General features: G+C 42.0%; 2 protein-coding genes and 2 long non-coding RNA genes across 6 annotated transcripts; 2 read left to right on the plus strand and 2 right to left on the minus strand.

Moving 5' to 3' along the window:
- Nucleotides 1-7,387: 7,387 nt before the first annotated feature.
- Nucleotides 7,388-77,343, minus strand: LOC124879240 (transcription factor HIVEP3-like). 3 transcript variants are annotated; one of them, XM_047383668.1, is made up of 8 exons: nucleotides 38,592-39,874; nucleotides 38,383-38,419; nucleotides 24,603-28,803; nucleotides 24,087-24,265; nucleotides 12,977-13,113; nucleotides 12,821-12,892; nucleotides 10,542-11,137; nucleotides 7,388-8,717 (listed from the first exon to the last, which is right to left on the minus strand). In XM_047383668.1, the coding sequence occupies exons 3-8, from the start codon at nucleotides 28,467-28,469 to the stop codon at nucleotides 8,265-8,267; spliced, it is 5,304 nt and encodes a 1,767-aa protein (XP_047239624.1). In that variant the 5' UTR covers nucleotides 28,470-28,803; nucleotides 38,383-38,419; nucleotides 38,592-39,874; the 3' UTR covers nucleotides 7,388-8,264. The 3 variants fall into 3 exon arrangements, with proteins under 3 accessions (XP_047239624.1, XP_047239625.1, XP_047239623.1); XM_047383669.1 differs by lacking the exons at nucleotides 38,383-38,419; nucleotides 38,592-39,874 and adding an exon at nucleotides 77,280-77,343; XM_047383667.1 differs by lacking the exon at nucleotides 38,592-39,874 and having other exon boundaries at nucleotides 38,383-38,552.
- On the plus strand, nucleotides 51,341-63,443 carry LOC124879243. Its single transcript, XR_007040982.1, has 3 exons — nucleotides 51,341-51,716; nucleotides 60,919-61,056; nucleotides 61,306-63,443. It is a non-coding gene; the product is annotated as an uncharacterized LOC124879243 (long non-coding RNA).
- On the plus strand, nucleotides 77,303-84,277 carry LOC124879242. The gene is made up of 3 exons (XR_007040981.1): nucleotides 77,303-77,399; nucleotides 78,073-78,327; nucleotides 83,336-84,277. It is a non-coding gene; the product is annotated as an uncharacterized LOC124879242 (long non-coding RNA).
- A 26,099-nt stretch (nucleotides 84,278-110,376) lies between these two features.
- LOC124879826 (serine incorporator 1-like) lies at nucleotides 110,377-121,521 on the minus strand. Its single transcript, XM_047384579.1, has 10 exons — nucleotides 121,373-121,521; nucleotides 118,090-118,251; nucleotides 117,717-117,904; nucleotides 114,631-114,710; nucleotides 114,400-114,537; nucleotides 114,107-114,276; nucleotides 113,697-113,787; nucleotides 113,378-113,531; nucleotides 111,713-111,928; nucleotides 110,377-111,629 (listed from the first exon to the last, which is right to left on the minus strand). Exons 1-10 carry the CDS (start codon nucleotides 121,409-121,411, stop codon nucleotides 111,491-111,493), a joined length of 1,377 nt encoding a protein of 458 aa, XP_047240535.1. The 5' UTR covers nucleotides 121,412-121,521; the 3' UTR covers nucleotides 110,377-111,490.
- Nucleotides 121,522-129,626: the final 8,105 nt, after the last annotated feature.

The raw sequence follows: 129,626 nt of genomic DNA on the forward strand, positions 1-129,626 counted from the left end.
CGAAATAATTTAAGTAGGTTAATCATAAATTTTCATCTTGCTCATGTAAAACTCCAAAAAATCACTCGATCAAATTCAGCCTATCAGAGAAGATTCTGCATTCAGCTGTACTTTGGTTACATTTTATGTTTAAGTAAAAAAGAAATATTACAAATTTCTTTTTTTTTTTTTAAAAACCTCAGAAACTCGGCTAATTACAGCAACATCTTGGGTTTTGTCTGGTTTGCTACTCCTGCATCAGAGATAGCAAATGAATCACCCATCACATTCCTCTACCCATTCACTGATGTTTTATATAAAATTCAGAGCAAGAAACAACTAAGTTTACTATGACTTTTATGCTGTTACTTTACAGCTTCAAATGTTTCTTTTAATAAAGAGGGATTATCCCTGATTGGAAATTACTAAAAGCTTCAGGTAACTTTGGGTCTTGTTATTCCCGTCACTACAGTAATTGAAACTGTTTTACGGCAAACCTTATCAGTAGATTGCCTATTATAAAAGGAACAACACAGAGAGGACACCTCAGTTATTGTCCAACATGTACTTTTCTGTTGAATGAAGTATATGTCTCACAACTTTAAAAATATATGGGTCAGATTAAAAGAAACAACAATAAACCCTTAAATCCTATTGAAGTTTTCAGTCTGATTTAACTCTGTGGATGACGTCATGTCTGAAAGACAGCAGGAGTCAGCCAGGCAGCTCTCTGCTCCCACCCAGTGTTTTCATGAGGCTCCTGCGCCTCACTGAACACAATGGCAGTCTACATAAGAGGATGACTGTCCTAAAAACACCTCAAAAGAAGAGAATAGAATTAAGGCAGTTCTTACTTTCTATTTTAAGCAAATTAAGTATTATAATTTTATAGGATAAACGCATGAAAACAGGCACCAGTCTGTGATTGCCACAGGGGTGAGTCACATTAGCATGAAGTGCATGTGTTGGTCTCTGGAAAACATTACACATGTCTAAGCTCTGAAAGATTAAACTCAAATGCTTACATCCATGTGCTTACTACCAATTGTAGGCCTTATGCCCAGTGGCGGTTTGTGATAGGAGCAATATGGCTCACTACCCAGGGCATTGTTCTGAAAGTGTGCGGCTAAAGGAGCACTTAAAAAAAAACAGTTTTGCACCAGTTTTGCTCGTTTTCATGTCCAGTCAATGGTGAGCGAGTGCCCCCTAATGTTATGCAGAGTGAAAGCACAGTAAGAAAACATTGCTGTTTAAAGTTGATGCTGAAGAAGGTGTCTAATTCAAAGCTTTCAACCTGCCACTTTTTTTTCAGTTTTTCCATAGACTCTGGGGCACATTTGATAATTTTAGCTCAAAATCTAAAACACTTTGATTAATTGAACCTGGGCTGGATAGAATCCTTGTAGCTTTAATTTTCATACACACAAATGCATTTAGCACTTGCAAAAAAGAAACAGCTGTATAAATTTTTTCTTAAATTCCAACATTTTACTTTCTAAACTGAAAAATATGTTTGCTGTGAATAAATTAAACTAATATTTAATTGTATACCGAGTATTTCTTAGAATTGCCTATCGTGTGTTGCATGGTGTCGACCAAATTCTGGCACATGTTAGCAGGTATTCCAGCCCAGGATGATTGGACCATGTTCCACAGTTTCTCTTCATTTCGTTTGGCTCTGAAACAGCAATTGGACATCATTCCCAAAGGTTTTAAGGAGCAGAATATGAAGTTTGATATATTCAAAATGAACCATGATTGGGGTTGTTTGGGTTTTGGTTGCAGGTTTTTCTTCTTATGTTTCTCGCGTTTGAAGTTTCAAATCATGCTTCTGTTTATTATTTTCCTGGTCATGCTTTAGTTTTTGTCTTCTAGTTAATGTTTTGTCAAGTTAGGTTTTTGGATCTGTTCATGCTTTAGTTTCATGTTTTTCTAGTTATGTATTCAAGAGTCTCTTTTCTGCTCTAGCCACGTGTTTTTCTCTCCTGTCTGTTTTCATCATCTTCATTCGGTTCACCTGCACTAAGCAAGCTCGTTTCACCTTGTTCTTGCTCCATATTTACACTTCTGTTCTGTTCATTCCTCGCAGAAACATTTCGGATCATGTCACTCTGTGTTCAGTCAGTTCATGATGTTCATGCCAAGCCTTTCTATGCCTGTATTTGCCACCACCACCGAAGTAAGTTTTAATTATTAAACTATTTACTCACCACCTATGCTTCCTGTCTGTCTGGATTCCAGGGTCCTCTGTTAGACCGCACCTTACAGTTTTCTCTGCATGCGTCCATTTTAAAGCATTTGAGATGACTTAAGCTGAGCAGCAGATCATTTTGTGCACTTTATGTTTTTTTGGCCTCTCCAATCAACGTTTTATTCAAAGTACAAAGTACTTCTGTACACTGTCTTGAATGAGCCATTTACTCCGAATTACAGAAAACAATGCACTGTAGCTAGTACCTAAAACATCCGCTGCCTCTGTCCTTAAAGCTGCAGTAGGTAACTTTTGGAAAAATGTATTTTTTATATATTTGGTAAAACTGTCACTATGTCCACACAGTAGAATATGAGACAGATGATCTGTGGAAATATCAAGCTCCTCTGGCACCTCCCAGTGGTCCTACTGCCATTTGCAGAAATACGCCGCTCCCGGTCAGAAACAACCAGTCAGAGCCAGGAAGAATTGTCTTAGCAGTGTCAATCTTGCTCTTGTACACGCTGCTCGCACCCCTCCCTCACACAACATGTACCGTCATTCTAGCTCAAGACTGCCGGTGTGCTGCAGCTGTGCTAATGGCGTTGTGCTAATGATTTGAGGACCAAGTTTGTAGTCAAAGTATGGGCAGGCCATAGTCAATGTAAATAAATATCGTCGATGTTTCTTTCCTACCAGTGAATGTGCCATAGCTGTCTATCCACCGTCATTTATGAATCTGATTACTAGCCTGCGCGTTTACGGCAGACTCCACACTGGGGGAGGGGCTGTAGCACAGCAGAGAGCAAGGCGGAAAGACCTGTAAGGTGTGCTCATTCAAATTTTCAGGCTAAGTCCATGGTTTTCTCAGAACTCCCTACTGCAACTTTAAGTGTGGGCCACTTGTCTGACACTTGTTTTTAGACAAAATGAACAACATCAATGATCACACTGTTAATATTTAGCATACTCCCCTTTTAAATAATCAGAATCAGAATCAGAAAAGCTTTATTGCCAAGTACGTTTTTGGACATACAAGGAATTTGTTTTGGCGTAGTCGGTGCAATACAATACAAATTAAACAATATAAACATATCTACAATATAATATAAATATATGTGCACAGTTTTAAGTGAGTGAGAGTAAATATAGAGCAGTATTGGGTGCGAGAGCAGTACAACAGTGCAGGTGATCAGTGTGCAAGTAAAGCAGGAGTCCATGCTGAACGTTAATGTAACGCATAGAGTTACAGGTTACAGGTGTCCTGTCAGCAAAAAAAGGGGGGGTGTTGGGGAAAGGGAGAGTGTCAGGGTGGTTTCTGGGCTTTGTTAACCAGGCTGGTGGCAGATGGGAAAAAACTGTTCTTGTGGCGTGAGGTTTTGGTCCGGATGGACCGCAGCCTCCTGCCAGAGGGGAGAGTCTCAAAGAGTCTGTGACCGGGGTGGGAGGGATCAGCCAGAATCTTCCCTGCCCGCTTCAGGGTCCTGGAGGTGTACAGTTCCTGGAGCGACAGTAGACTGCAGCCAATCACCTTCTCAGCAGACCGAATGACACGCTGCAGCCTGCCCTTATCCTTGGCTGTAGCAGCGGCGTACCAGATGGTGATGGAGGAGGTGAGGATGGACTCAATGATGGCTGTGTAGAAGTGCACCATCATAGTCTTTGGCAGGTTGAATTTCTTCAGCTGCCGCAGGAAGAACATCCTCTGCTGGGCTTTCTTGATGAGGGAGCCGATGTTTGGCTCCCACTTGAGATCCTGGGAGATGATGGTTCCCAGGAAGCGGAAAGATTCCACAGTGTCAATTGTGGAGTCACAGAGGGTGATGGGGGCAGATGGGGCTGGGTTCTGCCCGAAGTCCACAACCATCTCTACTGTCTTTAGAGCGTTGAGCTCAAGGTTGTTCTGGCTGCACCAGTCCAACAGATGGTCCACCTCCCATCTGTACGCAGACTCGTCACCATCAGAGATGAGTCCGATCAGGGTGGTGTCGTCCGCAAACTTCAGAAGCTTGACAGACTGGTGACTGGAGGTGCAGCTGTTGGTTGTACAGGGCGAAGAGCAGAGGAGAGAGAACACAGCCTTTGGGGGAACCGGTGCTGATGGTCAGGGAGTCAGAGATGTGCTTCCCCAGCCTCACGCGCTGCTTCCTGTCAGACAGGAAGTCAGTGATCCACCTGCAGGTGGAGTCGGGCACACTCAGCTGGGAGAGCTACTCCTGGAGCAGAGCTGGGACGATGGTGTTGAAGGCAGAGCTGAAATCCACAAACAGGATCCTGGCGTAGGTTCCTGTGGAGTCCAGGTGCCGGAAGATGAAGTGAAGGGCTAGGTTGACTGCATCATCTACAGACCTGTTGGCTCTGTAGGCAAACTGCAGGGGGTCCAGGAGGGGGTCGGTGATGTCTTTTAGGTGTGAGAGCACAAGGCGCTCAAAGGACTTCATCACCACAGAGATCAGGGCGACGGGTCTGAAGTCATTAAGCCCTGTGGTCCTTGGCTTCTTGGGAACAGGGACGATGGTGGAGGACTTGAAGCAGGCTGGCACATGACATGTCTCCAGCGAGGTGTTAAAAATGTCTGTGAAGACTGGAGACAGCTGATCAGCGCAGTGCTTCAGGCTGGCTGGTGAGACAGAATCCGGAACAGCAGCTTTCCGGGGGTTCTGTCTCCTGAAGAGTTTGTTGACGTCCCTCTCCTGGATGGAAAGAGCCATCCTCAGCGTGGGTAGGAGGCTGGTGGGGGGGAACTTCAGGGTGGGGGTTGGAGGTGCCAAGGCCCCTCTTGAGGTTGGGGAGGTGGGGGTGGTGGATTGTGGCTGCAGCTGTTGGGGGGCGTCGTGGGGGATGGTTGCAGGACTGTCCCTTTCTCTTTCAAAGCGGCAGTAGAACTCGTTCAGGTCGTTGGCGAGGCGTCGGTCGTTGATGGAGTGGGGGGCTTTCGGCTTGTAGTTGGTGATTTGCTTGAGCCCTTTCCAGACAGATGCAGAGTCATTGGCTGAGAACTGGATTTGGAGCTTCTCAGAGTACAGTCGTTTGGCCTCTTTCACTGCCTTGCCAAACTTGTACTTAGCCTCTCTGTATATGTCTTTGTCCCCACTCCTGAAGGCCTCTTCCTTATCCAGTCTTAACCTTCTGAGTTTGGCTGTGAACCAGGGTTTGTCGTTGTTGTAACTCACCCTGGTGCATGATGGTACACAGCTGTCCTCACAGAAGCTGATGTAGGAAGTCACAGCCTCTGTGTACTCGTCCAGACTGTTGGTAGTAGTCCTGAACACATCCCAGTCTGTACAGCCTAAACACGCCTGGAGATTCTCCACAGCCTCACTGCTCCACTTCCTTGTCGTCCTCACAACAGGTTTGCAGAGCTTTAGTTTCTGCCTGTATGCAGGAATCAGGTGGACCATGATGTGGTCGGATTGGCCCAGTGCAGCACGTGGGACGGCGTGATAAGCGTCTCTGATGGTGGTGTAACAGTGATCCAGAATGTTGTCCTCTCTGGTCAGACATTTAATAAACTGTCTATATTTGGGGAGTTCCTGGATGAGATTACCTTTGTTAAAGTCGCCAACAACGATTACTAAGGAGTCCGGGTTGGTCCGCTCCACACTCAGTATCTGGTCGGCGAGCATGTGCTGTGCGACCTGCACGTTAGCTTGCATGATTTAATTATGTAGAATCAGCAGCATGCATGGGATGACAGATGAGTCTATTGGTTTTCTCTTACTCTACTACATCTAGTATGTATACAGAAATAAAAATTTAAAAATTACTTATCTGCTTAGTGATGCTGCACTTCCATTATTTAACAATTAAGAGAAATATTTTACACTCACCAGCCACTTTATTAGGTACACCTTGCTAGTACTGGGTTGGACCCCCTTTCGCCTTCAGAACTGCCTTAATCCTTGGTGGCATAGATTCAACAAGGTACTGGAAACATTCCTCAGAGAGTTTGGTCCATATTGACATGATAGCATCACACAGATGCTGCAGATTTGTCGGCTGCACATCCATGATGCGAATCTCCCGTTCCACCACATCCCAAAGGTGCTCTATTGGATTGACATCTGGTGACTGTGGAGGTCATTTGAGTCCAGTGAACTCATTGTCATGTTCAAGAAACCAGTCTGAGATGATTCGTGCTTTATGACATGGTGTGTTATCCTGCTGGAAGTAACCATCAGAAGATGGGTACACTGTGGTCATAAAGGGATGGACATGGTCAGCAACAATACTCAGGTAGGCTGTGGCGTTGACACGATGCTCAGTTGGTACTAAGGGGTCCAAAGTGTGCCAAGAAAATACCCCCCACACCATTACACCACCACCACTGGCCTGAACTTTTGATACAAGGCAGGATGGATCCATGCCTTCACGTTGTTGATGCCAAATTCTGACCCTACCATCCGATTGTCGCAGCTGAAATCAAGACTCATCAGACCAGGCAACGTTTTTCCAATCTTCTGTTGTCCAATTTTGGTGAGTCTGTGTGAATTGTAGCCTCAGTTTCCTGTTCTTAGCTGACAGGAGTGGCTCCCGGTGTGGTCTTCTGCTGCTGTAGCCCATCCGCCTCAAGGTTCGACGTGTTGTACATTCAGAGATGCTCTTCTGCATGCCTTGGTTGTAACAAGTGGTTATTTGAGTTACTGTTGCCTTTCTGTCAGCTCGAACCAGTCTGGCCATTCTCCTCTGACCTCTGGCATCAACAAGGCATTTGCACCCACAGAACTGCCACTTACTGTATATTTTCTCTTTTTCGGACCATTCTCTGTAAACCCTAGAGATGGTAGAGCGTAAAAATCCCACTAGATCAGCAGTTTCTGAAATACTCAGACCAGCCCGTCTGGCACCAACAACCATGCCACGTTCAAAGTCACTTAAATCACCTTTCTTCCCCATTCTGATGCTCGGTTTGAACTGCAGCAGATCGTCTTGACCATGTCTACATGCCTGAATGCATTGAGTTGCTGCCATGTGATTGGCTGATTAGAAATTTGCGTTAACGAGCAGTTGGGCAGGTGTACCTAATAAAGTGGCCGGTGAGTGTATATTCATATTCCTATTATTGTAGGTAGTAGTAGTAGAATAATTTATGTTTATATTTAAAAAGGGTCAAAATTGAGAAAGCACAAGACCCTTTAAGTTCAAATCCACTGTTTTAAAAATATTAAGCTTTGGTTTACCAAAAATAAAATGTAAATAATAGACTCAGAAAACAGGCATGTGTCACAGTTTTAATATAAATCTGTAAAAATGAGAAGTGCAATGGCAAACATGAAATAGAGTGATTGTATCATTTTAAAAAAAGGCAAAAAAAACAATAAAAAGATACACGACAAGTGAAATCCAACAGAACCATAGTCACTGTGTACATGAAACACATCAGATCATTTGTCACTGCACTCCAAAGATATCCACCTGGAGCTTGTCTCCTAAAGAAAAAGCTGATTAGAACCCTGCTTCTGAAAACCCAAAAACACGAACAATAAAAATCTGACGAATAAGAATCACAGCTTTCAATTTGTGACGCTTCAAACCACAATCCTGACATCAAATTGCACTTTAAATACTGATCTGAGTGAATAAATATCAGTTCTGATAATACAGTACAATAACATAGCAATAGTGTATTAGAGCTGTCTTAATGGGGTTAACAGGAAAACTCAATTCATTCCAGCTGCTGTTGCATAACGTACAGAATTTGCATAATAGCACATAAATAAATTAACAAAGATGACGTCAAACAAAAGGGTAAAAAAGATTTACAAAACATACTGCATATCTAACATAGTGCTTATTTATTTATATATCTATATATCTATAGATATATAGATATCTATATATATATCTAGATATCTATGTATCTATATATAGATACATACATATATATCTATAAATCTATATATAGATATATATCTATATATATCTACATAGATATATATTATTTAGATAATTACATAACAGCGTCATTCAGAAGTGGTGCTCAAGTGCTTTTGTGTTCTTGTTGACTCTAACTAGAGAGCTTTGGAATATTTCATCGTCACCTGGACTCTGTTTTTTTTTTTTTTTGCACTATCCCTTTAAACTCTCCCTCCTATCAGAGCTGTTTCTGGGAGGAGGCAGATGAGTTTTGATCTTTAGTGTAAACATTCCTGTCTGTACGTTCTGTGCCTGTCCTAGAAGTCGATGGCTGCGGGACGGTGAGGCTTTTGTCTCCTGCAGGTGTTTGCTCTGCAGCTTGGGGGTTCTGTGGACCACCACGGATGCTGGCCAGCATCTCCTTGCGGGTGTCCTGCTGCTGCGGAACAGCAAGCTTTACCTTTGGAGCTTCACTCAGGATACTGGAGGCTGTTCGACTGCCCACCAGGCTGTACAGAGGGAGGGTGGACCTGGGCTGAACCATGTGAATCCCCCCGATGGGGATCAAGAAGCTCAGAGTTCTGCTGGGCTGTTGGGAGTGCAGGGGGAGGTGGCTTAGGAGTTTGTTGGTTCCTTGAGGCCATGTGGCATGAGGACTGATGATCGGGATCAAACTGTTCTTTTCCCCCAACTACAAAGACAAAAATGTGAAAGCACAACAGCAATGGGAGATTTAGGAAGAAGAGTTCAGAAAAGGATTAAAAGGAATAAAGCTGGCTTTCAAACTGATTTTACTCCCACATTTTCACACAAAACAACTACAAATCCCTGTGTATTGATGGAATTTCTTGTGATAAATCAACACAAAATCAAGTATAGTTGTGAAGTGTAAGAAAAAATGTTAAATGGCTGGCATGTATTTTTATTTAGTCACAACTTTTACAAAACATCTCCCCTCAATGTTCTCTAACAAACCTCACAGGCTCTCGCAGAACAGCTCGATCTATACCAAGATTAAATGACACACTAGGTGACTACTGAAAGCAGATGATTGCACCAGGTTTTATTTAGGGGTATCTTTAGGTTTGTCTCCACTTCCAATTCACAACTAAACACTATCTTGTGTTGATCTATCGCTTAAAGTGGACCTAAAGCCGATGTAAAAGAATAACACCGCCCCCAGAGAAATTTTGAAAAAAGAGACACTGAGGGGCGTGGCCAAGTGCGGGGATAAGCAGAGGGGTTTAGCGGGGGTGTGGTCAGGAGGACAAGGGAACGTGGCAGCTAGCTTAATCTGACATATTTAAACATGGAGAGTGAGCAGAGCGACGCTGGTAATTTCACCACGAATAGATCTTTTGAGGTGGACGATTTTTCACCCCTCTCATCACTGGAGGTTGAGGGAGGCTTTATAGAGCACAGTGGGCCTAAGCCTTATCAGTTTGAGTCAATGGCCCAAGGCACTGACTCAGCGATGCCTGAAGCCGGCACTGCCAGCCAGTGGAGGACAGAATGGGTCCGGTTTCTGAGTGTTTACCAGTGAGAAGTTAGCAGCATCATTGCTAACATGGACCACATTCAAAGAAGTAACACTTTCAGAAAGTTTACATTTACATTTACATGTAGATTTATATTATCTCAAGTAAAGCATATGATCAAAGGAATAAAGCATAAAATGTTATGATCCATGCTCGTAGTTCAAACTTCTCACTCACTACGGGGGCATGTGTCTATATTTATACCCAAACATGGGGCTGTGACATAGACATGTACCTAACCTTTAGGACAAATATTACAGAATTAAAAAAGTTTACATGAAAATTAAAATAATAGCTCAGTAACATTAAGATAGAATGCTTAAGGCCCAATTTATACAGTTTATCTGCGAAAAAACGTTGTTTTGGGGTTTAGTTTCACTTTAAAATCCCCAACAATTTGGGATTGTAGTGTGACAACATTAAAGGGCTAAGAAGTATTTTGTAACCCACTGTATATGAGTTTGATGAGAAAGTAATGAGGTGCCATCATGACAAATTCATGATATTCCTGTTTTTTGTTTTCATCTCCTCCCTGCGGTTCTATTCGTTCACTTGCTTCCCATTTTACAGTTGGCTGCCCAGAGAAAACATGTTGGGTCTATTTCTAAGCTCGTCCATTTTATTTTGAGATCAGAAGCTGCAGGTTTGGTTTGACTGATATAAAACATGAGAGTTGCCTTTCCTTCCTTTTCCAATAAATGTGACTTTAAATAACCTCAGATGTACCAGCCTATCTATATTTGCTCTACTTGTTGACTTACTGGGATTTAACTGAGCCACACAACATTGGCAGTGTTAGCCAAAAGAGCATTTATTTTAAGCTCAGCTAAACTCACAGAAGTTGATGCAGTCACAGGTGAAAGATGGCTGTGGTTTGGAAGAAAACCACAGGTAATTATAGACTATTCTAAAGATGTGAATGCAAAAAGCAAAACAATGGCAGGGTTTTCTTGTTATTTTTTGTTAAACTGACTCACCGGTATTGCAGCAGGCCATAGGTCCTTTGGCTGAGAACAGGTTGGACACTGAGCAAATCGACCAGCTGGGCAGCCTGGAAGCCCAGAAGAGTCCGATCCCTCGGTCTGGGCCCTGACTGGAGATGCTGCTGTGTTCAGCACCAAGGAGACAGGACACGTGGATGGAGAGACGGATGAAGGAGGTCCAGGGGACTGGTGTGGCTTGGGTGATGGGCTGCAAGGTGGAGATGGTACCCTTCCTGAATTTGGAGATGGAGTGCATGGAGTGTGGGAGGCTCCAGAGGATGTTGATGCAGAAGTGTTGAGGCGTCTGCGGGCAAACAGGGCCCTCCTGGCACTGGCTGAGCTCTTCTTCGTAACTTCCTTTGTGGTGAGTAATAGGGATGAGCTGCATGTGTACTCCATCAGTCGGTCTTCTGCTTGAGCTTTTTCACTGTTATTGTGGGAACTTTTAGCTACTGTGCACCTTCTGCCGTCATCATGTCTGCCAGGCTTATGTGTGCCATCATCATCTTCATGAGAAGCATCTTTGACCAGATCACAGCACTGGAAATCCTTCTGTTGATCTGGATTAGCTAGTTGGTCTTTGAAAGCTCCTACAACACAAACAAAGAAATATTATGCCATTTAGTTTTCTGTTTAATTTTTATACACCAATCAAAAGTGTTATGAATGTCCAGTGTGCTGAGTCTTCATAACCACGCTGGATAAAACTCTGGAAATCTTTGTGCCAAAGTTATTTAGGCTGTAAGTAGTTATTTGCATTTATAAAGTGCCTTGCAAGAGTATTCACACCACTGTACTGTTTCTTATTTTGTCACAATAAAACCATAAAATTCTATGTATTTTATTTTAATCTGTACAAAGCAGCTGATTCCACTGAAATGAAATGTCAATTTTTTAATTATAAGAACTTCTCATGCATCTCTTTCAGTCCCCAAACAATAGCTTGCAGAACCACCTTTCACTGCAGTTATAGCTGCACGTTTTTTGGGTTGTGTTTCTACCAGCTTTGCACAACTAGAGACTGCAATCTTTGTTTACTCATCTTTGCAAAACAGCTCAAAGTTAGCCAGACTGTATGGAGAACATCCTTGAACATCGGTTCTTAAATATTGCCACAGATTCTCAATTGGATTTATGTCTGGATTTTGCCTGGGGCATTTAAACAAATGAATAAGCTGTGATCTGAAGAAAAGGTTTCCCATAGCATGATCCTGCCACCGACATGCTTTGCAGTGAGGATGGCATGTCCAGGGATATGTGCAGTGTTAGGGTTTTGCCTTTGGACCATACATTTAATTTTTTGTCTTATCTGAGCAGACCACCTTTTTCCACGTTTACTGCGTCTCCTGGCTTTATGCTCAGTATGAGGGATTTCCATGTTAACAACATGGTCCACTGTCGCTACATGCTTGTTCAGGAGGACTGACTGCAAAGTTGGTGACTCAATGCAATCAGCTGGGTTTCCTTAGATAGGAAACATTTTACCGATTAGCATAACAAACTGAACTTTGACTGCATTGCTTTATAAATAGAATCACACTGAAATGTATGTAATTGACTTTAAATGTATCTGTATGATTGGATTAAATAAACTATTTCTGTATATAAATTGGATTTATTTTGTGTAAAGTCCCTCCAGATGACATTAGTTGTAGATCAGCGCTAAATAGATAAACTGATATGAATTGAACTGGCCTGTGACAAACTGGAAGCATGGCCTTTTTTTTTTTTAGTGTTCCTTCAATATTGGCTTTCTTCTCAACTGTATATCTCTAACAGACTTCTGAGGCTTTCACAGAATAGCTGGATTCACACTTAGATGAAATAGGACACAGGTGGACTGATGATGAGGTGACTTCTAAAGACAGTTGGTTTCACTGGATTTTATTTAGGGCCTTTAAAGATAAGGGAGTTGAATACAAGCCCACTACACTTTTCAGAGTTTAATTTCTCAGACATTTTGAAAACCATGTAGGATTTCCCTTCCACATCACTATTAGGTTTTACTTTATGTTGGTCTGTCACATAAAATTGTGATAAAACACTGAGGTTTGTGGTTGTAATGTTGACAACATGTGGAAAAGTCCTAGGGGTATGAATACTTTTGCTGAGCATTATGTAGCTACTTCACAGAACCCATTTCCAAATACATGCAAGTGTTTAAATGAATTATTATGAAAATAATAATAAAAAGGTAAATGTATTCTCTATGACTAATAAACGTAGAAACAGCAAAATGGACTACGTCATTAACATAATAGAACAAAACAAACCTCTATGTGTGTCCTTATGGTGACTTCCGTCTTCTTCACATACCTCAGGTTTCAGGTGCTCATCAAGCCTCACTGAAAACACCACAGAGCAGCTCTTTATACAGCTACTGTGGACAAACACAGGATCAGCAGAAGTTTCCCTGTTTCCTATCTTACCTGGAGCTTTCAGAGTGCTTCCACACAGATTACAGACAGATGTCTGGGATTCTTCTGAGACCACAACAGGATTCCTGGATTCACTCTGGCACTTCCTGTCACATTCACCACACACACCTCCGGGCTGGGACTGTGATCTGTAGGTGTGGAAGATCAAGAAGGTTTAGTTGGCCCTTCAGTGTTTCTTTTGTGATGTTTCACCTTTAGGAGTGATGGAAGCAGAGGGGCTGCAAAACGTCTGCACCTGTAAGCAAGGATTTAATATCTTTATCAGTCAACTGTGAGCATGTTACCTGTTTGGCCTTCACTAGACATGGATCTTACACTGTGGCAGTGGGTCCACCCATCTGTGTACACTAAGGGTCTCTCAGCAAGGCACCCACTTTAGCTTCAACAGACCAGCTTTCATAAACCAAAGAAATCAGTGCCCCACCCACCACTGACTTAAACCCCGTTCACACCTCACGCCACCTCCGAGTCCAAACAAGAAGGAGTCTACGATATGGCTCAAGGTCCAGGGGTTAGCTGGAGGCAGCCAATAAAAACAGGCCAGCCAGGGAGGGAAACCCTGCTCCAGACCAGACCAAACCTGCTGCTCCAAAAAAAACGATGGAAAAACAGAAAGTAAAAAAAAAATACCCATGACAAACAATGGTTCTGGTCATGATCGGCTGTTTTTTCTGCTATTTTCACTTCAGGTTGTGTGGCTGGAAAACTCAGCAGGTATCATAAAACGGGGCTTTTGCATCTCATTAAACTTTTGGGTGAAGGAAATACACTTTTTTCCTTCATTCCTGAACACCATACTCCTCTGCTGTAAGGAACCTGTACACATAGGCCGCTCACGCTGAACACATCAGACTAGATGGTAGAAAAAGAAAACAGTAACATTTGGCGGCCTTGCTGCCTCCGTTTTGTCTTTTTGCACCTCAGACAGACTGAACAGACGGAGATAAGATAAAGCGAGCGGGTATGAAGGATGAGGAAGGCTGCACTGAGTGGCAACATGAGTCACTACATGGCTTTATGCACAAGCACTCACATCAGAACCCAACATTTGCAGATGGCATCTCTGTGCACTCCCTGGTGTCATATCGCTGCAGTGTTTATTTCTGATAGGTATTCTAACACATAAAACAAGATATATACTCCTCCAACAAAAAGGATAACTAGGTGGGTATGTGTAGAAGTAAGAATACTGCGGTTCATCTGATTCCTGCTGTGGTTCTTCCCTGGGACTGGAAAGTTAATGAATTCTGTTATTGCTAAGGCCATTCACAAAAATTTTCCTTTTTGCACAACAGACCAATTAATGTCTTGCCGATAAGGTAAAAGATACTAGAAAATCTCGTTGCTTAATGGGTAAGCTGGGTTTATCAGGGTGGTGTTCCCTGACTTATGGAAAGAAGTTGACATAGTTAACCGTAACATTCACTTGGAAAAGTTATTAGGCATCAGTGTTTCAACAGAGTTTGGTGTCTTTTGTCATATTCCCAAAGCAGTTAAAATTGTAAATCCAATTCTCTTCAGCATGTAACCTAATGAATCTTCTTCTTTGTGTGCAATGAGATATTTAAATGTAAGTAGATGTAACCAATGTGGAAGAAGTTTTAGGTAGGTTAATAGATGTTGTGGGATGGGTTAGTAGGTTGTCCCACAGTATAAATATCTAGGTTTGTGTTTTATGAAAACCTACCACTTAGAAGCCAAATACAGAGGCTCTTAAAAATATACACACCCCTGTGAAAAGGTCGTTCTTTTGGGATGTAAAATAATGAGGTCCTTATAACTAAATTCAAAACATTTTCTAAAATTTTCCACATATATACTTTTTCATGAAAAATTCATCTGAGAAACACATTAATTTTAAGGGTGCAATAACTTTGTTACATAAATTTGTCAGTCATTTTCTACCGCTTATTCCATAGTGGGTCGCGGGGGAGCTGGTGCCTATCTCCAGCAGTCTATGGGCGAGAGGCAGGGTTCACCCTGGACAGATCGCTAGTCCATCACAGGGCAACACACAAACAACCAAGCACACACTCATTCATACACCTAAGGGCAATTTAGAGTGACCAATTAACCTAACAGGCATGTCTTTGGACTGTGGGAGGAAGCCAGAGTACCCGGTGAGAACCCACGCATGCACGGGGAGAACATGCAAACTCCTTGCAGAAAGACCCCAGACCGGGAATCAAACCTAGGACCTTCTTGCTGCAAGGCAACAGTGCTACCACCGTGCAGCCTACATAAATTATAAATTATGTACAATTGTTGGAAGAAAATGTATTCAATTTAAGCATTCAGTCATCTTGAGTTCACATCTATTATCAGTTATATTAAATCTGGTTCAAAGTTCAAATCAAGTTCTATGATTTAGAAAAAATATTAAATGATACAAAAATGTCTGTCAGGAGAAGGGTACACATTATTCACATGTGATGGGACTATGAAGACAGTCATCAATAACTGAAAATATGAAACATGACCAAAAAAAATTGACCATTTCCCAGAAATAGTTGTAAAGACAAGACAGAGACTGAAGGAGCTCCAAACGTTCCCAACAAGTACCACTTCAGAATCAGAATCAGAATCAGAATCAGAATCAGAAAAGCTTTATTGCCAAGTACGTTTTTGGACATACAAGGAATTTGTTTTGGCGTAGTCGGTGCAATACAGTACAAATTAAACAGTATAAACATATCTACAATATAATATAAATATATGTGCACAGTTTTAAGTGAGTGAGAGTAAATATAGAGCAGTATAAGATGCAAGAGCAATACAACAGTGCAGGTGATCATTGTGCAAGTAAAGCAGTGCAAGTAAAGCAGGAGTCCAAGCTGAGCGTTAATGTAACGCATAGAGTTACAGGTTACAAGTGTCCTGTCAGCAAAAAAAGGGGGGGTGTGGGGGAAAGGGACAGTGTCAGGGTGGTTTCCGGGCTTTGTTAACCAGGCTGGTGGCAGATGGGAAAAAACTGTTCTTGTGGCGTGAGGTTTTGGTCCGGATGGACCGCAGCCTCCTGCCAGAGGGGAGAGTCTCAAAGAGTCTGTGACCGGGGTGGGAGGGATCAGCCAGAATCTTCCCTGCCCGCTTCAGGGTCCTGGAGGTGTACAGTTCCTGGAGCGACAGTAGACTGCAGCCAATCACCTTCTCAGCAGACCGAATGACACGCTGCAGCCTGCCCTTATCCTTGGCTGTAGCAGCGGCGTACCAGATGGTGATGGAGGAGGTGAGGATGGACTCAATGATGGCTGTGTAGAAGTGCACCATCATAGTCTTTGGCAGGTTGAATTTCTTCAGCTGCCGCAGGAAGAACATCCTCTGCTGGGCTTTCTTGATGAGGGAGCTGATGTTTGGCTCCCACTTGAGATCCTGGGAGATGATGGTTCCCAGGAAGCGGAAAGATTCCACAGTGTCAATTGTGGAGTCACAGAGGGTGATGGGGGCAGGTGGGGCTGGGTTCTGCCAGAAGTCCACAACCATCTCCACTGTCTTTAGAGCGTTGAGCTCAAGGTTGTTCTGGCTGCACCAGTCCAACAGATGGTCCACCTCCCATCTGTACGCAGACTCATCACCATCAGAGATGAGTCCGATCAGGGTGGTGTCGTCCGCAAACTTCAGAAGCTTGACAGACTGGTGACTGGAGGTGCAGCTGTTGGTGTACAGGGAGAAGAGCAGAGGAGAGAGAACACAGCCTTGGGGGGAACCGGCACTTGTGTTCAGTTGGAACATAACTAGCACATTTCCTCCAAAGAAAACATCCAGACTTAGCTAAACTCTCCCAAAACCATTTAGGAGATAGCATTACAGGTCTGATGGCACAAAACTGAACCGTTTGGGCCACAAGGAGCACTATGGACACAGTGAAACATGTCAGCAGTACCATCACGTTCTGGGGTTGTGTTTTTTCAGATGGAAGTGGGCTTTTCATCAAGGTGGATGATGTTATGAATTATTCCATATGCCAGCCATCTTGGGTTTCAAACTATATGTCTCTACTAGAAAGCTGAAGGGAAGAAGGGATGTCCATTCAGAGAACTTTCATATAGTCTTATTTTTTCCCATCTCAAAAACCTCAGTAAAAAAAAAAAAGGTCCATACCAACCTAAGTTCAGTTTAGGAAATTTTAGATTTATTACAGATTCATGTTCGAGGAGGGACGCAAAGACCTAATTTTACACATTGAATCTCTCTTGTATTAACAGTTGTAATTGCTGACTGAGAAGCTGGTTCAGTCCAAATCCTACAACTTAAAATCTTTGCATACAATATAAGAACAAGGTCTGCTAAATTTACGGGATTCTGCAGGTATTGCATATCCTTCTATGTCAGACTTTGGAGCTCCATTTTAAATCAGCAGAGAGAAGACATGCAAGAGCAGACTGTATGAAACCCCAAAGAAACACAACATGCACACAGCAATGTCTACATTATGTAGTTTCTCATATGAAATGATCAGTCTTCTTGATCAACTGCATGTTTGTTGTATATGTTTAGTTAAATGCAACACTGTCAGCGTTTTCTTTTTTTTTAATAGTGTGTTTATGACTGTTGCTTTAACCATCATGTTGGATGCTTACCAGTGTGAGGCACATGCATGCTCAGGAATAGGGATTGCTGCAAAGTTAACGACTCAATGCAGTCAGCCAGAGTTCCCTAGATAAAATACTTTTTTACCAATATAAACAATAAACTAAGTGTGACTGCATTGTTTTGAAACTAGAATCATATTGGAACATATGTATTTCACTTTGCATTTGTCTGTATGGAATTGTCTATTTCTGTATATAAATTGCATTTGTCTTCTGTAAAGTTCTTTCAGATGACATTCATTGTGTATATAAATAAATAAATTGAATTGAACTGAAGAGCTACAAATAAAAAACTGCTTTTTGGTAAATTAAACATAATTTAAAAAATAGGTTTGCTCCTGTTCTGATAAAGTACTATAATGTCAAACTGCATTGACTTATAATTTATTTCAGACACAAGTCAAGTTTGTGGTTTACATTTTTTTAGGAGCATTGAGTCTGTCTCAAGTTACGCCGACGTCCACGGAGTCAAGTACTGTGGGACACTGGGAGAGCCTTTACTGTATCCAGACTGGGATCCCGATTATGATTCATCATCTGAAAGCTCTGTAATAAGTTCTGCCAATCCCTTGTTATGATTCTGTCTAAAATAACAGACATATCAACCTTATTATTATTCATTTTGTAAATATAGTTTATGCTGAAACTTACTGAAGCTGTTTTGAATGTTGAGTTCCACAGTACACATCTGTTAACCCAGGCATGTTGTCCATTTTCCTGTTCATATCACTCTTTTTTTCCTAAATTGACTGAATGAATACATTTTACCGTATATATTATTTTTAATTTTCTCTTTTCTTGAAGTGATTTTACAGTGATGATGACTATTATGATGAACCACACTGATGAGGACAGTGTGGTTTTGTTATAACAGATTTATCAGGCCTGAGCAGGAAGTCCTGCAAGGGCCTATTGTAATCGTAGGATTTCTTATTCTTTTTTCCATTGCATCTTTGCGGGGCAATTTGGGGACTTTGCCATGCACCAAAACTCACACGATTTTACCCAAAGTTGTCCCCCGATGAAAATTTTTGTTGCTTAATGTCGTCGTCGGTGGGCGTGGCCAAACCACTTAGCCACGCCCCCAAACGTGAGATAGGCCGGACCATAAGTCATAGAGATCTGAAATTTGGCACACTGCTAGAGCTCCTCAAACCAAGAAAAAAAGTCTCTTGACCCCCAAGAGACTTTTTTTCTTGGTTTGAGGAGCTAAAACGCACAGGAAGTTGTCCATTTTGGGTCAAAGGCCAATTTTTGTCCGTTCTTCAATTTTTCTCACCTCGAACTTTAACGAACTCCTCCTAGGGATTTCGAGCTATCGGCTTCATATTTGGTAAATATGCAGTTAAGGCATGGGGGATTAAACGTTATCAAAATCGTGAGTTTTTGGCCATGTTTAGGGGGCGTCGCCGGGGCACGAAAATGGCATTCGGGCCCAAAGTGAAAATTGCAATAACTTTCCCAAAGAAACGCCAAAAGTTGGCATGAAGGAGGACCTTCAGTCCATCATCAAAGCCACGCCCCCTGAGAACTGGAAGTCACTTTTTTTACTGGGAAAGGTCGCTATCTGGCTGTCTACATTCAATCAACTTGAAACTTCGTCAGGTGACTGATAACTAGTGGGTCTAACTTCGTTTGAAGCACAGTGACTTTTCATAAAAGGGCGTGGCCGTGGTGGCGCGGCGAAGTTGGAGGTCACGCCATGGCCATACATTTGGCTTTAATTTCCACATACATCATCTGATCTGCAACAAATTCAATGTGATTGATCCTAGTCCAGTCCCCCACAGAAATCTGATGACATATTTGGTGGGCGTGGCCTAATTCGTCCAAAGCGCCCCCTAGAAAACATTTAAAAATCAGCCCCAAGCCATGCTTTGACCGAGGAAGCTGAAATTTGGTACACATATGTAACTTCTCGGGACCTACAAAAAAGTCTCTTGGAGCATTGGTCCAAACACAACAGGAAGTCGGCCATCTTGGATTGAGGTTTTGCCATTTTGACCCCGGTTTTGCCTTTTCTTGCCCGCATATCTGAGCGAACTCCTACAGCTTTTGACTTAAGAGACTTGAAAATCACTCAGTATACTCTTAAGGGATTGAGGATCAAAAGTTATCAAAAGCTTTTTGATACATGAAAGCAGGTGGGCGTGGCCACGCCTCAAAATATGACTTCTCGCCATGAAAGACGAAATTGATATAGCTCCTACAAGGAAAGTCACAGAGACCTGAAACGTACTGAGATTGATCTGCCTCTGGTCCTGAACAATATTCACTGATCAGATGCTGACATCATCGAAGCCCCGCCCCCTGAGAACAGGAAGTGTCATGTTTTCCTTTAGAGAGTCAATTTTTGATGTTCTTCACCTAATCAATGTGAAACTGTCCCAAGTAACAGATAATATGATGGTCTTAGACAGTCGCCAGTACTGACTGCTTTAGCTGGAGGGTGTGGCTATGATGGCGTGGCGAATTCTGATGTCGCGCCACGGCCATACGTTTGGCTCTAAATTACACATGCATGGTCTGATTCATTCCAAAATAAATATGGTTGAGCCCCCGGGGACTTTTGGCAGGGCAATATGGGGACTTTGCCATATCCCAAAACTCACCAAATGTTACCCAAAATTGTCCCCCACGTGAAATTTTTGTTCTTTAATGTCGTCGTCAGTGGGCGTGGCCACACCACTTAGCCACGCCCCCAAACGTGAGATAGGCCAGTAAGTCGTACAGATCTGAAATTTGGCACAATGCTAGAACTCCTCAAACCAAGAAATAAAGTCTGTTGGGGGTATGCCCTAAAATGCACAGGAAGTCGGCCATTTTGGGTCAAAGGCCGATTTTTGACTGTTTTTCACTTTTACTCACCTCGAACTTTAACGAACTCCTCCTAGGGATTTTGAGCTATCGGCTTCATATTTTGTCTACATACAGTTAAGGGATGGGGGATTAAAAGTTATCAAAATCGTGAGTTTTTGCCCATGTTTAGGGGGCGTGGCCGGGCCACAAACTTGGCGTTCGCGCCAAATGTGAAAACTTGCAATAACTTTCCCAAAAAAATTCAAAATCACACCAAAGTAGGCATGAAGGAGGGCCTTCGGGTTCCCGACGATCCTATGTGGTCATATGCTGACATCATCAAAGCCACGCCCCCTGAGAACAGGAAGTCACTTTTTTCACTTGGAAACAAACCCCTCTGACCCTCTTGACCCAATCAACTTGAAAGTGTGTCAGAAGACAGATAACTAGTGGGTCTAACTTAATTTGAGGCACAGTGTCTTTTCATAAAAGGGCGTGGCTTTGGCAGCGTGCCGAAATCAGACGTAACGCCATGGCCATACGTTTGCCTCTAATTTCCACATAGATCATCTGATCTGCACCAAATTCAATGTGATTGAACCTTGTCCAGTCCCCAACAGAAATCCGATGACATATTCGGTGGGCGTGGCCTAATCCGTACATAGCGCCCCCTAGAAAATTTCAAAAAATCAGCCCCAAGCCATGCTTTGACCGAGGATTGTGAAATTTGGTACACATATGTAACTTCTCAAGACCTACAAAAACGTCTATTGGAGCATTGGTCCAAACACCACAGGAAGTCGGCCATTTTGGATTGAAGTTGCCATTTGTTAAATTTTTTGGGCGATTCTAGCCCGCATATCTGAGCAAACTCCTCCTACAGCTTTTGACTTAGATACTTGAAAATCACTCAGTATACTCTTAAGGGATTGGGGATCAAAAGTTATCAAAAGCTTTTTGATACATGAAAGCGTGTGGGCGTGGCCAAGCCTCAAAATATGACTTCTCGCCATAAAACACTACATTGATATAGCTCCTACAAGGAAAGTCACAGACAAATGAAACCTTCTGGGATTGATCTGCCTCTAGGCCTCAACAATATTCACTGATCAGATGCTGACATCATCGAAGCCCCACCCCCTGAGAACAGGAAGTATCACGTTTTCCTTTACAAACTCAATGTTTGATGTTCTTCACCTAATCAATGTCAAACTGTCCCAAGTAACAGATAACATCATGGTCTTAGACAGTCGCCAGTACTTACTGCTGTAGCTGGAGGGTGTGGCTATGATGGCGTGGCGAATTCTGATGTCATGCCACAGCCATACGTTTGGCTCTAAATTACACATGCATGGTCCAAATCACTCCAGACTGAATATGCTTGATCTTTGTCAGCCCCCAAACAGCTCTATTGGATTACATTTAAATTTGGATCAACAGCGCCCCCTAGGACACTTCAAGTGCTGTATCTCCCTCATACTTCATCGAATCCACTTGAAATGTAGTATACATGATCATGACTTAATGATGGACATGTTGACACAGTCAATTGATGATGTCGTTTTAGCCCCGCCCACAAACAAACAAGTGAGTGCAGCTTCCATCTGGAAGGTCCGATTTACTCCAAATTTTGAATGCTTTTTGCCAGACTAAAACTCTGCATGACCGAAGATCATATGACATGTTGCTCAAAGTGCCACCTACTGGTGACGTGTTGAAGTGACGCGGTGTCATCGTATGTGGAGTGTATGAGGTGATGCCAGGTTCCTGCGGTTGCTCAACAGCCCGAGTTGCGCTGAGGGGTGCGAGGGCCTTCAAAGCTGCTTGCAGGTTTCTAGTTTGTATTGTTTCCATTTCTACCTGTGTTCAGAAATTTTTCAGACAGACTGGGGTAAATGTTACTTTACATTTTCACTTTTCTATAATTCTATTTTATATTTTAATGTTGATAAATGTGCTTCCTTTAAAGAAAAGTATTTTTCTGACTAAGTAAATACATGTTTTGGTGGATTTTTGAGGTGTGGTACTGTACAGGACATTGTTTGATATTTTGGTTTGAGCCTACATACTTTCAAAAGAACATTCAGATTATAAAGTGCAATATTTTTAGGTGGAATCCTTTTCTTCTGTATGCCATATTCATTTACTTTCACTCAGTAACTTTAGTAATGAGCTTTAGACCTCTAAAAATATTCTCTGGAGTTTTACCTTTAGTTTGATACCAGAACCATTCAAGTAAACCTTGTACTTACTGAGATATATTCAATTAATTCTGGGCATTTCATTTTCGAGCAGGACTAGGGTTTAGGAGGTTATAGATTTTATAATTCTATAATTTGTACAATGGAAATATTGTCAAATTGTAGTAGATTATATTTTCTAATCTAGAAAGACCCTTTAAAAAGCTACTGTTGCATGGATCACAGTATCATGTATTCTTCTTAGTATCGGTATAAAATTTAATATTTTAGTATCTTGATAGCAATATGAGCCGAGAACAACATATTACTCCTCATTTTATATATTGAAACACAAAAGCAACATTTTCACAAGTAGACAGTTTATGGCATTATGTCTGTCATTGGTTGGACGAGATATAACTGTTATTATAAATAGTTAATACCAGCAAATTTCCCCTCAGTCTGTAATTTAACTACAGTCAGCCATACTGAATACAAAACTCAGGATTTCTCGACGAGTTCCGATTTTTCAATGTTGGGAGTTTGACTCCAAGTGGCGTTCTCATTGCTTTTCTGACTGGGAACTTGAAATATCTAACTTCCAAGCACAAATAGAAAACCCCATTAATCTAAAGTTTATAAGTAGAGTCTGGAATATATACAGGAAGTACAGCAAAAAGAAAAAAAAAAACAATTATTTGCTTTACCTCAATGGTTCTGGCATAGTTTTTGCCCTGCTTTTCATGTTTAATTGCTACTCGGTACAGATGTTTACATGTTTCCATCTACAGGGTCAGAGGTGACCAGAGGTAAGCATCACCTTCTTTGATTGTTTCTGATCTTGTTCTTCATTGTACATGAGCAGAAACAACTGACAGCGTGGCACAGCAGAAGAAGTGAAATTTTAGGTGCAGGAATGCAACCGAGAATAAAACATTGCCAGGCCAAAGAGATTTCTGGTTGTATGTGTGATGCTCTTGTTGTACTCAAGAGTTGAAATACACTCTGGAGTTCCTCCTATATATTTTCTACCCATTCATTTGGTGTCAGTTTGGTACCAACACACAGACCAAACCTAACCTAAACTCAATTCATATCTTAGTTCTAAAACATTACCCCAAACCCAAAAGTAGCATGAAAAAAGTGAAGACCAGAAATATGTCCTCACTTTACAAAAATGACCTCTTTCTTGGTTAAAAATGTATGGTGGTCCTCTCAACAGCAAATACAAGTACACACACACACATACACACACTGCCTTGCCACTTGATGGGAATGGCAGTGATTGCTGGTGTAAATGAATCTCTGCAGGAGCAGAGGAAGCTTAGGTAGTTTCCTGGCTTCAGCCCTTCAACAGATGGGCTCTGTTGGTGCACACAGACAACCCTTAGCCTCTCCAACATGGAGGAAAGAAACATGAAAAATTGGGTGATGAAAGCTTTGAACACAGTAAATAAGGAGATCCAGCCATATTGAGAAATACAATAGGTCTCTAATGCAACTAGTGTTCTTTCTGAAGAGGTTTATGCCTACCTTCTTTCAGATATCCACACTTCTTGTTGTTGTTTATTTCTGGAACATAAATATACTTCCTGCTGTTGTCTCTTCTTTTCTTTCTGCTTGCTGGTTTTGTTTGACACTAAGTCTTCTGTTGACAGCTGTTCCTTTGCCATCCGCTCATGGTCTATGCAATAGGGCGGGCTGCTGTAGACCTAAACTCCGGGGGGGAAAAAAGGCCAAATTCACCAATTGTTCCCTTTGCATGTCATGGGAAACAAAACCTAGGATCAAATAAAGTGTTTTATACCATCTGTTAGAAAATACTTGAAGATACATAAAGGTTAGTCTTTGAGGGTCTTTACTACAAATCTTTTTATATGCTATTTCTTGAGAACCATGATGATCTACACACAATTGATAACTTATCTGATTCCAAAATTTGACATCTATTTTACATAATCTTCTCAATTTCTTGTATGTTGAAATAAGGTATTACCAATCTACCAGATTTGGAGGAAGATTAAAATCAAAGGTGAGTGCAGTAATTACCTCAGTAGAGCAGAGACGTTTGCTGTCCTGATCCTCCATAGATTCAGTTATCCTGACCGTCATGGATGATGTAGTATAAATGGAGGAAGTGAGCCTCTGCTTACAGTGCAGTAGTGAGAGTACTGTCTTGCTGCAGAGCCCAGGTGGGTTGGGGTCATAGCCAGTAGTAGACCATGATGAATACACTGAGGGCTTCTGTTTATCCAGAGTAGATGGATTTGGCTTTATGTAGTTCAAATAGCACCAGCTGTTACATGTGCTGGAGAGCAGGCTGGGGAAAGAAGGTTCAGCACGTGAGATGGTAGAAGAATCTGGTAGGCACGATAGAGTTCCCTGTGTGAGCTCTTGAGTCATTGTGTGAAGTTCTGCTGTGTTGCCACATCCAACCTCCTTCTCCTCTTCTTCTTTTACTCTTTTCTGCTGCTGTTGTGACTCAGGGTGGAGCTCTATACTGTTTGAGGGGGAAAGCATACGCTTGTTGCCACTGGATCCTGGAAACTTTGAGGATTCATCAGACCATGGTTGCAGATGTAAACTTGTACTCTGACGGTTTCTGAATTTGCCTGCTGAAAGGTTTACATTGGGTGAGATGCTGTCGAATGCCTCATGTGGCCTCTGGGAGATGGACTGAGATAGAGTAGTGTATATGGCACATGCTGGGGTGAGAGTGTCTGTTTGGAGACGAACGGCTACTGCTGGAGATGTAAATGGCCTCAATTCTTCTAAACTAGAAGTGATGTGAGGGACACGTTGCTGAATGTGGGAGTGACTGGTGGGAACCTCTGCATAGGTTTGATGTTGTGGGGGAATCTCTAGTTTCAGCCCAGTAGACACAGGGAGATAGTGGGCTCGGGCTGCCCCCGAGGGTCCATATGTAGGATTAGTCTGTAGTGCTTGAGGAGAAACCGGATCTGGATGGATGTACGAGGCCTCCTTTATCACATCTACTGAAGGTTCATAGCTTTTGGACAGTTCTGTGATTCCTTTAACGTGAATGTTTCGACTGAGTTTCCACTTAGTTAAAATTTCTTTGCACTGTGATCCCTCTGGAATGCCCAAGACTCTCACACTCGATAAAGGGGGAGAGGAGGACCTGCTGCCATAAACAGAAGTTTGGCTTTCTTGAGAAAATCTATCAGAGCACACATGTTCTGAACTACGGCTCAGGACGGTATTATGCCCTTCCTCATCATCTTGATCTCGTATTACTGCATGTCTCATAAGGAGACATTTTCGTCTTTCTTTCCAGCCAACTGCAGAGCGCTCAGGAGAAAGACAACCATAGTCAAATGACTTACTACGGGTCTCAGCCGTTGCAACACTAGGTTGTGGGTCATGAGGGGCTTGCTCAGATGCTGAGCGCCTCATCTCTCTTTGATGATGCACCCCAGGCACAGTCAACATGTGAGGGGCTCTTGATCTCCTCAGCGCTGTTGATGCTGTTATTTCCATGTCTGGTCTGCTGGGTTCCTCAAAAGATGTAGAGCGGCTGGATGCATATGATGCACTACTGTCCTGACTGGGGCTACGGGGTAGAGACATTGAATCAAAGCTGGAGTCCCCTGAGGACTGGGCAGCCTCAGCTAAACGTAAGCGCTTCTTCTTTGGGGGAAGCTTTTCAATGGGAAGCTGTGCTAATGAGGGGCTCCTTTGTGGCCAATGAAAATCATCAAGCTTCTCCAGTTTTTTTTCTGATGAGTTTGGCTCTTTTGAATTCTCTGGGCTAATGTTTAAGTCTTCTGTTACAAGTATTTCTGGAACCTGTACATTATTTTGACGAACCAGCTTCCTGCCTGTAAGCTTCACTGACTGATGTTGGGGTTGGGTTTTAGACATGGGGCGATTTTCTTTATGAGGTGGAGAGTTGTTTGATTTTTTTAGGGTTTGATATTGATGACATGATGATTCTTGTTTTTCAAATAAACTAGTGTGCTGTATCACTGAGCAGGTTTGCAGTGCTGGTCTTCTAGAGCCCTCAACAGCTACAATAATTTCATCTTTACACTGTCTTGATGAAAGGCCTGAAGAGGACAATGGAGGATAAGAGAGGTCATCAGAATCAAAACTCTCATCTTTCCTTCTCTTACGCATTGTTGAAACTCCAGCTTTTACCTCATGGTTACTTAACTGCGAGCTCTCCATTGGACTCATTACCATTTCATTTTGAGGATAATGTGCATGGCATAGGTTTTGTTTGTGTTTTTTATAACCTTCCCAATCCTTGCAACCAGTGCCACAGGACTCACATTCATAGGGTTGTGGTTGACGTTGCTTCTGTTCAGATACTGTGGTTGCACTGTTGCAGGAAAATGTATGAGATGCCTCTTGCTCTTCTTCCGTTGGCTCAGCACCAACAGGGATTTCAATGGCTGGTTGCCTTCTTAGTGTTCCGAAACGACGCAACACTTGAGTTTCAGAAAGTTGTTCATCAAAGGACTGAGTTTGGCGAAATTTGTGCGGAACAGTACTTAAAGCGTCTAATGAACTTGATGCAGATGGCATTGAGAGACTTCGCACCATGGAGGCAGTGGATATTTGACAAGAAGGTTGCTCCACCTTTTGGGATGGGTGATGAAACTTTTCACAGGGAACTCCCATACTAATGGAGCCTGTAGTTTTATACCCCAGATTTCCACATTTACGGTTGTGAAGAAGGGGCTCTTTGATACTTGAACTCTTTTGAGTCTCAGAACTATTCTTTCTACTCAGTGAGAATCTCCTTGGTTTTACACTGTCAATTTTACTGGTGTCCACCACTGCCTCATTGATGGTGATGAGTTTTGTGATATGATCAATAACCTGCTTCTTGGGTACAGTAAATGAGATGTTTTTTTCCTCATGACCAGGGAGATCCTGGTTATGATGACGGGACATCCTCTGTAGCTGTCCAAGACGTCCATATTTACCAAGGATAATCTCCGCATAGCTTTTGGCACTCATGTTTGGGGGACTGTCTTGTGATTGCTCTGTACTTTCAGAGCGGGAGAAGTAGCCAGATTCTGTACTGCCTCTACTACCTAATGTGAGAGACGAGATCTTCTCATCAGAAGACTCCTGAGAACCATGTTTCCCTCTACTTAGACGAAGGGCCAGTCTCTTTTTCACTGCATAAGAGTCATTGCTGGCTCCAGTGGTATCTTTTGCCATGTCAGCTTCAGGACTCTTAACTGAGGACACACTGTTTTGTCTATTTGTAAGGGCTGAAGCAGAGGAAAGATGTCGTGTTTCATCCTCTGACTCAGTTACTTGCTCTTCTAAAGATTTTGGCTCTCCAAGTGCTAAGCCTGCCTTTACCCTGTGGGTATGCGATTTGCGGTGTTTGTACAGGTTGCTCTTTGTCTTAAAAGAGAAGCCACATGGGGCACAAGGATAGGGTCTTTCGCCTGTATGGGAGCGAATGTGTTTCTGTAGAACACTGGGCTTTGCACATGCACGGCCACAATAAGTGCAAACATATTTCCCTGGTTTCTGAGGCTTGCGTTCACGTTTCTGTTTGGGGTCCTCTTGGGTTTCTGATGCAGACTGGATAGTAGGGTCTTCAGTGCATGGTTGGACTCCTGATGTCGAGCTGGAAACTGTGGCTGCTTCTGTTGCTGCTTCTCGTTTGTGTTCCAGCACTGTATCGGAGACAACGCTCTGCCGCTGGTGCCTAAGACGTTTACGTTCAGGGTTATGTCTTCTTGACAGTTTGGGCAACTGCGCTATACTATGAGACCTTGGACCAACAGTTAGCTGTTGTTTTAGCTGTTGTTGGGAAGGCTGGGTAGGATACTTGCGCTGCAGACCTTGCTGAAGAGAGTCTGATTGATGCTGTTCTTGATCTCCAGTCTGCTCCCCATTTGTTTTCTGACAATGCAAGGCCTCCATAAAACATAAGGAAGTCCCCAGGTAGATACTTGATTTGCGTCTGCCTCGACCAGGCCACAGAATCAAAGATGAATCATTAAATGGATTTGAAATTATGCCAAATTATGTACTTTATTTAAGTGGCATGCTTTATGGTCGTTGTTTTAACTTAATCTTTATTGCTTAGTAACAAACAAATACCAACTTCAGGGAAGTGACATCAAATAATCCAGCCTTAATGAGTTTTGCTTGGGGAAGGAATTCCTATGCAGTGCTGATCTAAAGTTGCATTGAGCATTTATCCAGTCTTCAGACTCATTTGAATGTATGATTGCTGTCTTCTCAGCATTGTGATCTGTGAATACAGAAATCCATTATAAGCATAGTGCACACATTTGAAGCATAAGAGAAAGAGAAATAGGATGAAAAATTGTCTACTTCAATTTAACTCTGAGATATAACATTCATCTCCCTGGGTTCTGCTCATTTTAAATATAAATGTTTTATGTGATTTATTATGTATAAGTAACAACAGCATAAACTGAAATTGTCAGGGATTTAAGGTATGTCTTGCTAGCCATAAATTACTTTTTAGAAAACATTGTGTCATAATGCATTTGAGATAGTATATCCAGCTCTTGGCCTCTCTGTCCCACCAGAGACAAAAACACACTGGACCATTGTTACACAACTTCAAAGGACTCATATCATGCTGTTACCAGGGCTGCTCTGGAATTTTCGGATCATTCTCTTACCCACCTCATCCCAACCTACAGGCAGAAATTAAGAGCTTCCAAACCCACGGTTCACACTGCTGAGAATTGGACTGAGGAATCAAAGCAGACGCTACAGGCCTGCTTTGAATGCACAGACTGGACTGTTTTTGAAACTTCAGCCACTGACTTAAACCAACTAACTGATGTGGTGACATCATACATCAGTTTCTGTGAGGACATGTGTGTGCAGACCAAGACATGCACCTTTGGGAATAACAAGCCATGGTTTACTCCACATCTCAGGAACCTGCGCAGGGAAAAGGAAGAAGCTCACAGCAGTGAAGATTGGGCGCGGTACAGGCAGGTCAGGAACAAACTAACAAAGGAGATCGAAGCAGCCGAGAGAAGCTACAGTGAGAAGCTTTGTAGACTTCAGCTCGGCCTTCAACACCATCATACCAGACATCCTCCACCAGAAGCTCACCCAGCTCAACGTCCCAGCCTCCACCTTTCAGTGGATAAACAGCTTCCTGACGGACCGACAGCAGCATGTGAGACTGGGGAGCATCTTCTCCCGAACCAGATCAATAAGCACTGGTGCCCCCCAGGGGTGTGTTCTATCCCCACTCCTCTTCTCCCTGTACACAAATGACTGCACCTCAGCGGACTCGTTCGTGAAACTCCTGAAGTTTGCTGATGACACCACTGTCATGGGACTGATCCAAGACATTGATGAGTCTGCATACAGACAAGAGATGGATCGGCTGGTACAATGGTGTTGTCAGAACTACCTTGAACTCAACCCACTCAAGACTGTGGAAATGGTGGTGGACCTTCGGAGAACACCACCCCCATACACCCCCATCACCATCCTCAACAACACCGTGTCGGCTGTGGACCACTTCAGGTTCTTAGGAACCACCATCTCTGAGGACCTGAGATGGTCTTCGCACATAGACACTGTTCGAAAGAAGGTCCAGCAGAGACTGTACTTCCTGAGGCAACTCAAGAAGTTCAACCTTCCACAGGAGCTGCTGGTGATCTTCTACACTGCCATCATTCAGTCTGTCCTGTCTTCATCCATCTCAGTGTGGTTTGGATCATCCACAAAACAGGACAGGTCCAGACTGCAACAAATAATCAGGGCTCCAGAGAGAATAATCAGGGCTGACCTTCCCTCCATGCAGGACCTATACAGGTCTAGGGTCAAGAAAAGAGCTGCTAAAATCTCTGCAGACCCCACACACCCTGCACATAAACTGTTAAGAGTTTTACCTTCAGGCCGCCTCTACAGAGCACTGTTCACTAAAACCAGCCGCCACAGAGACAGTTTCTTCCTCCAGGCTGTTTCTCTGATGAACATTTAATAGAGTACAAAACAACAGCATACAGATGTTGCAAATGCACCTTTTTATTTATATATGTGTGTATTTCTATATTGTATATATGTATACTTGAAGTTGCAAATGCACCTTTGTATATATGTATATTTAAGGACATATAGATATATGCATAAATATATATATATATATATATATATATATATATATATATATATATATATATATATATATATATATATATATATATATATAATATATATATATATAAGAGCGATCAAGTTCTCTGCTGAAATCAACTTTGCGAGGAGACAACAGAGATTCCTATCTTAGTGAGGAGGTGTGGTTTACCCCGTTACTAGGCGTGACACTGTCTTCTAAGAAATGTGATTGGTTGTTGCAAAAAGACAAAAAAAAAACCCAAAAAAAAGCACATAAACATATGTGCTCCAATCAATAGAGAGAAATGAACCGATGATAGAATTTAGATTGGATTCAGAAACGTGTAAATTAATTTTCTAACAGCATCAACATGTTTGAATGTAGCTTATTTAAATGGTCATCATTATTTTGATTTGCTTATTATTATGTTTAACTGCCATGCTGATCTTTTTTATACTGCATCTATTTCATATTAATTAATTTAATATTAATATTAAAATTCAGAATTTTACTGTGACCTCCTTCTTCAATAATGAGGTTTAGTTTGGTAAAATGACCATAACAAATCGGAGAAAAAAGGTGGAGAAAACTGAACTGAACAGAGGAGCAGAGCCTGCTGGTGGAAGAGAATAAAAGTGTTGAAAGGAAGATTTGATCCTGGGATCACGATGGGATCATTTTGTTAATTCACTGTTGTTCATTGTATGGAGAATACCTCTCCTTTCTCTCTGTATGTCTGTCATTTTCCCTGCTTAAGACACTCTTAGGCTCACTAAAAGTCTTCCTCAATACTCCTAACATTTCCTCACATTAGGAGCTCTCTTAAGGCTCCCTTAAGATGCTTCGTGAATAATTTTTATCTTAATGAGCGAAAATTCTAAGAATAATCTCAGAATTCAAGAAATTCTAAGATTTTTCTTAGAATGATGTCACTAGAAGCTACTTTTAGTTTAAGATTCTTTGTGAATACAGGCCCTGGTCTTTATTAGGATTTAGCCTCAGGTATGCAAAAACAAACAACAGATACCAAGCTGTCAATAAAGCAAAAACAAAAATGGAGAAGCAGTGTATGGGACAATTACATGCACCGTTGCTGCTTCCACTGGATGTAGGGAAAATAGTTGTTAAGTACTGTCAAAAGTAAATAATTGACCCAGCATGTGTGACTACCAGAATAAAAGCAGGAGTCTTGGTATTTTGCTGGTCTAGATTACACGTGTGAGGAAATACATCAGTCATATTGTTATAGAACTACTTGTTGCTGCATCTCACAAAAATCTGAGGTCCATTTTTGTAGAGTTTGAACCATTATTTATAGGCGAGAAAAACTCAAGAGCTGCATCTTTTGGGACCCACAGCCATGGATTTCAACATTAAACTCCGGTACAAACTCTTCTGGAACTTTTCAAAATAAACCTTCTTCCGGCACAGCCAGGAAACGGGATAACTGCGGACTTCCTGTGACGCCACTACTCAAATAAAACACAGCTGTTGCTACATCTGCCCTCTTTCCACACGGCCTCTAGTGAGACCGGTCAGGAGAGGCCCAGCGCGCTAATGTCTCTTTGCTGGCAAAAAGACATAAACTCTTCAAACTGGATCCAAGAGTGTCATAAGATCATGTGATTATATGCACAAGTTAAGTATGAGTGAAGCACTGTTTGTGTACCTGGTTTCCTTCATAAAGAGGGGAAATTAAGGTATGAGCATTGCTGACTTTCTCTCCAAGCCCTGCAGAAGCAAACGGTGTTCGAGAGAAACCCCTGCAAAGATGCGGTCTCCCAGTCTGGAAGGAAGACAGCAGAGACCGCCTCATCGTGTTAACCCTGTGGTCAGCGGACAGGACGGGCCGCCCAGCTACAGCTCCAGAGCTAACCCTTTTGTTCACAGAGCGAACGCACCTTCAACCCCCCGCGAAGCTACCGAGCTAACCGCTTGTTGACTGTGGATGTTTCTTCAAGCTTCGCCCCTTGGGCAACATTTCCTCACCATGGTCAGAGGTTAGGTTTGGGCAGATTAACAGTTAGGATGAAATGATCTGAACGTTTTCATTCTATGAAGTTTTGTTTGTGTGAAACTCGGCTATCTTAGTGCTAGCAGGCTATCTGCAGCACACATGCTCAGTTTTGTGTTCTGTGTTTGTGTTTTTAAAGTTAAGTCAAACTTTACATGAAGGGTGATTTTAAACACGGAAGATTGCTCATAACGTGCCGTCTAGCTTATGCATTTTAACCCTTTTATTAACGGTATTTTTAAAGGTGTGTGTTTGATTCTGGTGCTAAATAATATTTACCCAGAAAGGTTTAGTCTTCAATCCAGTAAATAATAGTCCCTGAACATCATTTACTAGATTTGATAACTAAGTAAACACCATTAAACCCCATTTCTCCAGAAAGATTTGGCTTGTTTCCAAAATACTCCCTTAATAATATTTCTTCAAATATTATTTTAATAAATAAAGGCAGCTAATTAGACACCGTTGATAATTAGTCATCCAGAAGGTTGGTTTTATTCAGCAAATCATTATTTAAAACATTATTTTATTAAAATAATATTTTATCTGATCTTGCATTGTGAATGGTTGTCTAAATTAGTTCCAAGACTAACTTAACTTCACTTCCAGATTCTTCAAGATAATCCTTGGTTCTCAAACATAAACATTGCATGGTAATGTTGCATCACTCTTTTTGGTCATAATTTTCAATCATCTTTAATCAACTTGTTTATATTGTACATAGCCCATTAGTCTTCGTTATTCTTTAATTATGCTTGATAGTTGAGTTGGATTGTTTTAGCAAAGTAAAGAGTTTGTTGATTGAAATATGTTTGACTTTGAGTTGACTTATTTTTGTTAATAAATTCTTGTATTTTAATAAATTGTGTGAATTCATTCCATATATGTGCAGAGTTTATGCTGTTCAATAATGTCAGAGCTCGTCTCACACCTTTCTATTTTGTTCTAATACCATCGCCTTACTGGGCTGGTATTCACAGGACAACCCTTAACAGACCCAAATATGATTTGATAAAATATCAAAATATTAATATGAAATATTAAATAATATTCTCAGATTAATAATCACAACACATCTGAGCCTCTGTTAGCAAAGCAGATATGGAAAAAAACTGAACACTTGTGTGTTTACATACATAATTACCAAAAAAACTTATTTTTATTTCCTTTCTTATATATTTATATTTAAAATGTCTTCATTAAGAGCTAAGAAAAACTGAAGTCAAACATAAGAATAAAGAGGATTCTGATCCTGATTTTGAAGGGCTAGCTGAAAACCATCTCACAAAGAAAAATATGGCAACACTTATATGTTATATGTTTGCAAAGCTGCATCTGAATGTTCGGTAAGACTTTAAGAAATAAAATATTTAACCAGACAAGGCATAGGTAGATTTGTTTAACAATAATAATAAAACAAATCCTCACACCAACTGTCAAGCATGGTGGTGGAGTGGTGATGATTTGGGCTTGTTTTGCTTCCACAAAACCGGGGTTTATACCAAAGTATATGAGGTACATTATCTGATAACTGGAACTAGGTCAGAAATGAGCGAAGCAATGTTGCATGAAGAAAAAAAAATGGCTCGTTGTGAGACTCTAATTAAGTCAATGAATGTTTTTGCTGCTCAGGGTAGCAATAGGTGGTGTGCACACAAGTGTTTCACACAATGCCGTTCTGTTTTAGCTTTATATTTACTTATCATATTATCAAGCTTTGCCTTCTAACATGAGTTTCTTTCTTCCATGGTGGTATGATCCTTGCAGAGTCACATGAGATCTAAATATAAGTTAAATATGCTTATCTATATTTCCTCATATTAACCATGATTTTAGAGGATCACACCAAATGCAGTGAATGAATTGCCATTAGCGATCAGTTCCTCAGTGGAGAAATTTCCCAATGCTATTTTGTGCCAACACACTGAAACAGTAAACAAGGCATCCCACGCACAGACCAGCTGGTTTCTACACCCACATTCTGGTGGAAGACGGCAAAGCTGCTGGATATTAGCCAAATGACTGATAACAGGTTGATAACCATCTTCGAATTAACTTGTGGGAGAACTATACATGCGAAAAAATGAACCTTCTCAGCAAGACATTTATTCCATAAAAGGCTGTTTGTATAGAATTTGTGTGAGTAATCAAACATTTTATACCAGACAACATGCTTTCTTTAACTGAAAATATAGAACAAAAAATAAAATTACAAGAGGAAGGTAGTTAAATATGGACAAAAAGGGTCTTAAGACTATGTTCAGTCTTGTGCATGTTATAGCACCTAAATGCTGAAAAAAACATAGTAAAATACATTTTAAATAGATGTATGCCCATGAGATAATGCCTCATGTAATATCATGCAATGCATTTGCTCATTTACACCTTGTAAACTGCAGGTAAATCCAGCAGCTGATCCACCTGTGTCATTGGTGTGACATCAGAAAGTGAGTTGCCAAAACAAATTAATACATATTTAATTTGAGCTGAATAATTTTGTCCCTCTTCATCAACAGTGCATCAAAATATCTTTAAAAAAACGTGTCTATTACCAAAACATACTGTATGTGCTTGCAAAGTCAATATAGATTGAATTCTAAATTGTTTTAATTCAACATGATTCATTATGTACAAACTGAAGATACAGTATTGAATATTCTCACTAAAAGATTTATCTATTCATGATGATCATGTGGCAGGCTTGTGTAGTTTAAAGCAATAAAGTTAGAGTTGCAACTAAAATTGGAATATTTTCATCTTGAGCGGCCCTGATCAGTAACCTGTCAGTTGGAAATGAAAAAATCGGATCTTTTTTAAATCGTGAACACAGCACCTCTAAGCTCTATGTTAACTATTAATGAATCAAGAAGACTTGATGTTAGCTGTTTTTAGTATTTCAGCATAATGTTGAAAAGTCGTGGAAGCACAGAAATGTAGGGAGTTATTTCAAAGGAAACTTTGTTTTGAATGTCACGTTGAGAAATGCAGTTCATTCTGGCTGTGGCAGAGTTATGGAGAACAAGACTTTAAGCAGATAACAGAAAGCCTGAATGGAGAACAGCAAAGTGGCTTTTGTCAGGATCTGCAATTTCATTCTTTGTGTTTGTTGACTTTTTCCGTTTGGTGTTTCTGTTCCTTTTGGTTTAGTAGTTATGTTTATTTATTCCCGCCTGGTACTTCTTAGTTTTGTGACTGTTCTGTCTGTACTTCTACCCCTTAGTTCTAGTAGTGTGTCCTCCCCTTGTCCTTAGATTCCCTTTAGTTATTGTTTACTCAGTGGTTTGTTTTCCTTAATATTAGTTGTTTCCCCAGCCTTATTTCTAGTATAGTTCTGTGTTAGTTCCTCTCTGACTAGATTCTTGTATTTGATTTTCCAGCAGGTCAGTGCTACTTAGCTTTGTTAGTTCCATTTATCCAGGTCTTTTGTTCCCTTCTGTTTATTTCTACTTTAGATTTAGTTTTTCCCCAGGGTTGTTATTTTAGTAGAGTTCTCTTTTGTTAGGCTCTCATGTTTGTTTTCCTTTATGTCCTCAGACTACTTTGATAGTTCTTACCTTCCTGATTCCTAACCTTTTGTTGGTTATAGTTTCCCTAGATCAGTTCCCTGAGTTCTGTTATTTAGTCATTGTTTCCCTGTTAATTAGTCCTCTCAGATTCATTCCCCCTCAGTTCTCTGCAACTTATCCTCACACCTGTTCAGCATTTATCTAATTACTTGCCTCCCTTCCTCATTGGTGTCACATTGCATTTCCCCCAGTTTAAAAGTTCACTGTTTCTCATTGTCATTTGCTGGTTCCTCCGTTAACTACCCTGCTGTTTCTCTGTCGACTCTCAGCACTACCTTGTTAGAAACATGAGTACGTTTTTGAAAACCCTTTTTCATTAAAAGAACCTTATCTCTAATCATGCTGCTGCCCAGTGTCTATCTGCGTTTTGGTCCAAACCACCACAAGCAATGACAGCTTTGTTTTATCATCTTAAGCTTTCAACCTCCATCTTCCATAGAAAATTCTGGATATGAAAATATTGGCAGCTATTTGGCAATCTCAGAGTTAAGCTAATGAATCACATCTCTAAGGAATACACACGGAGACTGTTGTAATGGTAGCTGTGTTGGGTATTGGTAATATGACGCTAAAACTGTTTCAAACAGGAACTCTATAATCATTTCTGTTTTTGTTTTAGAATAAGTAATGCCTGCTTCCTTCAAGATTGCTCTCTCTCTTATACACAAAATTGTAACTGGTTAAAACTGGTATCAGTAGGTCAAAGGTTTGCAAAAACCAGGAATTAGAATGAGATGCAAAATTCTGAGTAGCGCATCTTTAATCCAGTTGCAGCTAATTAACTTTTATTCTATTTGTGAAAGAAGATAATACTTTTTGGCATTCAGCACCAGCTGAGATAAAGGCAAACATAAAACATGAATACATAGAACCTAGACTGAAAAACAAAAACTGCGGATACTTTGTTATATTAAAATTAAAACCTTGTATACTCTCGTTGTCAGGAACCCTTTATTGTCTCATCTTGTAAGCTGTCTATATAGTTACATCTTGATTGAGAAATGCCTTTCTTGTTTTTGTCAAATGGCTTCAATGCTGAGTGGAGAACACTACGGTTACCAGGCTGCATGGAAAAAGACAGGTACTAAAGGTAACATGTTTAACAAAACTGCAAATAAATTTTCCAATAAAAATTACGAAACACACATGCAGAACTGCATAAAAAGCTTTTTAGAAAATCTTGACAAGTTCCTCTTCTCACTCTAACAGGCACCCAGCGGTGGTTCCTATAGTAACGGCCCTAAACCATGTGGTAGCAGATGGAAGGAGAGCTGAGGGCTAAATTTATCTTCTAGCATCCTCACGGACAAAAGAGAGAGAGAAAGGCAGGCTAAGGTGCCTCTCCCTCAGGAGCTGCTTCTTTTTGGGAGAGAGCACATTGCTAAAAATCAATAGTTTGGGAGCCTTGAATTTGTACAGCTATGATACTGCATCCTCTTAGATGCTCTCAGGGAGAAAGATAGATCTTAAATGTAATGGCTACTACTGAACTAGAGAACCAGAACCCACCATTTGCTACATTTTTCCTATTAGATGTGTCTAGCACATGCATTTGTTGATCATTTTAGGATTTGAATCTGGACTTAATTTATCTTAAAATCCCCTTTTAGTACCCTCATCTGTGTTATACTGTGATGTGAGCTGAGGAGTTCATCAGCACATTTCCAGGACTAAGAAAGCACTCTCAGCTGTATTGTGAACCAGCTTTCCTTTGTGTGTGTGTTGGAGTACGCACACTTCAGGAGTGCTCCCACAGGTCCACGCGAGGAGACTGGGTGCACAACACAGGCAGCTCATTCACTCTCAGCGAGAGCTGCAAGTTGTAACACACACACACACAGTCCGCAGACTGCTCGCTGCATGCATCATCCTCTGCTTCATTCACACACACACAGTATCGCTACAGAAGATGCACCGTCTGCACACCTATAAATCGGCACAAAATGTTCTGCTTCTTCCAGGTCTCTCAGAGCACAACGGCACAGATGATCCTTGTGTTTTTTCGCCACTCACTGGCAGCGCCCGTTTGCAGTAACAAAGACTTGAATGGAGCAAATCTACACAGTCACGTCACACACTTAAGACGGTCAGAATGAATGCAGATAACTAAAAGGATGTCTGCGTGCGCTCATTTACCTGGCTGCAGGTGGGGATGTCCTCCACTTGTGAATGACTGGAAGCAGAGAGAAGGTAAGGAGGAAGGAGAAGAAGAGGGAGAGGCAGGAAAAGGATGAATGAGAGTGACGGTGACAGGAGGTAAGTGAGTCTCTGCTCTACGTGCGCTGCACTGACAAACAGGTAGCTGAGTATATTACGCGTATGAATGAGGAGGAGGGGACACTCACTCTGTCCACCCCCACACACACCCCAGTCCTTCTCTCGTTGGGGTCAAAGTGAAGCAGCAGCTCCTTATTTGGAAGTTGACGTAAGCTTGTGTTTCTTTTGGCAGCCTTCTTGGTCTGCACAGCTGGCAGAGCCATGAGAGGTGGAGACGCAGGGCGAGCGCTCGCTGTTTTCATTTGACACGGAGGGGCAGGAAGATGGGGTAACTTCATATTCTCTAAAAACCCTCTATTTCCATTCAGGTCTTCTTTAACGCAATGTGTGTGGGGAAATCACGGCTTCATTCTGAGACACTTCATGTCCACATGGCTCCTGCCAGGGTCTGGCTGAAAAGAGTCCAGGCAAATCTGACATCATCACTTCAATATGCTACTCTTTAAAAACTTAATGTTCATGCACATGTGGAGCATCAGAACGGCTCACATAAAGGCAGTCGATGAGCTAATCTGGCTAGCCATTAAAAGGGAAAGGCAAGAGGAAAAGTAAATACAGTCAGAGGTGTCCTTTCTTTAGCAGACAAAAAGTGATTGACTCAAGGAGGGAGATCTGGCCAGGTTTATGGCCAAAGCTGTGGGTTCTACTGTAAGTGAAATGTTTATATTCTGTCTTAGGAGAAAAAAGCTTTCTGTGTGTCATTACAGTCTGTTTTGGGTTCCTTAATTTTCCCAGGTCCCTGCCCCAATCTGATCAGTGGTGACATGTTGTCATTCAGCCACTGGTTGTCTAGCTGTCTGGAAAACAATTCGGGCTACATTGACAATTGGAGAACATTTTGGGGAAAACCTGATTTGACCCAGGGAGACAACATCCATCCCACTTTAGAAGGAGCATCTGGATTCTGTACAAATTTATTAGTGCTCCAAAACAGTAATATGATGTTGAGTGTGAGCAAATTACAGTATTTCATCATAACCCTGTACTGTCTAACCATTTTAATAACCTTTGAGTTTAATCTAAACGAGAAAATTTCATGATGGTGGATCTTTAACACACAATGCTGCAGCAACTATTAAAGAATGTTTCATTTTTAATTTCCTCATAACCACAGAGTAACACAACAGAGGGTTGCAATTTAATTTTAAATCGATGTTCTTGCTTATAGTGTTATTGACTAAGAACAAGATGGTAGTTATTCATAGGCGGCTTGCTCCCTGGTTTAAATCAGAGCTGCACACTTTAAAACACAACGCTAGGGGAGACAAAAAGGAGCTATACACACCTAGAGGACTTCTACTTCATCTGGAAAAATAGTCTACTTTTGCAAAAAAAGACACTTCACCAAGTTAGAACAGCTTATTTCTCATTATTAATAGAAGAGAACAAGAATAATCCTAGGTTTCTTTTTAGTACAATTGCTAAACTAACACAGAGTCATTGCTCTGTTGAGCCATCCATTCCCTTAGCTTGCAGCAATGACTTTTTATAAATAAAATTGATTCTTTTAAAAATAAAATCACTGGCATCCTCCCAACATGATTACTTTGTCCTCAGTAAGTGACACATTGGAGGTAACTGTAGAACCTGATTTGTGTTTGGACTGTTCGGCCCCAGTTCAGCTGTTTGAATTATCAAAAATATTAGCTTCAACTTCTATCAAAAGTAAAACACAACACAGTTGTCTTCTTTTAGGTCTCTCTTTCAGCTGGTGCATTTTCACCACCTCGTGGTACCCACAATGCATGGTATTGATGTCAAAAGCCAGACAAAGGTCCAACAAATTTCTTTAAACTAGTCAAACTGCCACACCAAAGGATTTGAAAATCAGTGCCAATCCCTAGTAAAAATGGAAACCAATAGACTGTCTCCATATTTTGCTCTGTTTGTCAAAGAATGACACATGGTACAAGTATATGAATTTTGTAATGTAGAAACAGGTCTGGATCACAATATTTGAAATCATTTTGGTTTTTTTTTACAGCCAAAGGAAAGACAAACATGTCTTGGATGAATGGACATGGATGGATCATGCTACCAGGCCCAAGCTGGGGGGACAAGCCTCACAACTTGGGAACATCCAATTTAGCCTAAGTGATAAAGATGGTAAGCAGGCCTGAAAACAAACAGCAGTGAACACTTTGGATGTTCCTGGTTATTCTCAGTAAATGGATCAATACATTAAATTCTGAGGATTTACGTTCCACCGCAAGGTTAAAGACATTTAGGCTATTCTAAGTTTATAGCAAGACCTACTAAACACTTGCCACTTCATTTTTGACAAATGTTTACTGAGGTTAGAATCTGCCGAAAATAAAAATGATTTCTACCTTCAATATTTTGGTTTGTTTGTTCTTATATTATTTGAGTTTGACACAAAAACCAACATTGGCTCTAAATCTACATGTCTGCCTTCTTGGAGGTGACAGAGCTGACAGTGTTGGACTTTTCCATGGGTGATGGCGCCGACTGCGCAGCTGGGGCTTATCTGCCTGGCCTTGTCACAATGTGAACATCCGGCTACAAAAAACATTTCCACAACATTTTTTTCTGTTTCTTAGCATTGTAGAATGGGAAAAGGAATAAAAACAAACCAAGCTTCCACTCTGCTGAACACTTGAATTTAGCTTGCACCTCAAGCTGTAAAATACATTAACATTTAGCTGAAACAGGGAACAAAAAAGACTATTTTTAAAGTTGTGGGTGTCATAAGGCCATTTGCTAAATGTCCGTTTAGGCACCATATTATTTGTGAACTTAAAACAATAAAATAGACACAAAAATGATGTCATTAAGACTTCCGTTATTAGCCTGGGTGTAACAAGGATGTATTTTTTTATGGTCTAAAATTATTAACAGAAACATTGCCAGAGATGCAAAAATCTGAGATTTGTAGCCAGTTTCAGAGTTTTGACCAGCTGTCTTGGACTTCCTAGTTCCTATTTGTTGGCTCCACTTCAATCTAATCATTTATCATTTTGTGAAGCTTCCCAAAGGCACCAGACTGCTGGTTTTTGCACTTGACAGATTCAGATATGAAATGACCAAAGCTGCAAAGGAGCAAAGTGACCAGAGCCTGACAAAGTATCCTTATCTGTTGTAGCAGCCTGAAAGAACTGCCAAAATGCCTCTGTAGAAAATAGTTTCCTTTTAAAAATCTTCTTACAGATTTTGTCCGTTCTCTGACCTAACTTTTAAACACTTCGCTGACAGTGAAAATAGCTAACCTTGGCTCTTCTTCCTAACAACATCCACACTGAAGAGTGCTGTGGTTAGCATGACCTTAAATTTGGTAATCAGCCAGTTTCTGTGTGAATCTCTAACTTCATCTTCTCAAGTGAAATACATCTGGTTTTAGATCAGCTTGAAGGCCTCCACTGGAATGGAACCTTAATGTTGCTGCCACTAATGTGTTTGTCAGTAATTTACTCAAGTTTCATGGATGAAACACCACAGATTGATCCTCACACTCACCACTCCCTCATGGTTGCAAAATGAGCTGTTGTCTGCAACTGTACGGTTTGGAATTGTAAAATAACTTTTCTTTCTTTTCATTGTTGTAGAAAACCATGATGAAGTGGACACATCACGGAGTCAAAGATGAAGATCAATATCTGTTGAGAATAGGTCTACAAAATGCAAAATACTAAATATTAAAGGCTAGAAAAGGGCCTCAGCAGAGAAACTTCCATCATGGTGATTCAAGTGGTCTCCTTTGGCCAATGCCTCATTCGTAGCCAAAGTCAAAATAATGGTTTACACAGAATCTTTTGTTACATTTTTTAAAATCTTTTTTCCTTACTTCATATCAGCTTTTTTTCCTGCCAAACGTCTCATATGCAGAAATTAGTGGTAGTTTTTTTAATGTATTAGACAAAGATGCTGGCATGTTATACATGAACCCATTTTTATATTTACCCAGACGTCTCATCTTCTTGCTATTCTGGGACTTCTGTTTGCCTCCAAGTCTTTTCTTTGGAGCTTGGCTTTAGATATGTTGGGATGTTGCCTGTGAAACTCGATGACTAAAACCCATTGGCACGTATACTTCTTAAAAGTTTGGGATTTTGCTAGCTTTCCTGCATTGTGTTGAATAAGAGGTAATTTATGGTGTCTTATTATTCCACCATGAAGAACGTGTGAGACAAACAGAATTTCAGGTTGCTAAAGAGCATTAAGTTTCTGTTCTGCATCAATATACAATGTTGACTTCAGGGGATTGTCCTTGGAAATCTAATTTGAATGTTTTCTCTCTCTCTCTCTCTCTCGCCCTGAAAGAACTATATTCCCATTCTATAGTGGGAATCCCTTAAAGTAGGGGAGAGGTAATGCCTGGTTTTCCTTCCTGGACCTAGTACCTTCAGAACAAGATCTGGGATAAGCAGAGGCCAAATGATGGGATTGATAAAACAGGGACTTGAAAAGGTATTCACACCCATTAAGCTTTTCCACATTTTGTACGCCTTTCTCATTCAATGCATCAAAACTGTGAATGAACACATATGCAATTATGAAGCAAATAAAAAATTGTGAAATAACTTAAATATGGGCTGCATGGTGACGCAGTTGGTAGCACTGTTGCCTTGCAGCAAGAAGGTCCTGGTTTCAACTCCTGGCCGGGGATCTTTCTGCAGGGAGTTTGCATGTTCTTCCCGTGCATGCGTGGGTTCTCACCAGATATGCCGTCTTCCTCTCACTTCCTCTCACAGTCAAATAAAGAAACCCATTAAGTGAGAAAGGTCGTTCTATATATATATATATATATATATATATATATATATACAGGTCCTTCTCAAATTATTAGCATATTGTGATAAAGTTCATTATTTTCCATAATGTCATGATGAAAATTTAACATTCATATATTTTAGATTCATTGCACACTAACTGAAATATTTCAGGTCTTTTATTGTCTTAATACGGATGATTTTGGCATACAGCTCATGAAAACCCCAAATTCCTATCTCACAAAATTAGCATATTTCATCCAACCAATAAAAGAAAAGTGTTTTTAATACAAAAAACGTCAACCTTCAAATAATCATGTACAGTTATGCACTCAATACTTGGTCGGGAATCCTTTTGCAGAAATGACTGCTTCAATGCGGCGTGGCATGGAGGCAATCAGCCTGTGGCACTGCTGAGGTCTTATGGAGGCCCAGGATGCTTCGATAGCGGCCTTTAGCTCATCCAGAGTGTTGGGTCTTGAGTCTCTCAACGTTCTCTTCACAATATCCCACAGATTCTCTATGGGGTTCAGGTCAGGAGAGTTGGCAGGCCAATTGAGCACAGTGATACCATGGTCAGTAAACCATTTACCAGTGTTTTTGGCACTGTGAGCAGGTGCCAGGTCGTGCTGAAAAATGAAATCTTCATCTCCATAAAGCTTTTCAGCAGATGGAAGCATGAAGTGCTCCAAAATCTCCTGATAGCTAGCTGCATTGACCCTGCCCTTGATAAAACACAGTGGACCAACACCAGCAGCTGACACGGCACCCCAGACCATCACTGACTGTGGGTACTTGACACTGGACTTCTGGCATTTTGGCATTTCCTTCTCCCCAGTCTTCCTCCAGACTCTGGCACCTTGATTTCCGAATGACATGCAGAATTTGCTTTCATCCGAAAAAGTACTTTGGACCACTGAGCAACAGTCCAGTGCTGCTTCTCTGTAGCCCAGGTCAGGCGCTTCTGCCGCTGTTTCTGGTTCAAAAGTGGCTTGACCTGGGGAATGCGGCACCTGTAGCCCATTTCCGGCACACGCCTGTGCACGGTGGCTCTGGATGTTTCTACTCCAGACTCAGTCCACTGGTTCCGCAGGTCCCCCAAGGTCTAGAATCGGCCCTTCTCCACAATCCTCCTCAGGGTCCGATCACCTCTTCTCATTGTGCAGCGTTTTCTGCCACACTTTTTCCTTCCCAGACTTCCCACTGAGGTGCCTTGATACAGCACTCTGGGAACAGCCTATTCGTTCAGAAATGTCTTTCTGTGTCTTACCCTCTTGCTTGAGGGTGTCAATAGTGGCCTTCTGGACAGCAGTCAGGTCGGCAGTCTTACCCATGATTGGGGTTTTGAGTGATGAACCAGGCTGGGAGTTTTAAAGGCCTCAGGAATCTTTTGCAGGTGTTTAGAGTTAACTCGTTGATTCAGATGATTAGGTTCATAGCTCGTTTAGAGACCCTTTTAATGATATGCTAATTTTGTTAGATAGGAATTTTGGGTTTTCATGAGCTGTATGCCAAAATCATCCGTATTAAGACAATAAAAGACCTGAAATATTTCAGTTAGTGTGCAATGAATCTAAAATATATGAATGTTAAATTTTCATCATGACATTATGGAAAATAATGAGCTTTATCACAATATGCTAATATTTTGAGAAGGACCTGTATATATATATATATTCATATATATCGGCTGGTACACTTGTGCAGTCAGAACTACCTTGAACTGAACCCACTCAAGACTGTGGAAATGGTGGTGGACTTTCGGAGTACACCACCCCCATACACCCCCTCACCATCCTCAACAACACCGTGTCGGCTGTGGACCACTTCAGGTTCTTAGGAACCACCATCTCTGAGGACCTGAGATGGTCTTCACACATAGACACTGTTCGAAAGAAGGTCCAGCAGAGACTGTACTTCCTGAGGCAACTCAAGAAGTTCAACCTTCCACAGGAGCTGTTGGTCATCTTCTACACTGCCATCATTCAGTCTATCCTGTCTTCATCCATCTCAGTGTGGTTTGGATCATCTACAAAACAGGACAGGTCCAGACTGCAACGAATAATCAGGAATGCAGAGAGAATAATCAGAGCTGACCTTCCCTCCATCCAGGACTTATACAGGTCTAGGGTCAAGAAAAGAGCTGCTAAAATCTCTGCAGACCCCACACACCCTGCACATAAACTGTTCAGAGTTTTACCTTCACGTGGCGCTACAGAGCACTGTTCACTAAAACCAGCCGCCACAGAGACAGTTTCTTCCTCCAGGCTGTTTCTCTGATGAACATTCAATAAAGTACAAAACAACAGCATACAGATGTTGCAAATGCTCCTTTTTATTATATATGTGTACATTGTAAATTTGTATATTCTGTAATGCAAAAACAAAACAAAAGAGCAAAGTGTACCGGAGTCAAATTCCTTGTTTGTATGTACGAACTTGGCAATAAGGCTGATTCTGATATAATCACATTGCTCAAAAAAATAAAGGGAACACTCAAATAACACATCCTAGATCTGAATGAATGAAATATTCTCATTAGATACTTTGTTCTGTACAAAGTTGAATGTGCTGACAGCGAACTCACACAAAATTCATCAATGGAAATCAAATTTATTAACCAATGGAGGCCTGGATTTGGAGTCACACACAAAATTAAAGTGGAAAAACACTACAGGCTGATCCAACTTTGACGTAATGTCCTTAAAACAAGTCAAAATGAGGCTCAGTATTGTGTGTGGCCTCCACGTGCCTGTATGACCTCCCTACAACGCCTGGGCATGCTCCTGATGAGACGGCGGATGGTCTCCTGAGGGATCTCCTCCCAGACCTGAACTAAAGCATCCGCCAACTCCTAGACAGTCTGTGGTGCAACGTGACGTTGGTGGATGGAGCGAGACATGATTTCCCAGATGTGCTCAGTCGGATTCAGGTCTGGGGAACAGGCGGGCCAGTCCATAGCTTCAATGTCTTCATCTTGCAGGAACTGCTGACACACTCCGGCCACATGAGGTCCAGCGTTGTCCTGCATTTGGAGGAACCCAGGGCCAACCGCACCAGCATATGGTCTCACAAGGAGTCTGAGGATCTCAACTCGGTACCTAATTGCAGTCAGGCTACCTCTGGTGAGCACATGGAGGGCGGTGCGGTCCTCCAAAGAAATGCCACCCCACACCATTACTGACCGACTGCCAAACCGGTCATGCTGAAGGATGTTGCAGGCAGCAGATCGCTCTCCACGGTGTCTCCAGACTCTGTCATGTCTGTCACATGTGCTCAGTGTGAACCTGCTTTCATCGGTGAATAGCACAGGGCGCCAGTGGTGAATTTACCAATCCTGGTGTTCTCTGGCAAATGCCAAGTGTCTTCCGCGGTGTTGGGCTGTGACCACAACCCCCATTTGTGGACATCGGGCCCTCACACCATCCACATGGAGTCATGACAGACACAGCAAACCTTCTTGCCACAGCTTGCATTGATGTGCCATCCTGGATGAGCTGCACTACCTGAGCCACATGTGTGGGTTGAATCCGTCTCACGCTATCACGAGGGTGAAAGCACCACCAACATTCAAAAATGACCAAACATCAGCCAGAAAGCATAGGTACTGAGAAGTGGTCTGTGGTCCCCACCTGCAGAACCACTCCTTTATTGAGTGTCTTGCTAATCGCCAAAGATTTTCCCCTGTTGTCTACGTGAAATTGATTGTCAATCAGTGTTGCTTCCCTGTTGCTTACTTGGAGTTTTATTGTGTTGTTTAAGTGTTCCCTTTATATATATATATATATATATATATATATATATATATATATATATATATATATAAGCAGTCCTCTCCCTATGGTGGAGTGGTTTGAGTGTTCCAATGATTCTAGGAGCTATGTTGTCAGGGGCTTTATGCACCTGGTAGGGTCACCCAAGGCAAACAGGTCCTAGGTGAGGGATCAGACAAGGTGCAGGAAAAAAGTGTTCCCTCGCCTGGACGCGGGTCAATGGGGCCCCACTCTGGAGCCAGGCCTGGAGGTGGGGCACACTGGCCGGGCTTTCACCCATGGAACCCGAAGAGGAAACGTGGGTCCCCCTTCCGATGGGCTCTCCACCCGTGGGAAGGGCCAAAAGGGTCAGGTGCAATGTGGCATGGGTGGCAGCCGAAGGCGGAGACCTTGGTGGTCTGATCCTTGGCTGCAGAAGATGGCTCTAGGGACATGGAATGTCATCTCTCTGGTGGGGAAGGAGCCTGAGTTGGTGTGCGGGTTAGAAAGGTTCCGGCTAGAAATAGTCGGGCTCACCTTGACGCACGGCTCTGGGTCTGGAACCAGTCTTTTTGAGAGGGGTTGGACACTCATCCACTCTGGAGTTGCCCTTAGTAAGAGGCGCCGAGCTGGGGTGTGCATACTTGTTGCTCCCCATCTCAGCTCCTGTACATTCATGTTCACCCCAGTGAACAAGAGGGTAGCCTCCCTCTGCCAACGGGTGGGGGGGCCGGGTTCTCACTGTTGTTTGTGCTTATGCACCAAACACCATTTCAGACTACCCACCCTTTTTGGAGTCCTTGGAGCGTGTGTTGGAGAGCGCAAGCCTGGAGACTACCTTGTTCTGCTGGGGGACTTCAACGCTACGTTGGCAATCACAGTGAGACCTGGAGGGGTATTGTTGGGAGGAATGGCTCTCCCGTTCTGAGCCCGAGTGGGGTTTTGTTATTGGACTTCTCTGCTTGTCATGGATTGTCCATAACTAACACAATGTTCAAGCATAAGGGTGTCCATATTGTTTAGTGTGGGGAGGGTGTGCTGTTGACCTCACCTCGGGATGTTGTGGGCAGAGTACTTCGAAGACCTCCTCAATTCCACCGGCACATCTTCCACTGAGGAAGCAGAGCCTGGGGACCTTGGGGCGGGCTCTCCAATCTCTGGTGCTGAGGTCACCGAGTTGATTAAAAAGCTCTTCAGTGGTAAGGCCCAGGGGGTAGATGAGATTCGGCCGGAGTTCCTTAAGGCTCTGGAAGTTGTAGGGTTGTGTTGGTTAACGCCACTCTGCAGCATCGCATGGACATTGGGGGCAGTTCCACTGGATTGTCAGACCGGGGTGGTGGTCCCCCTATTCCCAAAGGTGGCCCGTAGAGTGTGTTCCAACTATAGGGGAGTCACACTCTTAAGCCTCCCTGGTAAGGTCTATTCGGGGGTTCTGGAGAGAAGGGTCCATCGGATAGTTGAACCTCGGATTCAGGAAGAGCAGTGTGGTTTTCATCCTGGCCTTGGAACACTGGACCAGCTCTATACCCTCATCAGGGTCCTGGAGGGTGCATGGGAGTTCGCCCAACCAGTCTACATGTGCTTTGTGGACTTGGAGAAGGCATTCAACCGTGTCCTGTGGGGGGTACTCTGGGAGTATGGGGTATTAGGCCCTTTGATACAGGCTGTTAGGTCCCTATATGTCCAGTGTCAGAGCTTGGTCTGCATTGCCGGCAGTAAGTCAGACTCTCTTCCATTGAGTGTTGGACTCCGCCAAGGTTGCCCTTTGTCACTGATTCTGTTCACAACTTTTATGGACAGAATTTCTTGGTGCAGCCAAGGTGTTGAGGGGATCTGTTTTGGTGACCGTAGGATTGCATCTCTGCTGTTTGCAGATGATGTGGTCCTATTGGCTTCATCAGCTCGTGATCTACAGCTCTCACTGGAGCAGTTTGCAGCCGAGTGTGAAGCAGCTGGGATGAGAATCAGTCCCTCCATAACCGAGGCCATGATCTTGAGCCGGAAAAAGGTAGGGTGCCTTCTGCGGGTCGGGGGGTGTACCTCAAGTATCTTGGGGTCTTGTTCACGAATGAGGGCAAAATGGAGTGGCATATCGATAGACTGATTGGTGCTGCATCAGCAGTGATGCGGGCGCTGTACCGGTCTGTTGTGGTGAAGAGAGAGCTGAGTCAAAAAGCGAAGTTCTCGAAGTTACCAATCGATCTACGATCCTACCTTCATCTATGGTCATGAGCTATGGGCTCATGACCGAAAGAACGAGATCACGGGTATAAGCGGCTGATGTTAGTTTCTTCCACAGGGGGTCTGGGCTCTCTCTTAGAGATAGGGTGAGAAGCTCGGTCATCCGGGAGGGACTCAGAGTAGAGCCGCTGCTTCTCCACGTTGAGAGGAGCCAGTTGAGGTGGCTCAGGCATCTGGTTAGGATGCGTCCTGGACCTCTCCCTGGTGACGTGTTCCGGGCACGTCCCACTGGAAGGAGGCCCAGAGGAAGACCCAGGACACGCTGGAGGGACTATGTTTCTTGGCTGGCCTGGGAACGCCTTGGTTTTCCCCTGGACGAGCTGACCCAAGTGAATCGGGAGAGGAAAGTCTGGGTCCCCCTGCTTAGGCTGCTGCCCCTGTGGATAGACAATGAATGGATATATATACACTGCTAAAAAAAATAAAGGGAACACTTAAACAACACAATATAACTCCAACTAAATCAAATGTCTGTGAAATCAAACTGTCCACTTAGGAAGCAACACTGATTGACAATCAATTTAACGTAGACAACAGGGGGAAATCTTTGGCGAATAGCAAGACACACTCAATAAAGGAGAGGTTCTGCAGGTTGGGACCACAGACCACGTGTCACTAATTATGCTTTCTGGCAGATGTTTTGGTCACTTTTGAATGTTGGTGGTGCTTTCACACTCGTGGTAGCATGAGACGGACTCTACAACCCACACAAGTGGCTCAGGTAGTGCAGCTCATCCAGGATGGCACATCAATGCGAGCTGTGGCAAGAAGGTTTGCTGTGTCTGTCATGACTCCATGTGGATGGTGTGAGGGCCCGATGTCCACAAATGGGGGTTGTGGTCACAGCCCAACACCGCGGAAGACACTTGGCATTTGCCAGAGAACACCAGGATTGGTAAATTCACCACTGGCGCCCTGTGCTATTCACCGATGAAAGCAGGTTCACACTGAGCACAGTGTCCAGAGCCTGGAGGCGCTACCAGGAGACAGGCCAGTACACCAGGAGACGTGGAAGAGGCCGGAGGAGGGCAACAACCCAGCAGCAGGACCGCTACCTCCGCCTTTGTGCAAGGAGGAACAGGAGGAGCTCTGCCAGAGCCCTGCAAAATGACCTCCAGCAGGCCACAAATGTGCATGTGTCTGCACAAACGGTTAGAAACCGACTCCATGAGGATGGTATGAGGGCCCGACGTCCACAAATGGGGATTGTGCACTTCACAGATGAAAGCAGGTTCACACTGAGCACATGTGACAGACGTGACAGAGTCTGGAGACACCATGGAGAGCGATCTGCTGCCTGCAACATCCTTCAGCATGACCGGTTTGGGAGTGGGTCAGTAATGATGTGGGGTGGCATTTCTTTGGAGGGCCACACACAATACTGAGCCTCATTTTGACTTATTTTAAGGACATTACATCAAAGTTGGATCAGCCTGTAGTGTGTTTTTCCACTTTAATTTTGTGTGTGACTCCAAATCCAGGCCTCCATTGGTTAATAAATTTGATTTCCATTGATGATTTTTGTGTGATTTTGTTGTCAGCACATTTAACTTTGTACAGAACAAAGTATTCAATGAGAATATTTCATTCATTCAGATCTAGGATGTGTTATTTGAGTGTTCCCTTTATTTTTTTGAGCAATGTGTGTGTAGATAGATAGATAGATAGATCGATAGATCGATAGATCGATCGATCGATCGATCGATCGATCGATAGATAGATAGATAGATAGATAGATAGATAGATAGATAGATAGATAGATAGATAGATAGATAGATAGATAGATAGATAGATAGATAGATAGATAGATAGATAGATAGATAGATAGATAGATAGATAGATAGATAGATAGATAGATAGATAGATAGATAGATAGATAGATAGATAGATACCACTTATTAAACCTGACAGGGCACACCTGTGAAGTGAAAACCATTTCAGGTGACTACCTCTTGAAGCTCATCAACAGAATGCCAAGAGTGTGCGGAGCAGTAATCAAAGCAAAATATATATGACATATTTTCAGTTGTTTCACACTTTTTTGTTCAGTATATAATTCCACATGTGTTAATTCATAGTTTTGATGCCTTCAGTGTGAAGCTACAATATTCATAGTAATGAAAATAAAGAAAACTCTTTGAATGAGAAGGTGTGTCCAAACTTTTGGTCTGTACTGTATATGCCCTGAAAATCACCTCAATATAACACAAAAAATGGAAAAGAAAAATGCTGAAAGAGGTCCAAGAAACGTTCGAAGTTGTTTTTTTCTTTTATTATATCATTATTGTTTACTTGTTTGTTTTGACAATTAGTGAGAGCAGGTATGTGTTACAGTATCAAGAGCAACACTCAGCTTGGAAGTAGAGAGAAACCAGAAACCTCCTCTTTGTCCCAGCAGTTCTGGGCTTCTTAAAGGACCATTAACCACCACTGACAACATGCTGTCCCTCTGACCCTATTTTCTCTACTCCAGGTTGGTCTGTGCTACTTAATAACCTCTGAAATACATTATCATCACTCGCTATTTAGAGTCATCCATGGAATGTCTGAAGCTAAATGTTGTTGTTCAAACTGTTCTGATTGAGCAACATAAAAACTGAGGATAAAGAAAGTCTTTTTCTGGTCAAGTGTTCCCAGCAGTAAATAAAACTGTCTGGATCTTCTCAGCATGAGTGTGCCTTTCACTCGGGTTTGTGTGTGTATGGGTGTAAACCCAACCAATAAATTGAGCATTATAACCACAACCACAAGGTCCTGTTGCCTTCCTGCTGACACCAAGCTGCAGATGGACCAAAAACCCCCATCCTTCACTATACAGCCACAAACCGTAACAGAAAAGATGCATGTCTCAACCTTAACCTGCCCTGATGGCCACAGAAAACAGCAAAGTAACCAAATCGGGGAGGGCTATGCTACCACAATTAAAAAAGTCCACAGAGACAAATAATTACCTGAACTGCAGGAAGGGCCCAGCTTTGCAAATCTGTTCCGTGTTGACAGATGTTTAACAGAACTCAACTATAGTGAATAGTGCTGGTTTAGATTGTACAACCAAAAGTTTTAAAAACAGCAGTTCAATGTTTGTACAAGTGCACCTTTATAGACTCCAGAAATACTTATAATGGAGCGGTGTTGTGTTCAGCAGGCTTGTATTTTATCCTTGCAATTGAATGCACTTATGAGTTCTGCAATATAAATGTGTAACTAATTAAGTGAAAAGTGTAAATTATACCAATACCGTTTCCATCCTTTGATACCAATAGTAGTTATTCTTTAGGGGAATACCATATATGTGTGTAATCTAAATAATCCATGGTTTAATGTTTCTTTCACAAATAAAAACATTACTTTGGTGTCTATTCAGCTTCCTTCAACATCATAAATGCCAAACAAAACAGGAGACATATAAGGGATGAAGTTGTGAAAAATATAAAAGCCAGGTTTTGTTAGACGACAATATCCCAAGCTTTAAACAGGCCGTCTGTTTAATCCATCATATTAAAATGGAAAGAGTATATATAGGAAGAATGAGTCTGAGAAGTATGACACTTTTAACATTTCTGTTTGTGAAAATGTTTGAAAACTTTTTATCAATTTCTTTCAAGTTTACAAATATGGACTATTTTGTGTTCTATCACATAAAAATTCCAATAGTAAATGGTGAAGGCTGTGGTTAAAATGTAACAAAATGCTAGTTATACGTAAATATAATAATTATTTTAACATTTTTCTAATCAGTCATATTAACATTCAGTGAGGTGTTCTAATACCACTTGATGAACATAACAGATGTTTCATGCAAACTCATATCAATTCCTTCTGTAACTAGGAGTCAGAGGTCATTAACTGACCCCATGTCACATGTCATGTTTTTGTGAATGAAACATGATGTCACAGTTTTCTTCTTTGTTTTAATTGTGTTTTTTAATTTGGCAATCTCCTTTTTCTAATATTTTTTTTACCTACAGATGTTTTCTTATTTAAAAGCAAGCAACTCATTTGCATCCTTAACAGTTGCAGTAACTCTGTGGACCACAGCTGTAATTTTAACGCAGCGACTAATCTGCTGAATCCCGTGCCAGATCCTGTCTGACGTTGCCGCAGCTCTATGGACAGCAACACATGCATATAAAACTGTCAATACTTTGTGGTCTTACTATGCAGAGCAGCAGAACCTGCCATATGAAATACCAGCTCAGAGAACTAGTGGACCCCTGAATATAACAAATAATTATGTCATGTTAATATTTAAACACTGACATGTTAATTTTGAAAAAAAGGGAAATTGTATTTAGGGAAGCTGTAAACTAAAGGACACTGAAATGGGGGCTTTGTGCAGGTAAAGAGAAAACAAATACTTATTATAGGAAAGATTACCAGCAGTTTACTATATTTGTCTCCACATCTAATTTAGGTCATCTATGCCAGTGTTTGTGGTTTCTGAGTGAGGGCGGGTTCCAGCCAAACCTCAGACTAAAAATGGCCATACAATCAACACCACAAAGATGACAATACATACTGCTGAAACCAAGGCTTCCTCTCAAATAGGTAGACTACTTCTCTTAGGAAAGAGGATCACTATATCAGAAAATATCTTACAGTTAATGTCTCAAGTTCTCCATAAATCACTCATTTTTTTACAGTGCCCTGAAAAAGTGTTCGTACCCCTTGAACAAGCTCATTTTGTCACATTATAACAACAAACTTGAAAGCATTTCATGTCTATATGTTGAGTGTGTTTGTATGGTGTTCTTGACCACCTGTTACATAAAACTGTGGGATCTCTTTGTGCAGAGGTTAAACCATTTAGCATAACACAACTTACTTCAGTCTGTGTTGATGTGTTCATACCCCTTCAACCTTTTCTCATTTTGTTACATTAAAACAACAAACTTGAATGTATTTTATGAAGGTGGTTTATGGTTGTCAACAACTAAGTATATCAATGTGAAGTGCAAGGAAAAAGAAAATCTAAAAATCTAAAAAAGTAGGGAAGCATTTGTATTCAGCTTCCCTGAATCAATGCTACAGAACCACCTTTCATTGCAATTACATCTGCAAGTCTTTTGGGATCGGTTGTGAGCAGCAATGCTTGCAGCAAATGTTGAATTGGATTTAGGTCGGACCTTGACTGGTTCTTTCTAATACATGAACATGCTTTGATCTTTACCATTTATATTATAGCTTTAGCTATATTTTCACGGTTATCGTCTTGTTGGAAGGTAAACCTCTGTGTCAGTCTTAAGTCTCACCCAATCGGCTTCCTAGTTTGCTAAAGAAATGCATTCCCACAGTATGATGCTGACACCACCTTGTTTTACTGTGGAAATGGTGTATTTGGGGTCATGTGCAATTTTTGTTTTCCACCAAACACATTCGTATTCGTGTGAAGGCCTGAAAGAGCACATCTCATCTAATCACTTTTTTCTATGTCCCCTACATTTGTTTGTGGCTAACTTTAATGGGACTTCTTATGTCTTTATTTTAGTGATGACTTCCTTCTATCTATTTTACTTAGGCTTAAAGGCCAGATTTGTGGAGTGCACAACTAATTGTTATACTGTCAATGGATTCGCCCACTGGAGCTGTGGCTCTGCATTTCCTCCACTGTTACCATGGGTTACTGTTTTTACAGCTCTCATTGTCCAGTGTATTAGTTCAGGTAGACTGTCATGTTTTCATAAGTTTGCATGTGGGGCTTGGGCCATGCTGCTGATGGCCTATGCCTCACAGGGATGTTTGATGTCGAATGTCGGCCGCAGGGTTGGGCTGGTCCCTGGTCAGTACCCCTTCCTCTTGGCCCCCCTAGGGCTATTTCACAAGATTCGACTGAGTTCTGGCCACTTTGGCGGGTTGGGCTGTGGGGCTTTTCTTCCTCTGTGATGGATGGTCTTGCTGACAAAGGTTAGTGCAGGTGGCTGGGTGGCGAGATGACCGGGCTTGGACCGCACTGGGGGACGTGACAGTGGTGCTGGGGTGTGGAATCTGCTACCCTGAATCTTTCCTTGTACTTCTTTGGCCTAGGGACTGCAGAGCCAAACTGCCCTGGCATATATAGGCAACCAGCTTCACTATATGGTATACCTGAAATGCTTATACAATATATGTGGAAAGAAAGATTTGCATTCAAATAGGTACTTCGACAAACCTTATTGAAAACATTTAATTAAAGGAAGCACAGACTACCACCATCTGGATAATCACAGATACAGAGAGAGAGAGAGACAGTAATGTCCTCATCAAAGTCTAAAAAAAAGGGGATTTTAGTTGGAATATTTTTCAGCTTTTATGTTCTGAGATTCAAATTAAAGCAATCACAACTGCCCAAGATTGTTGACTGCAAGTTTGAAAGGGGCAGAAAGGCTTCTGTGAGTGGGTATTGTTCCAACAAGACACACATTACATGCTTCAACTATTAAAAGATCTAGGAATATTGCATACTTCTTCTGGGTTGAAAGGTTGTTTTAATTCAGTTTCAGAGTTTAACCGCTATGAAAGTTTCCTAAATTATGTTTTTCAATAGCAGATTGTAATGCTCATCCAACAGTCTGGAGTGGTATTGTGTGGCTTTCAAATTATAACCACTATCAAAACAATCTGAGATAAATGCTTTTTGGTCTGATTTAACAGATTTTAAATGCATTCTGGGAAATGCTGTTGCGGTAGGCAGAGACTGTGACCCCAGTTCAAAGACGCACCACTGTGGGAGAAGATGGCTCAGTGACAGGGAAGGTAATCTGAATAAAACTAGATTAAATAGTAAAAGTAATACATTTTATTTGTAGACTCTCAAGGTCACTGCACAAAAGCAAGGACATAGATCATCATAACAGAAATCAAAAAATCAGTTTGAATCTTCTAAAATATAAAAAAGGAAAAAAAAAAAAGGAAAATAAAACACTACAAAGAAATAAAATACTTCATTCAAAGGTAGCATAGTGGCCTAGAAAATTGTCACAAAGAGAAGGCCAGTTTAAAAAGATGGGTCTTGAGGTATGATTTAAACATGATCAGCGAATTAATGTTGTGTTTGTCAGGTGGGAGGGAGCTCCAGAGTCGGAGGTTGGAGCAGCTGAAGGTTCTGTGCCACTGAAGCCTCTGTGCTGAATAATAAAAGTGATGTGATGGGAAGATGGTGTTCGGGTGATGATCTGGGTTACAGCGTTCTGAACCAGTTGGAGTTTATGGATAGGGACAGGGAGGAATTGCAGTAATCCAGACAGGAAGTGACCAGGGTGTGAACCAGGATGGCGGTGCAGTCAGGAGTGAAGGAGGGAAGCAGTCTGTTGATATTGAGGTAGGCAGACCGAGTCACATTATTGATGTGGGATTTGAATCACAGGGTGACATCGAGGGTGACACCTAGGCTCTTAAGCTGATGAGAGGAGAGGGGGAGGATGAGGAGTTGTTGATGGGGATGGTGAGGCAGTTGACGTGTGAAAAGGTGGATTTGTAGCCGATGAGGAGAACCTCTGTGTTATCACTGTTGAATTTGAGAAAGCTAAAGAGAAAACCAGGATTTGATTTCCTGAAGGCAGTTGCAGAGGGAGGTGAAAGGAAGGGTGGAGGTAGGTTTGGAGGAGAGGTAGAGCTGGGTGTCATTCGCAGAGCAATAAACCTGAATAATTAACTCTCGAAAGGCGTGGCCAAGAAGGAGGAGACAGAGAATGAAAAGTATAGGGCCGAGAACAGAACCTTGTGGGACACCCGAAGAAAGAAGGGATGCCTTTAATGTAAATGGTTTTAACTGGATAAACTGAGCACAGCCAGTCAAATATGAAAAGAACCTGTTTCTGAGAAACCAGTAGATATCAGTCTGTGGAGGAGGATGGAACGAAATATGGGATTAAAGCTGCACTCAGGTCAAGGAGGATGAAGATGGATCGGTGGCTGGAGTCTGCTGCCATCAGCAGGTCATTTGCTATTTTGATTAGGGCTGTTTTGGTGCTGTGTTTAGGGCAAATTAAAGAATAAAGTGGAAACACTCACAAACAATAGCCTAGCAGAATAAAAAGTTCTGGGAAGTTAAGTTCAAGAGAAAAAAACTTCTGGAACCAATGATCCAAACAGGACTTAACAAACCTCTGAGGCCTTCACAGAATGGCTGGAGTTATATGGAGATTCAACTGGTGGCACTAGATTTTATTTAGGGTCAAAAGATTAAAGGGGACTGAATGCAAATGCAAGATGTGCATGTCAGATGTTTTGGGGGTGACAATCTTGATAACCACACATAAAATTTTCTTTTCACTTCACAATTATGTGCTATTTTATGTCAGTCCACACATAAAATCCCAATAAAATACATTGAAATTTGGCAAAAAATGTATGTAGAAGCAGCAGAAGCTTAACCACACACATTGAAGTCATCATCAGTTGCAAAGCAAAATCTCTTTCTCTCTGTCCCTCACTGAACATCAAGTCAGCTGTCACATCAAGCTAATTATCTCCCCTTGAATTGCAGCAAACAGTGGCTTTGGCTTGTTAAAAAAAGTTCCTGGTCAGTTTGCTTAGTGTGCTTTGTTGGTGAAAAAAGTTGCTAGAGAGAACACTCTGTTGGCTTCCTCCTGTACAGAGTCTCGTATTGATTTATTGTACATAGTTTGAAAGAGAGAGAGGGTGGTACACAAAATAACTGAGGTATGCTATGAAGTTGCAGCTCTACATCAAGACTGTTTCACATTTTAAAAATAAAATTTTTACGTTTCCCTAAAAATTTCTTCCTATCCTTAAATGTTTGTTTTTTTACATTTTAAAATCGAAATGTAACAATCAGCATTGAACATTCAACTCACTTATACATGAAAACTGGGTTCACAAGAAGATTAGATGTGGGCAATATTTATGGCAAAACTTAGAATTAAGATATATATTTTTTTGGTTTTCACAAACGGGTAAAAGCTATGACAAACCACCAACTGTGTTGTAAGAATCTAAAATCAGTGTTGACTATTTCAAACCATATTTGACCACTCTGTATATTGAGGTTTTTATGCTTTTCTAATTCTAATATGGTTCCCAGAAGCAAAAAACACTGAAAATCCCCCTTTAGGGTTTTAAAGGAAGTCATTTCAGTATAGAATCATCCAGTTATGGTTTGATCAGTCTGAGTACCAGTTCGGACTAAAAAACGAAAAACCGAAATAGCCTTTTAGTTCAGCAAAGACGTGGAGCTCTGATTCAGATTCCAACTTTAGCGCTGTTAGCAGCTAACTGTTAGCAAGCATTTGTTTACAAATTATTTCTGTTTTGTCTGTGACTAAGGTTTCTCACCATTTCAAAATTTCATACTTTTCAGGAGTTGAACTACATTCTTTTTCTTAAGTTTTTAAATCACATTGTGGACATTTGAGTACAAAACATTAACATTAAAACCCCCCAAATAGTTAGGTTCCACAAATCATCAAATAAATGGACTGAAATTGTTAGTGTGGCCATTTCATGTCTGTTTTGGCATTTGGACCAACATAGTTCAGCTACATTTCAACACCTCTAGCTCTTGGACTTGTCAAACAAGGACTGACATATCCTAGACTAAGTGCAGATTTGTCAATGCACAGTTTGTAAACTTTGTTACCTTTATTCTGTAAAAACAACAACAAAAAAATCATGCTTTACTTGACTTTTAACCAAACGGGGTTTAAGAACTAGAGGTGCAGTTCAAACTGAATTTAAAGTTGTCAAGATTCCAAGAAAGTAGTGAGTTGTAGTATGTAGCTAAATGTAGTAGTCTGTATGCCAACAACAGACATCAGGAATTGAATTTTCTAAGAAACTCAGAAATCCACCATAAAAAATGACTTGATCAGGACGTGTGATCGGATGCTTAAACCTGGATCTTGACATTTCTAATTTTAAATGAACTAAAGTTGCATTAAGACGAGACTTAAGTTTAAAATGTTGAAAACTGTGGTTTTTAAAAGTATCCTAAAATATTGTTCTTTAGGTCATATCAAAGGAATAAATCATAAAGGACAAAATGTTCCTAATTTCTAAATCTTAGAGACAATAAATACTAATCAGAGCATTATTTCCTCAGTGTAGGAGTATTGAAAAACACTGAGTGCTTCAATGCATTAAAAGACAGGCGGAGAAAGCCTAATGGAAGCTAGTGAATAGCTGATAAAAACCACATGCAAAGCCAGGCTGCTCACAGCCAGTAGTTGGTCTGCATGATGTGATATAACTCACATGAATCAATACTAATACAGCTGTGCCTCATGCATCTAGCTGCGCTGTGTGCTAGGTTAAGCAGATTGCAGATTACAAAAAAGTGCGACACAAGCTGCTTCTTTTGTTTTCCAAAAGAAATAAAAAGTTGTTGACCTTTTGTGCACCCACTTCATTAATAGGCAGTTTATTTATGGCGTAACATGCCAAGCGTCGCAGAAATCTATGCCCTGAACAAGCTCACACAAATACACAAAGTTTTTTCATTTCTTGAGCTTGGCTGTAAATGCAAATCAGTATACTTGGATTTTAAGGTGATGTAATGCAGAAACAGATAGAGAGAGAGAGAGAACAGCCATATGTTCTCTTATTTCACCAACAGAGAATCAACAGACAGGGACGAGGCAGCCTGCCAAAGCGCCTGTCTGTTCAGGAATCTATACATCGTCCACACACAAAACATGTACTGGTGCTGAAATCGTAGACACAGCTAATGTTTTGACATACACTTATGATGCAAAGCAGTAATTGGGACATGGCTGCCAAAGACACTGTGTGGTTTACCTGTAGGTGCTACTGCAGCTGAGTCAGCAGCAGCTCAGTGTGAAATCAGGCTACTACCACTGCAGTCTTTATCACACAGAGATCATGGACCACAGACCCACAGATGGCCAAATCCACTCAAATCCCAAAACCGCTGTTGCATAATACAAAACCCTCCTGGATTCTACTAACACAGTCCTTCCTGCAGTCTAGAAAACTCCCAACCTTTATTGACACCAAGATTAAATGAGATAAAACCCAACAGGTTAAAGATAACACCAACAATAAAGCAGCTACAATTATCACTGTCATATATTGGATCAGATTGTTCTGATCAACTTGTGCCTACAGAAGCAAGCACATTGCTCCAGTATGCTATTGGTGCTCCAATACAAGGAGCTCTAAAAATGTTCTGTCAATAAAGTTATTGGAAAAACTGAAGTACTCTTTATGATTCAGTAGATTATAAAACAACCTTTAGCAGCAAAAACTTAAAGTAGACATTTTCTGTCTAACCTAATCAGTCTCTCATGTCATTGTGGAGGAAGTTTGGTTACAATGATTATCATTGCTTTACTTCTTTGAGGTGTTGCAGACATTCACTTCTGCACAGCTTTCTTAAAATCCCACAACATTTTAGTTAGGTGTGGTCTGGACTTTCACTGGGCAATTGCAACAGCTTCTTTTGTCTTTTAAGCCAAACTTTTTATAGGAGTTCATAATACCATTTCACTTAAAGATTTGTGACAATTAAAATAGTCCAAAAAATGTGAAATGGGCTTAGAGGATTATCTCAATGAAACCGGAAACCTTTGTCATCAGGGTTTACAAAGAGCACAGCAGACAACAAGCATGAATGTGTGTATATTAGGTTGTTTATCTGAGTGTGAGTTCAGTAGGTGATTTCTGAATGAAAGGTGCAGCTAATGGACATTCTGCCTAACAGGCTGCTCTCTCTGCAGGGGTCTCAGAAACCAGAGGCCCTTCCACCTCGCAGAGCAACCCAAGCTGAGTCCATACGCTCGCCTCCAGGGTCACTGATGGCATCTTCCTCCTTCCAGCAGAAGACTGCTGCTCGGCCAAGGGCCCAACAACTCACAGTGAGCAGACACATGCCCCAATTCCCAAGCTTCTCTCCACACATGTATTACGTAGAAATAACACTTAACACTAGAGCAAATATTTTTCACAATCCTCACATGCTAGTGTTCTTTCAAGTATGCTTCCACAGCACAAGAACAAAGAAATATGTAGGCACAGATGTAAACACACTCAAACACAGATCCACCAGAGAGTTTGTCCTGTCATTAACAGTGAAGGGAGTACATTTCTGTTCCCATTGTCACCAGCCGGCTGTCAGCACGTTGGGAATCTGATTGTATGTGGCAACTGAGACTCATGAGCTTGTGTCTCTGCAGCTGGGAAAAGACCTCCAGATAAATGGCCGGGATCCACCACCACCTGGAATGGCATCATCTCCATCTATACATGAACCTGTGTTTGCACTGGATATCCTCACACACCTTAGTGCTAGTTATATATTGTGCATTTTCAATCATGGGCTTTTGCATGATAAATGTGTGATACATTCTAAGGGATTGGTTTAATCTAGGAGCATATAAGGATGTTTATTTATCCCATATAAGTAAAATGCAAGTTCAGCATTCTTCATTGCAGCCAGTGTACTGAATGTCTATATCATTGTTCCTCATACTGGGGCGCTGGATCTGAAATGAATAAGCAATGTACTGAGCTTATTCGATATGAACTTTAAAACAGATGATGAATGATCTCTTTTACTGATACTACTACAGACATCAAGGTATTCCAAGGTTTTAAAACATTACGGTTCTGTCATACCATTCATTTGGTTTATCGTCATTTTAATAAAAAGCCAGATAACATGCCAGAGGGAATGGAGTTTTCTCCAGGTGTACGCACGTATCATGGGAATGTCCCTCCCCAACCTGTGGTCACTGGACTTGGAAATATTTGCTGTAATATTTTTCACAGTTATGATATAGAAAACTATAGGAGCGCCACCCATTGCTCTTATCAAGTTAACACTTTTGGCAAGCTACAATTGGGATGTCTGTTAATCAGTTGTCTGCAGCCTGGATACCTGAGAACCTCATGTCATCTTGTGTTATTCTATAAAGAGCAAAATGGTATAATGTTCTGCACAATAATCTAACCAAGCTTTGATCTTTAGTCTCCTTCTTTCAGTAACAGCTTCAGCACTGAAACGTTATGTGAGCGTGACCTGCCAGCACTTAGATATGGTACGTTTGCAGACTGTAGGATCAAATTTATTTAGTTTTCAACTAGCTGGGAACCGATGGGAACCAGTCATATTGAAAATTGCTGAATTGCGGACCGATTTCTCAGTTGTTTTTGCTTTGAAATAAAAGCAATTGGATTATTCAATTCAATTTAATGTCATATATTGTCCCTGTGACCAAAACAGCACATGCAAATGCCCTAGATGACTTTGGACCAATAGCTCTTACATCTATATTAAACAAACTCATGGAACATCTTTTGAGTGAAAAACTTATGTCCCTAGTGGCCAACTACAAGGACCCAATGAGGATTGCTTACAGAGCCAATCAAGGGTTAGGGGTAGAGGATGCCACTCTCCCCCTTCTGGATAAGGTACAGTGTCATTGAGATAAGCCTCAGGCATATGTGTGTGTATTGCTCAAGGACTCATCTCATCTCATTCCCCTTTAAAACGGTTATGCATCAGGAAGTTTTAAAGAGAGAAACCTCAACGAAGTCTGTATCAAAAATGTTCTATCCCACACCAGGGTCCTTAACATTGGTGTTCCACAAGGTTGTTTCTTATCTCCTCTTCTTTTTTTCCCTCTATACTAACAAGTTACGATTTAACAGCATAGATTTCTCTCTCATTAAGTATGCTAATATCATGGCCCTGGCCGCTGGCCTGAAGGATGCTGACAGCTCCTACTTTCAGCACATAAACCAGCTTTCCACCTAGTTCAGTGACAGCTTCCTGGACCTTGAGGTCAGTAAAACCAGGGAGTTATGCCTGAGAGGAAAGTCAGGAACATAAGGCACTGGGCCTTTAAGATCTGTTGTCATGAGATGGCAGGCAGTGGAACAAGTCACTGAATTAAAATACCTCAGATACCTCATAGATTGCGAGCTGACCTTCCGGCCAAATTTTGCATTTGTGTATAAAAAGGCTAGAGAGTCTCTTTCTCCTAAGGAAGCCAAGGGTCTCCTCACCAGAGACAGGAAAAAGTTGAACTACAAATGTGTGTGGAAAAAAAAAGAGAGTTTTGTATTTTTTTTAAGATACAATAATTTTAAGTTTATAAAGCTATTACTTTTAGCTATACAGTTTTAACTGTTTTATGCAAATGTTATACGGGTGACTGTTGTCCAAAAAAATTATTGATTTCTAATTTAGCAAATCATTCTTTTTGTATTGTTTTATTAAAATAAAGTTTTATCTACCCTTCTGATTTGCATTGTGATTGGTTGTTTGAACTAATACCAATCACTGTTAATTAGTTTTAAAACTAATTTGACCTAATTTCAATTTCCTTAAAATAAACCTTGGTTCTCATACATAAATACCCACACTAACCTGTGATATCATTGTATCACTTTATTGCTCACGGTTTTCAACCATTTTATTTGTTCCCCTTTTTCTTCATTCCCATCTTTATTGTATCTACACTGCAGGACCTAAGGGCTGCTGCTCTACTGAGGTGTGCTAGAATATTTTTGGCTAACCAAATCTTCTCTGAAAGTCCAAAACCACCTGTCTTTATAAACACTGAGAGGCAAAAGCCTAAAATGTTTCGCCAAGGGGTGACAATTTATCTTGAACTTGTTCATGTTATTGAACTTCTTACAAGCAGTATTGAGGACAAAGTCCTAAGATTTAAAAATCGCAGTGAAGCCCAAGAACGTATTGAAATTTGAACTGAATGAGTGAATGTTTCAGTGAAATTTAGATGTTGTTTTATTTGACATTTTACTCTCTTTGAAAAGCAGCTGGAAGAGTTATGTGGACAACCTGAGGCTCCAGAGACAGAAGAGCCATTACATTTCACCTGCTCCCAAGGACACTGTACCTGACTGACAGCTAAGGGATGAGACCCCCGATGGTTACTCCATAAGACCAACGGGCATGAATATCAATGTTGTCCTCTCTGGCTCTGCTGTGCTCAGCTCAACAGAGGGACCTTTGATGGAGCCATTGGAAAAACTCAGGCTCTGCCATTTCATAATTTAGCAGCCCACCAGCAGATTTCAAGACACACTAGAGTCTCTGCATGCAGCAGAAATGTTTATCATACCACCACTCTATGTGTGAGGAGCTGGATGAGGCCAGTGCTCCGACTGGGTGCTTTTTGAATCCCTGCTCATGTCCTATATCAAGAAACCGTGTCATGCAGTGAGCGACATTCGATTTGAGCATATCATTGCAACAATAGGGTCATTATGCTTCACAGAAACATCAAGCTTGATGGGAAGAACTCTAAACTACAGGGATCCACAAATGACAGTCTAATGTGATGATGTGCTTGATATAGTAACAGACACTAAAAGAGCTTTGCAATTTATTTTGGAAAAAAGTACAGAAAATGTCTCAAAATGCTTCTAAACACTATAACAATATCTGTTTAATAATATAAACAGACATTTCCACATAATTCCTATCCGCTGAACTTTTTCACATTTTCCAGTGTTTTATCCACAAACCTCAATGTATTTTATTTTGATTTCATGTGAAACCAACACAAAGCAGTTGGTTATTGTGAAATGAAAAGCAAAGGAAACATGCTTAACAATAGCTTTTTTACAAATAAAACTCTAAGAGTGTAATGTGCATGTAAAACTATTTCCCTGTATGCAGATTTCTCTTCAATTACAGCTGCATGTCGTTGGAGGCATTTCTCTACCAGCTTTGGACATCTTATATCCTCAACTGGATTTAGGTCCGGACTTTGATTAGACCACTGTTACATATAAATAAGCTTTTATCCAATGTATTCCATTGTACCTCTGGCTCTAAGTTTAGAGTCTTTGTCCTGCTGGTAGGTGAATATCTTCCCTAATCTCCAGAAGCTCAAGGGGTAGGGCTAATTCTGCGTGGTACTGTACCTACATGTCATCACTTACTGATATGAAAGCATATTACTGATTTAGATGCCTTATTTTTCAGTTCTCTCAATGCAGCTTGATTTCAAGCCATTACACCGGGAGGAGGCCCAGGGGACGGCCCAGGACACGCTGGAGGGACTATGTCTCTCGGCTGGCCTGGGAACGCCTTGGGCTCCCCCTGGAGGAGCTGGAGGGGGTGTCTGGAGAGAGGGACATCTGGGTGTCTCTGCTGAGTCTGCTGCCCCCGCGACCCGGTCCCGGATAAGCGCAAGACAACAAGTACGAGTATGAGTACATTTGGTGGCAGATCCTCCTCATTCTTCCATCCTAGTGTGTAGCAACTAGTCCCCAGGCTCCTCTGGAGTAACTCTAAGGACATCAAATTTAAAGCTTAAGAAGCTCCTCTGGAGCCACAGACCTGATTATCTAACTGTTATTAAGAGACTGCAATCACAAGTAACCGGCTGGGATAAATCGCATCTGTTGCTGATTGACAGACTGACAGCTTGAAGCTTTCTCGCACGTAAATTGTAGGGTCAGCATGCGATATGGTATAAATATGGTCATGCTGGCCTTTTTTATTGTCTATTCTACATCCTTTGTCTGTGGTGTGTGTTTTCATCTGCAGCTTCATCACCAGAGTGTACTCCAAAGCAGTTCATGTTGTGCTAACAGTTATTTAATAGAGACCCAATGCAAAGCCATGTATATTTAGTGGGAAAAGTAGAGTGGGCTTTCTAAAGATGTTGTATGTTTGTCTCAAAAGACACTGATGTCAAAAATCTGAACACTGCTCATCTGAGGCAGCAGCACAACATGACACACTCGCAGGCACCGGGTCAATAATGAAAGGATGTAAACACATAGTTGGGTCGACTGTAAACCAGTGATGATACAGGAAACAGCTCAGTTTGGCCACAGTCAGTATTTCTTGCTGACAACCTCTATCACTTGGTTTTAGATGGACTTCGTGTACATGGCTTTAAAATAACCCCGGGGGCAGATATACAGTGCTTTGGAAAAGTATTCACATCCTTTTTCCACATTTTGTCACGTTTAAATTACAAGGCTTGATTTATTCTTTTACTTTTTTGTTGTGACAGGCAGGCACAAAGCAGTATATAATTTTGAAGGGAAAATCTGATCCGTGTGAAATGTTTTCACCAATAGAAATGTGAGAAGAGTGGCCTGTATTTCTGTTCAGAGCCTCTGAGTCAACACTAATCACCTCTTGCTACAAGTAGAGACTGAAACCTTTGTGTCTTTGCAAAACAGTTCAAGCTCAGCTGTTTGGAGTCCAATCTGGGATCATGCAAATTTTTTATAATGTTGTCCTTGGCAGTATAATTAGGAATGGCATGGGTGCTTGGGTTGGCTCACTGACAGTTCAGTAAATCTAGACTTGTAGATATAGTGAGAACACTTAGGAAAATTATTTGGATGAATTTTGAGCATCTGCCCTTGCAGTCAGTGTATGAGCACACGGAAAACAGACAGCAATGTGTTGTTCTCGGATTATGAACTACTACCTTTGGTTAAGTGCTACAGAGTGGCCTGTATTTGTGTTCAGAGCCTCTGAGTCAACACTAATCACCTCTTGCTACAAGTAGAGACTGAAACCTTTGCGTCTTTGCAAAACAGTTCAAGCTCAGTCTCATTGAATAGAGAGAATCTGTGTTTTGAGGGAAATTAGACCTGGACTTTAACTAGGCCATTCTAATACATGAATATGCTTTGATCCCCTGCCCTATAAATCATTATAATTCTGGCTGTATGTTCAAGGTAGTTATCCTGCTGGACTGTGAGAGTGGACGTTTTTTTTGCAGCCTCTAAAAAGGTTTTTTCCAGGGTTACTCAGTATTTAACTCCGTCCATGTTTCCATCAATTATGACCTGATTCGCTGTATCAGCTGAAGAAAAGCTTGCCGTAGAATGATGCTACCACCATGTTTTACCCTGGGTATAGTGGGGGCTTTTGTAGGGACAAGTGCAATGTTGCACTTGCATTGTTTGCTCACTAATGTTTTCAAATAAATCTCGAAGGTTTTGCAGAATAGCTGGTTTTATAGAGATTAAAATTACACATTTGGACTCAATTTCAATATTAGATGAGTTCTCATTCAGGTGGATTTACTTATAGTTGTATTTTCCCTTCACTTTACAATTTTGTGTTCCTTTGTCCTAATTATACTGCCAAGGACACCATTATAAAAAATTTGCATGATCCCAGATTGGACTCCAAACAGCTTATGTCTGCGTAAAAAACGTTGTCTTTGGGCTAGTCTGGAGCACAGGTAGTCCACATGGGCGTTCCTGCACAGAGTGTTGCACATGATGATACTAATATCACTAGTTGTTCCTGTCATCGTTTTAACGTCCGACTTAACCCACATGCGTAAGAACACTCAGAGAACAGTAAACAGTTTTGGAAGTTTTATTGCTAGAATTCTGGAACAGATAATGATCAGGGCTAGCCATGCAGGCAGGAACCGGAGGACTGTGAAAAAGAGGGAAACAGGTCAGGTAAGTACTTGGTGAGTGACAGCTAACAGTCTCTGTTTTAGAAGGCTTACAGTGTGCAGGGAGGACTAGATCCGCCAGGGAGATGGCAAATTAGTCTGGAGATCCAGGGGGGCCTCTTCTGGGAATCCACCAGGAACGTCTGTGGTCCAAGTAAGCGGATCGTTGGAGGGTGGACTGGGTGCGTGCAAAGAGTACCGGAGAACGGGCAGCCAGCTGGGACTTGATCCGGGTTCTTCTGAAGCAGGGTGCGATAAACCATCAGACTGAGTCAAAAGACTGAATATGGAACCTGGAAGGAGTGAGACAGAAACGGTGAGTAATTTCTCTTAATCAAAGAGACACAAGATTTTCAAAATACAAGATCTGGCCAGGTGATGGTACCGCTGTAGGCAAAACACTCAGGCAAAGAAGTGCTGGCGATCCGTCCCCTATATACTCCTCCAGATGATCATCAAAATGAGGAACACCTGTCGCACCCAGAGACGCAGCCCTCAGCCGCACCTGGTGGTGGAAGAAGGTAAGCAGGAGAGGCAGAGACTGCAGACTCTGACACCACCTCCCCTCAACGGCCGCCACCTGGCGGCCCAGAAGGCCCAGCCTGTGACGACAAAAAAAGCCGGGTCCAAGAGACGGGAACGATCCTCCGGACCATAACCAGCCCAATCGACCAGGTATTGCCAACCCTGCTCACGTCGACGAGAGGCCACGATCCAACGGACCGTGTAGGCTGGATGACCCTGGAAGTCCCGGTTGGGTGGAGGGGGCTCGGCCGGAGGGCAGAGCGTGCTGGTACGGACAGGCCTGAGCTGGGAAACATGAGAAACGGGGTGAATACGGAAATGAACTGGCAACTTGAGACGAACTGAAGTAGGACCAACCAGAGACTCGACAGGGTAGGGACCGATGAACCTGGGAGACAACTTTCTGGACAGGGACTTGAAAGGCACATTCCGTGCGGCAAGCCAAACCTTCTGACCGGGGTGGTACTCAGGAGCTGGAATGCAGCGTCTATCCGCATAACGTCTGTTCTGCTCCGATTTCCTCTGAAGAGCCCGGACAGTCAAATCCCAAACCCGCCGACAGGTCCAAACATGATGCTGCACAGACACCGAGGCTGCCTCCTTCTCATCTGATGGAAACAACGGAGGCTGGTAACCAAGAGAGACCTGAAACGGAGTGAGGCCAGTAGCTGCAGATACATGGAAGTTATGAGAGTACTCTATCCACGGCAGGTAGCTGCTCCATTCGGTCGGTTCGGCTGATGTAACACAGCGAAGGGCTGCCTCCAACTCCTGGTTCATTCGTTCGACCTAGCCGTTAGACTGCAGGTGGTAACCCGAGGTCAGAGACACCTTAGCTCCCAGCACCGTGCAAAACTCCCTCCAGACACTGGAGGCAAACTGGGGGCCCCGGTTGGAGAGGATGTCCTGGGGAATTCCATAAAGGCAAAAAACATGCTTAACAAGAAGCTTAGCAGTCTGACTAGCTGAAGGCAACTTCTTGAGGGGAACCAAATGACAGGCCTTAGAAAAGCGGTCAATTATGGTCAGGATAGTAGTCATGCCTTTGGAGTTAGGCAGCCCGGTGACGAAATCCAAGACGATATGAGACCAAGGTCGCCTAGGAACCTCGAGCAGCTCCAGAAGGCTGGCGGGTGGACGGTTCGAAGACTTGGTCCGTGCACAAGTGGGACAGGCGTTTACAAAGTCTCTGATGTCTTTATGAAGTGTCGGCCACCAGAACTTTCTGGTGACCGTTGCGATGGTTCGACTAACACCAGGGTGGATGGAGAACCTCTAAGAGTGAAACCACTTGATGAGCCGAGAACGGACCGTAGAAGGCTCATAGGTGCGGTTGGCTGGTCCAATACCAGGCCCCGGCTCAGTAAGGAGAGCCTGCCGCACACTGTCCTCGATCTCCCAGGTCATGGAACCTACAGTACAGCTAGGTGGTAGAATGGTGGACGCTTGTTTCTCTGAGTCATCTGGAGCAAACTGACAGGACAGTGCATAAGGCTTAATATTTCTGGAACCGGGTCTATAAGAGATGGACAGATTAAACCTTGAAAAGAACAAAGACCAGCGTGACTGACGGGGATTTAGGCATTTACCAGACTGAAGGTCAGCCAAGTTTTTGTGGTCTCTCCATACCAGCACGGGATGTTCAGTGCCCTCCAGCCAGTGCTGCCACTCCTCCAAAGCCAGCTTGATGGCGAGGAGTACTCTGTCGCCGACGTCGTAATTTATTTTGGCTGAAGACAGTCGGCGGGAGAAGGAGGCACACAGATGGAGTTTCCCATCCTTGTCCTGGCGCTGGGACAGCACGGCTCCCACACCGGTGTCTGAGGCATCCACCTCCAAGACGAATTGCTTGCTGCTGTCTGGGTGCATGAGCACTGGAGCCTGGGAGAAGCTCCCCTTTAACCTATTAAAGGCTGCTTCGGCCCCCGGGCTCCAGGCAAAGATGGTCTTAGTTGAGGTCATGGCTGTGAGCGGGCTGGCCATCTGGCTGTAGTTGCAGATGAACTTGTGGTAGAAGTTGGCAAAGCCCAAAAATCGCTGTAACTGCTTCCGGGTGTGTAGAGGGGGCCAGTCCTCCACAGCTTTGACCTTCTGCGGGTCGGCACAAACTTGTCCACCCTCTAAGATGAATCCGAGGAAACTGACCGATGGCTGGTTGAATTCACACTTTTCAGCTTTAACATAAAGCTGGTTCTCCAACAGCCTCTGTAGCACCAGGCAGACATGACGGTGATGTTCAGAAAGAGTTCTGGAATACATCAGAATGTCATCTAGGTAGACGAACACAAACAAATTAAGAACGTCTCTCAGGATGTCGTTAACCAGAGTCTGAAAAACTGCAGGAGCGTTGCATAATCCAAAGGGCATGGCCAAAGATTCAAAATGTCCAAGCAGTGTCTTGAATGCTGTCTTCCACTCATCTCCCTGGCGGAGCCGGACTAAATGATATGCATTGCGGAGATCTAACTTAGTGAAAACCGTAACACCGTGGACTGGTTCAAAAGCTGAGGAAAGAAGTGGTAACGGATACTTATTTTTTAACTGTGATTGCATTAAACCCCTTATAATCAATGCAAGGCCGAAGAGACCCGCCCTTCTTCCCAACAAACAAAAACCCAGCCCCGAGAGGTGACAATGAGGGCTATATTATACCGGCAGCTAGCGACTCAGTAATATATTTCTCCATAGCCTGTCTCTCAGGCTGGGAGATTTCATAAAGTTGGCTGGAGAGCAACAGGGCTCCGGGTAACAGATCTATTGCGCAATCATATGGACGGTGTGCTGGTAGGGACAGGGCTCTTGACTTACTCAAGACTGCCTTAAGATCATGATAATCTGGGGGAACAAGGTGAAGGTCCGACGGCTCGACCTCCTACTCCTGTACCGGAAATCTAGGGGAGACAGCAGATTGCAGGCAGGTGAGCATACGCTGTGTGGACCAGGCCTCTATTCTTAGCTTGGCCCAATCTAAATGTGGATTGTGGGTCCGCAACCATGGAAACCCCAAGACTACTAGTTTCTGGGACATGGGAAAAATAAAGAAAGAAATCTGTTCCCTGTGAATTCCTGATAACACTAACTCAAGTGGCTCAGTTCTGTGAGTTATCTGGCGGAGGCTGACCATCCAGTGCCAACACCTGACGTGGGGTGGTCAGTGGCTCAGTTCTAATATGCTCCTGCTCCACTAAAGCCGGGTCTATTGAGTTCACAGCCGGAATCTGAGGGCTTTGAGACCAACAGCCCACTGGCGAATTAAAAAAGTGGCAGACAAAACTAGTGGCGGGGTCTTAGAATCTGAATTCGGGTCTGCCGGCTGCCCCTCTACAGCCGACGGACCTGCCGTTTTGGCCGGACTAGACAGGCGGAAATTTGATGATCGGGCTTCCCACAGTAGTAGCAGCTGTTTGTCTACCTACGCCGCTGTTTCTCATTAGACGAAAGTCGCGCTCTACCCAACTGCATAGGCTCAGGCACGCCTGGGCTGGGAGCCGACCTAGACTGGAGCGAGGAAGCGGACTGAAATTGGGGCATAAATCGGTCAGAATGGACTCGCCTTCTCTCTCTCATGCGTGTTTCAAGCCTGATAGCCAGGTTGATGTACTAATCTAATCCCTCTGGCTCGTCTAGTAGCGATAATTCATCCTTTACAGCCTCATCTAAACACTGGAAAAATGTGGACTTCAGAGTGCTCGAATTACAGCCAGAAGCCACAGCTAAGGTACGGAATTCAATGGAGAAATTAAAGGCTGGCCTCGCTGTCTTAATGCCCGTAGGCGGCGAGCCACACCGGAGGGACCTGAATCTAAATCAAAAGTTAGTCTAAACTCCTTTATGAACCCCTCGTATGTACATCCAAACTGATTAGGGTTGATAAACCTAGCCTCAGCCCAATGTAGTGCCTTGCCGGTAAGTAATCCAACAACATATGAGATCTTACAATCGGGATGGGAAAAACTCTGTGTGGAATGGTTAAACACCAAACCACACTGCAACAGAAAACCACGACAACTCCCGACCTCACCCGAGAACTTCTCGGGATTGGGGGGGGGGTAACCTCTCTGCTATGCGGAGGCTGGTGAGAAGTGGCAGGCTCTGCAGCGCCGCCTGAAGGCTGGGCGGTCACATTACCCAACCTCTGCTGAAGCATTGCCACTAGTTGTCCCAACTACTGATTTGTCTCCTGCTGCTGCTCTAAAAGTGATCTAAGGGTTGTACCATGGATATGAATCTGATGACTATGCTCAGATACTGTTCTGTGAAGTTCCTCCGCTGGGTTTGATTGGCCTGAGTGTTCTGTCATCGTTTTAACGGCTGACTTAACCCACATGCGGAAGAACACTCAGAGAACAGTAAACAGTTTTGGAAGTTTTATTGCTAGAATTCTGGAACAGATAATGATCAGGGCTAGCCATGCAGGCAGGAACCGGAGGACTGTGAAAAAGAGGGAAACAGGTCAGGTCAGTACTTGGTGAGTGACAGCTAACAGTCTCTGTTTTAGAAGGCTTACAGTGTGCAGGAAGGACTAGATCCGCCAGGGAGATGGCAAATGAGTCTGGAGATCCAGGGGGGCCTCTTCTGGGAATCCACCAGGAACTTCTGTGGTCCAAGTAAGCGGATCGTTGGAGGGTGGACTGGGTGCGTGCAGGCGAGGAAAGAGTACCGGAGAACGGACAGCCAGCTGGGACTTGATCTGGGTTCTTCTGAAGCAGGGTGCGATAAACCTTCAGAATGAGTCAAAAGACTGGAATATGGAACCTGGAAGGAGTGAGACAAAAACGGTGAGTAATTTCTCTTAATCAAAGAGACACAAGATTTTCAAAATACAAGATCTGGCCAGGTGATGGTACCGCTGTAGGCAAAACACTCAGGCAAAGAAGTGCTGGCGATCCGTCCCCTATATACTCCTCCAGATGATCATCAAAATGAGGAACACCTGTCGCACCCAGAGACGCAGCCCTCAGCCGCACCTGGTGGTGGAAGAAGGTAAGCAGGAGAGGCAGAGACTGCAGACTCTGACAGGATTGTAGCAGAGAGGAGCTGAAACAATAGTTATCCATTCTTACAATGTTCAACTCAAATCAAGTGGGTGAAGCAGGATAGTTTCTTTTCTTTTTTTTTCTGAGCACAAGCAACTTTAACCAGATTGAAATGTTTTAGTAGTCAAATAAAAAAAGAAGTTGTATCAAAACAGTATGCTATCCTGGGCAGCACTTTAGCAAAGTGCTCTGCACTAGCATGATGTGAGTTTACTGAAGACTTTAGCTGCATACAGGTCCTTCTCAAAATATTAGCATATTGTGATAAAGTTCATTATTTTCCATAATGTCATGATGGAAATTGAACATTCATATATTTTAGATTCATTGCACACTAACTGAAATATTTCAGGTCTTTTATTGTCTTAATATGGATGATTTTGGCATACAGCTCATGAAAACCCAAAATCCTATCTCACAAAATTAGCATATTTCATCCAACCAATAAAAGAAAAGTGTTTTTAATACAAAAAACGTCAACCTTCAAATAATCATGTACAGTTATGCACTCAATACTTGGTCGGGAATCCTTTTGCAGAAATGACTGCTTCAATGCGGCGTGGCATGGAGGCAATCAGCCTGTGGCACTGCTGAGGTCTTATGGAGGCCCAGGATGCTTCGATAGCGGCCTTTAGCTCATCCAGAGTGTTGGGTCTTGAGTCTCTCAACGTTCTCTTCACAATATCCCACAGATTCTCTATGGGGTTCAGGTCAGGAGAGTTGGCAGGCCAATTGAGCACAGTGATACCATGGTCAGTAAACCATTTACCAGTGGTTTTGGCACTGTGAGCAGGTGCCAGGTCGTGCTTAAAAATGAAATCTTCATCTCCATAAAGCTTTTCAGCAGATGGAAGCATGAAGTGCTCCAAAATCTCCTGATAGCTAGCTGCATTGACCCTGCCCTTGATAAAACACAGTGGACCAACACCAGCAGCTGACACGGCACCCCAGACCATCACTGACTGTGGGTACTTGACACTGGACTTCTGGCATTTTGGCATTTCCTTCTCCCCAGTCTTCCTCCAGACTCTGGCACCTTGATTTCCGAATGACATGCAGAATTTGCTTTCATCCGAAAAAAGTACTTTGGACCACTGAGCAACAGTCCAGTGCTGCTTCTCTGTAGCCCAGGTCAGGCGCTTCTGCCGCTGTTTCTGGTTCAAAAGTGGCTTGACCTGGGGAATGTGGCACCTGTAGCCCATTTCCTGCACACGCCTGTGCACGGTGGCTCTGGATGTTTCTACTCCAGACTCAGTCCACTGCTTCCGCAGGTCCCCCAAGGTCTGGAATCGGCCCTTCTCCACAATCTTCCTCAGGGTCCGGTCACCTCTTCTCGTTGTGCAGCGTTTTCTGCCACACTTTTTCCTTCCCACAGACTTCCCACTGAGGTGCCTTGATACAGCACTCTGGGAACAGCCTATTCATTCAGAAATGTCTTTCTGTGTCTTACCCTCTTGCTTGAGGCTGTCAATAGTGGCCTTCTGGACAGCAGTCAGGTCGGCAGTCTTACCCATGATTGGGGTTTTGAGTGATGAACCAGGCTGGGAGTTTTAAAGGCCTCATGAATCTTTTGCAGGTGTTTAGAGTTAACTCGTTGATTCAGATGATTAGGTTCATAGCTCGTTTAGAGACCCTTTTAATGATATGCTAATTTTGTGAGATAGGAATTTTGGGTTTTCATGAGCTGTATGCCAAAATCATCCGTATTAAGACAATAAAAGACCTGAAATATTTCAGTTAGTGTGCAATGAATCTAAAATATATGAATGTTAAATTTTCATCATGACAATATGGAAAATAATGAACTTTATCACAATATGCTAATATTTTGAGAAGGACCTGTATATCGAGTCAGATATTTGTTTGGAAACAACTAATAAACCTATGCACGTTTGTCAGAAGACATGTTGGAACAGCAGAAACACCAGCTGGGATAAACTATCCATCTGCTGAAGAGAAATGGACTGGAAGGAGAGATTGTAGTCTCATGAACATCAACGGTAAATAGGTTAGTGTGACACTAATTAATGTTTTATTTTACTGCACTACCAAGTTTTCAATCTATTTTTGCCAATTTTTGTATCAGAACTGGTATCAAATGTCTTGGATGAGTCTCTGGGACAGGATTTGATCGATATATCTATGCCACGATGTTCATTAAAGAAGGGAAAAAGTAACTGGTGGAAACTTGTGGCTTTTCTCTGGAGCTAAAAACCCAATTCACAAGAATGGGAACATTTATGTAATATCTCCTCTGGAAATAAATGTTTTAGGCATTTGAAATGTTTGTTATGGATAGAATAAACAGCAAAGGCAATTTAATTTTTTTTTCATTTTCACATTATACAAAAATTCATACATTAATAATGGTACATTTTAAAATACTTTTATATAAATACTTTTGTATAAATGTGTAAAGTAGCCAATCATATTTCAATGGTATGAAAAATGCATAACTTTATCATCATTGATTTGATTTGTGAGCTTGAAAAGGTTTATGCATGGTTCCTATGTGTACACATCTTACATCTAGATCATCTGGACCACTCTAAGCAAGCCCAAAACCACATCAAGACAGACTCTTGACCACTTACCGTGGATTTATTTTCCGTTTTCCATTTTCAGTATATCTGCTCATGTTACAAAAAAAAAAAAAATCTTTCATCTCCATCATGTTCAGAACCTAGGTGTCCTCAGGTGCCCTCTAATCCAGCAGGCATCTGCGCAAGGATTTACCTGTGCAGTAAATTATTTTCTTGGACTACGTTGTACAACTAAATTCTATTTCCCTGAAAACGCAGGGAAAAACCTTTAATGTCGCCAAAAATCCGACCAAGCAAAGGCTTATCCACTTGCCCCTCGCTCTGACATCCAAATCATTGCAGCATTTTAAGCTGAGTAGTGATTATGTAATATTATCGGCGACTTGATCCCCGACTGTTTCTCATGCATGATGTCATGTTGGATTCCTTGGAAGCCTGATGTGCAGAACCGGTCGATCAGCAGTAGGAAGGCATAATAAAGGCGCTGGGTTCGACTGCATTTTCTCAAGCAAATGTTTAAAAACTTATATATACCAATGCAACCTCTAAAACACCAGTAAGTGAAAAGAAAATACATAAAAAATAGGTATTCAAAGCGTCTTCGATTATGTTCTCCTGGGCATGCGCACTTGCAGCCGTTTTAATAAATAGGAACTTCGCAGATTTTTTTGAATGGAGGCTCGTTTGCTACAGACGATGCGCAGAGTGCTTCTGTAGCTAAGAGCAACATCGCGGGAGGCGGACTAATACCGGCCAATAACCGTGAGCCGTACAATGACACACCTGTCCATCAACATCATTCTTTAGGATCTTTTTTATGTGACAGCTTTTATTATTATTAAAGGGTAGAAAAATCCTTTGGATACATATATTTTCAACACACTCGCAGTGTATGTAAACGGAACCTAAATTAAATGCATAATACCATCGCCTGAACTGCGCTCAGCCACATCAACGTCAAGTCAGAAGAATTTACAAGCCAAAAAAATAACTGCTTTCAAAATAAAACTCCATTACTGAAGCAAGCATGTCAACTCGTGTTTATGTTTCTCTCACCTTCAAAGAAAGCTATTTTAGCACAGCGTTGTTTAATGTCACAGCGGATGTTACGTCTGCCTCATTAATTATCGCTTTAAAACAACATATCGAAGCGTTTGTTTTGAAGCCCAACAGTTTCCACTTCCTGTCTGCCTGTGTCGGACTTTCCGCAGCTCGCCGCCGCCTCCTCCTCACCAGACAATGAATGAAATCAGTTTTTAAGGGGGGACGGTCAAGCCCAAGTCCAGCTCAGGTTTTAAACAACGCGTTTGAAAAGAAAAGAGGCAAAACAAACAAAGAAGAACAATCGGTCCCAGTCAGACTCTTCCTGCAACAGCTGCTTAGCTACGTTTTCTTTTTCCCATTTGAAGCAAGATAATGAAAAGCATGCTCAGTTATCATATGCGTCAGAATGTAGCGTGAATTATATTACAGTTATTTAGGCTATGCTATAATACATGGTAGCACTTTCAACCCAGGCCTGGCTGACCTCTTAATATTTAGGCTTATAGCATCTTACCTGCTGGATGCTGAAGTTCACTTCTCTGCGGTGCGGCCACGGCTTCTCAGGATCAGTCAAGCCGCAGCATGTTAACTGCAACGAAACCGGAAATGACTCAAAGGATTTACAAAGTAAAAGGTCCGTAAATAGCCCTTAGAGATCCTGGAAGCATAAATGATTAGCGTTTTATGAACTTAAAACCCCAATTAAACACCAGCCTTTGTTTTACATATATTCAAAACGTTTAAAGTCAAAAATGACTTTCTGTGTTTTACTGTAATCTTACTTTTCATAACGGAAAGCACTATTGATTCTTCCTAGCTTTGCTACTGCTGGTAATGTTCAGTATCCCGACAATACTGAAGCAGCGCACCAGATAATAGTAAATATGCTAATTTAACACAACACCTCTTCCTGTTGTGCTCTGGCTCTCCAACCTGTCAAAGGCGAGATGCGTGTTTACAACAGTCTACTCCAAAGAGGAAGTGAGGAAGCCTGACCAGATAATCTGCCTACTGTGCATTACTGGTCCAATCTCTCCGCCCCCTTTCCTCCATCCATGGACAGAGAGAAAAGTGGGGGGGGTCTCTTGGGGAGTAGGTGGGGTGTGTTCAGTGAAAGTTGATGCAACAATTTAGCAACTGTCCTGCAAAATCACACATTCCAGCTCTTGCATTTTCTTTAAAGGAAAAATCCAATCAAAATAAATCAGTGAAAACATGGATAAAACATGTGGCATGTATAAATTAATAGTATCCTGATGAGGGAACACCTGCAAATGTGGCTTATATTACTTGATTTAATTCTACAGATAGGAACGTCAGGATCAAGTGCCATGAAAATTGGGTAGCAGGCAAGGGCGGGGGCATCATTTCTTGAGGCCCAACCAGGCTTTGCAGACATTACCTCATCGGTTGGTAAGAAGCAAGAACTGGTGTGTGACCCAACTCCTGGAAATGGGTAGGACTTCCTCCTGCTCAGGAGCTGCCCTGGAGAGAGACATCGAGCAGGTATGGGGATACTGACAAGCCCCCAGCTGAGTACCTTGATTCTGGATTTCTCCAAGGTGAGTGGACAGGTCACCTCTTTGTGACCTCAGATTACAAGAGGAAAGGCTCTGACTATTGTCTGTGCATGCACCGAACAGCAGTTCAAATTATGTGGTCTCATTAGAGTCCCTGGATGGTGTCATAGAAGAGGAGCCATCCTAGAATGCTGGTGTGCTTTGGATTATTGCCCTGCTGCATAAACCAAGTGAGAGGATGATTTGTTAGAGAGCAGAATTCCTGGTTCCATCGATTGGAATCAAAGTTGTTTAGACCCTAAAGCACTATACAAGCTCCCAACTATCATACTACCTTTATCATTTGATTGTAGATATGATGTTCGTTTTCTAACATGCAACACCATGTTTGTGTGTGCCCCTAAACAGAAAACTATTTTCTGTTTAGGGGCACACAATACATCACTATCATTACTGATTTGGGATGGTTCAGAAAGGCAGGGCCAGATTTTATACATATTTTTACAAGGGAAAATGGCTATTTTTTGTTGTTGTTTTTTGACCTAGTTGCATACAATCACCTATAACACGGAACCCAAGCTTAGACAATAACAAAAAGTGTATAATTTTGTGAAGTTTCTGAATGCTGTCGCTCTGCTGTGGGGAATGAGGCCATGCCCAGCTTGTGGTTGATTCAGTTAAATTCAAATTGTTTCCTGTATGTACATGTAACATCAATGTACAGCAATGCATAACAGCAATGAAATGTCTGCTCTCAGATCCCCTCAGCAATATGGAAATGCAATGGGATGCAGAAAACAATGTAGTTTTCTTCACTTTAGACATACAAACAGTTCATTACAGCACCTTACACTATATCTGCATTCAAAAAAGTTTGCTAATCCACTCAATGTGTTGAACCCCGCTCTTTCTTTGGTAATTTACAACAAATCTTGGAAGATGTTTCCTGTTTAGACCCAACAACCAACAGCTTTAGTACACATTTTCCTAATAATTCTGCTGCTGTTCTGAATATTTTAGATGTTTCTCTAGTTCAACACACCAAATTAAATGTATGGTTCATTAACAGAACTTGATAGCATGCTATGGAGGTAATTAAGTTAAGTTTGTTGGAGATAGGGCAGCCTTGGGGACTTTGAGTTGGACACTCCTGTCTCTTTTACTATATAGTGAACTGTATACTAAAAGGTCCCAACAGAGCCTATGTGAAGTCATGGTTGGTGAGAAATTTGTAACTTTTCAAGTTAAAAGTCCAGTGTCAGGGAGCTTTCGGGTAGATTGTCCCTTCTTGAAACTTGTAAATTAGGACTTCAGAGTATGAATGGAAGCTTAATGTCTTCACAGCATTGCAGCAGCCGAAGTCCATGCAACTCAGTTGTCCATCTTCTCAAGTCAGATTGCTTCCTTAAGTCATAATTTTGACCTGGAAAGTCAGCAATTTCAACAAAGAAAGTCAGCAGTTACTCAACAACCCAATCCTTAAATATGGTGCGTACAACTTTGTGAAATAATTGTTTGCACTTTTAAGAACTTGTATTATTCAATCAATTACACGGTATTGTCCTACTTCTGTGGGTAAACATGTTATTGCACCTTTTAAATTTGCAAAGTGGTGGCAAATGCATTATCAGCATTATCACTGACCAAGCTAAATGTAGTTAGTTTGGTCAGTGAGCAAATAGTAAGCAACTCCCATCACCTTTCTGACTTACAGCTAGAATATGGTTAAGAGGGGTGTGACATTATACTGAGATCCACAATTGGACTTCTGGAGTAAATGAAACACGCAACCAGGAATTGCCCACATAAAGTATGTAAAACAACTTTTATATTGAATTGTGCTGTCTTCTATTTACCTTACGAATTCCAAGTAGGAAATATATTATTTGCAGATCTATTGTGCTCAGTGACTTGGCCAAATATTGGTTGTAAAAACCTTTCTTTCACCATTTTGCGCATCCAAACATCCTATTCACAACCAGAAGTTAAACACTACTACATGTGAGGCCGTTTTGAAGTCCTTCTGAGATTTTCCTGAAGTCAGAATTTCAGGATTTTGCCCAATTTGCAGCTCTAAAACCCTAAATTCCAAGTACAAATATTAACCAGCAATAACACCTAAAATAGGCTTTTAAACATGTCCTTCATAAATGCTATAGTCTCAGTATTGTGTGCCCTGGGGTCTCCAACCAGTAGGGGTCCCCAGAAACACTCCCATGGGAGGCATCCAGGAAGCATGAACATCATGAACAGATGTCCCAACCACCCCAACCGAGTCCTTCTGACGTGGAGGAGCAGTGACTCTACTACGAGCTTCCTCTGGATGGTTCAGTTCCTCACCCTACAGAGGATCTTATTTCATTAGCTTCTTCCCAGGGTCACATTCTTTCTCTCACGATCCATTGGCAATGTAGAGGGATCTTTAAATTGAAAGCTTCACTTTTTGGATCAGCTCTTTCTTCACCACAATAGACCCGAGCAGCACCCACATTATGGCTCACTCATGATCCAGACACTTTCCACACTATCACCGCCACTACCATACAGCTACAGCTGTATGGTACGGTGAAGTTAAACTGTATGAAGGTGATATTTTTGTCACTTCTTAACCCTTTTAATGAAGAACTAAAACCTTATGAAATATGTCATACAAGCTATTTGCAACAGCATATTTCAAGATCATGGTTACTTTCTGTCAGACTGTCATTGATACCAAGAAGCTGCATTTAACCATTTTTTATGTCTAACGTTTTATGTTTCATTCTGTAAATTCCAACTCCACTTACATTTGACTTTCAATTTACTGAGATAGTTACATGAAACACAACCTAACGTTACCTCAATGGATTCCCTTGCAGTTGTACTCAATCATTTATTAATCCAAATACTGAAAATACAGGTAGGGAACTCTCCTATCTTTCTTTAGCGTCTATTTTTTAGGGAAGTGTCATACCCCCTGACAATATTTTGTTCTCATGCACCAAGTTCAGTGACAACAAGTTTAAAATGAGAACCCCACATTTGCTTAATGAATACCACCGGGACCACCTATTTTGAAAAAGTGTATCTCCCAGACGTCACTAAGGGGTGTTTTTTCCACCTGGATTGCATGACGTTCAGAATACTCCCAGAGGTTGGGTGCTGTTGACAGCTCCCATGAAGACAATCCTCTTGGGAAGAGCTCAATATATGAAACCACAAAAGCCAGAGGAGAGTCCCTGGTGGAGCCTGATTCTATAATTGGCTTATGCAACTGATCAGAGCCTCATCTAGATTATGTAACAACATGAGGTTTGCCTGCTGCTCACAGCTGGGTCGGGGGCTTCCAGTGTTACACTACTACCACGCAATATTGGTCGAAAAAATAGAAACAAAATCATATGTCGTGTGCCAACAATTCCAAGTGCTTTCTAGATAGTGCTCAATAATGGGAAAAGCATTTTTGAACATTTACAGTACAGACCAAAAGTTTGGACACACCTTCTCATTCAGACAGTTTTCTTTATTTTCATGACTATGAATATTGTAGCTTCACACTGAAGGCATCAAAACTATGAATGAACACATGTGGAATTATATACTGAACAAAAAAGTGTGAAACAACTGAAAATATGTCTTATATTCTAGGTTCTTCAAAGTAGCCACCTTTTGCTTTGATTACTGCTCCACACACTCTTGGTATTCTGTTGATGAGCTTCAAGAGGTAGTCACCTGAAATGGTTTTCACTTCACAGGTGTGCCCTGTCAGGTTTAATAAGTGGGATTTCAAGCTGTAATATCAGCCTTGAGTAGAGCTAGCTCATTCTGTTGGCCTCTCATATTCCTTTAAAAGGCACCCCCTCTCTTGTTAACTTTTGCCCCAAATAAGTTATATTTTCCTGGCAAAGACTCTCTAACTGCTTTATGACACAGACTAAGACAAATACAAAATAGAAGGTAATCCTAAAAGGTCAAATTTATTAAAGCTAACTGACCTCTTGCACTACATAACTGCATTCATACAATGAAAGATGTATTAGAAAACCTGCACTGGAGTTGGTCAGTTTCATAGCGTGGAGCTTGTTGAGCACATAGTCTGTGAATGGCACATGGAGGTGTACATAAAGTAATTAATAAATAAAGCCAAACACAAAACTGATATCGCCTTTACAAAACCAATATTCCTAATTGATTTTGGTGAACTGGCCAGTGTGTAAACCAGGCCTTACCCGTGCATCAGCTCACCACCTGTAGTTAGACCATAACATTTTTAGTAATATTATCTTAAAAGAGCACATAGGTAGAAGGGTTGTTAGTTCAAAACTCAAATTAGTCAAGGATATTGTTTCCACAAAAGTAAACAAATGGATGTCTCCTATATTGAGCCAAAAGGTCAAAATGTTCTATACAGGTGTGAACCTGTGTGCAAACAATTCATATAAGGCGTTGAGCACTGGGAAGAAAAAAAAAAGATTGAGGCCAACACTGAGCTGTTTGTTTGTACGGGTGTAACATTGTATGTATTTTGGTGAGACACAGGCCTTTTGCCAATGATAACTGCAGTTTCATTACCTTTTAATGATTGAATCTATATGAGGAAATAATCTTGTATTATCTACATAGGATAATTCATACAACAAAATAAATGTTTCAATAAGTTGATTGTAGTAATGATTTTCAAAGTTTTGCCACTGGAGTGGTTTGAACTATTGTATGAGTATTTGAAGATCTCTTCAAAAATAGATCACCCCTGGACACCGAGAGCCTTCTCAGATACACTAAAAGTTGAAATAAATATTTATCTTTGGGTCAGGGGTGTTGAGTTACGTTGAAGGTGGGTCCTTAAGCCACACCACACCACACCACACCACACCACTCTACTCTACTCTACCAATCTAGTTAAATGCTTTCCTTACAAATATGACCTAATTGCTTGCGTGTGCATGGCGTGTTTAAGTTGCAGCACCAAAACAGCTGACCAGCACTTTTCTTATGACTTTGTTTTATGACTTACCGCTCCTTTGAATGTGATAAACATGTCTGACGTGCTGTTGTCTTTTTGTGTCTGAAGGTTGGACTTGATCACACTATTCCACCACAAAGTGAAATGCAAAGGGACAACCAGCATCAACTCTTCAGAATACTTCAGTTGGAGGGATATACATTGTGGGAGTTTATCAACAACTTCAAAGCTGTAAATCTGTTTGTCATACCTTATTTCATAACACTTTAACAACTTTATGCATTGACAATAATTACTTTCTGATATTGTGAATATATTAAAAGGTGTGAATTGGCAAATTGAACTTATCTGCTGGGCGCACTTTTGACCTCAAATAGCTTAAGTGATAATTGCTCATTCCAAATGTTTGTTCAGCTGAAGCCTCTTGATGGAAAAAAACTGATCAGATTTCCTTTGAACATGGCGTGGTTGTAAGTGCCAGAGGTCAGCAGATGGCCCCTGGTGACAGATGTTACATGGTGCATACAGTAAAAATAACACAATGTCTTATAGGATGTATGTATTGTAAGGCCAAGGAGCTTTTTGGCTTTATTCCCATTGTAATACATATCAAAAAAGACTATTCTTTTCACCTCTGTAGACTTCATTTTTGCCAAAAATATTCTTCATACATCCATTTTCTTCTGCTTTATCCGGAGTCGGGTTGCAGAGGCAGCAGTCTAAGCAAGTATGCCCAGACGTCCCTCTCCCCAGACACCTCCTCCAGCTCCTCCTGGGGGATCCCGAGATGTTCCCAGACCAACTGAGAGACATGGTCCCTCCAGTGTGTTCTAGGTGCGGAGTATTACAGGAATTTTTAAAACATTACAAGCTACTTTTGTCAAACCTCCAATTAAAATATGAGATGGCTGGAAATTTGAGCAATAAGCACTACCCTTTTCTTCTGAAGTAATTTAAGCTATTGGAGTAGTATTAAAACGTAGATTTGCTTCTTTTTTTTTTTTTTTTTGGGGATGTATTCAAACGTTTTATTTGAGTTAAGGTAGTAACTTCCCACTGTGGGTTAATCCGAATGTCACAATAAACTTTGTGTTGATGTGTGATAAAAATGTTTGCCTTTTCTGTGCTTTGGCTGAAGACTTATTGGATCTTTGTCTTCTTCATTGGTAATACAAAAGTTTAATTTTGTCTATGAAATCTTGCCTGTTTTGTTTTACAGGAACAATTTGGATTTAAAATGTACTGTCATATTTAGCTAAATATCACATTGACTGTATTAATCAAAGTGAAGGGGAAATTTACGTTGTGCCTGTCATGACCCCGGGCCCTTATGCTACTCAAACATTTGAATGTATGAAATCAGATCTGATTTAGCCCCAAACTTTGTAGTGACTACCCAGAGCCTCTGATTAAAGACACGGGTGGCATTTTCATAAATTTTAATCTTAGAGTCTTCCAAGGATAACTGTGTATTTTCAATCGATATTAAAATAAGTGGCTTTCATAAAAAAGGGAAAAAAAAGGTTAGCATCCATTGGCCTATTAAGCCCCCTAGTGTCAGAATAAAATTTCAATTGGTTGAACTATGATTAAACAATGCAGTGGTCCAGACACTAGATACTGGATTTAGATTTTAAGCCTGGTCGGGTCGTGCCTTGATGTAACGCAAGACAGTCGGGTCGGATCAGGCTCAAAGCTTAGTCTATTTAGTTGTAGTGGATACAAAATGTGGTTAAACGTAGTATAAAATAGAGGACTCGTATTGTAGTTGTTGTCTACTCTTTTGTGAAAAGAGAGGGACAAATAGCACATCTGTCTGCTCTGCCCTGACTTGGGCCAGTGCTCGCTGTGGAATGAATAAAACCCGACATGAACAAACATTTTATTAAAGGTATTACTGCTACAGTCAGTCGGTCCGTGCGGGGCACCACTGCACTCTGAAGGAACGCTCGGTTACACCGCTATCAGTCGGCGGTGGGCACCGCACGGACTGACTGCATCCAGTAGCAGTAATAACTTCAATAAAATATTTATCCATACTGGGTTTCCTTCAGGCTCACGCCCATAATTAAAGTCCGCTGATCGAGCTCGGTACGGGCTTTTTACGCCCGCGGGCCCGGCCCGGGTCGGGTCGAGCTGGATTCACTGAGCCCGATCTATACTCCTGAGTACTGCTAATGTGAGCACAAATTTATACACATTAACTAGACTGAACTCCATGGTGTTATTTAAAAGTTTTAGGCCTATAAAATGACCCTCCATCATTATCCCGAGGCTATTTGCGCCAGGACGCCATCTTCTCGCTGTGCTGGCCTATTTAATGCCTGAAGTAAATATAGCGAGGACAAAATATAAAGATTTTGAAACCACTGATATTGAAAAACCGATATTTTTGTAATATCTAAATACATAGATCAGACATGGCGTACTTTAACAGTTATTAATGACGAGGGGAACAGGCAACAACAACACTGACCAACGACATGGACCAACAGCAGAGAGCAATGACATTGACCAATCACAGAAGTTACAGATGTGCAAACAACTACATCAACCAACAACAGGGGGCAACAGCATCATAAAACAAATGCAAGGTGTACTCTAATTAACTGGAATTGAATTGGCAAGATTGCAGTGAGTAATAACCACAGCAGCAGCTACAGACATACACATATGCAACACCTATGTGCAACATATTCATCAAACACATATGCAACATAGACATATGCATGCAGCAACCATACGTGGCAAAAACATCAAGACAATAGACATCAACCAAAGACACATAGCAACAACATAGACCAACAGCATCTGCACATATGTGAAGGTAAATTTGTCTCAATATTATTCAATCAAACAAAAAACTAATCTCAATCAAAAAAATAAATTGTGGTCAAAATTTTGGAAAAGTCAGTCAGTCAGTCATTTTCTACCGCTTATTCCATAGTGGGTCACGGGGGAGCTGGTGCCTATCTCCAGCAGTCTATGGGCGAGAGGCGGGGTCACCCTGGACAGGTCGCCAGTCCATCACAGGGTAACACACAAACAACCAAGCCCACACCCATTCACACACCTAAGGGCAATTTTAGAGTTACCAATTAACCTAACAGGCATGTCTTTGGACTGTGGGAGGAAGCCGGAGTACCCGGTGAGAACCCACACATGCACGGGGAGAACATGCAAACTCCATGCAGAAAGACCCCTGGCTGGGAATCGAACCCAGGACCTTCTTGCTGCAAGGCAACAGTGCTACCAACTGCACCACCGTGCAGCCCAACTTTTGGAATATTCAATCAAAAAAAACGAATCTCAATCAAAAAATATTAAGTTGTGTTCAAAACTTTCAGAGTTGTAACAATTTATTTTTTTTAATGGAATATTTTATTTTGGGGAGAAAACAAAATTGTTTGAAAAAACTTTTTTTGATTAAAATGACATTTTTTCTCACGAAGAGAAAAAAGTTATTTGCAAAACATAACCTTTTATTTGTGCATGTCAAAAATCATTGGTTACGACTCGTTCTTTTGGTTTTGATGCTTTTTGGTTGAACTCAATGAATTTTGAGCGCTGGAAACATGAACATCCTGGGCGGGGCCTAAAGACGAACGTCGTAAGACGTTTCCCTATTGGTTAGAGCTGACTAAAGCCGCAGACTCTGATCCCCCGCATCTCTGAACTTCTGCTCGAACTGCAGAACTTGCAGCGTCGCTTCAGTGAGGAGACATCAACTGTACAGAAGAAAACTGCGGTCAAGTGAGCCGACAGTCAGAAATACGCGGTGACGCCAGCCGACACCAGCTCTCTCTTAAAGATTAGCGTCGCGCATACAAGGCGCAGGGTCATCTATATTGTAACCAGAATTAAAGGTTTGGAGAAATACACAACTACCCCAAGTGTGGTATAAAACAGAGTCCATGTCGGGCAGACAGCATCCCATAATCCTGTGTGTTGTCCTCACAACCCGTGATCCTTCCTCTCCTGTGCAGTTCCCTCACCACACTGTCATGCTGAGACACAGAGTGCTTTCCACCGTGGCCCTGTAGACATCTGTAAGCAGCTGAGGAGATGAAGAAGAGCTGTTGTTGTACCTTCTTCAACAGGCGAGGGGCGTTTCTAGTCCAGGAGAGGTCAGAGGAGATCTGGATGCTCTTGCTCTTTAAGTTGTCCAGACCACTTCCCAGGACCTCATCGACCTCACCAAAAAGAAGCGTTTGTGGTACTTTGTTGGGGTAGTTGTGTATTTCTCAAGAAACCTACAGTGAAATTATGAAATACTAATTTTGGTTATAATATAGATGACCCTCTAATATAATCTGAAGAGATTGTGTTGTCACCTCTCATGGTTTTGGAGAAATAAATTCCTGAAAGTGGGACAAATGCATATAATGGTTGAGCATTTTGAGATACATTGAGTTGTGTATTTCTCCAAAACTGTACAGTAAAATATTAAATATTTATTCTTTTACATAAAACATGAATGTGAAAGTTGTAAAAATGTAATTAATATAAATGTTCTGTAGGTTACTTTTCTGTTTTCCTCTTACAGGTCCTTCTCAAAATATTAGCATATTGTGATAAAGTTCATTATTTTCCATAATGTCATGATGAAAATTTAACATTCATATATTTTAGATTCATTGCACACTAACTGAAATATTTCAGGTCTTTTATTGTCTTAATACGGATGATTTTGGCATACAGCTCATGAAAACCCAAAATTCCTATCTCACAAAATTAGCATATCATTAAAAGGGTCTCTAAACGAGCTATGAACCTAATCATCTGAATCAACGAGTTAACTCTAAACACCTGCAAAAGATTCCTGAGGCCTTTAAAACTCCCAGCCTGGTTCATCACTCAAAACCCCAATCATGGGTAAGACTGCCGACCTGACTGCTGTCCAGAAGGCCACTATTGACACCCTCAAGCAAGAGGGTAAGACACAGAAAGAAATTTCTGAACGAATAGGCTGTCCCCAGAGTGCTGTATCAAGGCACCTCAGTGGGAAGTCTGTGGGAAGGAAAAAGTGTGGCAGAAAACGCTGCACAACGAGAAGAGGTGACCGGACCCTGAGGAAGATTGTGGAGAAGGGCTGATTCCAGACCTTGGGGGACCTGCGGAAGCAGTGGACTGAGTCTGGAGTAGAGACATCCAGAGCCACCGTGCACAGCCGTGTGCAGGAAATGGGCTACAGGTGCCGCATTCCCCAGGTCAAGCCACTTTTGAACCAGAAACAGCGGCAGAAGCGCCTGACCTGGGCTACAGAGAAGCAGCACTGGACTGTTGCTCAGTGGTCCAAAGTACGTTTTTCGGATGAAAGCAAATTCTGCATGTCATTCGGAAATCAAGGTGCCAGAGTCTGGAGGAAGACTGGGGAGAAGGAAATGCCAAAATGCCAGAAGTCCAGTGTCAAGTACCCACAGTCAGTGATGGTCTGGGGTGCCGTGTCAGCTGCTGGTGTTGGTCCACTGTGTTTTATCAAGGGCAGGGTCAATGCAGCTAGCTATCAGGAGATTTTGGAGCACTTCATGCTTCCATCTGCTGAAAAGCTTTATGGAGATGATGATTTCATTTTCAGCACGACCTGGCACCTGCTCACAGTGCCAAAACCACTGGTAAATGGTTTACTGACCATGGTATCACTGTGCTCAATTGGCCTGCCAACTCTCCTGACCTGAAGCCCATAGAGAATCTGTGGGATATTGTGAAGAGAACGTTGAGAGACTCAAGACCCAACACTCTGGATGAGCTAAAGGCCGCTATCGAAGCATCCTGGGCCTCCATAAGACCTCAGCAGTGCCACAGGCTGATTGCCTCCATGCCACGCCGCATTGAAGCAGTCATTTCTGCAAAATGATTCCCGACCAAGTATTGAGTGCATAACTGTACATGATTATTTGAAGGTTGACGTTTTTTGTATTAAAAACACTTTTCTTTTATTGGTCGGATGAAATATGCTAATTTTGTGAGATAGGAATTTTGGGTTTTCATGAGCTGTATGCCAAAATCATCCATATTAAGACAAGAAAAGACCTGAAATATTTCAGTTAGTGTGCAATGAATCTAAAATATATGAATGTTAAATTTTCATCATGACATTATGGAAAATAATGAACTTTATCACAATATGCTAATATTTTGAGAAGGACCTGTATTTTCTCAACCGTTGCCAGGATCGGCGTCCTTTCTGCCCCATTATCATAATGCACATTGTATGCGTGACGCTAATCTTTAAGAGAGAGCTGGTGTCGGCTGGCGTGACCGCGTATTTCTGACTGTCGGCTCACTTGATCGCAGTTTTCTTCTGTACAGTTGATGTCTCCTCACTGAAGCGACGCTGCAAGCCCTGCAGTTTGAGCGGCCGCTTTAGTCAGCTCTAACCAATAGGGAAACATCTTACAGTGTTCGTCTTTAGGCCCCACCCAGGATGTTCATATTTCCAGCACTCAAAATTTGTTGAGTTCAACCAAAAAGCATCAAAACCAAAAGAGCGAGAGTTGTAACCAAAGATTTTTGACATGCGCAAATAAAAGTTTATGTTTTGCAAATAACTTTTTTCTCTCCGTGAGAAAAAATTAGTCATTTTAATCAAAAAAAGTTTTTTCAAACAATTTTCTTTTCTCCCCAAAATAAAATATTCCATAAAAAAAAAAAAAAAAATCGTTACAACTCTGAAAGTTTTGAACACAACTTAATATTTTTTGATCGAGATTTGTTTTTTTTTTATTGAGATTAGTTTTTTGTTTGATTGAATAATATTGAGATAAATTTACCTCCATACACATATTACATGTACTTAACTTTGACACAAACGGAACCCCATAAAATGAAACCCCATAGACTGGGCTATGTGCACGTAGGAGCGTGACGTAATTTCCGCTAAAAAATCAGGATGGTAGTCACTGAAAGCGCCCACTGTGCTAGCTAGTCACTTCACCGCTCTTGTAAATCTTTTTGTTATTTATATGTGAGTCTCTTCTACTCATCAACTGTCCATTTACATGTCCTAAACATTTACATGTCCTAAACATTTACATGTCCTAAACATTTACATGTCCTAAACATGACATGCAAATGGGCAAAATTGTCGTTTCAACAACGTACGGACAGCAGGTCCAACCACTGTGTTGCCCTTCTGTACTGCATCAACAAGACCAATTCTTACCTGAGCTTCCACACCTTTCCAAAGGACTCCGTATTGCAGAAGCAATAGGTTGTTAAGATCAGGAGAGATCATTTTATCGTCACCAATACTTCCCGAGTGTGCTCACGACATTTTGTTACTGCTGATCTGATCGAGCCTCCCACTCCTGCTGGACGTCGACGACTGCAACCTGGAACTGTTCCTGTGCTTTTTCATTGGAATAACTATAATATTCCAACACCACGACTTGGAGTATGGGAAAGAAGAGAGCATCCACCGATCTAACAGTGATGCAGACTGACCCTGATGAAGATGACCCAGGGTCCTGTCATGAACATGTACTAAGCCTGCTGCCCTTCATCTCTCCCTCAACGAAAACGAGGAGATCTCAAAGCTCCGAAAACAGATAGAGGACTTGACCGTCAGCAGCAAGTTCTGTTTGGAGAGGTTTTCTGCGTCTGATGAGGACTTACGATTCTTTACCAGGTAATTAAAATATACACAGTGTGTGAGTTAGAACCATAGATCAGCAGAGCTATTACATTAAGAGCAGTAAAAATAATATTATCTGGGTGGACTATACTGACTATACTTCTTTAATGTCCTAGAGTTGGATAATAGAGATGACAATTAAGATCAAATGACTACATATTTACAAATCAGTGAGTATTCCTGGGAATTATGGGAATTATGTTAAGCTTATCAGAGATGATCTGAGTTATGACTGGTGATTAATGACTGTAATTTCAACCAAGCAAGTTATAAAAACTGGAGGCAGCTGATGTCATCTGTCTGACAGTGAAGTGGTGTGCAGTACAGCTCAGCGATAGTAATCCAGATGTGCAATACATTAGATGAGAGGCACAGGACAATGTGAGGAGATAGTATAAGTATTGAATGGGCCTTATCTGGGGTCTAAAATAAGATGTGAATGAATTAGCCTGATCAATATAACTTATATGTTTCACAGATTTGCAAGTCATGCCCACCTGATGGGTTTGTGGAAGCAAATAGAGCCAGCCACCCTCAACATTATACGAGTTACAAGGGCACAGAGCTTCACAAAGACTGATCAAGTCCCTCACTTTGCCAGTGATACGGTAAATGTTTTCCTGTTGTCGTTACAAAGCATTGTTTTTTCCCCTTAGTTTATGAATCATTTTATTAATTTTTTTTTATCATTTGATCTCTTTATTATTCATTTTTATGAATGATTTTACGACCTCGTACTTGTACTCGTACTCGTACTTGTCGTCTTCTGCTTATCCGGGACCGGGTCGCAGGGGCAGCAGACTCAGCAGAGACACCCAGACATCCCTCTCTCCAGACACCTCCTCCAGTTCCTCCAGGGGGAGCCCAAGGCGTTCCCAGGCCAGCCGAGAGACATAGTCCCTCCAGCGTGTCCTGGGCCGTCCCCTGGGCCTCCTCCCGGTGGGACGTGCCTGGAACACCCAAGGAAGGTGTCCAGGAGGCATCCAGTATAGATGCCAGAGCCACCTCAACTGGCTCCTCTCGATGTGGAGGAGCAGCGGCTCTACTCCGAGCCCCTCCCGGATGGCCGAGCTCCTCACCCTATCTCTAAGGGAGTGCCCGGCCACCCTACGGAGGAAGCTCATTTCAGCCGCTTGTATCCGGGATCTCGTTCTTTCAGTCATGACCCAAAGTTCATGGCCGTAGGTGAGGGTAGGAACGTAGACCGACCGGTAAATTGAGAGCTTTGCTATTCGGCTCAGCTCTCTCTTCACCACAACGGACCGGCACGGCGCCCCCATTACTGTGGCAGCCGCAGAAATCTGTCTGTCGATCTCCCGCTCCATTCTTCCCTCACTCGAGAACAAAACCCCGAGATACCTAAACACCTCCACTTGAGGCAGGAACTCCCCTCCAACCTGAAGAGGACAAGCCACCCTTTTCCGGTCAAGTACCATGGCCTCGGACTTGGAGGAGCTGATCCTCATCCCAGCCGCTTCACACTCGGCTGCGAACCACCACAACGCATGCTGTAGGTCTTGGCTAGAGGGGGCCAGCAGGACCACGTCATCTGCAAAAAGTAGAGACGAAATCCACTGGTCCCCAAACCAGACCCCCTCCGGCCCTTGGCTGCGTCTAGAAATCCTGTCCATAAAAGTTAAGAACAGGACCGGTGACAAAGGGCAGCCCTGCTGGAGTCCAACATGCACTGGGAACAGGTCCGACTTAGTGCCGGCAATGCGGACCAAACTCCTGCTCCGCTCGTACAGGGATCGGATGGCCCCTAATGAAGGGCCCCCGATTCCATACTCCTGGAGCACCCCCCACAGGGCATCACGAGGGACACAGTCGAATGCCTTCTCCAGGTCCACAAAACACATGTGAACCGGTTGGGTAAACTCCCATGAACCCTCGAGCACCCATTAGAGGGTATAGAGCTGGTCCAGTGTTCCACGGCCGGGACGAAAACCACACTGCTCCTCCTGAAGCCGAGGTTCGACTATCGGTCGGACTCTCCTCTCCAATACCCTGGCGTAGGCCTTACCAGGGAGGCTGAGGAGTGTGATCCCCCTGTAGTTGGAACACACCCTCCGATAATGTCCTCAGTCGAGGTCAGCAGCCTCCCACCTCTACTATAAACAGTGTTGGCGAAGCACTGCTTCCCCCTCCTGAGGCGCCGGACAGTTTGCCAGAATCGCTTCGAGGCCAACCGGTTGTCCTTCTCCATGGCCTCACCAAACTCCTCCCAGGCCCGAGTTTTTGCCTCTGCCACAGCCCGGGCCGTAGCACGCTTGGCCTCACGGTTCCCGTCAGCTGCCTCAGGAGTCTCACAAGCCAACCACAGCCGATAGGACTCCTTCTTCAGCTTAACAGCATCCCTTACTGCCGGTGTCCACCACCGGGTTCTGGGATTGCCACCGCGACAGGCACCGCAGACCTTACGACCGCAGCTACGGGCAGCAGCATCGACAATAGATGCGGAGAACATGGTCCACTCGGACTCTATGTCTCCAACATCCCCCGGGATCTGGTCGAAGCTCTCCCGGAGGTGGGAGTTGAATACATCCCTGGCCGAGGGCTCCGACAGGCGTTCCCAGCAGACCCTCACTATGCGCTTGGGCCTGCAATGTCTGTCCGGCTTTCTCCTCCTCCAACGGATCCAACTCACCACCAGGTGATGATCAGTGGACAGCTCAGCCCCTCTCTTCACCCGAATGTCCAAAACATGCGACCGAAGGTCTGATGATATGACAACAAAGTCGATCCTCGACCTCCTGCCTAGGGTGTCCTGGTGCCAAGTGCACTGATGGACACCCTTATGTTTGAACATGGTGTTCATTATGGACAATCCGTGACTAGCACAGAAGTCCAATAACAAAACACCACTCGGATTCAGATCGTCGAGGCCATTCCTCCCGATCACGCCTCTCCAGGTGTCACTGTCGCTCCCCACGTGGGCGTTGAAGTCGCCCAGCCGAATAATGGAGTCCCCGGGGGGTGCACTATCCAGCATCCCCGACAGGGACGCCAAGAAGGCCGGGTACTCCGCACTACCACTCGGCCCGTAGGCTGAAATGATAGTCAGAGACCTCTCCCCAACCCGAAGGCGCAGTGGATACGACCCTCTCATCCACTGGGGTAAACCCCAACACGAGACGGCTGAGCTGGGGGGCAACAAGCAAACCCACACCAGCCCGCCGCCTCTCCCCGTGGGCCACTCCAGAGTAGAAGAGAGTCCAACCCCTCTCAAGGAGATGGGTTCCGGAGCCCACGCTGCGCGTGGAGGCGAGCCCGACTATTTCTAGTCGATATCTCTCGACCTCCCGCACAAACTCAGGCTCCTTCCCCCCCAGCGAGGTGACATTCCACGTCCCTAGAGCCAACCTAAGCATCCGGGGATCGGGCCGCTGGTCGAGGGCTACTTACAGGGGTCATGTGAGGGTGTCATTGAAATCCCTCAGCACACGATCAGGAGGGATAAAAAGAGATTCCGTTTGACAAACGCGACATTTCTTAAAATGTTTCGACTGGTGTATGATAAGAGACGTCTTTTTTCTGACGGGACAACTCTGCCTTTCGGTTATTAGAGTTGAAGAAGAAATAAAATAAAAAGTCACATGGATTTACAGGAGATTGATTTTGATCCTAGATTTAGAGCACCTTTCTCATGTATGATAGTTGGACCCAGCGGCTGCGGGAAAACTTTCTTTGTAAAAAGTATTTTACAAAACTGTAATCATGTCATGGATGTTGTTCCAGAAAATATTGTATGGATTTACACATCTTTTCAACCCATGTATGCTGAATTGCAGAAGATGAATAAAAATATTACCTTTGTGGAAGGATTGCCTCATTCTTTTGAAGATGAAAACCTGTTTCCTCCTGATCAGAATCATCTGATTATTCTAGACGATGTTATTGCTCAAGCCTCAGATGATGAAAACGTGATGAAGGTCTTTACCCAGTTTCGTCACCATCGTAATATGAGTGTTATGATGTTGACTCAGAATGTATTTCATCAGGGAAAGTTCAGTCGCACTATTAGTTTGAACTGTAATTATATGGTGTAGTTTAAGAACCCGAGAGATAAGCTGCAGCTGAATATACTGGCCCGCCAAATGTTTCCATCTCAAAAGGGTCTCTTCTTGGAGAGTTTTGAAGACGCAACGAGAGAAGCTCATGGATATTTAATCATCGATTTTACGCCTACCTGCCCAGAACATTTCAGACTGAGAACGGGGATACTTCCTCAGCAGTGGCCTGCTGTGTACGTACCCAGAACAAAGTAAGTCATCATGTCAGCGCGTATAAAAAGGAATTTACCATTATTCAGAGCTTTGTACCAGGCCTGTCCACAGAAACGTAAAGATATTCTCGCACACTGCTCTCCCGACTTTATTCAGGCTCTGTGCGAGATTGCACTGAATATCCTAAAAGGTAACAATAAACTATCACCCTCTCAACACCGACAATTGAAGAAACAAAGAAATATCATCAGATTGTTGGGTGATAAAAGAACCGGGATAAAAACTAAACAGTTGGCTCTCAAAAAGCAACGAGGTGGTTTTATTCTCCCCATCTTAACGGCTCTTGCACCCTTGATCGGTGATCTAGTGGGTGGAATCATCAGGAAATAATGTCTCTCAGAACATCGCAGAAGATGTTTCTCATTTCACCTCATCAATTCAAGCGTCTGACCCAGTCAGACACGTCCATCAGACAGACGGCGGAGGAGAATTTGGATGCTGAAATGAGAGCGATATTAAACGAGCCGGGTTTGACTTCTTATGAAAAAATCAAGAGATACGATGCTCTTCTCCAGAGGTATCTGACTTTACTTAAGCTGCATCGTGACACAGAGGTTCCTGAACATGAGCAGTCCCAAGAAAAACAAGGCCCAGGGCAGGACGAGGCCCCTAAGGATCAAGTTCTTACGGAAGTACTGAAAAGCCTTCCTAAACACAACCGTAAAAATGCTGAGTACATTTTGAAGAAATTATCCGAAAGAAGTGAGAGTTGGACTTCGCAAGGTGAATTTGTATTTGAAGGAAATGTCGTAAACGGGTCCCACATGATTGATTTGTTGAAAAATCTCATGCTACCGTTTAAAAAATCTGGAGCATCACAAACCCGAGGATGGTCTGACTTTCTACACTCCATGTCAGAAGTAAACATACCTATATCTTCAGTCATTAACCCTTATGCTCGTGAAGAATATAGACGTTTCAAAACAGAGGGTACATCGATTGAAAATGGGGGTACACCCCCCAGTGTTAAGCAGAGAAGAAAAAGAAGAAGAAGGCAGATAACTCATTCTCCCTACTGGTCGAGATCTGAGCTGGAAGATCCAAAAAATGCTGATGGGAGATCAAAAAGGTCTCTTCGTAAGACGACACTACCACCCCGATGGATTACATTTTCACCATAAACCGTTATAAGAAAATGAAACATGTAGTCTATTTCTTTTATTCAATAAAATATTTATTGATTATATTTTTCAAGTCTAACTTCGTTCTCTACTTCACACACTAACATATGATATCATTACACAAATATTAAATAATAATAAGAAAAAAAAAAAAAACAATGAAAAAAAAAAATAAGACAATTTAAATTCCATAACAATCCATAAATATCTCCAAAGAGCATGTTCCGTGAGTATAAAATGTACAACTTTGATTAATGACACATTTCTGATATTTTTTCACAAAGTTAGATACCATTAAATCATTCTTAATCACATCTCCGGTGTATTTCGACAACACTTGCTGCAGTGATAATCCGCACGCTCTATGACATAGATAAAAAATGCAATGGTGACCGCACACAGTGGACATAGTGTTTTGAAGCTGATTATTATGATACAATATTTTTGAGGATCTGTCTTCTAAAAATGTTACGATGCTTGACGGGTAGAACTCGAAATCCGGAGAGAATCCATAAGAGTCAAAAAAGCTGGATTGACCATTCTCATCCAATGTCAGAGCTAGCCAGTGTTCCCCCGGCATGTGTGAAGGATGTGTATTCACAATAAAGTAGGCCGGCCCTGGGAATTTGTCAGCTAGCAGCGGCAGCTGGTCGCACGGCCACACACCACAAAACAAATCTCCCAGCAGATGACGCATCAGGCTCTCAATTTCATGATTATTCATGCCTGATTAGATTAATAATAATCCACCAGTACACGCCTCTTTGAATCAATCTCTAAAATAGAATCATAACAAGCGTAGATGATCAGCGTGGTGGTATGAGGCAACGGGTTTCTGAAGCGCATTTCCAATCTTAAATTCCCACTGGAAACTGGAAATAGAACATCTGTGTCCTCACCCGGGTTAAGATTAAATGTGAATAGAGAGTATCCTTGATTAAATTCCTGACGTGTTATACTCAGTGGAAGATCTTTTAGATGTCGTCCTGTAGCCGTAAACAAGTTGTAATACTCTCTCACTGAATTACCTTGGTTAAAATTGGGCTGGAAGGCTTTAGCAGGAATTTGTCTGCCATCCTTACACAAAGCTAAATATTCCATATCAAAATGATTGAAGTCAAACGGATTGAGATTGCGTGTTCCTGTAAAAGCGTCATGATCCAGTAACGCAATCACCAAATACTTGGGAAAGACGCCTAAGAAAAGATTCTCTTGGTTGCATACCCTTGAATTTTCAGGGATGGAATATGTTTTTACATTCACACGTGAAAGTGGATACAGAGCATTTGCTTTCATTAAAGCTGTAGTGTGACCCAGTCGTACAGCTGGAGAGACAGTAACTTTTTTGATAAAAAGAGATGCTCCTAATATCCTGAGTTTGTAAGTGGAGTTTCTTGCTGCCATGAGACAAAAGGCATCGTTGGCTCTTGTAAGTTTAATTTTGAGGTCAACAGAGTTTAAAAGAAGTCTCTCGCAGAAAAATATGTCTGCATGCAGGGGGCCTAGAAGATGTACCTCCCTGGAACTTTCCGTAAAGCCTGCTCTGCTGTTAAGACCTTGGTTAGGGCCGTTAGTTGTAACAATAGAGTTCAGAGCACCTGCAGTGTCTTTGAAAAAAAGACCAGAGCTAAACTGGCTTTTAAAGAATCCTCAGAAAAGTTTAACAATGTCTCAATCATGGCTCTATATGGATGTGTAGCGCTGGATTGTGAAATCAATCGATCTCCGAGAGTGACGTCACACTGACTGAAGATGGTGTTTAACGGGTAGTTGATGAGCCCTACAGGTGCATCATCCGGCAGGTTTGTTCCATCCTCGTTAGTAATTTTCACTCTGAGATGCAACAGCGTATCGTTGAGATCTAGATACTTTTCTCCATCTCCCGGAATGAAAAACTCGATCGGCCCTCCATCAGTGATTGCTGATAAAGGCTGGATCTCGGTGTAAATTTTATCTTCAATAGATAGCTGCGTCATCGGGGCAGAAAATAAGTCCAACTCTGCCAGCGTGCACTCTGATGATTTGTTATGTAAAATAGCCATTATTTAAATATATCAAAACTTGCGGATGACTTCCTTCCTCTTCGTTTGTCAGCTCCAACTGATCTCCTTTTTCGCGTTTGTCGTTGTTTTTTAACTGTCCTTAAACGATCACCAGGGGGTCTTGTTCTGGGTCTTTTGGATAAAACCATAATTCCTGAACCTTCTTGACCGTCGGTGTGTGTAGAACCACTCATTTTATTCACGGCTCTACCGATGACATCCGAAGCGATATTTGATGCAGCCGTTTTAAGATGGGGTTTTGCAATTGCAAATCCTTTTTTAACCAGAGGGGATACGAAGCGGAATAATTTTGAAAATAATGATCCAATTCCGCGTCCGTACATGACCGGGGCCCCATAAAACCCTGGCAGATAACCGCCTGATTGACTTACATAGTAATTTACAAAGCGATTTGGATCACGTCTCAGACTTAGATGTGCCATGTTCTCTCTTGCCTGCTTGATGCAGTGTTGAATGACCAGCGTAATATGAATGATAACCAATCAATCTTAGAGGTTATATACATATCTCTGGAATAGTTTATACAAATAAAATTTATCTCAGGCTACGTTGTGATATCACCGGTCTGAAGTGTAGTCTTATGTCGGTCTTTCCATAGACGAAATTTACAGGAACGTTTTGGTCCGATTTAATTTCTATATTGATATTTTCAATATGTCTTCTGGAGACTGGAAGGTAGTGGGCGGGGTTAAACGTCAGAGTAACCATATCACTGAAGTCGCCTTGTACTTTGACGGTCCGCAGTAAAGGTGCAAAAGTGTCGCCTACTATTTGTGGGCTGACCACGTCGCTGTAACAGTATAGGTGATAGAAACCAGCCTTTATATCCGCCAGAAAAGGAGCCAGTTTTGGTTCAGAAACATGAATCCATTCCCCTGGTTTCACGCCCATCATATAAGCTACAGTGCTGAAGAAGCGTATTTCATACGGACTGTTTGCTTGAAATGCAAATCTCTTTTGAACTTTGCTGAATTTAATGCGTAAACCCGATTTCAATTTTTTGAAAAACATTTCCATCTCTGTCTCGAGTTGAATAACGCTGTTATAGTAGCCACTTCTGATCCTTTGCGTATTGATCTCCACATCACCAACCTTCCTCCATTCAAAGTAGGCATCATAATCCGGTAAATTATGCCATGTATGAGGATATGAAATCTCGGCTAATGCAACCATCCATTGGCCTTCTAAATCAATATGTTGAGCTAAATTTACACGGAAACTTGAACTGGTATTATTTTTAAACACTTCCATGCTAGCATTAGATGGAAGAGTAACGTAAAAACCATCATCCTCTACCTGACGGTTCATGATGCTGTGTCAACTGTGAGGTTTAGTGCAAACCTTTTTTATACGTTTCGAAGTTCATCAAACTTGATCCAACTGTTGAATTTCTCAGGCCAGTTTTTCCAGCGTACAAAAACCTGTTTGACACCCTTGACCGTACGTCGTTTTAATATTTTTTCCACTTGATACATCTTGTCGTTAAATATTTTTACTTTTTGAAGTTCCTCAGCGTAAAAGGAACCCTCGATAGGTTCTCCATCCAAATCTTTGAGTTTGTATACAGGAGGAGAACGGGGTATCCGCTCATACACTGTAAACACTTCATCCGTAAAACTCTGTTCGTATTTTTTGTCAAACACTCCACGGACCTTGGATATTCTGACAAGATCCCCTTGTTTAAACGTTGTCACTGAGTCCCTGCAATATCTGTTGGACTTGACATCATACAGATTCTGAAACACTTGAAAGGCATTTTCTGAGGTCACTTCCATAGGGCTCATTTTAATGCTGGAGTGGTAGGAATGGTTGTAGCTTCTAGCTACGTTTTGCAGTACATCGACGTACCGCCGGGTATTGTTAGCTGTAAAATATCTCCACATCCTTGTTTTTAATGTGCGGTTAAATCTCTCGACCACTGAAGCTTTTGCTTCACTCGCTGTGGCAAAATGTTCAATACCGTGTTTCTCCATTAAAACCTTTAATTTCTTGTTAAAAAATTATTTACCGGCATCAGTCTGACGTTTTTTGGGGATCTGACTTTCTGTAAAAACTGATTCAAATGCCTTTACCACCTCAGCGGCTGTTTTCCTCTTCAAAACTCGTACATACGCCCTTTTTGAAAAGATGTCAATGACTGTTAATAAATAATTATAACCATCATTTTCCATGGCCAGAGCTTCCATGTCACAGAGATCAGCCTGGAACTGCCTCAATGGTCTGGTGACAAAAACTCTGTTTCTCGGGAACTTTATTCTTGCAGGTTTATGTAGAGTATAGGTATCTTCTCCTGATAAAAAATCTTTAACTTTTTCAACCGCAACCTTCTTTCCCGTTTCATCTTGCATAACCCTCCTCAGCACATCTACACCCCCAAAACGTCCCGGATTTGAAGGGCTATAATATACGTTCTTCATCAGCCGTCTTCCTGCCATCTCTGCCTTATGCTCACTCTGCCGATTACTTGTTAAATAATGAGAAAAAACACACAGGAGGGTAGATTTATCCTTATTTTTTTATTTATTTTTGTATTTAATATTAAAAAGAAAACAATCAAAAAACAAAATCAGATAAAATGCAGATGAATTCAAACACTACTAGCTTTTAAACAACACTTTTGGGAAAGGTTACTATGTTCCTACTTTAATTGTATTTAATAGTAAAAAGAAAAAAGAAGAAAAATCATATAATGCAGATTAATTAAAGTACTGGAATACTAAAAAAAAAAAAAATGATACAACAAGTCATCAAACATGTGAGATCAGTTTGTCAGTCCATAGCACTCTGAAACAGAGTTAAGTTGTTTGAGATGTTTCTCATCGACCATGCGATCATAAACGTGCGCTATTGCACTGTGGATGCCTTGTACCGATTTCAGTTCATGTAAAACCGTCTTGGCAATCGTCTTCACTCTGAAGTCATCTGCTTGTATGCGTTGAAGTACCAGAAGATTCTGAATAGCAGGAACGAGTTTGGGGGTTACGAGTCGTCGTACGATGCGTTGAAAGTTGACTTGGTAATAATCCTCCCCCAGTACCTCCAGGCAATGGTGTTGACGCTGGCTCGGGTGGTTCGTTATACATCCATAGCAGGTTTCTCTGAGATAGTTCAAAGAGGTTATGTTGAATAAATGAAGTATCGCTGTTTTCACCGTATTGATGAGGGTGGTTGAGAACCAACCGTCAATTTCGTCCTCCTGGTTACTCTCATCCTCTGCTGAAGGCTGAGGGTCCTCCATCGGTTCCAGGGTTTGTGTAGGGGCTTCGGTAGAGGGTGAGTAGCCGGTGGCTACCTCCTCCTCCACGACCACCTTCATGTCTTCAGGCAGGACATTTGCGTCTACAGACTCAGCCATGAATAGCGGTGATGGTGAGCAGAGGTCTGGAGAAAGCGGTAGATATTTCATGTTGTATCCTGTAGGTGATGCAGGACTGAAGTGGTTCTCTGAGAATGAGGATGTTGAGGTGGATGGTGAGAAGAGGTCAGGGGAAGGCGGATGATATGGTCCAATGTTGAAGCTTTCATCGTGCTCAGGAGAGAAGTGGATCTCTGCTCGGTGATTGTAGAGATCCCTGTATGGTGTCGGTCCACTCATTCTCATGATACGATTCTCAGTGTCTGTGAGCTTGCAGTTATCCCCCCGTATATATATCATAGGAAGGGGCGTGTCCTCAGAAGAGGGTTCGTTCTAAACGTAAAACAGGAAACGTCAGGGTTTTTTTCACTGACATGACATCGATCCAACTTCGTGACTTGTGGAAAAGGTAGGAAAGACGATGTCCAATTTCACTCATCTTCTCTGCCCAAGCTTCAAACGGCAGAGCCAGCATTGTCTTGAATACGTCGCAGTCCTGATTGAAAGCCTCCAACACAAACAGATCTGAGGGACTCGTCCGGTTGTTCCTGCTTCTGCTTGCCCGAAAAGACCAGCGGCCATTTGCTGTGGTTTTTGACCCCCACACTGCGCTAAAGAGAGGTTCTCTCTCAGCTATTTCAACATCGGATGGTATATGAAACATTCTCGCCCGTTTTACAGGTCGAGGAGACAGTTCATTTTCTTCTTCTTCTTCCTCCCTCTCCTGCTTTGAGACTGTTTCAGGGGTATCATTAAGGTGCGGGATTGCAAGCCTTAACACCGCCCAGTCGCTGTGGGTGAGAGTACACAGAGCCAGTGATCCATTAAATACCTCATCTTGATCCAATTGATACAGGCAAAGCTCTTCTATTTCATACATGAAAATATAACCCCAGCTGCCAACCAGGCCATATGGCTCCAAAGACCATTCTTCCTGCAGAGTGTCGAACGGGGGTCTTTGTACCCTGCAGATGTAGTATGTTGATTTCTTAGGAGCATTCAATTCACGGGATGAATACTGGTAGACGGTCACTGGGGTTTCGCACAGAACTGACATACCTCTTGGCCGAACCGAGGTCTGATTTTCAACCATGGTTGTTGAAGTTGATGTTGGATCCTCATCATCGGTAGAGTATGTCATGACGGGAATTCCGATAGGTATCTCCGTTGAGGAAGTATATGATGCAGTTGCTTGTTCATCATCATCATCTTGGCACGCGTTGCGTTTCTCCTCCGCTTGACGATAAACTCTCTTAACTCTAGCCATTGTTGAACGGGTGTTCTTTTTTTTTCCAACGAATGCTGCATGTAAAGTGCAGAGTTTTATCTCTGTATTTAAAGTAAACACTAAAGCACGCCCTATTGTTTTCATTGGGTTATTCAAGGTTTAACGATGCTTACAAACACACCCCCTCTATTTTTAATTGGTGCTGATGCCAAACAGTTTCCGATAATACCATATTTGTCTTGTTCTATTTATAACAAACACACCCCTGTGTTTTAATTGACTCATTTAAGGTATCGCCCCTAATGACGACAACCAATCAGCATCCACGGTTACGCCCCCTTGGACACACCACCTGCTTGACCACGTGACCTCCTGCCCACATGGCACCCACATGGCGCCAACCGGAAGTCCCGCCCTCACCGGAAGTCCCACCCACCTGTCAAAAAGTTTGACGAAAGGGTGTACTTAAATTCTCTCATGCACTTGTACAAAGTAAACACTTCATAGAGGGGCGTAGGGTGTAGTGTGGGAATTGGGACAGGGCCTTCTAGACTCAGCCATAACACCAGCACTTCCGCATACCGACCGGAAACATCCTACCACCCTCACGCTAAATGAGGAAGTAACCTTACATGGAAGTAGGGTCTCTGCAGACGAAGTGGTTGTCACGTCAGCGGTGACGTCAAATGACGGCCCGCTGCTTCGCCATAACTATCCTGTCGAGTTTGAACGTGTTAGGGGTAACATTACGAGTTGTGAGAAATGCCTCCAAAATCGGCCAGAAAGCTTTTAAAGAACAGCCTGGAGAGCCTGACCAAGGAGAACTTTGAAAAGTTTCGCTCAGAACTCCTGGTCCGCCGTGATGGTGTCAAGATGAACCAGGTGCAGGGTAAAAGCTTCCTGGAGGTTGCAGATGTGATGATCTCCCTTTATACCGAGAGAAGAGTTCTGAATGTGGCCGAGAAGATCCTGAAAGAGGTCCGCTGCGGGCAGGAGGCATGCGAACTGGGTAAACATCTCAACATCTGGATCCATTTCTTCCTTCTACTCTGAGATCAGCGAGTGTTGTCAGAATAATCCAACATTTAGATTGTTTTACCGTTTTCTCTGCGAGAAATTTCATTTCAATACACCTCGGTTCTTATTTTACTTGAACTTCAGAACCGCGCTGACCCAGGCATCCGAACCGCGCCTAGTTTCTTTCTGTTTCAATCATCTGTCGCCCCACACAGATCCAAGGCCTTTATGTCAATCTAAAATATTCACTCATCAGATATATTAAGAAATGATCCAGCTACATATTTAGACGATTATAAATCAGAATATAAATAGATAGATCAGAGGGCTCATTGATGTCAGTTTGTATTTGAAATGTTTGGTGTAGAAAACTTCTGAGTAGATCTAATAGGTGAAAACATGCAAACTATTGAGGGAGAAGCTCCATTCTTCAAAGCTACTGTAGCCTGCAGAACCGACCCAAAAACTTTGGGGGAAGAATTTGGTTTTATGCTTCTAACCTGATATTTGATTTGTTTTTTGGCAGCTGAAGAGGCAAAGCAGGCAGGTTTACAAACCAGAGGCTGCTTCCAGTGATGGTGAGTTTCTCTGCTTTTTCACTTTAAACATGACTAATAAGTTAGCCTTGGAAGGAACAAATCAGACAGAAATAAAACTTCATTGAACATCTGAATTTCTCTGAATATCATCAGGGCATTTAAAGTTTCGTTTAAATATTGTGGAGTAAAAACAACTTGACTCTTTCTGGGACTAAACAGCTTTTGTTTTTCTCGTCAGAGGAGCACTTTGTGGACCAACACATGGATGAGTGGGCAATATCTCACCAATTTTTGACAAGTACCTGGAGAAAACCCACACATGCACAGGGAGAACATACAAACTCCATGCAGAAAGAGCCACTGTGCGGGCTAGGTGCATCAGAATCAGAATCAGAATCAGAAAAGCTTTATTGCCAAGTACGTTTTTGGACATACAAGGAATTTGTTTTGGCGTAGTCGGTGCAATACAATACAAATTAAACAGTATAAACATATCTACTATATAATATAAATATATGTGCACAGTTTTAAGTGAGTGAGAGTAAATATAGAGCAGTATAAGATGCAAGAGCAATACAACAGTGCAGGTGATCATTGTGCAAGTAAAGCAGGAGTCCAAGCTGAGCGTTAATGTAACGCATAGAGTTACAGGTTACAGGTGTCCTGTCAGCAAAAAAAGGGGGGGTGTGGGGGAAAGGGGGAATGTCAGGGTGGTTTCCGGGCTTTGTTAACCAGGCTGGTGGCAGATGGGAAAAAACTGTTCTTGTGGCGTGAGGTTTTGGTCCGGATGGACCGCAGCCTCCTGCCAGAGGGGAGAGTCTCAAAGAGTCTGTGACCGGGGTGGGAGGGATCAGCCAGAATCTTCCCGGCCCGCTTCAGGGTCCTGGAGGTGTACAGGTCCTGGAGCGACAGTAGACTGCAGCCAATCACCTTCTCAGCAGACCGAATGACACGCTGCAGCCTGCCCTTATCCTTGGCTGTAGCAGCGGCGTACCAGATGGTGATGGAGGAGGTGAGGATGGACTCAATGATGGCTGTGTAGAAGTGCACCATCATAGTCTTTGGCAGGTTGAATTTCTTCAGCTGCCGCAGGAAGAACATCCTCTGCTGGGCTTTCTTGATGAGGGAGCTGATGTTTGGCTCCCACTTGAGATCCTGGGAGATGATGGTTCCCAGGAAGCGGAAAGATTCCACAGTGTCAATTGTGGAGTCACAGAGGGTGATGGGGGCAGGTGGGGCTGGGTTCTGCCTGAAGTTCACAACCATCTCCACTGTCTTTAGAGCGTTGAGCTCAAGGCTGTTCTGGCTGCACCAGTCCAACAGATGGTCCACCTCCCATCTGTACGCAGACTCATCACCATCAGAGATGAGTCCGATCAGGGTGGTGTCGTCCGCAAACTTCAGAAGCTTGACAGACTGGTGACTGGAGGTGCAGCTGTTGGTGTACAGGGAGAAGAGCAGAGGAGAGAGAACACAGCCTTGGGGGGAACCGGTGCTGATGGTCAGGGAGTCAGAGACGTGCTTCCCCAGCCTCACGCGCTGCTTCCTGTCAGACAGGAAGTCAGTGATCCACCTGCAGGTGGAGTCGGGCACACTCAGCTGGGAGAGCTTCTCCTGGAGCAGAGCTGGGACGATGGTGTTGAAGGCAGAGCTGAAATCCACAAACAGGATCCTGGCATAGGTTCCTGTGGAGTCCAGGTGCCGGAGGATGAAGTGAAGGGCTAGGTTGACTGCATCATCTACAGACCTGTTGGCTCTGTAGGCAAACTGCAGGGGGTCCAGGAGGGGGTCGGTGATGTCTTTTAGGTGTGAGAGCACAAGGCGCTCAAAGGACTTCATCACCACAGAGGTCAGGGCGACGGGTCTGAAGTCATTAAGCCCTGTGGTCCTTGGCTTCTTGGGAACAGGGACGATGGTGGAGGACTTGAAGCAGGCTGGCACATGACATGTCTCCAGTGAGGTGTTAAAAATGTCTGTGAAGACTGGAGACAGCTGATCAGCGCAGTGCTTCAGGCTGGCTGGTGAGACAGAATCCGGACCAGCAGCTTTCCGGGGGTTCTGTCTCCTGAAGAGTTTGTTGACGTCCCTCTCCTGGATGGAAAGAGCCGTCCTCGGCGTGGGTAGGGGGCTGGTGGGGGGGAACTTCAGGGTGGGGGTTGGAGGTGCCAAGGCCCCTCTTGAGGTTGGGGAGGTGGGGGTGGTGGATTGTGGCTGCAGCTGTTGGGGGGCGTCGTGGGAGATGGTTGCAGGACTGTCCCTTTGTCTTTCAAAGCGGCAGTAGAACTCGTTCAGGTCGTTGGCGAGGCGTCGGTCGTTGATGGAGTGGGGGGCTTTCGGCTTGTAGTTGGTGATTTGCTTGAGCCCTTTCCAGACAGACGCAGAGTCGTTGGCTGAGAACTGGATTTGGAGCTTCTCAGAGTACAGTCGTTTGGCCTCTTTCACTGCCTTGCCAAACTTGTACTTGGCCTCTCTGTATATGTCTTTGTCCCCACTCCTGAAGGCCTCTTCCTTATCCAGTCTTAACCTTCTGAGTTTAGCTGTGAACCAGGGTTTGTCGTTGTTGTAACTCACCCTGGTGCATGATGGTACACAGCTGTCCTCACAGAAACTGATGTAGGAAGTCACAGCCTCTGTGTACTCGTCCAGACTGTTGGTAGTAGTCCTGAACACATCCCAGTCTGTACAGCCTAAACACGCCTGGAGATTCTCCACAGCCTCACTGCTCCACTTCCTTGTCGTCCTCACAACAGGTTTGCAGAGCTTTAGTTTCTGCCTGTATGCAGGAATCAGGTGGACCATGATGTGGTCGGATTGGCCCAGTGCAGCACGTGGGACGGCGTGATAAGCGTCTCTGATGGTGGTGTAACAGTGATCCAGAATGTTGTCCTCTCTGGTCGGACATTTTATAAACTGTCTGTATTTGGGAAGTTTGTGGGTCAGATTACCTTTGTTAAAGTCACCAGCGACGATTACTAAGGAGTCCGGGTTGGTCCGCTCCACACTCAGTATCTGGTCGGCGAGCATGCGCTGTGCGACCTGCACGTTAGCTTGCGGTGGGATGTAAACACCGACCAGGATGAACGAAGCGAACTCACGGTGCAAAAAACATTTTAATCTTTGCACCACGGGGGTAAAGGGTGTAGAGCCATTTGAAGTCAGAGAAGCACAAAGCTGCTGCCAAGAGCCACAAACAGACCCCAGCAGTTTCACAGTTTTGCTCCCCTGGTGTGGCTGAAGCTCCTCAGAAAACGGTCCCTATTACTACTACCACTGATCTGAGAGCAGCACTCGGTGCGGCACAAACTGTCAGAGGTTTTGTGGATTTTAAACCCGGTGGTCTAGCACCAGCCTTACAACTCCACTGAGGGGATAGTTTATTTTTCCCTGACTCACAAATTGTAAGCAGATTTTTTACCCCATTTGGCCCTACTTGACTCCACTTGGCCTGCTATGTGAGCGTTTCCATTACTGTTTTTTTCTGTACTGGTACCTGGTTTTTTGGTCCCTGTTCTGAGCTGGTCAAACTGGGACTGAGCAGGGACTACATGTGACATAAACAGACTGACCATGGGAGGAGGAGAAATGAGAAGGTTGTTTTAAGAGGTAGTGCAGGGAGAAGGTAATAAAAGAATATTAAGGACCACAATGGCTGGAGCGGGTCAAACCCAAATTAAATTTTACTATTTACAAATCATAAACTATGCCTGAAGGCTGAAAGAAAAGAAAAAGCACACATCAGCTTTCTGAATTATACACAGGTAGGGGGCGCTGTATTTAATAACATCCTAAACCAGCTGATCACACATAAAATCAGCTGTTCAGACCCAAAACATTTCCCACGAAACACAGAACAAACCACCATGCAGGCAGGCAGACTTTGGAGCTTCACCATCCATCCAGACTCTCCTCTCTGCTTCTCCTAACAACCCCCTCACATCAGAACCTCTGAGCCTTTCTTTAGAAGTTCTGGCTGGACTGTGGTCCAGATAATTATCCCAGGGGATCATTTTATACATGATAAAAACATATATAAGATATTCTTGCATATACAATAATACAAATATTATTAGTTTTTAGTCTAGTTATGTTTTTATTTTGTGTTCATTGATTTTTTATCATTTTACGCAGACTATTTTAATGTGACAATGTGACACAGTAATGTTAATAGCAGCACAGTGCACTGCACTGATGGCTGGAGTGGGTCAGTGGAAACAAGACTGGTACCAGAGTAGAAGACCGAGTGGAGCGGAGCCGCACTGCCTACGAGCCAGTGGAAAGGGTGCATTTATGTTCAATAAACAGGCAAAAACTAAGCTTGAATGTATCTCATTGTGTGACACACATACTTTGTCTGATTGTAATACAGCACATCCCCCATATTAAGTTTGGGCCTCAAATTTCATACAAGGTGGCATTAAAAAGGTCCTAAAAACTCAGAAATGTGACTTGCTGAAACCTGTTTGGTTTAGAATACCTTAGATAACCCAGTAACTGATCTAATTTATCGAATGTTAACAACTGCTAATATATACATGTAAATATTAAGTTATATCATATACACACATATAAATATATGAGTGTATACAGTACAGACCAAAAGTTTGGACATACCTTCTCATTCAAAGAGTTTTCTTTATTTTCATGACTATGAATATTGTAGCTTTACACTGAAGGCATCAAAACTATGAATGAACACATGTGGAATTATATACTGAACAAAAAAGTGTGAAACAACTGAAAATATGTCTTATATTCTAGGTTCTTCAAAGTAGCCACCTTTTGCTTTTATTACTGCTCACTCTTGGTATTCTGTTGATGAGCTTCAAGAGGTAGTCACCTGAAATGGTTTTCCAACAGTCTTGAAGGAGTTCAAAGAGAAACTTAGCACTTGTTGGCCCTTTTGTCTTCACTTTGCGGTCCAGCTCACCCCAAACCATCTCGATTGGGTTCAGGTCCGGTGACTGTGGAGGCCAGGTCATCTGGCGCAGCACCCCATCACTCTCCTTCTTGGTCAAATAGCCCTTACACAGCCTGGAGGTGTGTTTGGGGTCATTGTCCTGTTGAAAAATAAATGATGGTCCAACTAAACGCAAACCGGATGGAATAGCATGCCGCTGCAAGATGCTGTGGTAGCCATGCTGGTTCAGTATGCCTTCAATTTTCAATAAATCCCCAACAGTGTCACCAGCAAAGCACCATCACACCACCTCCTCCATGCTTCACGATGGGAACCAGGCATGTAGAGTCCATCCGTTCACCTCTTCTGCGCCGCACAAAGACACGGTGGTTGGAACCAAAGATCTCAAACTTGGACTCATCAGACCAAAGCACATATTTACACTGGTCTAATGTTCATTCCTTTATTATTCTAATAAACTGCAAAATAAAGACACAATTATTCAGCAAAAATAAAGACACAAGTCCGATTGACCTGTGATGAAGAACAGAATTCACATGTGAAAATATCACAGCTTTGCACATAATTTGTGGTCAGGAATCTCAGCTTCTAAGCAGAGGAGCGTGAAAAGACAGACCATAAAACGGCTAGAAAAGGGGGGACTGTGGATCAGTGGGAAGGGTTCTATTGCAGTCAGAAAGTTGTGGGTTTGGTTCCAGTTTCCTCCCAGTAACATGTCAGAATCCCTTTGGGCAAGGCACTTCGCCCTAAGTTAGTAATCTTCATATATGAATGAGTGAATGTGACTCTAATGTAAAGGTGCTTTGAGAGGTTGGTATGATTTATTTAAATCTGACAACACAAAGCAAATAGGCCTGCTGTTGGAAACCCAATGAGCCAGTTGGATTAAAGACAAAAAATCTGAATTATTTCATGAAAGAGCAGAACTAGTTGGTTTGAAAATAGTTGAATAGAGGCAGCAAATAGAAAGACAAACCAGTCTCAGATTGGATTTGCATAAAGAAAACCATTTTTTCTTTATTGGTGAAGCAAACAAAAGAATCTGACATTCAGTTGCATTATTTTATAGATTAACTTTAACAGTATTATAAAACAATCTCTCTAGGAAAATATTTTTGGCTGATATGTAAAAAAGCACACAAACTGAAGTGGCTTAAACTTGTTTCGTTGAACATTGTATTTATCATTTCAACTATTTTTTATTAAATGGACACACAGCGAATGAAAATAGGGGGAGGAGGTCAAAGATTTGACCTTGAATGAAAGATCTGTCACCACTGTGTGTATACGAGGACCTGCAGTTATGTTGTAGTTTTAGCATCTGGGATTTACCACCAGATGTCCCAGCAGTCACTGCTCATCTGACCACAACTAAAGCCTTGAGTGAAGTTTTTGCTTAGAACAGCTTTACTTCAGCATCCAGTTCACGATGCTCTTGTGATTGCACATTGTTTACGTGTGTTTCACCAGTGAGAAATACAGTAAATCACATTTGAACAGAATCATGTGATCACTGAAGGAAGAGCAGTACGGCGTCTGGGCATCCCTTCTAGCCTAACATGGTGGCATTGAGGAATAGGAGAAAAAAATGGCTAAAATAAACAGGAAATAAAAGATTGAAAATATTTGAAATTCAAACAAATGGAATATAAAGAACGTTAAATCAAAAGGACAACAGCATCACCTACAGGATAGCATTAGATCTTTACTCTGCTAAGACATAAAGCAGAAGGTTGTAAAGGAAGGAAATTGATCAAGTGGTCGCTGTGAATTATTTGTGTCAAGAATACAATAAGGCACTTCTGTTAATATTAGCTACAACAAAAAAACAGTATACAATTTTAACAAATTAAATATTTGTCAAAAGAACCAAAAAAACAACAGTAACTATTTCTAACAGTGAAGAAAAACCATTCACCTGAGGTGGAAACTGGAATGTGATTAAAGCTTAAAGTCAATCCGTTACCCTGCACTTCTAAAATGAACATCTCATACCTACAAACAGTAGCAGTCAGTATTGTATATTAGCACTGGAATGGAGAATATGAAAACAAAGCATTATAAGATGAAGCTCATTTCAGCCTAGCAACTTGAGTATTTTTAGTTGAAGTCTCGATCAGGAAGCACCAGCGGAGCCACCAGGGTCCAAAGGTAGAGGCCCAAACTGAGCCAGCTGGAGCTGATCTTCACCCAGACAGCTGGCATGGAGGTCTGCATGGTCTCATAGTCGGAGTTGGGTCTGGTGATTTAGAGGAGGAGTCAGCATTAGATAATCGGCTCACCAGTGGGGAGTTAAAAAACAGGAAGTGATGGGATACTCACTTGTACCAGTTAGTGAGGGTCATCATGATGTAGAGAGAGGCCAGACAGAGGCTGAAGTGGAAGAACGTGTAGCTGTAGGTTACACCATCCTCCTCATTGTCCACGGCACGCCGGACTCCGTCCTCCCCCACTGAAGCCTCCTGGTCGGCGGTCAAACCCTGGGTTTCCTCCGTCTGCATCAGCTTGTTCACTTGGGCGTTGTTGGAGGAGCGGATGCTGCAGTGAGAGAGAACTCATCTCATCTAACAGCAGCAAACTACAACACAAATGTTTTATTACGATCTTACAACCGCAACTAACATGGTATTTTATTGGCTAATGTGCTGTGAATTAAAACTGGGCTGATACATGGTTTTCAAAATTCCCTAAAAATAAAAATTTGGACAATGTGGCGCGCCTTTACTTTATGTCTCATTTTTACCAACCATCTCTTAAAGATATTTTTTCGGCACTAGAGGCCTTTATTTTGATTTTTTGACAGTAGGCAGACAGGAAAGAGGGGTAGAGAGAGGGGGAGACACTCGGCAAATGTCGACGGGTCCGGGACTCGAACCCGGGACGGGCGCTTCGAGGACTGTAGCCTTCGTATTTGGTCGCACGCTTCACCCCTACACCATCAGCGCCGCGCCCGCCAACCGTCTCTTATAAGAAGAAGAAGACATTTTTACACAGACAGGCTTTCAACTAGACTGCTACACTTATGTCTAATGTATATTTTGTTTTTGTATTTTTTATCTCTGTGACGTACTTCGTGATTTTAACATCTACGAAAGGCGCTATAGAAATACATTTGACTTCCTTCTTTACTAAATACCACAAGCTCTGCAAGATTAGAGCATCTGAACATCAATGTTTAGGTGTTGCCACAGACTGTAAAATAGATTTAGGTCTGGACTATTACTGGACCATTTGGATATATGAATATGCTTTGGTGTGAACCATTTAAATCTGGATCTGTATGTTTAGGGTCGTTGTTCTGCTGGAAGGTAAACCTCCGCCTCAGCCTCCATCAGGTTTTCTGTCAGGATGGCCCAGCATTTAGCTCCACCTTCTTATCAACTTGTCAGCATTTTCCATGTCTATGTTAAAGAAAAGCCTCCCCACAGCATGATGCTGCTACCACCATGTTTCATCATGGTGATGGAGTGTTTGATGCTCAATGTTTTTCCTTCATACAGTGTTTTGAATATTGATAAGAAGGTGGATGGAGCAATAAAGTTTTGGTTCACCAGTTAGATGTACCTGCATTTACACTACTGTGTTTTATAGATTGCCGCTATATCTCTAAATATTGTTTTTTTGTTCTGTAAAGAATACACGGCTGTGTTACATTTAATTCTTACATTTTGGATTGTAGCACCTGAAATGCGCCATAATCTAGATTCCTTGTGTCAGTAACTCTCCTCTCCCTTCTTAATAATACAGAATTTCCAAAAACAGATATATGAGAATTGAGAGAACTGGAAGGTTTTTCCTTTCTTTAAGTAAATACTCACAAAGTTATGTTGGAGTTGACCTCCAACTAAATGCTAGTTGTAGGCATCGAGTTTTATTGATGCTTCTCTCCTGGTTAAGGCAATACTCATTTCAACACTACCTCTGTTTTTGACATCCTAGGATGTCATGGCGGTTTTGGATCTAACTCTGGCAGTAACGATAACATACCTGGCATAAAGTGTGCAGAACAAGAAGACGAGGAGTCCCACAATGCTCTGCGCGTCCCACCACTGCACGTATCCTGGAGCTTGAGCGGGGCCCGGTGGTGGAGTGGGACTGCTGGGCTGGACCAAACTCAACAGACTGGGGTTACACTGTTTGTCTAGTGTGAGAAAGCACATTTAACTTTAAACACCATTTATGATTACGGTCTGCATCTACTCAAGTAGGTACACAAGAACTTATAGGTGTGAAATAAAGCTGGAGAGCAGGGTTATGACTGCAATTTGTGAATATATGGACAAGGTCTCAGATTTACAGGACTTACTGGGGTTGTTGGTCATGGCTGACCAGGTGAGATACATGGTATAAAGCGAGATGACAGAAGCCTGGAGCAGGCCTGAAGTGGGCTGAGCCTCCTGTGGAAAATTGGAGCAGTTAGATGCTTTAACACACCAGACCTGACAGAAGACAGCTTGCAGTCAGCTGTAACAGCCTGGAGTTGGTTTTTAAAAAGGTTTCACTTTTTTCTGGACACTACAGTCATCTATCTAAGCAGCGTCACAGACACTGTTGCATTTGATGGATTTGAAGTATTGTATTTGTATTTTATAGGAAAACATAATCATTGAAATGAGGCTCAGCATCAACAGACTTCAGATCACGAATGACTTGGATAAGAGGAAAAGCAGTCATTGGAGCATTTCTATTTAGACATTTACGGGACATCACCATTACCTGAACTTTGGGCAAAATGGCCACAATAGACACAGCGATGCAGAAGAAGAGATTGAGGCTGATGAAGACCTTGTGCTCCGTACAGTCGTCCGGTTGGGTGTAAAACACATAGAAGAGGACAACAGCAGTAAAAGCCAGAGCATAGGTGATGAAGGTGAATGACAGGAGAGCTGTGAGAAAAAACACACAATCATACAAATACTGGTCACCGACTAAAACCTAAAACAGGCAACGTGTTGCAAAGGAATGCTAATGAACATTACATTACATATGTACATAGAAGCACTTTCTACCTGCAAACCAGCACTTTTTGTTTCCATTTTCTGCTTTCTCCAGCCAGGACTGGTTCCAGGAATGTGCAAAGTCAACCAGCAGGATGAGCTGGATGATGATAAAGATGAAGGAGCCGACTACGCCGAAGTAATACCACACTACCAGCACGGAGGAGGCAGATGGGGATGAGTGATCACGTCATAGAAATGCTTGTTTATGTGGCTAATGGATGGATACAATAAGCCTCATACCAGTAGTAAAGGTGCCATCAGGGATGAAGAAGGCTCCCACAGTTAGGCCAACCAAAGCCAGAAACTTGAAGAACCAGAACCTAGAAGGAAGAAAGGTCAAATTGTTTTCTGTTCAGAAAGTAAATACTGTAAGTTCATCAGAACACAGCGCATGTCTAAAATATTCACACCTGTTTAACCTCTTCACATTTTGTTACAACCACAAACTTTCTATTATTTCATTGGGATTTTATGTGATAGAGCGATACATAGTAGCACATATCTGTGAAGTGGTAGGAAAGTAATAAGTTTTACCAGGGGCGTTTTCAGGGTCTTAAAACATCGGGGGCTTTAGCCCAAACCCGAAATATTTCCATTTCCATAAGACAGTTTATAAGTCATTTAAAGTTAAAATAACAGTTCTCTGTCTCGGCTGGTTTTAGACTGAATGTAAATTATCGTGAATCAAACAAAAAAGGTTTACAATAATTCTACTTGGTTTTTATTTTTGAATAAAGAATAAGGAGAAATGAAAATGATGAAAAACCATTTTGCTGAAGCAGATAATGACTCATTTTGAAAAAAACTTAATCTGAATTTTTACTCACAAAGGTTTTTCCTAAACTCAGAGATGTTTACTATGGGTCAGATAAATGTGCTTCTTTTGTCATCTACATAAACTACCTTTTTTAAACAATACACTCTCATTAAAGTGTTCCACTCCTGAGGCTCCATTGTCTTTATTCTTATATTTCAAAAAAGGAAAGTGCTATAAAGTTGATTTTCCTAAATCTTAGTCAAATGGTAAAACCCTAAAACACATTTATTTTACGTCAAGAGCTTTTGAAACATTTTATTCAAATTATTCCTTCCATTATGAACCTATTCTCTTTTATTGCCATCTTTTCGGCCCTTCATTCCACTTCTGAAGAAATTTGTCCTGAAAAAATAATAAATGAAACATTTTCCAACACAGTCTTTTGTTCTGCACTGAACATGTGAGACATTAATGCAGTTCTTACTATTAAACACTGAGAGGAAAGGATGTTAAGTTGTGGTGTTTAAAATATAGCATAGAGCCTCATCCTGGACCTTATCAGGACTAATATTAGTTATTAATAACTGTATACATATGGTATGTATGTCACCTTCAGTAAAACTGTATCCTTGATTAATAAGTTTAGTTTATATAATATTTCATGTGTAATTCAGAAAAATAAAATAGTTAACTAATCAATGGTCCACCTGTGATTAATTGCTATGATTTATTTCTTAATTATCCTGCATCTTTAAAGCCAGAGCTGTATGTTCAGAATCAGCAGAAGATATGAAAGAGAAGATGGAGGCTTACTTTCTACTACGTCTTACTGGAACCAGGAGATATTTATTTTGACTGAATTAAAAGGACCAGATATTTTCACATTATGATGTAAATCCAGCTAGAAGCTCACAGAGAAGGTTGCTGCTGTTTTCTATCACAGATCATTTAACTTCACCTGTAGCTCAGGTGAAAGTCCCTCATCATGACCCTGAAGATGCTCATTAGAGTGAACCTCCACCTCATGTCTTGCTGGGTGAATACGTGATTATCTGTAACTTACAATCAGCCCATTCCAAGTCACACACACACACACACACACACCAGGCTCCCACTCTCTGGTTGATGCTCTGAAATGAGGCCTCTTGGAGGCGCTGAGTGTAACTTTTTGGGTAAAGAACGAGGCAGGTCGACCTGGAATAAACTGCTGTTCTGGACTTCTCCAGAATGGAGTCCGTCTCTGGCTGTGCGCGTAGTTGGGCATTTGTGGTGCTGCGAGTGTGCAAATAAGTATTTTTTGACTTCTTCTTTAAACTCATTGTCAGGTTAGGTGGAGCAGGAGGTGATTACATGGAACACAATTTTAAAAAACGATTTTTTTTAAATACAAATTTGTGGCTATATCCTTTTAATACTTCTAAATTTCAAGAAGTCGGGGGCTATTCAGAAAACATCTGGGGCTGAAGCCCCGGAAGCCCAGGTCTAACGACACGCCTGGGTTTTGATATCATTAAACTATGTTGGCTCAGGTGGTAGAGGTTCGTCCTGTAACCAGTAGGTTGCTGGTTTGAACCCCCGCTACGTCCACCTCAGTCGTTGTTTCCTTGGGCAAGACACTTCACCTGCTTTGCCTGCTGATGGTGGTCAGAGAGCCCAGTGGCACCAATTGTAAGGTAGCCTCACTTCTGGCTACAATGTAGTCTACCAGCATCAGCGTGAGAATGGGTGGATGACTGATTGTAGTGTAAAGCTCTTTGGAGTCCTCGGACTTGACAAAGTGCCATACGAGGTCATCTAACTGGTAAAAACGTATTTGTGTGAAACTGGTACCCAGTATAAATCCAGCGGTTCTGTGAATGCTTCCGAGGTTTGAAAGAAAACATCAGTGAACAGCATCATGAACACAGCAGACAGTTCAACGATACAGTTGTGAAGAAGAATAAACCAGGTTATGGTTATATTTTTGGAATAGAGGCAAAATGCTTAGTTAAACAACTAACCCTGAACACATCATGCCCTTGGTGAAGCATGGTAAGGTGAGGAGGCTTTTCTTCAGCCGAGACAGGGAAGCTGTTCAGAGCTGATGGGAGGATAGATTGAGCTAAATTCAGTAAGGAAGCATGTTAGAGACAAGGAAAGACTTGAGGCTAAAGAGGAGGTTAACCTTCCAGCAGGACTGTAACTGGTGACATGATTTAGATTAAAGCATATTCATGTATTAGAATGGCCCAATCAAAGTCCTGACCTAAACTCAACACAGAATTTGTGGCAAAAAGAAGACTGGGAGGAAATGTCCGACTCTAGATGTAGACAACATTAACTGGAGACATGCCCCAGAAGACTTGAGGTTGTAACCAGATCAAAAGTTGCTTCAGTTAATTTCCAGGGGATGAGTGTACACTACTTTCTATTCATCTATCACATAAAAACCCATGTATGTTTGTGGTTGTAATGTGAACAAAATGTGGAAATAGGGCAGTGTACAAAGAACTCTAAACGTGCAGTGTATACATTTGGCCACCAGAGGTCAGTGTGGCACCCTTAGATGAAGAAGGTGTACTGTACGAACCCGTTCTGGATGGAAGCACGGGGGTCCTTGCTGCTGCGCACTCGGATCATGATGATGGAGAAAAGGAAGAAGAAGCAGGCCATGGCGAAGCACACGCGGTACACGGACTTGTAGCCCACGATGACGTCACAGTTCACATGGTTCTTTATGCCAGGTATGCTTGTGCCGCCCACACAGAAACCTGGAATCTAACAATGTCACAGAGGCGACTGGTTTAACAACATTGATTTTCGAGACCCAAGTCTTTAAAAACTCCCTCCCTGTGACAAAAGCATACATTTCAGGCAACTCCTTCAGCTGCTGTAACATATCCCTGTTAACCCATCCGATCCCCAGATTTTATGTTCCGGCATTTGGAAATGACACTAAATACCTTTTTAAGATGTTCCTCCATGCCTGGAAGAATCATAATGATGGACACCAGCGTTCCCAGCAGCAGCAGGAAGGAGAAAGCCAGCCGGCTGATGGTTGAGTTGTTTGTGGACGGGCAGCATGATGACAAAAGGCAGGAGGCCGAGCCGCACAAACAGGACGCCTGGAGGAGGGATGAGGTGTTATAAAGATGATTAGCCTGCTTCATGTGCTCTAAAAGTCATTAAAGGCCATGTGCGGTGTGGGATAATCATGCATGGTTTGCTCAGGCTGTGCTTCATACAGTCTCTGCTGCCAGAGGAACAATGTTTAGATTTCCTCACGGAGCTCACAGGAGACCAAAAACAAATCGTAATTTCCAGTGACTTTAATCAGGCGCTTCTAGTGCTGCAAACCACATTACAGAGGAGGTTCTACATGATGTAAATGCACAACTGCTGAGAAATGTCAGCAGCAACGAAGCGAATGCTTTCACTGAGGTCATCCATCCTTTTTTAACCTTCAGCATGCATGACAGTATGCTAGCTTTAGGTGGAAACACAAGCCTCGGGTTCGTAAGGACGAGCGGGCCTGATACCTTCAGAAACAACAATCCTAAATCAGGCAATAAAAACTGTTTGGAAAAAGCTAAAACCTTTGATAATATTTAAAACCCCTTCATTGCTTTTTTTGTTTCCTTACAGCATGAGGCCCCGAGTTGGAGGTCAAGGTTAACATCATCTCTGCTATAAGACATAGTCCCTCAAAAAATTAATAACTGGCAGCAGTTATTCAAGTTTTGTGACTTTCTTGTTCCCAAAACATTCAGAGTGTTTTTTCCTTGGTATGATTAGAGCCTACATGATTCCAGACAAGTAAATATTACCCATCAGTTGTTTTTCTGAACTCACGTGACCTTTGGTGCGGGGGTGGGGGGTGATTTGACAATTAATGAAATAATGAAAATGAATACACTGTTGACAACAAGCCTTTTTTTCCCCACAGCCGTACCTGTAAGAAGCTTCAGTCTGTCTGGAGACGGAGTCTAAAGATTGAGTTGTGCTACATCAGAACCAACACTTGAGATGATGAATAGAACCCCAAACCCTATATTGTTTTCACATTGATTATTGCAGTTAGATTGTTTTTTTATTGTTTTCAATTTGACATGTCTAGATTTTTTAGGAGTTTTCAGGTGCTTATTGCACAGAATATTATCAGTTTTTGTCTTTCTGATCTTTACAGAGTAACCTGACTATTCCCTGTTAATTTGAGCTGGTTAATTAGTCAGGCTATCTACTCTGGTAGCGCTCACAGTCAGCTGATAAAATGAGATGGCATTCGGAGCTTAGCAACTGTGGTTTTAAAACTGCAATACTTCAGTAACAGTCATGGGTGCCACTCTTAAGCTGCTGCCACACTGTTTCCTATCTAGCCATGTACGTCGGAGTATTTTAAAAGGTGGTGTTACACAGGTCAAAATGTAAGCAAATTAAGTGAATTTTGTGGAACATCAAGTCCCATCATGCCTTTGAAGTAGCGTGCGCCAGGAAAGTACTACGAATGCTTGACTTTTTATTTATTACCTCCTCCAAGGAGGTTGTGTTTTCAGTTTGGTTTGTTTGTCAACGACTTTTTATGATTTTTTTTTTTACGTCCAAGCTGTGTCTTAGCCCAGGGAAGAATCCATTAAATTTTGGTGGTGAACTGGATCACGGTCTGGATCTAGGACTGTTTTAAAGGATTCTTCACCATTCCAAAATGGATTAAATTGTTTTTTCGTCCAAATCCAACACCTCATAATGGCAACATGGATCTTTTTGATTTTTCCTTAGTAAAACGCAGCCCCTGTGAGTTTGCCAAAAGGCACCTGAAGAACTCTCAGACCATGAGAAATTACAGTCTCTGGTCTGTCAAGACAAAGATTGACCTCTTTGGCTTATTGCCAGGCGCCTGAGGCAAAGATGAATGCAAAGACATTCGGCTGAAAACCTACTCAAGACTTCTCTTGACCTTAGCCTGGGATGACTGTTCATCTTTCAGCAGGACAATGACCCAAAGCAAATGGTCAAGATCCTAAAAGAGTGGCTTCAGAACAACTCTGCGAATGTCCTTAAGTGGCCCAGACAGAGACGAATCCGACTGAACATCTCTAGAGAGATCTGAAAATGGCTGAGCACAGACATCTTCCATCCAACCTGATGGAGCTTGAAAGGTTCTGAAAAGAGGAATGGGTGAAACTGGCCAAAACTAGGTGTGCTCACCTTGTGCCATTATACTGAAGAAGACTTGAGGCTGTATCTGCTGCCAAAGGTGCAGCAAAATATTATTGAGCAAAAGGAGGGAATACTTATGAGTTCTTATTTATTTTTTATTTCTAATATAATAAAGCTTTTTCACAATGTCATTAAAATGTCATGAAAAATTAGCTTAACCCATTTTGGAATAAGATTTTTAAATAACAGAATGTGGAAAAAGCAAAGCGTTGTAAATATTTGCAGTGTTCAACAATGTCAGGTCTGGGTACGTTACTTTTGCCTTCACATCACCCTCTGGCATTTTTTTCCACATTTAAAATCAACACATTTTTTGAGAATTAAATTTAAATGTTCTATGTGGGCACCAAAATTACCCAATTTAAATCAGAATGTTATGGTTATTATTGTCTGTATTCTGTGTGCTTCCATTTTCCTGTCACTTTGCTGCAGACGCCCTTAAATTTCCCCACAAATTAACAAATATATGATGATATATTTCTGATATAAATCTTATTTATTTGGGCGTTTATTATGTGCGCATGCTGAGCCACACAAGTAGCTTTAGCAGCCATTTAAGAATGTCGTCCATGACGTACATGATGTAAAAATAACAAATACGGTGACGTCATGATCCAGCCAAAACAAGGAAACTGCCGCAACCGTCCCTTTACCGCGTGTTTTTCCTTTAACCAGCTGTTTCTGAAACATTCCTTATTATTCTGTTGACAGTAAATAAAGTAATAACTTTGACTAAATGTTAAATCGAAAACAATATTGCATCATTTAATTACACCTAATGTGTGGCAAGCTCAAAGAAAATAGTTTAAACCAGGCCTACGTAACCACCGTAAATCAACAGTTTTGTAATAATAATAATTAAAAAAACATCTTTTTGTTGTGTCATTTAACTTATAGCTGTATCGCTCTCATAGCAGGCGTGCTTGGCTAGACGACGCAGAAAAACTTTGCTAACAGGTCATAAAATTGGCAAAGACGAATTCTTAATATTATATAAGGAAAAGCTTCACAGCTAAATTAGTAACTCACACAGCTGGCGAGGGAACTCAGAGCCAAACAAGCTCCCATTATGGTTTATTTCTCCGTTCGGCCAAGAAACGTAACAACTCAAACAACTCCAAACGTCCCGGAAGAAACAATACAAAACGGATATCCGTCGGTTCCTTTCAAAGTAAAGGCCTTGCCCCGTGATCACACTGACTATGCTGAAACTCCCATGTCGGTTAACAGCTCTTTGGTTGTGGTTCACTGTTAGTTTTGTTTTGTTACACATAGTGTTTCATTAAATTCATACAAATCTCAGCTCACGGGTTGATTGTTTAGGGCGTTTCTGTCATGACAAACTCATCCATGACCCCATCAGCCCTGCTCTGCTTGTCAACCGTTGTCCTGCTTAAATAAATGCAACGCGTTTATAAATGGCTTATGAACAGATTTCCAACCAAAATGGAAGTATATTGAGTAGTGTCAATTCACAATTCAGCAAATTGAAAAACAATGACAACAAAGACAAAACCAGTGATAAAGAAATGTTCACCTGCAAAAGATGTGGCGAGAAACACAGACCAAGACAATGTCCTGCCTATGGAAAAAACGTGCAAAATGTAAAGGGCAAAACTATTATGCAAAAATGTGTCTGACCAAGAAGAAAGGACAAGACGTACACAGAGCAAGGGAAGACACAGGTGACAGCGATAAATTAAGTAAAACATTTATCTTAAGATGGTGTCACATGTTGAAGATGTCAGCACACAGTCTTCAGGAATAAACAACATTGGCCAAACTTTAAGTATAGTCACAGATTACAAATGGACTGCTCCAGTGCTAGTCAATGAGACCATTGTAACATTTAAAATTGACACAGGGGCCAAAGCTTACTGGATCAATGAGAATGATTTTAAGGTACTGACTGAGAAGCCTAAAATACTTACAGAAAAAGTCATGCCTCTGAGGACTTATAACAACCAGCCAATAGAAACAAAAGGTGGATGCAGACTTAAAGTGACTGTGAAAGGCAGACAGCATAACATTTTGTTCACCATTGTGCCTAATGGACACAAGTCACTCTTAGGAGACAAAACATCTGAGGACCTAGGACTAGTGAAGAGGATCTATCAGATTAATACTGACAATATGAAAGTAGTAAAACAAGGCAAAAGACTGGAACACCAACAGCATGAAGGAAGTTCAGACACTGTCAATATATTTCCTTCAGTCTAAAGAGGACATGGGACAGTACCTTATACTTACAAAATCCAGTTCAAGGATGATGCTGTGCCTGTAGTGCATGAAAAAATGCTCTAAACAAAGAATGCTTTTAGAAATATAAATGATGATTGTATATTTTTATTAATTTACAAAATGCTAAAAGTGAGCGACCACAAACCTTCAGCCAAAGTCATTAAGAACTATCTTCAGGGTAAAGAAGAACAAGACTTACTGGAAGTGATGGTCTGGTCCCACAGAGCCCTGATCTCAACATCATAGAGTGTTTCAGGGATTACATGAAGACACAGAAGGATGTGACAAAGCCTCCATCCACAGAAGATCTGTGGTTAGTTCTTCAAGATGTTTGGAACAACCTACCAGCCGAGTTCCTTTAAAACTGTGTGCAAGTGGACCTAGAAGAATTTATGCTGTTTTGAAGGCAAAGGGTGATCACACAATATATTGATTTAATTTAGATGTCTCTTTTGTTCATTCACTGCATTTTGTTGACTGATGAAAATAAATTAACACTTCCATTTATGAAAATATTCTTTTTTTATAGCATTTTTTCACACCTGCCCTAAAACCTTTGCACAGTACTGTATATCTGTTTTCAATTGATCAATTAATGGAAGGTAATTCAGTTTATACATTTGGTCCAAATCATTGCATATACTAATACCTAGATATCACAGGCCGTTAAGGCTCCATTTAAAACATGTCACATAAGGTAATTGAGACATGGCCAGTTTGTTTAGAGGCATAATTTCACTTTTTCCATTATTAACTTTATACCCTGACAGTTCACTATATACACTTCCAAAAGCTACATCAAATTAGGCATTGAATCTATTGGATTAGTGCACGGTGGCGCAGTTGGTAGCACTGTTTCCTTGCAGCAAGAAGGTCCTGGGTTCGATTCCCGGCCAGGGGTCTTTCTGCATGGAGTTTGCATGTTCTCCCCGTGCATGTGTGGGTTCTCACCGGGTACTCCGGCTTCCTCCCACAGTCCAAAGACATGTCTGTTAGGTTAATTGGTAACTCTAAATTGACCTTAGGTGTATGAATGAGTGTGTGCATGGTTGTTTGTGTGTTGCCCTGCGATGGACTGGCAATCTGTCCAGGGTGTACCCTGCCTCTTGCCCATAGACTGCTGGAGATAGGCACCAGCTCCCCCGCGACCCACTATGGAATAAGCAGTAGAAAATGACTGACTGACTGATCTATTGGATTAGTAGATATATTAGGTTAGAAAGTTTTTATGTCAAGCCATTTGTCACAACAGCTACTGGTTCTCTCTATATATATTTATCCATTTTAGAAAAGCATCCCCAAAATTCATTATTTGTAAAGTTTTAAAAAGAAATTCCCATTCGATACAATCAAATGCTTTCTCCACATCCATCGCTATTACGACTCTAGGTTCAGGAGCATCCTTTGACGATTCTAAAATGTGAAGCAGTTTTCTTACATTATTTGTACCTTGATGGTTCTTAATAAAACTTGTCTGATCGATATGAGTCAATCGTCCTATTATTTGTTCAAACATTTTAGCCAGAAATTTAGTTAGCATTTTAAATTAGACATTTAACGAAGAAATTGGCCTATAGGAACTACATAATTGTTCATCCTTTCCATACTTAAAAAAAAGGTAATAGATGCTTCTTCGAAAGATCTTGGTAATTTTCATTTTTAAAGGATTCCTTAAGCTTATTTGTTATTTTGTTTGGATTATGCTAAGACATTTGGTTAGAAAGAAAAGTGATAAGGACTGTAGTTTGAGACATGTTGAGTGTTAGACAAGAATGTTATTTATTTTATTATTTTTTAAGAATGTTAAAGTACCAGTGACATAACATTTTCATGATAAATCCAATTACATTTATGGAAAAGAAACATTGAAAAAATATTTTAAAAAGTAAAATCATGCCACTGAAATGAACAATTGTTGAGATATATGGTCATAAATTTCACTAAAAAGGGATTTCCAGACTACGACTTAACGATTTTGTTGCACTCTTTTATGATGTCAAAGGGGACCTCCACATGTAAACTGCTGCAACAATGACCAGCAACACAGGCAGCAGCAGAGAATATGATATTTCTTTAGATATATTTCAGTCACTCTCACAGAGAGATGGAGCAGAGTCAGAAGAAAGTCAGCTTTAATCAGTTGGCAGAGCACAGGTGCTGTGGTGTGCGGATGGCCATCTGACTCCACCTTAGTCTATTTTTGCCGGAGCAGGAGCAGGTGCTGGAGTCAATATGCATGAATCATACCGCACCACCAGGAAACAGACTAGATCTCGCTATATCAATAAATACACACATATATTTATATATGTGTGAAGCAGTTTGACTAGTTTAACTTCCATAGAATTAGTTGTTTTGGACTGGCTACCGCATTTATCACTGGCTTTTACTGCGTGATATGCGTATGGTTTTTGGATACGGCACTGAGTAAAACAACGTTAGGCGAAGTGTGAAGCATGGAGCAGCAGCAGGAATGATTCAAGATCTGAAGACATTACCTGGTGTCTTTTTTTTTTTTCTTCTTTATATTAGAATCTTTAGAGAAACATTTATTTAAATATATGGGTTTGCATGTGTAATTTATCTTATTTAAAAATAATAATTTCAGATTACTATTAATAATAAAAATAATAATTTCGGATTTTAAATTATTAGCAATAAGTGCCAATATCTAAATGTACTTTTGTGACAAGCCTTGATCCATTTAGCAACAGCGGCAACAACCTTTTCTTTGGCGATCTTTTCCCATTAGATGCATTAAGCAATGTGGCTATAGCATCTGCTTCAACGTTCTCCTTCGTCTGGAAGAAATCCTGACCTCTGACATCATTTATTTGCGAATTAAGAGGTTTCTTGTTTGAAGCAGTTTGCAGAGAAGTCTTCCGATCACAACTGTCTCTGCTTGGTGGGACCAGCCCATCTGTTGTGGTGATTATTGTATCAGAGTTGGTTGGTTTTTGGCCTTGATGCAGGAATTTGTAAATAAATGTATTAAAAGAGGGTTCCTGTGACTCCTGCCACCAAGGCCCAGGAGTGGACTGGCCATCGGGAGCACCTGAACATTTCCATGTTCAACCAGGCCCAAAGGCTCAGTTCGGGGCGCGCTTGATGTTTTAAAATTGTCTATGCCGTTCATGCGGCTCACTCGGGTATCTGAATGAAGCTCCCAGATGCCCCCTCCTTTCTTTTTCTGACGTGGTCTATCACAACATCAGAAAAAGATGCTCTGAGGAGCAGAGAGGAAAAAAACTAAGAAAGCAGTGGTTGCAACAAAGTGCTGTAAATTAACATTTGCTCGTAAAGGAGCAGGTAAGATATAAACACTAGTGGCGAAGAGTGAAAACGCTAGCATAGCCTATCCAGCATAACTGGCTTATTGAGGAGGTTTGCTCCACTTTCAGGAACCTGAGGGGTGGCAAACCCCACAATAAAGCAAATGTTAAGTTTTAATGTAAAATACTGCAAACTTTATAATATAGTTATAACGAACATAAATGTCCAGGAATTCAGATTCTGTCTAGCTACCCTTCACAAACTCCACTAATAAATTACTGTAGATGAATATTGATATCCTTGTATTATATTATTTAATCTTTATTTAACGACATAAAATGTTTTGTTATAGTATTTTAAACGCTGTACTACTTTTCATGGCATACCTGTGTACATCGCATATTTTGTTTAGATTATTTTGCAAATTACATTTCGTGTCAACTATATCTCACTTACATTCAAGTCAAACTGTCAAAATAATACGTCACTCTAGTCATAGAACTTTATTACCCTTTAAAAAGAACCAGGTTTGTGTACTTCTGATGCTGATTCTGCAGCAGTCCTGACCCAGTGCATAGCAATAGCGCATGTGTGTCATGCGGTAGACACGAGATGTCCAATCCAGTAATATATATCAACGTTAGCAACAATGCTTTTCAACAGCAAGTTTCTCTTTAGGAGACACCTCCATCTACCCTTTAGTCTCCCAAAAGCTGTTTCCACAACTGACCTGAGAAGATGCAAGCTCCACGCAGAGAGGTTCCAGCTGGGATTTAAACCCAAGACCTCCAAGCTATAAAGGCAACAGAGCTTACAACTGTACAACCATACTTGTTTTGCTAACAGTTGTGAATCTATTCACTCAGCAAATAATTAATTTTCCATTTCTGCCGTCTGGAGTAATCTAGTTTTTGTAGTACCATTGTTAAAACAGATTTGGACTTAGAGAGTTTTTGTGGTATTTTATTAAAGACAAAGAAAATAAAAAAGGATGGGCACTGAAGGATTAGTTTAAGGAGACATTTTTATTATGCTTTCGATTTTTAGTCAGAATTGTAAATTTCTAAGTTTTGTGAAAGAAAATAGAAAAGTCTCTGGTCAGATATTTTGTATCTTTTATGAACAGAAAATCTAGGATGGCTGTCTTGCACTTTAAACGTATGATTTTGATTGTGACTTGTGATTTTTTTATTGACGCTATATAAGACATTTACACCTTTATTAACATCTTGTTAAATCTACCTCACACACAGAACTATAAAACCCTTTTTACACTCTTGTGTTTTTGTGTTTCTGCCCTGTCGAATCATACACCATGTCGCTCAGGGTGAGCGTGTTTCTGCTGAAGGTTTCTTGTTAAAGTGGACTTGTCCTCTTCACTGTAACCACATGCCTGCTCAAAATGAGGGACTGGTGCAAAGTCAACAACTCAATGCAGCCAGAGACTGCACTAGATAGTTGCACTTTAGATCAAAGTAAATTTTGCATTTTATTTGGAAAACAATGTCCAGAGTCTGGAAGAAGAGTTGAAAAGCACATAATCTGAGTTGCTCGAGGTCCAGAGCGATGCTTCCACAATCAGTGATGACTTGCAGAGCAATGTCATTTGCTGGTGTTGGGCCACTGTGGTCCAGAATCAGAATCAGAATCAGAAAAGCTTTATTGCCAAGTACGTTTTTGGACATACAAGGAATTTGTTTTGGCGTAGTTGGTGCAATACAATAAAAATGAAACAGTATAAACATATCTACAATATAATATAAATATATGTGCACAGTTTTAAGTGAGTGAGAGTAAATATAGAGCAGTATAAGATGCAAGAGCAATACAACAGTGCAGGTGATCATTGTGCAAGTAAAGCAGGAGTCCGAGCTGAGCGTTAATGTAACGCATAGAGTTACAGTTTACAGGTGTCCTGTCAGCAAAAAAAGGGGGGGTGTGGGTGAAAGGGAGAGTGTCAGGGTGGTTTCCGGGCTTTGTTAACCAGGCTGGTGGCAGATGGGAAAAAACTGTTCTTGTGGCGTGAGGTTTTGGTCCAGATGGACCGCAGCCTCCTGCCAGAGGGGAGAGTCTCAAAGAGTCTGTGACCAGGGTGGGAGGGATCAGCCAGAATCTTCCCTGCCCGCTTCAGGGTCCTGGAGGTGTACAGTTCCTGGAGCGACAGTAGACTGCAGCCAATCACCTTCTCAGCAGACCGAATGACACGCTGCAGCCTGCCCTTATCCTTGGCTGTAGCAGCGGCGTACCAGATGGTGATGGAGGAGGTGAGGATGGACTCAATGATGGCTGTGTAGAAGTGCACCATCATAGTCTTTGGCAGGTTGAATTTCTTCAGCTGCCGCAGGAAGAACATCCTCTGCTGGGCTTTCTTGATGAGGGAGCTGATGTTTGGCTCCCACTTGAGATCCTGGGAGATGATGGTTCCCAGGAAGCGGAAAGATTCCACAGTGTCAATTGTGCTTGATATCTGCCTAAACTATTAATACCTGCTTTGATGACCATAATACTAACCGTGCTTAGGTGGCCGACAATCTGGCCTGACTTAAAACCCCACAGTATTCTCATAAGGGAGAGAACCCAGGCCCAACAGTGCGTAAGAGCTGCTACTAAAGCAACTTGGTCTTCCTTTGATGCAGTAACTATTGCAGAGCCCTGGCCAAATATTTAGCGCATATGCTGTTAATATTTTAATTTTCTCTTTGAGTTTCCAATTAGCTGTAAGCTATCATTATTAAAAGTAACAGTAATAAATATAATATAAATATATCAGTCTGTGTGCGAAGAATTGATACAATAAATGAGTTTAACTTTTTGATTAGATTTTCTGAAATAAAAAAAACATTTTAATGATATTCTAATTTAATGAGATGTGCCTGTGATCCATCAGAAGAACTGCAACAGCTTCACCCCTTTCTTCTTCTTCTTTGGCCATTTGTGAACAACAATTTGGTGCATTACCACCATCAACTGGAAAAGAGTGTGGACTGGAACAATGTTAAAACAAACCCCATCAGAGCTTGAGAACCATAGATACTGAACTCCTCTGTAATAATTCAATGGGATCTAACCTTACTTTCATTTTAGAAAGACTGTTAATCAGTTACGTTCTTTTATTTCTGGCAGCATAATAAAATATGTTCTATAGTTTCATCTTTTCATATTTACCAGTATTATTTCACCCAAATATGAATTATTTCCTGTTTAATCCTGTGAAGTGATATCACCATTTCCTCCCTCCTGTTTAATCCACAACTTCTCATTTCTCCTCTTTTCTGTTGGATCCTATGAAACCATACATTTTCTTTCCTCTTCTTATTGTTTTTGCCATCTTTCTCATGCTTTTTACATTCGTTAGTCTGAATGTGATATGTATGTCAATTAAATTGTTTCTAGTAGACTCCTTTGCAACTTTGTCTGCTATTTCTTTACCTCTAATACCAATATGAGCTGTATTCATGCAAATTTAACAATTAATCCCATAATTTTGATTCTAACCAGTTTTGTTGAATTTCTATCAAGATGTCTGGTCTACTTTATCAACAGCTGTTTTTAATACTGAGTAATGATGACCTGGAATCGGAACAAATGATTGATCTCAGGGTTGACTATCTTCAGTCCACTGAACAGTGAATAGTATTGCTACCATTTCTCCTGTGTACACTGATAAATTGTCACTTATCCGCTTCCCTACTTTCATTTCAAACTCAGGAATAATGAATGCTACGCCGATTTGATCTGCTGTATTCTTTGATGTATCTGTATATATTTT

The sequence above is a fragment of the Girardinichthys multiradiatus genome, chromosome 13 (genome assembly GCF_021462225.1).
Source record: "Girardinichthys multiradiatus isolate DD_20200921_A chromosome 13, DD_fGirMul_XY1, whole genome shotgun sequence".
NCBI lineage: Eukaryota > Metazoa > Chordata > Actinopteri > Cyprinodontiformes > Goodeidae > Girardinichthys > Girardinichthys multiradiatus.

Coding starts and splice junctions, on each gene's coding strand:
- LOC124879240 (XM_047383669.1), bottom strand. CDS start 28,469: ATGGAGGCCTTGCATTGTCAGAAAACAAATGGGGAGCAGACTGGAGAT. Junction 24,266..24,602: donor AACGTCTCTGCTCTACTGAG/GTAATTACTGCA, acceptor CCCGGAGTTTAG/GTCTACAGCAGCCCGCCCTA. Junction 13,114..24,086: donor GTGTGGATATCTGAAAGAAG/GTAGGCATAAAC, acceptor CCACACCTACAG/ATCACAGTCCCAGCCCGGAG.
- LOC124879826 (XM_047384579.1), bottom strand. CDS start 121,411: ATGGGAGCTTGTTTGGCTCTGAGTTCCCTCGCCAGCTGT. Junction 114,711..117,716: donor CGTGCTTCCATCCAGAACGG/GTTCGTACAGTA, acceptor TCTTCCTTCTAG/GTTCTGGTTCTTCAAGTTTC. Junction 113,532..113,696: donor AGCCATGACCAACAACCCCA/GTAAGTCCTGTA, acceptor TTCTCACACTAG/ACAAACAGTGTAACCCCAGT.